Source organism: Sinohyriopsis cumingii, chromosome 6 (genome assembly GCF_028554795.1).
Source record: "Sinohyriopsis cumingii isolate HCF-2022 chromosome 6, ASM2855479v2, whole genome shotgun sequence".
In the NCBI taxonomy this organism is placed as follows: Eukaryota; Metazoa; Mollusca; class Bivalvia; order Unionida; family Unionidae; genus Sinohyriopsis; species Sinohyriopsis cumingii.
The window spans coordinates 162,382,512-162,526,690 of NC_142966.1; the positions used below are offsets into that span (position 1 = coordinate 162,382,512).

At 38.4% G+C, this 144,179-nt stretch overlaps 3 protein-coding genes and 1 non-coding gene across 5 annotated transcripts; 3 read left to right on the forward strand and 1 right to left on the reverse strand.

The window, feature by feature from the left end:
* Positions 1–5,274: 5,274 nt before the first annotated feature.
* LOC149798421 (galactose-specific lectin nattectin-like) lies at positions 5,275–85,087 on the reverse strand. Of its 2 annotated transcripts, none has more exons than XM_089960599.1 (3): positions 84,240–85,087; positions 6,436–6,618; positions 5,275–5,578 (listed from the first exon to the last, which is right to left on the reverse strand). In XM_089960599.1, the coding sequence occupies exons 1-3, from the start codon at positions 84,379–84,381 to the stop codon at positions 5,346–5,348; spliced, it is 558 nt and encodes a 185-aa protein (XP_089816725.1). In that variant the 5' UTR covers positions 84,382–85,087; the 3' UTR covers positions 5,275–5,345. The 2 variants fall into 2 exon arrangements, with proteins under 2 accessions (XP_089816725.1, XP_089816724.1); XM_089960598.1 differs by lacking the exon at positions 84,240–85,087 and adding an exon at positions 7,843–8,320 and having other exon boundaries at positions 5,276–5,578.
* On the forward strand, positions 68,669–74,777 carry LOC149798422 (galactose-specific lectin nattectin-like). Its single transcript, XM_089963616.1, has 3 exons — positions 68,669–69,053; positions 70,628–70,810; positions 72,570–74,777. Exons 1-3 carry the CDS (start codon positions 68,735–68,737, stop codon positions 72,788–72,790), a joined length of 723 nt encoding a protein of 240 aa, XP_089819742.1. The 5' UTR covers positions 68,669–68,734; the 3' UTR covers positions 72,791–74,777.
* A 5,216-nt stretch (positions 85,088–90,303) lies between the features above and the next one.
* On the forward strand, positions 90,304–90,376 carry Trnaa-cgc (transfer RNA alanine (anticodon CGC)). Its single transcript has one exon. It is a non-coding gene; the product is annotated as a tRNA-Ala (tRNA).
* Positions 90,377–110,468: 20,092 nt separating this feature from the next.
* LOC149798424 (perlucin-like) lies at positions 110,469–113,340 on the forward strand. Its single transcript, XM_089960600.1, has 3 exons — positions 110,469–110,775; positions 111,391–111,573; positions 112,829–113,340. Exons 1-3 carry the CDS (start codon positions 110,556–110,558, stop codon positions 113,047–113,049), a joined length of 624 nt encoding a protein of 207 aa, XP_089816726.1. The 5' UTR covers positions 110,469–110,555; the 3' UTR covers positions 113,050–113,340.
* Positions 113,341–144,179: the final 30,839 nt, after the last annotated feature.

The following is a 144,179-nucleotide window of genomic DNA, read 5'->3' on the forward strand; positions in this document are numbered from 1 at the left end:
TGATCTAAAATGTAAACTAGTAATGGGAGATTTCATAAATAAACACAAACGTACGGGGTATACCGTCTCCTAAACATGCCAAGGAAAGAATACACATTCGAATATAAAACAAATAAAGGAAGTAGAATTGATAAGTTTCTATGTACTAATTATGACTGGAAAATGTATAAAGAAGCAGGGGTTATAGACTTTAAGATATCTGACCATAAACGTATATATATATTAAATTAACTGTACAAAATAAAAATAAATGGGGAAAAGGTACTTGGAAATTTAATAACAAATTACTAGAAGATCAAAATTTTATTATGAAATTAAAAACGAAATAAATAAATTTGTGGAAAACGGGAATAGGGATATAATTAAGGAGGGGATATTCTAAAAAATAAAATGAAAAAGATTGCTATAAATTTCACACAAATATGAAGTAAGAAACTTAAATTAGAACAAGAAGCAATTGAAATGCAACTAAAAATAACTCAATAGAATTAGAAGAAAAAGTAAAAGAAAGACTAAATAAAATAAACGAAGAAAAGATCATGGGTATAGAAATAAGAGCCAGAAAATTCACACAAATCTACAAAAAAGCAGAAGGGTTATACAAGCGCGAAGAAATTAGAAGGGGGGATTATGGATGCCTTAAAAATAAATGGGGATAAAAAAATTAATCGACAAACACGAAATCTTAAAATATATTGAAGATTATTACACCCAATTATATACATCTCAAGGAATTGAGGACTATAAAATTGATGACTACCTAAAAGACATTCAATGCGAGATGATATCAACAGAACATAATGACTTATGTGACGGTTTCATCTCGCAAGAAGAAATAGTGGAAAGTATCCGAAGCCTTACAAAAGGGAAATCCCCAGGCGGGGACGGACTCACCACGGATTTCTATGCGAAATGTTGTGGTGAGCTGTCGCCAATATTAGAATGGTTATACAATAATATTTTACTCAGAAATGATGCCTTGACCGATGGCATGAGGGAAGGGATAATAACAGTACTCTATAAATGGAAGGGAGATAGGGAAGATCTCAAAATTGGAGCTCCCTCGAAGACGGCTGACCTTTTAAAAATATAGCCCTGCGAAGTGCAACACACAACATTAAAACACTAACTTTGTTTATTTTGAATAAAAGTAAAACACCGCTACTTCGCCAAAATTCTAAAATGAAATAAAACCCATTTAAGTGTTTAAACGAATCTATAAGATCCAGTCAAAAGGATCATAAGACAACCGGGCTCGATGTGACCTATAAGGCTATCCCTACACGAATACAAATTATAGAACAAACAAACTTATAGCATACTCACCTATAGCATACGCGGGATATAGGGACCTCTAGCCAAGGTCACAAGATTAATAGGAGAGGGATCTCGAGTTAGGTGACAAACCTACTCGGAAGAACAAACCTATAAAACACACTAGGGAATTAAATACCCCGTCAAAAATTCAGGAAATTTTTTTAACAAACTTCTTTTTAACTAAAATTACCCAAGCAACATATCGGGGGGATTCATTAACACATAAAAACATTTTACTCTTTGGCTAGGTGGGGGGGGGGATCTGTCTGGTGCCCCCCCCCCCCCAAAAAAAAAGTATGAATGTGTACAGTAACTGCTTCCTTTGTGTTGCTGAATATTTGTTAAACAAACCTAGTTTTCACGTAGATAGACTACCAAAATAAAATTTAAGTTCCTGTAGTCAATGGTTTGGTAGGTGTAAAGTAAGAAAAGATGACATAAATTTTAAATTGAATGTAAAATATCTGTACATTTTTACGATAACGTTGAACCACATTACTTTACGCTGGCTAGAGAAACACACATATAGAGAAAACAAGTGTTGACATATCAATGCGATTTCTTGTGGTTGTCCTTAAAATTAGAAATATAAAAGTTATCACTTTCCTGAAATTAATATTTCCTTAAGATCAGTATCACCACATATGAATGTATATACGAACCACAACAAATCTAAATGAAATGCAAGTTTTACACATAACAGATTACAAACAAATGTGTTACAGTGTAAACAGCTCGATTAGTATAATGATAATGCTGGCTAGATCGTAAAATAAGATAAAAATAATTATTATTAAAACAACTTCCACGGTGTATTTATTAATTGGAGCGAATAGCCGTATAACAGGTACACGTATGCTCTTTTGCTATGCAAACAATAAAACATCCTCACTATTCACGACATAAGAAATGTATAATAAAATTACATTCAAAGCAACCAAATACATTTCATCAGGATTTTGTATTAACTTAATATCAATCCACAATAGATTCAAGCCAATTGTTCACAAAGGCTCCAATTGTTTTGTCGTGTTTTACAATGATTTGGGTAAGATTGCAAAGCCAAAATATAAAGAATTATTATGAAGATAATGCACATTTGTGGTATTCACATAGATAGATTAAATATATTTTAACTCAAGAATGGATGCCATATCTGTGAGAAAGTAATAACGGAGGACAATGTAAGAGAATACAACTTGAAAGCTTGGAAGCCCAGGATATAGAAAGTGCATTTTGAAATTTAAGTATCCAAAATGTCTACCATTATTTATTCATAACTTGTCGGGGTATGACAGTTGTCGGTTGATCGTGACGCTTGTAAAATAGAATGCAGATACAGAAGGAATAACAATCGAAAGTATCTTGGACGAAAATAGCGTGGTACCATCAGAGATGAAAGAGACCATTGTAACGTTAAGACAGGACAAGGGAACATAATTATTGACGAGATTACAATGTTGTTGTTTTGTTTTTTTTTACTTTAAAGTCTTAAAATTTGGTTATTTGTAACATATACTTCTTCATGAAGAAAAAGAAACTAAAGATACTGGTTGATTGTCAAATTCTGCTTTCTGGATTAGTTTGGAATCTCAATAATAGATTGCAATTTAGAGCAATTAGATAAATGATCATCTGCATCGACCAATCTCAAATAATGCCAATTATGACACGTACGTTGTTCGCCTCTCTGTGAGTAACGTACGTAAACATAAATCAATATTTCTGCGTCTGATATATGTATCTCGACGAAGTAGGAAAGTGCATGACATTCTGACACGAGATAAGGTATTTCTGTTATAACTAGGTGTGATTGCCCGTTCTAACACGGGGAAAGAAAGAAATTAAAACAATGGTGTGAGCGAGTTTAAAGAACGTTTGAACATAAAAATACAAAAAGATAAAACAGAAATGTTTCATGCCACCGCAAATATCGAACTCGCAACATCTTGTCTGACAGCCGGGACACACAGAAAGAAACAATAATGCGGGTAATTTTATTGCCCGTCCGAGGACGGGAATAAAAAAATGTAAAAACAAACAACCTAAAACACATTCGGATGAGCGAGATTATGAGAGAGTTTGAACATAAAAATGAAGAAAAAAGTATTAATAAAAACAATTGAGATGCCACGGCTAGTTTCCAACTCGCGATCTTTTGCTTGGCAAATGTGGTTGTTTATATATACGACAGTTATCATCAAAGCAGACGATGCATTCTCATACGTTTTCACATTCGTGCTTGCATGAACTACTTCCTGTTTGGCAGCCGGGACACACAGAAAGAAAGACAACTGTATGTCCATTAATAGGACGGGGATAAAAAATATGTAAAACATTTTGGATAAGCGAGCTTAAAAGAAAGTTTGAACATAAAAATGCAAAAAAGTATTTTAAAAAATGGGGATCCTGCCACAAGTTTACAACTCGCCACCATTTGTTTGGCAAATGTAGGAGTTCAGATATAAGATATTTGTCATCAAAGCAGATAATGCAATCTCATGTGTTTTCACATTCGTGCATGTGTAAACGAATATAATTGCTATTTGGATATTTAAGAGTGTGTTAATTGATTTAAACACTGAATTGTAAGATCGTCTCATTCATTGATGTTGTATCTACTTGAAAACTTTCGTTTCTTCCTTGTCTGTCCTAAATGAGTAAAGTTTAGGTCTTAACCCAAAACATTCATCGACGGGGAAAAAGTACACTTCACATCTTTAAACAAGCATGGCTCTCTTTTGTCTCACATTGGTATACCATATATATTGTCTGCATGGTAATCACTGAAATCATTCATATATATATATATACATTGAACGATGTAAAGACTATTTTGCCGTGTTTTATAAATGCAGAAAAGTTGGTGGTTATCTTGGGTTAGGAGAACATAGTTTTCAGAAGTCATTCTACCATATTGACTGTTAAAGCGCTTTTATGGAAATCACTTACATATGACACTAGAAACTTTATATTCTACACATTAATTACGGTAATTGTCGGGCACCATTTGTTAAGAGTGGAAGACACAGCCATATGTGTTTAAAACATTCAACGAACCAGGGATCAAATTGTAAACAGACTTAGCAATATGTTTGAAAAGCCAGATAGCTAGACCCAAAGTACTGCATTTATTTTAACATTTCTGCTCTTTCGAGATTTCAGGACTTGAAAATGCCGTATAATTTTCTGAAAGTTAAGTTTTCAATAAACCCACTTTAGGGTTATCCATTTCGTTTGAGGATGGAAATGTTAACTCTCATCCCTTTTTCTATATGGACTGTAAAATTATGCAAAACCACATATATCAAGCAAAAGATGTTAAGGTTTTTGAGTACATTTACAATTTTAACATGTGCCTTAGAAAGAGCAAGAATAAATGTCATTCCCAACCTAGCGTTTAGATGTGTAATTTATAGATAGGTCCTATAGTTCAGCACAAGAGGAAAGTAAACAGACAGACTCTTGATGTTACGACTGTATATAAATCTCATTGAAAAGAAAGTGTTTATTTTATTACAAAGTGTGTCTTGATTGAGGATGTGTTTGCGGATGTTTATCTAACCGAACTGTGTAGTATTTGCAAACCATTTATCTCACGGTCATTGCCTATGTTAACAAGCGTAACACTAGTTTAATGCAGGAACGTCTGTTTATACGGAGGAGAGATCCAGCTGAATATATAATTGTACGGACTCCACTTGACACAAAGATGAACATTAAGAGCAGAATGAGGTTTCAGTTGTAACTAAAATATATGACAGCTATTTGACCAGTATAGTAACTTGGCGTACAAACAATATACATCGGTCACACATAGTGTGATAAAAGTCGAAATTAGTTTGAAACAGAATATTGCAATTTTGAAAACCTGGCTCCAACCGCTCACGCCCAAAAACCAACAAAACAACAAATCATCTTAATGACAACAGGACACTTTTTTTTAACATGATGACAAGCTTCTATGCATTTTATTTCATCCACATATATCTTAATAGAGAATGTTTTCATTCGACAGAGGACAATGATTAGGTTTTATGAATAATTTGGCAAAAAAAGCTGTTTTTGTAAGCACAGTTTCGGTCGTTCAAGTTATATTGAAATTCAGATCTTAATATACCACAATGGTCGTTTCCTTTTGAGGGTTGACCACTAATCCAGAAAGTGTAACTGACTCTTTCACCATTCAGCCAGTACCATTCTCCTTCTTCCAAAAACATGTCTGTTGTGCCCACCCACACGTGAGCCTCGGCGCACTTACCTGAAAAGGCAGAAAACATCTTTAATAAATCATAAAACTGTACAGAAAAATGTATTCGAGAGATAAAAAAGACGTCATGGCCAGTATTTGTACGTCAGTAACGGAATAGCTGATATACATAAATGCACCCAATTTGAGGTAAGGTTCGTAAATGAACGAAATTCATTGGCAAGAATATTTTGGGCCAATGCCAAAAGTGCCTAGCTAAGTGCAGTGACTCTGTTCCATCTAATACTGCACTAAATGACGTGCGTTAAAAATATTGGTTGAGTCTGAATGTCACACTCTTTCGGGGATCCTTGTTATAGATGTACATAATATGAAAGCACAAGTATTTGTTTAAAATACATATCCCTGTTTAGTACTATTTTGACTCATTCCCCCTACAGTCTGGACAAAAGTTCATATAACAATGGCTTGTATAACCTTAGATTAAATAGTATTTTTCCAGGACATTTCCTTTTATTGCACACGTGCAGTTCTGCAGCTGGTAGCCAACACAAATCCAATACTATTTACCTCTGTAAATGAAAATGAAAACGAAACAATTAAAATATGCAGCGAATGAAAATGGTAAAGAAAGAAGCTGCAAACAAAGTGAATGTTTTAATATGTCTTTGTTCTGTCCCAAAGAAATCACCTAAAACTAACACATTAAAACACGTGGGAGTGTTGGTGTTGCTGTTTCTTCTTAAAACACATTTAAAGCGAATTTATTCTGATCACCGTAAATGCAGTCGCGTAGTAAGTCAAATCTCATTTTAAATCCGTCTTCATAAAATGAAAAGGTGTATTAGATAGCACCTTTGGATGATTTTTAGGCAAATAGGCCAGATTAAGTAATGTATCGAGAGTACCTTCTTGCATTTGTGCAAAGTGCTTGAAAATATTGAAGTTGCTTTCCTTCAGACTTATCAAGTCCCCGCCGTCTTTTTGACAGGTTCGTCTTGCCTCAAGCCATGGTTTACACTCTGTGTAGAACTTAAAGCAAAACTTGTCTTGCTTGTAATGCGTGTATCCCTTGGGACAAGAAGCATTGCCTGTAAAAAGAAATTCATCATCAAAAGTGAAGATAAATATCTCTGCGTATAAGCGAAATTCATTAGTCAATGAAGACAAATATCACTGCTAGTAAGAAATAATCATCAGTCTGTGAAGACAAATATCACTGCTAGTAAGAAATAATCATCAGTCAGTGAAGACAAATATCACTGCTAGTAAGAAATAATCATCAATGAAGACAAATATCACTGCTAGTAAGAAATAATCATCAGTCAGTGAAGACAATTATCGCTCCTTGTAAGAAAATGTCATAAATCATTAACGACAAGTACCGTTGCCTGCAAAAGAAATTCATGAGTCAGTGAAAACAAAAATATCACTCCCTGTAAGAGAAATTCAGCAGTCACTAACGACAAATACCGCTGTCTGCAAGAGAAATTCGTGAATCACTAACGACAAGTTCCGCTCTCTGCAAGAGAAATTCATCAGTCACTAACGACAAATACCGATGTCTGTAAGAGAAATTCACCAGTCACTAAAAACAAATACAGCTGTCTGTAAGAGAACTTAATCAGTCACTAACGACAACTGCCGCTGTCTGTAAGAGAAATTCACCAGTCACTAATGACAAGAACTCCTGTCTGTAAGAAACATTCATCATTCAGATAAGATAAATGTCACAATTAATGTTTCAGGTTTGCAATTGGCTAACCACATTACAATTGTTGTTGTTGTTGTTGTTGTTATAGGGTTTAACGCCATTTTTCAGCACAAGATAGGCTACAAATGTAATAACTAATTATATGACCGGATTATGGTAGCAAATAGTTCACAGTTTGAAAACATTCGTGCTTAATAAAAGCAGCAATTGCCATAAGCCGTTGGTCATTATGTAAGACACATTCATGGGTTTTAGCTAAATAATAGTAGCTATTAAGTATTATGTTAGACATTTATAAGTACCGTATATACTCGTGTGAAAAATACGTACACGTACCATATAGATTTGCGTACATGTCAGATCCAACTCCAAACGACCTAGTCCCAAGTTTGCTGTCGAATAATCCGCCAGCAAATTTGATTTATACGTATTTGAGGATTCACAGAGGAAACATCAACCCTGATCCGTCGGCGCATTCTGAGGCGGCAGACCAGGGTCTATGGTGTTTGCAGTTTAACCTGACTTTTATGCGAGTGTAAACATTATGTCTTTTGCCAACCTTTTCTTGGTTAGTATATTAGCATTATAAATTCATGCTTACCAATTCTTGACAACTTGAGAGATGATAATCTAACCATTATGTCGTCTATGTTCCTTTCCAAGGTTTCAACTTTCTTGGACAATGCTTTATTTAGCTCATCAGTATCAACTTCACTTTTGTTCTTCTCTGCGTACATGTTTTTCAGCTCATTCGTTATGTCATTCATAAGGATGCTTTGACACAGCGTATTGCCTGAACACAGAGTCACATTGTGATATGCAGATGTTTCATCTTGAAGTCTCACTGAATGTTTTTTGCACTCATTTTCAGTACTGGAGATGGCAAATGCGATCTGCATCATCGGCTGGCAACTCAGGATCAGTAGAATATATAATATTATCGTCCCCATTTTCAATCGATTTTCCGAATGAAATCCTAGGTGACTAACTATTCATAAGCCCAATATGAATCACTTAAAGTATCGAAAAAGTTACATTTAGGTACCGAGATGAATCAGCAAGTATGTAGATTATGCATTTATGTTCCTGTTAACTGTCCACAAAATGAGTCTATTGTTTTTAAAACGATACTAGCATACAACTGATGGTGTAAATATATCGTTGATGGCTGAAGCAAATAGGCCTGTAGTGTTTGTATGGGAACATCTTTAGTAGTAAAGTGGGGCACATTAGGGACAATGGGACTTAGCATTAAAAAGACCCCTGGGTCAGATTAGGGACAATGGAAATTTAACATGGAGAGAAATCGTGGGTCACTTTAGGGACAATGGGAATTTAACATAGAGTTTGGGTCTGTCTAGGGACAAGGGAAATTAACATGGGGAATAGAGTTTGGGCTTTTGGGATTTTTTTTTTAAATATTTTTAAATTTAAATTTAAATTTAAATTTAAATTTAAAAAAAAGGGGTAGGCAATGGAAAGGCTATCTCTTTTCGAGAAATATGGCTGGCCCTGAAAAGGGCCTTTGGGTTTCTTCTTCTTCTTCTTCTAACTCCTTAACTTCTTCCACCAAGTCCTCACTTTTTCCATTATTCCTTTCTTCTTCTTTTTCTCCTCTGGCATCCAGTCTGGATGGCCCAAGGCTCTAAACTTTTCCTGGACTTTGATCCAATTCTCATTCATCCTCTCAAACTCTGTCTGTTTCTTTTTGCTTTCCACATCTTTTCTTTCTTCCCTCCATTTCACTTTAATCTTCTCTACTTCTTCCTCCATTACTTATCTCATCAGATCTTCCCCTTTCTTCACCTTTTCCAATCCCCATTTTACATTTCTCCACTCTGTCCAGTACAATATTTTTTCTAGGAAGCACCGGACTTGGATGACATGATCCAGTGCTTCCTTCAAACTTCCCACTCTGAAGTAAGGTGGGTTAATGAAGCCTCTTGACTTACTGACTTCTTCTTCAATCATCCCTGCTATGATATCTCTTGCTGTCTTTAGGCCTTGAACTTGACTCGTTACAAAGTCTTTCATATCTCCATGTCTCCATTCCTCTTCTATTCTTCCTAAAACATATTCTACATCCATTATCCAGAAATAGATGTCTCTCAATAAATTAAATAGAACTGATACTTGAGTCATTTTTGTCTCAGTTATTCCTTAGAATGGTTCCAACATCAAACTTTGTGGGTCTTATAGTGAAAGCGCGGACGTGATGGAAAACATCCCCCTAAAACATAAAATTGATATTACCTAGATCATGACCTAACATCGTGCAGACGTGAAAGAAAACATCCCTACTTTTCTCATTTCATATAATATACTATCCACATAAGTGAAGCAACAATAAACAAACCCCAAATCTACTATTTACACACGCAAATCATTAAAACAAAATCCATAATCTACTATCCACACAATCGTACGTGAGCGCTTACAAAACCCCAACTATACTCTCCACATACGCTAAGAAACAATAAACAAAATCCATAATCTACTATCCACACAATCGTACGTGAGCGCTTGCAAAACCCCAACTATACTCTCCACATACGCTAAGAAACAATAAACAAAATCCATAATCTACTATCCACACAATCGTACGTGAGCGCTTACAAAACCCTAACTATACTCTCCACATACGCTAAGAAACAATAAACAAAATCCATAATCTACTATCCACACAATCATACGTGAGCGCTTACAGAACCCTAACTATACTCTTCACCTACGCTAAGAAACAATAAAGAAACCCATAATCTACTATTCCCACAAACATGCCTTAGCTCTTACAAGCACCAATACACAAACACATGCCCTCACACTATCTTAAAAAAGAGTTAGTGTTTATAATCACACTACTCTACCTACACACATTGGCAAATCGATCGTTATCTCTTTTCTAGAGTATTGGGTAGCCCTGAAAAGGGCTGGGGTTTTTTTTGAACTTCATGGACACCTGGTTAATGGTGGCACCTTCCAGGCCTGGCGCCACATACACATCTTGTCCCCCAGTTACTTTTTACCTTTTTGGGGGAGAGAGCAGAGGCAGGATATGTCGCTTCAGAATCCCAATTTTCGCTCTCTGGGATTCTGAAATTTCTTCTTCTTCTCTCCTTTTCCTCCTCCTCCTCTTCTTTGTATCTTCTCTCCTCCTCTTTGTATCTTCTTTCCTCTTCCTCTTTATATCTTCTCTCCTCCTCTTCTTTGTTTCTTCTTTCCTCCTCCTCTCTTATCCTTCCCTCCTCCACAATGGCTTCCGCGGCCAGTTCATTTAATATGCGCCTGGCATATTCCAGATGCACATGAAGTTCCAACAGTTTCTCCAGTCTCGTGTACATTTTTGGTGTTGATCAATCAACAAGGGTAGCTGGACTGCCGAACGAGTTTCAATTTATAGTGAAAGCGCGGACGTGAAAGAAAACATCCCCTAAAAAACATAAAATTGATCTTACCTAGATCATGACCATCAAACAACGCGCCGACCTAAAAGAAACACTCACTCACTTTTTTATGCTACCCATCACTATTTTAAAATTTTTTATAAATCACTTCAATAGACTATCCACATACGCAAAGCAATCCAATCTAACTCCAAATATACACCTCAAACACCAAAAAAGACATCATTTTAATCTACTATCCATACCAACTTACTTAACCACTTACAAACACAAACACACAAACACATACCCTCACATTTTTTTAAAAAAGAGTTAGTGTTTATTTTCACACTACTCTACCTACACACATTGGCAAATCGATTGTTATTTCTTTTCTAGAGTATTGGGTAGCCCTGAAAAGGACTGGTTTTTTTTGTTTGCTATGGCATTCTTTTTAGTTTCTAAGAATGCGATGTCCTCTGAGGATAGACTTTCTGGCGATAGGTCTGCTTCTTCGGAAAGAGAAGAAGAACTCTTTGGTGTCGATACGACAATCGACAAAGCCTCTGTCAGCTTCAGGTTGCTGCTGCTGCTCTTGTTGTTGTTGTTGCTGCTGTCTCTGAAGTCTGTACTTCTCTGTCCATTCTTCTTTTTCCCTGTTCATTTCTTCTCTGAAGAGCTCTTCTATCAGGTCTTCAGTGATTTTTAACATTCTCACATTCTCTATTTCTTCTGGCTTCGGTATCAGACTGTGTCTGACCTTATGCAAATTCACGTAGGCTTCGTTGAGTTTAGCTAGTTTGGAGCACATCTTCTTAGGAGGATGAGTCGACAATGGATGGTTAGACTGGAAACAACCCGGTTCTTAAAGTCAAAGCGCGGACGTGAAGGAAAACATCCCCACACGGTTTTTGAGTCGCAACGTTTAGTGAGTGTCATGAGAGGGATAGTAAGAAATGAAAGAGCATCAATCCAACATTCTTATAGCTAAACAAAAGACAAAGGCATTTTTTTCAAAACACAACATTTTTTATTCAAAAATCACTTAACACTAAACAACAACTCTAACATTTTTAACAATAATCCAACAATATAACATCAAACAATTTTTTCAAAACACAACATGTTTTATTCAAAAATCACTTAACACTAAACAACTACAACTCTAACATTTTTTAACAATAATCCAACACTAAAAGTTTCTCCACTAGGTAAAGAGGGATAACAGTCTTCCATGGTTTCTAGTAATCTAGGATGACTTCTCTCAAACTGTTGATTTCTATGGTATTATCGAATTCTGCATACAGCATGACGTTCACCGTTTCATCAGGGTCTCGGTCTTTAAACTGAATTTCCACACGAATCTGGCCGGATTTTATAGGGTGGAAATGTCCCTCGTCGCTGCCTTGGTCTGGAGTGAAATCGAAAGCCCACAAAGCATAGCCTCCTGCGTAATCCTCGTACGTAATGCCGTGACTGGTGTTGGTCCCTAACTGTCCGGTGGCTTCGTACAGGGACAAGTACGATCTCAAGTAATTCATCTTTTTTAAATTAAGGTTCGAAAGGTCGGGTACACAAGGTCTTGCCATCGCGACTGACTTCGATTTTGGACACGCCAAAGTGTTGAAAGTAGAAAGGATTTTTTTCGGCAGCTCCGTTGAAGGCTGTATTCTCGACGATACCAACGATCAAACTTTTGGGTAACTGTCCTTGGAACAGATGATCTTCGATCATGGATCGCTGTCCCTTGGGAATGGTGAAGGTTTTCACTTCCACGCGTCGTATGGGATACTTGGCAGTCGTTCTGCTCAACGTCTGACTGATGTCGTTTCCCACTTTAGGTAACACTTCCACACGGCGTACGTAGAGTCTGGCTTCTAGGATTTTGGTTTTGTAACCGTCACTATCAGCCATCAAATGGAAAGCGGCACTGCTACGATTCAGTCTCAGGCGGACATCCACCCCGTTCAGCAAATACTTTTCTTGCAACCACATGTCCAAATGCAAACGATCCATCAGTTCTAAACTTGTGTCGGCTCCCGTGATTCTCTTTCTTCGTTCTACAAATCCATCATTGTTGTTTTTCTTTTCATCAGTTTCCAATATTTCAAACTTGGTAGGTTCATCAGCTTCCCATACCACACAGGCATTGAGATGAGTGTTCTTGGCATCTATTCCGTACGTCAAGAGATTTTCCAGGTAGGCACGATAAGGGTAAGTATCCATGCTGCTACTGACCAGTTTGTTATTCAAGTACAAGTCCACTCCATTGAACAAGGAATGCATGAAATTGTTCACGGGAGCTACTGCTTCATCGTCTATAGCACCTCCAGTCTTATCTAGAATTTTGACTTTCAGGTACAAGTAACTGCTATTCAGATCGATGTAATCTTCGGGCTGTCCTTTGATTTCAAACTCGATGGGAGCGGAATCGGTTAGTGAGGAGACGGGGTGAAATTCCACCCACTGGGATTCTTGCATGGTCATCATGGTGGTGGGCATGGCAAACAGATCCAGTTCCGTCTTGGAACAAGCGCAAGATTCTCGGTGCATCATTTTTTTGTCTCTTTTCTCAATAATCGAAAATGTCTAAGTCTCGAACGGTTCTTCTTTTCTTGGCCCTTCTCGCTTGAAGTCTGGTGAAAGGGTGTTTTCTTCGTCGTCTCTTTCTGCCTTGTCCTTGCTGAATGCCTGACTCGGTAGCGTGCAGGGCATTTATAGGTGTTTCTCGTTGGCCTAAAATGTCTTTGCCCGTTTGCAGCAAGACATTTTTGCCTGCCCTCATGAAGGCTTCTTTAGGGTTTTGTTTGTCGATGATGACATTTTGGAGAAATTCTTTGCCTTGCGTCAGTGCCGCATCTTTCAAGGCGTGCAATCCGCGTGTCACCATCGGTTTCAACACCGGGGCCACCGAACGAAAGGCCGATTTTAACATATCTCCTAAGCCGTGTCCTCGCTGTCGAGCAACCCCTCGGTACACTGGATACATGACTTAAGAGTCGTGACAGAACCGTTTTCGAAAATGGAGTTTCACCGTGACTTTTCCTTTGGTGAATGGAATATTTTGTCCCAGATCTCCTTTTATAGCAATGTTGACCGTGTCCAAATACGACTTACTGACAGGCAAATAGTGAGGATGGACAAATTCGCGGTGGACGTGGTAAGAGTTTCCACCTTCCTCGTCAGCATCTGTGGCAGAATCCACTTTGAAAGGAATGACACGCAGTAACGGTACGGAGGTGTGTCCCACCACGTTGTACTCCACCACATCGGAATACACAAACATCAAATTCAGTCCTTGGTTCAGTTCTACCGGGGCACGAAATAACTTGCTAAAAGACTCGTTGTCGTAAACGATGGGTAATTCGTTTTTCTTGAGCATGGTCTTTCTCATGTCCATGTCTCCGCCCAACATGTCAAACAATTCAGGACAAAATAAAATGGACATGATTTTACTTCGTTCAAATTTCATCAAGAAGCGACGAGCTGCTTTGTGGTACTCCATGGTGACACTTTTGTTAACATGCTCCAAAGCTTTCAGAAACACGACATTAAACCTGGAGGTTATGGTGCTGACCAAATGTTGACCACTAAAATAATAGCCTGGGGGAATGAACAAGTGATAGGTGGTGTACTTTTGTGTACGGGTTTTCTTGTCATATTTGACATTGCTATCCATCCACTGTTGCATTTGCTCGTCATGAACTTCCACATCAAAAAAATTTTGATTGGGAAGGAAATTGAGGACTTGGGTCGGGTGAATCATTTCTACTAAAGCCACTTCCCAATGGGCTTCGTGATCTAAGGGGATGGCTTGAGGTAATTTGGCCGTGTAACAGCACAACGTGTTCTTGGGAAACACCTCCATGGAACTGTCACTGGGTAAAGTTAAGTAAAATTGGTTTTGGTGACTCATAATTCCAGAGTTCTGTGGCTGTCCGAGGGGTTAGTGGACGTCAGAGGCGTGTCTCCGCCCAAAATGGGGTTCTGGTTGTGATTGAAGTGGTGACTGGCACTGGCACTGGACACAAGGTTCCCGGGGTTCCCGTTCGAGGTGAATTTCAGGGAGGGATTAGGAAGCAGGTAACCGATGCAACTGCTCAATAAAATGGTCCACAATTGTTTGTCTCCTTGTTGCAAACTCAAATTGGCAATGGCTGCCCCGATGACACAATACACCACGAAGATTTGGCAGAAAAAGACGATTTGCGTTTTAGGCACACGTTCTCCACACCACACCCACAAGGGTTGTTTTTGTAAATCTTGCACAGAAGAACTAGGTGAAGGAGGAGTGGTCGACGTAGCTGCGTCTGCTGTGTGAAAGGGCATGATGGTCACTTCCTTTTATAGTCGATGACTTGCGAAGCGTCGATCCAAGAATCAAAACTGGGTGGATATCCTTTCCAACGTACTTTGACTTCTTTGACACATCGTTTGCCCACTTTACGGGTTCTGCGTTCGAGAATGCTTTCGATGTCGTACACGTCGTCTTCTTTTTTGGTGACACGTTGTAACTCGGGCAAATAAAACGTTCCTTTGAGCACTTCTCCGTTCATGTCTTCCAATTTATAGACGGCAGGATGACGGCCATGCACTCGTCCAGTGACGCGAAACAATTCGGTCGTCCAGTTAGGTAAGTAACCTTTGTCAAAAGTGCGTTTGGTTTTGCCAATGCGCACCCAATCTCCTACGGCCAACTCTCCACTTTTCTTGGGGACAGCCCTCGTCGGGGACGTACCAAACAGGCGCTCAAACACCAGCACTTCGTTGTCGGGAGTCACGTCTTGCGGGGCACGTCCGATGCTTCGATGGTAAGATTGGTTGTAAGCTTGCACCAGGTGCGGTAAGATGTCGATGTACTTCAGAGTGTGGTGATGCGTAACATATTTCCACATGCGTTCTTTCAAAGTGCGTTGAAAACGTTCCACGATGCTGGCTTTCGTTTCGGGATTCTCAGTGGTAAAAAAATGAATGTCACGTTTCTTTAATTCTTTTTGGAAAGCTTGGTTCAGAAATTCGGTGCCTTTGTCCGTTTGCCATCGAAGAGGGTGACGACCGCTTTGTTTCAACACCCGTAGCAGGGCTCGCACTAACTCGCTGCTCGATTTGGAAGTCAAGGGCACGACCCAGGCAAATTTGGAAAAGACGTTGATGACACAAAACAAATATTTGTAGCCACGATTGTAGCTGGTCAAATGAGAGACATCGGCTAAATCGGCTTGCCATTGATGATCGATGCCTTCCACTCGGGTGCGACTTCTGGCAAACTTGCGTCGAATGGGTTTGTGCAAAGTGTAGGTAGCTTGTTCTTGTAACCATCGTTGCACTTGAGGTAAACGGAGACTTTTCAGTCGAGTTTTGGCAGCACGATACAATTTTTGAACTCCTGCGTAACCTGCAGGATGCGAGGGATCGTAGTAAATGCTGGCTAAGACTTTTTCCATTTTTTGTGTTTGTGTGTTAATAAGGTACCCACTCTTGGAAGAGGCTACTCTTTTTCTCTTGGGGTATTTTCTTGGATTGCAATGCTTTGCGTGTGCGACCGGCAATAGGTGTTGAAGAGGAGGAGGAGGATGTCTGAGCGGGGGATAGCGGTTCTTGTTTCACTTCTGTCTTCACTTCTGTCTTCACTTTCTTTTTCTCTTGTGATGAAGAAGGGGTGGCCATCATCTTTTTAATCCATCCAATTCTGGAGGTAGGTGGTGTTGTTAACTTGCGTACTTTTTCGGGTGGAGTTTGAAACCCTTCTTCTTCTTCTCCTTCTTTTCCTTTTTCTGTCTTGGTCACTGGTACTGGCGGTACTGGTACTGGTACTGGTGATGGTGCTGGACTTTTCATCAAGGTCTTAAATCTTTCAGAGTGGGTAGAGCTGTTTCGTCTAAAGCTTTCTGGTGAAAGAGTTGCAATCGTTGCAAGAGTTGACCGTACTTTTGCGATTTTTCTGTTTCGGACAAATCTTGGCGATCCATCAAGGACTGCAATTCGTGTTGTAACTGGAACATCTCGCTCAAATGGGGATTGGGAGGTAAATGCGGGGTGCGTTGTTCTTGCCACCGATGGTATTCCATCCATCGTTTGTAAGGCACTGAAGCTAGTTTTCGTCCTTCCATGGGGTTGTCAGGGGTTAATTCTGAGATCTTGGGACTTCCGAAGGCCATTTTATCTTGCTTCCACCAGTCCTCCCAACATGGTTCCCAAGACTCCTTTCAGTATGGGGCCTAACAAGAGAGGCAAAATGCCTCCACGTTGGACCAACATCTTCTTTTTTTGACGAATGGGAATTTTCTTTTGAACCATTTTCCGAAGAACGTGACGATGTTTGCCTAAGCATTGTTTCTGGTGTTTGGACAAAGGGATCGTACCTTTCAAAACGTTCAAACAACATTCCCACACGGTATCGATGACCTCTTTGGAGGCCGTTTGAATGAGTTTTTTTCGTAGGGGTGGAGAAGCTTTGGACAGGACAGATAACATGTCCCCATGTTTGGCTAAACGTGGTGGCAGTCCTTTCCTTTTCTTTCCTTGGGGTTTTCTGGAGGGTGACATCTTTGCTTGTGGGTTCCGGGACATTCACCAAACAGACACTAACGTCGATGACTTAACGCACACCCTTTTATCTTTTTTTTGGGACTATAGCTTTGTCATAAAGGTGACAATGTTTTTCCCAAAATCGCCAAGGAATCCTCCCCTTTGTTGACGCCTCTTTTTCTTGGAACGACTGTGTCTTTTCTTAGGGTAATGTCGATGCTTGGCTAAGCGCTTTGTCGGATGACGCGTCTGCCTTTGTCTCTTTCTTTTGTGGCTTCTTGGAGGTGACATCTTTTACAAGTTCACTGATACCCCTACTTGGTCACAGGCCTTTTTTATACTGGAACGCGTCGCCACTGATTGTCTTTACGTCGTATCAGTTTGAGGACAGGCATGACACGTCGTGCAGGGGTACGTAACGGACTAAATCGAGCCAGTTCTTGCTTGGACAAATCCAGTAAACTTTGTAACATGCCCGATCTTTCTTGGACTTTGATTTTGGGAGAAGGTACTTTGTGAGCAGCAGCCATTGCCACTAAATTGGAGGGTCCTGCCACTGGGGAAGTTCTTTTGGGGGTCATCAACGGAGAAGTTCTTGGCGTGATCAACGTATCCAAGTACTCTTCAGTTCCTGGTGTCATCAACGGAGAAGTGGACAAACGTGGGGATGCCGGAGACACAGTCACTGCCGTGGCAGGTCGTGGTTTACGAGTGTAAGGTTGCGTCCTAACCGAAGTGCCTCTCTTGCGACTAGTTTTCTTCTGTGGACTTTTCTTTTTCTGGGGACTTTTTTTCTGTTTCTTTTTCTGGGGGCTTCTTTTCTTTTTCCGGGGTGGTGTCTGGTAAGAGGAGGGTCCTGTCACTGGAGAAGTTCTCCTTGGGGACCTGGTCTTTTTCTTCTTGGGGCTTCGTTGGACTTTTGTCTTGGGGATAACTTTGGGGGCATTAGGATCCCATCTTAAGAGTGAGCGAATGATGACCCCTCCTAGAGTACCGCTCCCTCCAGGTTTCAAAATGATTTGTTTTTTGGTTTGAGTGTCGATGCGGGGATCGGCCAGTTGGACCAAAGCGACTTTGTTTCGATCGAAAAAGCGTTTGGTTTGATGAGGAATCTGAATGATTCCTTGGAGTAATTGACGTGCCGTCACCGTGAACCATCGTAAGACTTCTTTGAGACTAGCTTCTAAGACACGATCTCGTGTTTGTGGATTTTTTTCTCGACTGATGCCATACAAGGCACGAATCAATTTGACGGGAAGATGCGACTGAAGGGACGTCATGTTCACACTGTGTGAGACAGACGAAAAAAGGTCTGAGGTTTTTATAGATTTTTTTTATAGGGAGTGAAATGAAGTGGAGGACGGTGACGTGTATAGGACAGGCCGTCCGTCTTGGCACCAGTGGTGAAACAAGTGGGTACGAAATCGCAAATCCTCGGGAGTCGTAGGCTTCAAATCGACGAGTAAATAGGCGTGTGGCGTTTGAGTGGCATCGTCGTACGCCTGAGTCAGCCAAAGCGTTCCTAACTGTTTGGCTAAGACTTGCACTTGCGATTTATCTCGAGGGCTTTTAAACAAGACCACGTAATGCGCATTGAGACTGATGGTGCGATGGGCTTTACTTTGTTGAAACAAATTTTGGGTGATGTAAACGACACTGGCATTACGGTGATGCCCTTTGCGCGTGAACCACAATTTAATTTCTTCTTCGTCTTCCCCTAACATGTCGTCGAAAATGACTAAATGGGTTTGACGGGAGTCAGAGACGATGCCGTCGTCTTCTTTAGGAATGCCTTCCACAAACACGATGGAATCGCCTTGACTTTCTTGCAAGAGGTTGTACGCCGATTGCCACTCTTTGTAACACCACACGATCCGTTGAGGGGGCCGATCGATCAAATGATGTTTATGTTCGATCAAACGTTTGACGAATTCGGTTTTGCCTGAACCGCTAGGTCCAGCAATGAGCATGTTAAAGGGATGGCGAAGATACAAAGCCTCCCAACTGGCACGATCTAAGTGTTCGTCGATGACTTTGACAGTAGAGGAAGAGGGAGCAGAGACAGCAGAAGTAGCCATGGTGTGAGGAATGTCACTTGTGACACGAAAAACAAACAAGACAAGAGTTTATATACTTTTTCAGAACACGTTTATTGAATGTTTTTTTCAAACATGAATACGAAAGACAAAAATACATCAAAGCCAAAGGCTTAAGTACAAGAATAAAAGGCACATGATAACCATGAACGTGGAATAAAAACAAGTGTCTGTACAACAACCACATGTTTTGGGTAAAGTTCTAACCAGTTCTATAGTAGGGGTAAGGTCACACAAGTGTCCTCCCGAAAGAGTCTTTCAGGCCTGTCCACGACAGTCCTGTCCTGGGTGACGGGTTCTTCTGGCACCGTCACTAACACAGGTTGAAAAGTAACTTTTTTCCTTGAATAACTCTCGTGCATACTGGGCCACCTCTTGTGTCCAAGCCTCAAAACCCTGGTCTCGGTGATGTCCAACATTTGACTCCTAACCAATCTGGTTTCTTCTTCGTCAACGACATGGTAAGTTACTTCAATGAACAATGAACTATCGATCTTGCCTAGGGTTCCTTTTCATATACAGACCAATACCGACGTGACCGTACGGCAACGTAAAGTGATTGGGAAGTCTCACTCGCTTCTGGTACACGATTTGATAGACTTTTTCCAAGGGTCGACTGACGATGTGGTGAGTGGGTAAACGTACAATCTTGTTCGGTTGATAGGTGGTCACTTTAAAGTTTCCATCCTCTCCCGATTGCAAGGCTTCTTTCAATACCCCAAAGTTGACCACTCGACTGGTACGATGATTCAGAGTCAGTCCTTTCACTTTGCACGTCGTGTGCACTTCTCCTTGTTTGTCCCGGTATTCGTAGCCGTAATTTTTGGGGCCACCACTGACGAAACTTAGAATCTTGTCGTCGGGATGCTCGTCTGTCCAGGCTCCTAAACGGTCTCCTTCGATGTCAGGGTGATGTTGCATCGGGTGGAGGATGTAAATGCAACTGTCCATGTCAAAGTACAGGACGCGTTCCCCTAACAGTTCTAAAGCTTCGTACAATTTTAAGCGAGCATGGGCTGTCACGTAAGCCGCAATGATGACATTTCCAAAAGGGTCGTCTTGTACAAAGTCCAGATCTTCTTCGTAATTGACCAAGATCAAATCATCTCGAACGACGTCCACGTGTTTCATGTATTTGGTTTTGTCGTGAATCATCTGGAAGTAGCGGGAAGGTTCTGTCAAATATTCCGTCTTGGGTAAACACGGTCGTTGTGCCATTTTACCCCACAAGCAATTTAACATCACTTTGGCAAACGATCGCCTGCCTTCGTTTTTCTCGATGTGGTCTAAAGAGATGCCTTCTTGTGCATAGTATTTCTCTTTGAATTGTATTTGGTCTTCGGGAGTGTGACACCAGGAAGGATAGCCGCTGGCTTCTTGCTTCAGTTTCAAAAAGGCATCCACGTAGTCGGCGAAAATGCCTTTCTGAGTAGGGTCACCCTTGTGGTACTGTTGTGTCTTGGCAAAGTGGCAAATTTCGTACACTTCTAACAGTTGGTATCCCATGTCCAGAAATTTGAACAATTCTACGCTGACCCAGGTTCCCGTCAAGGCCCGTTCTTCCTGGCTGTGATGACAAGGCTGATCTTGGTTGCACGTTTCGGCACAAGTACGGCACAAGGGAAACATCAGTTTGCCTTGACAATGGTGAGGTAAGACGGGATGGTACAGGTTCGTGGGAGGCAAAACTTTGCACTTGATCAAGCCTTCGTATTGTCGAATGTTTTTCAGGTCGATGTGTTCCGTCAGCAATTGCGGGTGCCCTACAGGAAAGCGACAATATTTGCACACGTAGGGATACAACGAACACACGTCCAAGTATTTGATTTCTTCTCCTTTCTCTTCGTCGGCTTGGTACAGCAAACAGGTGGCATTGGTCCTTCCTCCGTACAAACTATCCCTCGGGTTCAGCGGGTCCATGAACTGGTAACTTTCCACGAGGCGTTTAAACTCGGGATCGGTTTTCATACGGTGATCGTACTCGTGTTCCCACATTTCCACCACTTGGTATCCTTCCTGTTCTAACTTTAGGCGTCGCTGACAAGTGTCCTGGTACAGGTCTTCCATGGTCCGTTGTAAAAACTGATTTTTAGTGTCACGGTCAGGGTAGCAGACGGGACATCCGTGAAATAAGCAACCGTTAAACTCGTACACGATCTTGGGGTTTTCTAAGTCCCAGCCATCGACCGAATACGTTCCGATGGTCTTTTCGCCTCCTCCGTTGCGGGCATGCTGAATCCATTTATCTTCTTTGTCGCACAAGTAATGTAACCAACGTAGGGCTCTGACCGAGTATTGACGCTTGACATAGTGGGTCGTTTGAGGACTGATGACAGCCACGGTGTTTTCCGGCATGAATCGTTGGCGGTATACTAAGGAATACGCTTTGGCAATGGTGCAAGCTTCTTTCAAAGGATCGACCCCTCCGTGTTCCATGAAATTTTCCACAGCAACGCCGTAAAATGTCCACGTCGGAACGACAATACTTTAGCATTTCTTCCTGAAAGTCGAAAGGGTCCGAGGCGTGAGCTTGGTACCAAGCGTAGAAAGCTTCTCGTTGTTCGGTACGCATGTTGTCGGGGTCGTAATAGTGAGCCTCAGGTAAATGGGGTAGAACGGCATGTTGATTGGCTTCCGTATTGAAAAAGTGAGGAAAGTACCCTTTAGCCATTTCTGTCATTCCAAACGTTTTAGGCATTCGACTCAAAGGCATGGCCAAGTAACTCATCGAATCTTTAAACTGCACTTGTCCCACTTGCATGAAAATGATTTTGGCTCCGTTCAAAGTGACTTTAGGACGCTCGGTGCCTTGTTCCGTACAGTATCTCAAAAGAAACTGTCCATCGTATCCGGAGAAATTGTGAGCCATCACCGTGGCATGACGATGACAATCTCCGTAACGTTCGATGTCCTCTTGGCTCCACGTCTTGTCGATGGGGTCTAAAACCCATTGGGCAAAATCGGCTAACGTGTTCGGTCCCCGAAAGATTTTTTCACGCCCTCCAGGAATCTTGCTACAGTGAGGGCAATGACTGAAGATAGGTTCTTGAATGCACTTCTCGCACGCTCGATGAGCCACGCAGAAATTAGGAATGTGAATGCCGGTCTCTTGCATGCATTCGAAATCGAAAAAGATGAAATTGCCTTTCTTCTTGTGACCGTCCTCTTTTTCTGGTGGGGGTTGGTATTTTTGCACGTAGCATTGGTGTTCCAAGTCCACGATGTGGTGACAAATGTGACATTTTTTCTTTCCTCGACATACGTGTGCCTTGGCATTATTGGTAAGTATGCCTTGTCCACAGGTAGGGCACAATCTCAGGAGTTGACAAGCACATTTCTTCTGTGAACCTTGTGTTTTCAAATGTTGTTGGTAACAGGTAGGGCTGACAAACGTGCGCAGACAAGTCGAACAAGGCACTGGTTCTTCGCTCAGACAGGGTGGAGAGGCCAAACATCCTGAGCATTTCATTCCACAATTCTTGTGTTGCTCTCGATTGTTATAACCATAGTCACATTTCTCACAATAATAAACATATCCCAGGAATCCAGTGATACTGGTAATGGTATCGAAATGGTCATCGTGATGATAAACATGAATGTATTTTCCGTCCTTAAAATGTTGGCCTCGAAACAACAGAGGCCCGCGCATTTCTTGAGGGTGCACTTTCAAGGTGTAGCGTGGAGCTAGGGCATCTTGCAATTTTTGCATCTCAGGAATGCCACAGGGTGTGTCTTTGGACAGGCCAGCTTGTTGCAACAGGAGTTCTGCTTCGTTTCGTTGTTTGGTTCGGTTCGATTTTCGAATGTTCTCCCAGGTTCTTTTCCATTCTACCGTGTCGTTCTTGTTGGCATAGGTTCGTCCCACCACGATGGCACGGGCTAAGCACATCTCGTCTTGAGGGTTGTTAATTCGGACGAGACTCTTTTTGGTGTTGCGAAGGTCGTTCACCAGTAGGACCTTTTTGCGTCCTGTCCCTTGAGGAAGAGAGACGTGAGCCATTTTCAGTGTGGCTTTACCATCGGTGATGTCAAACTGGTCATTAGATTGTTGTACGTGTTGAATCTTGTCCATGACTTTGGAAGGGGTTAGTTCTGCGGGTCTGCTAAACTCGATCCAAACAGGGGATTTCAAACCGTCGTGATCTATGGATAGTGTCAAGCGATCGTCTTCTTTGGGTTGACATTGTCGCTTGAGTGCGGTGAGCAAAGAATCCCACATCTCGGTGATAAACCCTTCTGCTTTCTCCAATGGTACGTCGGCCTTGAAATCTTTAAACTTCACCGTGTAGGTGTAAGCCGTGGTTCTAAATTTTCTAGAGGAGCGCTTTTCCGTCTCTCGAGTGGAATAGTACTTTTCAGGGTTGACTAAGGGTGGTGAACTTGGTTTAGAGGATTCGGATTCTGGTTCACTCATGTCCTCTTCAAAATCACTGGCATGAATTTGTGCCAAGATTTCAGCCCTGGTACGAGGCGATAGATCACGTTTCTGCCTCTTACTGTCTTCTTCTTCTTTCTTCTCGAATGAATAGGATCGTTTCATCTTGAGTGCAAAACGTCAAATGACTCAAGTTCAAACACCATAGACTAATTTATAGTCATGGCAGACCAGCGTATATAAAAAGGGTGTGTCTTGTCCTTTCACTATTCATTTCACTCTCAAACCGAGGAGAACGATGGAAGAGACTACCCAGATGGAACGTTTCGTCAGATCTTTGCGAGGGGTCATTAGAAAATTCTCTTCAGACCAGCCGACGGACTACTCTCCTTCCTTTCGAGATAAGAGTCAGGATACTTGCTATATCTGTCAGAAGAAAGGGCATTGGTCTTCAGAGTGTCCAGACCGTCAAAAAAGAACAAAAACAGGGGCTAAAAAAGACAAAAGTCAAGATACCTGTTATTATTGTAAAGAAAAAGGACATTGGTCTCCAGATTGCCCAAAAAAGAAACAAGAGGAGTCAGAAGAAAAGAAGGATTCTTCAGAAGAAGAGAGGGATTCTTCGGAAGAAGAGAGGGATTCTTCGAAAGAAGAGAGGGATTCTTCAGAGGAAGAAGAGGAAGAAAGAAGACAATTCTATTTAAAAGAAGCAAAGAAACATGAGAAGAAAAGAAGAAGGGAAGAAAATGAGGAAAAAACAGTGAAGAAATTCAAAAAACAGAGAGACTAAACAAGGAGAAAGAAGAAGTCAATGAACTTTTAATTAAAGTGTTGTGTGGTGAATTGTGAATTGGATTGTAAAAAGTGGATAATAGAATACATGAATGATATAAGGTAAGTGTCTTTGAGTTTTGATTTGAAAATAAGAAGCTACACTCACGCACTCATACACAGACACGTACTATAAGGGTAAAATGGGTGGGGTTTATTTTTGAGTTATTGGCAAATTGAAATTGTATTTCTTTTCGAGAAATGTGGGTGGCCCTGAAAAGGGCCTTTTTATTTTGGTGTAGGGGTGAGTTTAACCAATCAACTTTAACTGCCTTAAGCCTTTGCCACGGCCAAGGCCTACTTCTGATGATTGGATTGAAATCACTAAGGGTGGTACGACAGGCTTAGTCACAGGGTTGGCGTGTTTAGCTCGGGAAGGTCGTATTCTCTTCGGTCGTGATAAAGAAGTCTGATACATTTGTTTCAGACTTCTTAACTCCGCTAAAATGTCCAACAGTACCGTAGCCGTTTGATTTTCACCCTCTTGTTTCTTTGCTGCTACTTCTTCTTGCTGTTGTTGCTGTTGTTTTTTTCTTACCTCTTCTTGTTGCTGTTGCTGTTGCTGTAGGAGAAAAGCTTGTTCCGCTTCCTTTTGTCGTTGCATAAATTTCTCCAATTCTTCTTTCTGTCTCTGTCTAAAATTCTCCACTTGCGGTAATGAAGAATGTAACGAAGGTTCCGGAACAAATTCTTGCGAGGTAAGAAAATCCACAAAATCCCAATGTACCTCTTCTGAAAGTAAGTCCGGGTTCCCTTGGGCAGTCTCCCCTGCTGGTGCACACCAATGGATCGTTTTCTGAGTTTCCGTCATGTTGAATCACTGTCGCATAGATTGACTGCACACAAGCGCTAGCGAATCTATATAGACCAACTGACGTCACAGACTACTCTCTTCGGATTGGATGCGGGCTGACTGAATTTTGTAACGCGTGTTTGGATTGGTGAATGAACTCAATCCGTTTCAATCCTGCCTCTACCTATAAATAAGCGCAGTTCAGCGCATTGATTCACTTGTTCTCGTCGCTTCAAGATGTGGACCGATGTGCAATCTTCTACGCTTGTGTCTTCCATGATGTTCCGGACGGACATACCCATGTATGTCCGATCCAAGTGGACCGTTGTCCACAGGACAAACACCAGTCTGTGGATACGTAGGATCTACGTAGAAAGACAAGGATGCCTCAAAAGAGTCCTGATTTACGGTCCTACAGTGAAACGCAGCCTTAGGACAAGAAGAAGACCAATGCGGTACCCTTTATGTTAATGAATACATTAACATAAACCCAAAGGCCCTTTTCAGGGCCAGCCATATTTCTCGAAAAGAGATAGCCTTTCCATTGCCTACCCCTTTTTTTAAATTTAAATTTAAATTTAAAAAAATTTTTAAAAAAAATCCCAAAAGCCCAAACTCTATTCCCCATGTTAATTTCCCTTGTCCCTAGACAGACCCAAACTCTATGTTAAATTCCCATTGTCCCTAAAGTGACCCACGATTTCTCTCCATGTTAAATTTCCATTGTCCCTAATCTGACCCAGGGGTCTTTTTAATGCTAAGTCCCATTGTCCCTAATGTGCCCCACTTTACTACTATCTTTCAATCCTGGATCATTTAATCCGGGATAAATGTGGTGAACATATATTAGAAACCGTTGCACAATTATCTAATCAAGCCAAAGTTTTCTGAATAATCTTTAGTTATTTAAAATGAGCAGAATGGACCAGTGAAGTAATACTTTCTCAACAGACTAAATAAAGTCATGTAACGTGTGCAGTGAAGTAATAATTTTGCTAAACGTTTTAAAAGAAGAATTTTAATTAGAGACACTATGACAAGTTTGATGTTATTTGGGTACACGGGGGTGTCTGTTCCAGGCAAAGTATTTATGCGATCCTAGAACGAGTTTCAGTTCGTTGATATTGTAAGAGAAATCGTCGGACATCTATGTATACCATTACAAATATTTAAACAAACTTATTTCAACAATATTATTAAAACCTAGAAGCAAACTTGACTCATCGATATCGTGCACACGATGCAAAAAAGGAAAACAACTGTGTCAACTTCATTCTTAGGATTCAGATATCAATCAAAATCAGATCATTAAAATCTACAAAGGATAGCTTGAAAGAAAATGCACAACATTTCTAATAAAGATTACATGTCTTTTCATCAACCACCTAGCAAACTGTTCTGAGTTTTTTATTTGTAATTAATTCTATAAATTTTGGTTTAGATGTTTTATTGCAAATATAAGACAGATTATTTATTTTATACGTGACCGCTCCGGTGGCTCAGCATTAAACGATTGGTATTAGGACTAGTCGGCATTATGTCAGGATAATGTTACATGTCTGTGACATGATGCCCCAATGCTAGACATCACTATAAACTGCCACACAGCAGACGTTGTAGCGATATGACTAAAATTGTTAAAGCTACGTTAAAAACATAAATTACACACACACACACATACACTTCCTTTACAGGCCAGTGTTAACATCTTGGTACATTATATCATGTGGTTGATAAATATTTCCACTTAATCACTTCCTCGCAAAAAACTATGTAAACTCTCTACAATCAAGAATACTATAGACCGTCTTCTTAAAATCCAGATTGAACTGGCCTATAAGTAACATCCGGTTTCAGGTCATTGTCCCATTCAGACTGCCGATGGCGAGTTCAACACTTGTTCACCGTTTCACATGCAAATATCAGACAGCGAAAATTAGGGCCACTTTTTTCCTTTAAGATTAACATTTGGCAGGTTTTGAAGACTGAATAGAAATTCGTATCAAAAGTAAGATGGATGAGGAATCAAGAACGTGTCTACATGGAATATGATTTGGCTCAAATCTGCACACACATATGTCCTTTGGGTATTAGAGAATAAAAAATGATCCTTCACCCTATTAATATTAAGCTCTCTCGCTCTCTCTCACGTATCTCTCGTCTCCATCGTCCGTCTCTTCCTCTCTTCGTTTATCTCTTTTCTCTCTCTGTCTATCTCTCCCTCCCCCTCTCTATCTCTCGTTGTAGCCACTCTATTTTGCTCTACATACCCCTGTATCTTGCTTTCCCAACCCCTTTCTCTTATCCACTATCTTAACGCATATCTCTCTCACCTTCTCTCTTTCTCACCCCCTTTTCTCTGCCTAACCGATTCGTTTTCTATGTCATTCTCTTTCCCTCACAGTTCTCTATCTCTCTCACCACCTCTCTATCTCAAACCCACCTTCATCTCTCATTCCTCTGACTCTCTCATCCCTCTAACTCTATATTTCACCCATCTACTTCTCGCACGCACACACATAATCTCTGTCACACATACACTCCCCTCTCTCACTCGTACTCCTCTCTTTGTTTCTCCCTCTGTCTGTCTCTCTCTCTCACACACACACTGTCACATCCCCCTCTCTCTCACACCCACTCTCTCTCTGTATACTGACGCCTCACTCCCGCACACACAAATGCCTCTCTCACACACACCCTCTTTAACCACCTTCTCTCATATACCGCTCTCTTAGATCCCACCTCCCCCCCCCCCCCCCGAAGATGGCCACACGTCCATTTCGAAAGATTTTACGTAATAGCCAACCCACATCGATAATGGCAGTAGACAAATAGTTAACATTAAATGAGTGGAAGAACCTAAGCTGTTTCTAAATTAACTCATGCTAAGAAATTACCAGATATATCAATAACATGTTTATATAATACCTGACTAAAACAAAACGCATTTGACATAATGATTGTGGCTATCCAAGAAAGAATAATTAGGTTAATCCAAAATATATGCTAATGTTATAAAGATTAAACCAAACGGATAGATAACATGGAATTGGCATGAGTGCTTTTTTAACTGATTCTTCCCTTCCCTATAATAACCGTCATTCTCCCGTTACTTATATGTGAACCAACTATTTGCAACAAACCGCTTTAAGCCAAACTGAATTTTCTAAACATCTCCATAGATTTGATTTTTTTAAAACATTTATTTGCTTTTCATAACTCTTATGTAATTAGGTTCAAATACGCGTTTCGCAAGAACATTGTTAATTGTATCTTTTCTCCCAGAATGATGAATGCTACATACGAAGAATTTTTTGGGTTCGAGTTCTTGATGCTTCAATTAAGTCATCATTATCACTATCAGCAAATTCAGATGTAAGGTGATTACAATCCTTGCACCTACTTCGGTCTGTGTATTCCGATGTTTGCTTGACATCCTGTTTTATTCATGTTGTGATTCTGACAGGAATATTTGATCTAACCCTAACATTGTTGCTACTTAAACTATAAATGGCAAAATTAAAAGCCTTCCGAACTAAATCACATAAATAGTATAAGACCATATACACTACCTATATATACCGCTCCGGTGGCCTAGTGGTTAGAGCGTACGCCTCGATGCGGGAGGTCGTGGGTTTGATCCCCGGCCGAGTCATACCAAAGACTCACACAAATTGTACTAACAGCTGCCTCGCTTGGCGCTCAGCATTATGAGGTTAGTGTTAGGACTGGTCGTCCCGGTGTCAGGATAATGTGACTGGGTAGGATATCATGCCACATGTCTGCTAGACATCACTATAAACTGTCACACTGCAGACATCGTAGCAATATGACTGAAAAATTGTTAAAGCTATGTTAAAAATTAAAATCACACACACATACACACACACACACACATACACTAGCTATAGCTTTAGAATGAAGAGTAAGACAAGATTTAAAATATATTTTAACATTTCATACGAATTTGTAATTAAATATAGTATGTAAATCTCAAGTCAAGATGTGCCCAGTAGCTAGTTCGTTCCAGCAAAGATGAAATGTCTCATCATGAAATTAAATAACAAACGCATTGAACTAATATTATTTCTTTTGCGATAATATATTACCGAATTTAAATATTTGTAATGCTATCGTGTGCTACTACTGTCTCAGGAATACCAACTGATTTGTTTTGTTTTTCCGACTTGGAGTCAGCAAGCGTATGGCGTAGAGATGAATGGGACGGTTCGCATGTCTGGAAGTTAAATGTAAATCCAGCAGGATCTATAGAATAGCCAAAAAATTCTAGGGGCCTTTTTCCAGTTCATAACAGGAAATGATATTTATCGAACAAGACACATTATGCAAGACTTGAGGGAAAGACTGGTGGTCTGGTTATCTACTGACTTAAACAATCATCTCCTGCAGTTTTAGTAATTGATCAGCATGGCATTCTTCCATCAAGGGATGAAATCGTTTCCACGAAAATCAGAGGGGACCTTCATGAATGGGTTGTTTTTTTTGGGGGGGGTGGGGGGTTGGAGAGTCACCCCATGATTGTTTTATTGATTATCCAGAACGTTGTTGGTTGAATTCTCGGCAACCATCCCATTGATTCGTCCACACACTTTATGCTGTCTTTGCGTAGATAGCCTGATTAAACACACATACAATTAATGGAAGTTCTAAACCCATCGTGATCTTCTTTGTTTGGTAAAGTATTTGGTGTACGGTAGACATCTGTTGGCTTGTATTCATTGCTATTATTCTAACAAATGGAAAAGAAAAATCTTGAGAGATAATTGTTGAGGTTGGTGATGCATATTGCGCATTTCATTGCTTTTCAGCCACAACATGCTGTGCGCATGTTCACAGTGGAAACATGAGTCAGAATACTCATGCTTTCATATCAGTAGTGAAGGGGACGATTCACAGACAATGGGAAAATACATTACAGACCCCCTGGGACGATTCAGGGACAATGGGAATTTAACAGGGGGAATTTTAACAGGGATGGAACTATACAGGGACAAAAAAGTATTGGGACTGTATAGGGACAATAGGAATGGAACATGGAAGGTGACATCACCGTACTGACGATGAGCAACAGTGTAAGTAGTGAAAGGGGACGATTCAGCGACAATGGGAATTAGCATTACAGACCCCCCTGGGACTGTTTAGCGACTATGTAAATTTAACATGGACGAAAAATCGGGGACTGTTTAGCGACAAGGGAAATTAACATGGGAAATAGATTTTGGGACTGTTGAGCGACAAGGGGAATTTAAACAGGGTGGGACTGTATAGCGTCAAAAGAATTTAAACAGGGTGGGACTGTATAGCGTCAAGGGAAAATTTAACATGGGATTTTTTTCTTTTTTTAAAAATAAAAAAGGGTAGGCAATTGAAAGTCAATCTCTTTTCGAGACCTATGAGTGGCCCTGAAAAGGGCCTTTGGGTTTCTTCTTCTGTTTCTTCTAACTCCTTAACTTCTTTATCCATCCCCTTATTTTTTCCATCATTCCTTTCTTCTTCTTTTCTGTTTCCTGTATCCAGTCCGGGTGACCCATGGCTCGGAACTTCTGTTGGATTTTCATCCAGTTAGCGTTTAGTTTCTCTAGTTCTTCCATTTTCTTTCTATTTTCTTCTTCTTTTCTTTCCTTTGACCACTTTTCTTTGATGTTCTTGACCTCTTCGGTCAGCACTTTCCTCATTACTTCTTCCGCTTTCTTAAGCTTGTCTAAGCCCCACTACACAAAAGACCAATCTGTCCATTCTACAATGTCTTCTAAAAAACACCTTACACTAGTCACATAAACTATGGCTTCTTTCAACTTGCCCACTTTCACATACGGTGGGTTAATTAAACCTCTGATTCTCTTCTCCTCATCCTCTATCATTTCTTTCACAATATCGATTGCTAAGTGGAGGCTGGTTACTTGTCTTGAGACGAAGTCTTTTGTCACTGCATGCCTCCATTCCTGTTCAAGCCTTTCTGCTACAGTCAATCCATCCACCATCCGATAACAACTTCCCATAAGATTGTTATACAAAGCTGAAGCTGCTGGCATCTTCTTGTTTGCTTATTCCGTGGAATGGGTTCTAATGGCTAACACTGTTAGCATTATAGTTAAAGCGCGGACGTGATGGAAAACATCCCCTAAAACAAAATTGATATTACCTAGATTATCACTTAAAACGCGCGGACGTGAAGGAAAACATCCCCTACTTTTCTCATTTCATATGATCTACTATCCACATACGTGAAGCATCAATAAACAAACCCCTAATTTACACATGCAAAGCATTAAAATTAAACCCAAATCTACTATCCACACAAACCTACGTCAGCGCTTACAAACACAAACACAAACACTATAAAAAAGAGTCAGTGTTTATATTCACACTACTCTACATACACACATTGGCAAATCGATTGTTATTTCTTTTCTAAAGGTTTGGGTAGCCCTGAAAAGGGCTGTTTGTTGTTTTTTTTTTGAACTCTAATGACACCTGGTTAATGATGGCACCTTCCAGGCCTGGCACCACACACACATCTTCTTCCCCAGTCTCCTTTTACCTTTTTTCTTGGGAGTGTAGAGGCTGGATAAGTGGCTTCTGAATCCCAATTTTCTGTCTCTGGGATTCTGAAATTTCTTCTCTCCTTTTCCTCCTCTTCTTTTTTTCTTCTTTCCTCCTCCTCTTTCATCCTTCCCTCTTCTACAATGGCCGCCGCGGCCAGTTCATTTAACAGGCGCCTGGCATATTCCAGGTGCATCTGGAGTTCTAGAAGGTTTACAATTCTGGTATTCATTGTCTTGTTAACGAATGAACAGGGTAGCTAGACTGCCAAGCGATTTTCAATTTTTACTAAAAGCGCGGACGAAAAGGAAAGCATCCACTAAAACAAAATTGATCTTACCTAGATCATAACCAAACAACGCGCGGACCTAAAAGAAACACTCACTCACTTTTATACTGCCCATCACTATTCTAAAAAATTTTCATTAATCACTTCAATATACTATCCACATACGCAAAGCAATCAAATCCCAAATCTACTCTCCCCACACGTCAGAAAATAAAACATGATCTTAATCTACTATCCACACAAACGTACTTGAGCGCTTACAAACACACATACACATACCCTCACACTATAAAAAAGAGTTAGTGTTTATATTCACACTACTCTACATACACACATTGGCAAATGGATTGTTATTTCTTTTCTAGAGTATTGGGTAGCCCTGAAAAGGGCTGTTTTGTTTGTTTTTTTTGTTTGCTATGGCAATCTTTTAGTTTCTAAGAATGCGACGTCCTCTGAGGATAGACTTTCTGACGATAGGTCTGCTTCTTCGGAAAGAGAAGAAGAACTCTTTGGTGTCGATACGACAATCGACAAAGCCTCTGTCAGGTTCAGGTTGCTGCTGCTGCTGCTGCTGCTGTTGTTGTTGCTGTTGCTGCTGTCTCTGAAGTCTGTACTTCTCTGTCCATTCTTCTTTCTCCCTGTTCACTTCTTCTCTGAAGAGTTCTTCTATCAGGTCTTCAGTGACTTTTAACATTCTCACATTCTCTATCTCTTCTGGCTTCGGTATCAGACTGTGTCTGACCTTATGCAAATTCACGTAGGCTTCGTTTAGCTTAGCTAGTTTGGAGCACATATTCGCAGGAGGATGAGTCGACAATGGATGGTTAGACTGGAAACTACCCCGGTTCTTAAAGTCAAAGCGCGGACGCGAAGGAAAACATCCCTCCACGGTTTTCGAGCCCGCAACGTTCAATGAGTGTCATGAGAGGGATAGTAAGAAGTCAAAGAGCATGAATCAACATTCTTATAGCCAAACAAAAGACAAAGGCATTATTTTCAAAACACAACATTTTTTTATTCAAAATCACTTAACACTAACAAACAACTCTAACATTTTTTAACAATAATCCAACAATATAACATCAAACATTTTTTCAAATCTCAAACATTTTTTTCAATTAACACTCTACTTTAAACACGGCTGACAACGTTGTGAATGAAATTGTGATTTCCACCGTTGGAAGTCATTAGGCCATTGATGGACACTACGTTTCCTAGCTTGAGACAAAAGATAAGCATAATGGTCACAAAACCATCGATCTACTTTCACATCGTTTCTAGAAGAAGAACGAGGATCAAAATGAGTCACTAAATCTTCTAAGGAATAGCCCAGGCTGCGTTGATGCAGAAAAGACACACAATATTGTCCACACACCAAGGAATCTGTGCCTTGTAATTTCACATTATTGAATCGGGTGGTCTGAGCATTTCTTCTCATAAAGTCAATGATATCGTCTTCCATAGGGGGCAATCCGTACGAATCGAAATATTCCACACATCCTTCTTGAGGAAAGTAGACGGCTACCCAGTGGGTTCCTGGGAGATGACTGTCGTCCGTGTTGATCACGTAAGCTAGATGGTCTTGAGGTTTGCGATGAGGGAGTTCATCTTTAGCACAGACGACAGGATTCCAAGAAGCCGTATACGAACTGTGGTTCAAAAGGTAATAAAGTTCCCAGGTATCCATGTTTTGTGTGTTTATTTTTTCTTCTTCACAGGTAATAATAAGTCACCAATTCGATCCTGACTTTTTGCTTGAAAATGTCTGACAAATAACCGTTTCTTCGTTTCGTCTCCTCACTCTGATTCAGGAGAGCTTCGATACGATGGATCTCTTGAGTGGTTAATGGTGGACAAGAATGTTCACGCAAGTCTTTATACCACTGATGCAACACGACTTCGTCCGAGATGAGACTCCAAGCTTCGTCCAGATACTCGTCCAATTTTTCTTCTTGACTCAGCATCAGGCATTTATCGTGTTGAATTTGACTGGGATGATCGTTTTGACATCCATAGCACTCTTTTTTGATCAATTGCGTCATTTTTTCCACCAAGTGTTTGGCAAAACAGGAGACTAAATGCGCTTCTTGTTCTGGCCATCTTGACTTCATCATAACTTCGTCGTCTTTGTCTTGAGATTCTTTTTCCACGGTCTCCTCACATTCCATCTCCAAAGTTTCTCCACTAGGTAAAGAGGGATAACAGTCTTCCATAGCTTCTAATAGTCTAGAATGACTTCTCTCAAACTGTTGATTTCTATGGTATTATCGAATTCTGCATACAGGATGACGTTCACTGTCTCGTCCAGTGGCTTTGCAAACTGAAGTTCCACACGAATCTGGCCGGATTTTATAGGGTGGAAATGTCCCTCGTCGCTGCCTTGGTCTGGAGTGAAATCGAAAGCCCACAAAGCATAGCCTCCTGCGTAATCCTCGTACGTAATGCCGTGACTGGTGTTGGTCCCTAACTGTCCGGTGGCTTCGTACAGGGACAAGTACGATCTCAAGTAATTCATCTTTGTGTCACCAAACTCAGGTTAGAAAGGACGGGTACACAAGGTCTTGCCATCGCGACTGACTTCAATTTTCTTCACGTCGAAGTGTTGAAAGTAGAAAGAATTTTCAGCGAAGGCTCCGTTGAAGGCTGAATTCAAGACCATACCAAGGATTAAACGCTTGGGTAACTGTCCTTGAAACAGATGATCTTCGATCATGGAATGATGGTTACGGGGAATGGTGAACGTTTTCACTTCCACGCGTCGGATGAGATACTTGGCGGTCGTTCTGCTCAACGTTTGACTGATGTCGTTTCCCACTTTAGGTAACACTTCCACGCGTCGTACGTAGAGTTTGGCCTCTTCGATTTTGCTTTTGGCAGAACTATCAGCCAACAGAACTATCAGCCACTGCTACGATTCGGTCTCAAGCGAACATTTACCCCGTTCAGCAAATATTTCTCTTGCAACCACATGTCCAAATGCAAACGATCCATCAGTTCTAAACTCTTCTTATTTAAGATTTTGCTTCGTCTTTCCACAAAGCCGTCATTGCTTTTATTTAATGTGTTAAACTCCTTCGCTTCGTCAGGTTCCCATAGCACACAGGCATTGAGATGAGTATTCTTGGCATCTATTCCGTACGTCAAGAGATTTTCCAGGTAGGCACGGTAAGGGTAAGTATCCATGCTGCTGCTGACCAGTTTGTTATTCAAGTACAAGTCCACTGAGCTGAACAAGGAATGCATGAAATTGTTGATGGGAGCTATATTCTCAGTGTCTTCTACTCCACCATCATCCTTATCTAGAACTTTGACTTTCAAGTACAAGTAACTGCTATTCAGATGGGAGCGGAATCTGTCAATGAGGAGACGGGGTGAAATTCCACCCATTGGGATTCTTGCATCGTCATCATGGTAGGTGGCATGGCAAACAGATCCAGTTCCGACTTGGAACAAGCGCATGACTCTCGGTGCATCATTTTTTTTCTGTGTCTCAGTAATCGAAAACGTCTAAGTCTCGAACGGTTCTTCTTTTCTTTGCCTTTCTAGCTTTAGACGTGTGAAGTCTGGTGAAAGGGTGTTTTCTTCGTCGTCTCTTTCTGCCTTGTCCTTGCTGAATGCTTGACTCGGTAGCGTGCAGGGCATTTATAGGTGTTTCTTGTCGGTCCCAAAAGGTCTTTACCCGTTTGTAGCAAGACATTTTTGCCTGCCCTCATGAAGGCTTCTTTGGGGTTTTGTTTGTCGATGATGACATTTTGGAGAAATTCTTTGCCTTGTGTCAGTGCCGCATCTTTCAAGGCGTGCAGTCCGCGTGTCACCATCGGTTTCAACACCGGAGCCACCGAACGAAAGGCCGATTTCAACATATCTCCTAAACCGTGTCCTTGCTGTCGAGCAACCCCTCGGTACACTGGATACATGACTTACGAGTCGTGAGAGAACCGTTTTCGAAAATGGAGTTTCACCGTGACTTTTCCTTTGGTGAGTGGAATATTTTGTCCCAAATCTCCTTTTTATAGCAACGTTGACCGTGTCCAAATACGACTTGCTGACAGGCAAATAATGAGGATGTACAAATTCGCGGTGAATGTGGTAAGTGTTTCCACCTTCCTCGTCAGTGACCGTGGCAGAATTTACTTTGAAAGGAATGACACGCAGTAACGGCACAGAGGTGTGTCCCACCACGTTGTACTCCACCACATCGGAGTACACAAAGATCAAATTCAGTCCCTGGTTCAGTTCTACCGGGAAACGAAAATACCTCGCAAAATGCCCGTAGTTGTCAATCTCTGCTTTCTCAATCTTTTTGGAATGCTTATCCGTGACCAAATTGAGGTCTCCACCCAAAATGTCATACAATTCTGAGCAAAATTTAATACGTATACTTTTTTCCTCACTTTCAAATTTGATGATTAGACGGTGAGACAGTTTGTGGTACTCAATGGTGACACGTTTTTTTAGTCCGGTCAGAATTTTGTCAAATGCTGCATAGAATTTGTCAGCGATGACCTCCACCAGATGGTGACCACTAAAATAATGGCCTGAGTTAATTTTAAAGTGATAAACGTAAAAAGGAGAAGTGTCACTGCTGCTGCGGGGTATTTTTAGTCTTGGCAAGTGATTTATGTTGAGAAGTGGTCATCATGGTTTGCTGCACTGTTGGGTCCAGAATTTCGACGTCAAAAGTGTTTTGAGTTTCAGTGATGTTTTTGATTTGTGTTGGTTGAATCATTTCTACCAAAGCCACTTCCCAATGGGCTTCGTGATCTAATGGGATGGCCTGAGGTAATTTGGCCGTGTAACAGCACAACGTATTGTGGGGAAACACCTCCATGGAACTGTCACTGGGTAAGGTTAAGTAAAATTGGTTTTGGTGACTCATAATTCCAGAGTTCTGTGGCTGTCCGAGGGGTTACTGGACGTCAGAGGCGTGTCTCCGCCCAAAATGGGGTTCTGGTTGTGGTTGTTGTTGGAGTGGTGACTGACACTTGCACTGGACACAAGGTTCCCGTGGTTCCCGTTCGAGGAGAATTTCAGGGAGGGATTGGGAAGCAGGTAACCGATGCAACTGCTCAATAAAATGGTCCACAGTTGTTTGTCTCCTTGTTGCAAACTCAAATTGGCGATGGCTGCCCCGATGACACAATACACCACGAAGATTTGGCAGAAAAAGACGATTTGCGTTTTAGGCACACGTTCTCCGCACCACACCCACAAAGGTTGTTTTTGTAAATCTTGCAGAGAAGAACTAGGTGAAGGAGTGGTCGACGTAGCTGCGTCTGTGTGAAAGGGCATGATGGTCACTTCTTTTTATAGTCGATGACTTGCGAAGCGTCGCTCCAAGAATCAAAACTGGGTTGATATCCTTTCCAACGTACTTTGACTTCTTTGACACGTCGTTTGCCCACTTTACGGGTTCTGCGTTCGAGAATGCTTTCGATGTCGTACACGTCGTCTTCTTTTTTGGTGACACGTTGTAACTCGGGCAAATAAAACGTTCCTTTGAGCACTTCTCCGTTCATGTCTTCCAATTTATAGACGGCAGGATGACGGTCATGCACTCGTCCAGCGACACGAAACAATTCGGTCGTCCGGTTAGGTAAGTAACCTTTGTCGAAAGTGCGTTTGGTTTTGCCAATGCGCACCCAATCTCCTACGGTCAACTCTCCACTTTTCTTGGGGACAGCCCTCGTCGGGGACGTACCAAACAGGCGCTCAAACACCATCACTTCGTTGTCGGGAGTCACTTCTTGCGGGGCACGTCCAATGCTTCGATGGTAAGATTGGTTGTTCGCTTGCACCAGGTGCGGTAAGATGTCGATGTACTTCAGAGTGTGGTGATGCGTAAAATATTTCCACATGCGTTCTTTCAAAGTGCGTTGAAAACGTTCCACGATGCTGGCTTTGGTTTCGGGATTCTCGGTGGTAAAAAAATGAATGTCACGTTTCTTTAATTCTTTTTGGAAAGCTTGGTTCAGAAATTCGGTGCCTTTGTCCGTTTGCCATCGAAGAGGGTGACGACCGCTTTGTTTCAACACCCGTTGCAGGGCTCGCACTAACTCGCTGCTCGATTTGGAAGTCAATGGTACAGCCCAGGCAAATTTGGAAAAGACGTTCATGACACAAAACAAATATTTGTAGCCACGATTGTAGCTGGCCAAATGAGAGACATCGGCTAAATCGGCTTGCCATTGATGATCGATGCCTTCCACTCGGGTGCGACTTCTGGAAAACTTGCGTCGAATGGGTTTGTGTAAAGTGTAGGTAGCTTGTTCTTGTAATCATCGTTGCACTTGAGGTAAACGGAGACTTTTCAGTCGAGTTTTGGCAGCACGATACAATTTTTGAACTCCTGCGTAACCTGCAGGATGCGAGGGATCGTAATAAATGCTGGCTAAGACTTTTTCCATTTTTTGTGTTTGTTTGTGTGTTAATAAGTTACCCACTCTTCGGTGATGCTACTTTGAGTGGGACGAAAGGGTGGTTTAGACACGGATTTACGTGTCCGATGGGCTACGGGAGTAGAAGTCGAAGGTAGTGGTGGTGGAGGTGGCAATGGAATGGCTTTGGTCTTCTTTTCTTTTTTCACTTCTGGCTTCCCTTCTTTCTTTTTCACTTCTGTCGAAGGAGGAGTGGAATCATCTTTTTAACCCAAGCTTTCATTTCTTCTCGTTGGGGTGTGGAGGACGGGGTCAACAAGGATGCTGCAATCTTACTTGAAATGGGAGCTGCTGACGGTGTTTGAAACACTTCTCGCATTTCTTCGTCCTCAGGTCTTCGTGGGGTTGCATCTCTGGTGTACCCTGGGGATGGTAGTAGTGGTGGTGGTGGTAATGATGATGGTGCTGGACTTTTCATCAAGGTCTTAAAATCTTTCAGAGTGGGTAGAGTTGTTTCGTCTAAAGCTTTCTGGCGAAAGAGTTGCAGTCGTTGCAAGAGTTGACCGTACTTTTGCGATTTTTCTGTTTCGGACAAATCTTGGCGATCCATCAAGGACTCCAGTTCGTGTTGTAACTGGGACATCTCGCTCAAATTGGGATTGGGAGGTAAATGCGGAGTGCGTTGTTCTTGCCAACGATGGTATTCCATCCATCGTTTGTAAGGCACTAAAGCTAGTTTTCGTCCTTCCATGGGGTTGTCAGGGGTCGATTCTGAGATCTTGGGACTTCAGAGGGCCTTTTTATCTTGCTCCCACCAGTCCTCCCAACATGATTCCCAAGACTCCTTTCAGTAAGGAGCCTAACAAGAGGGGTAAAATGCCTCCACGTTGGACCAACATCTTCTTCTTTTGACGAATGGGAATTTTCTTTTGAACCATTTGGCGAAGAACGTGACGATGTTTGACCAAGCATTGTTTCTGGTGTTTGGACAAAGGGATCGTGCCTTTCAAGACGTTCAAACAGCATTCGCACACGGTATCGATGACCTCTTTGGAGGCTGATTGAATGAGTTGTTTTCGTAGAGGTGGAGACGCTTTGGACAGGACAGATAACATGTCCCCATGTTTGACTAAACGAGGAGGCAGTCCTTTTCTTTTCTTTCCTTGGGGCTGTTTAGAAGAGGGATGTTTTCTGCAGGGTGACATCTTTGAGTCTTCAGCACCAAAAACACTTTTTTTATACTGGAACGCGTCGCCACTGATTGTCTTTACGTCGTATCAACTTCAGGACAGGCATGACACGTCGTGCAGGGGTACACAACGGACTAAATCGAGCCAGTTCTTGCTTGGACAAATCCAGTAAACTTTGTAACATGCCCGATCTTTATTGGACTTTGATTTTGGGAGAAGGTACTTTGTGAGCAGCAGCCACTGCCACTAAATTGGAGGGTCCTGCCACAGGGGAAGTTCTTGGGGTCATCAACGGAGAAGTTCTTGGTTTGATCAACGTCTCCAAGTACTCTTCAGTTCTTGGTGTCATCAACGGAGAAGTGGATGAACGTGAGGCTGCCGGAGACGCGGTCACCGCCTTTGCAGGTCGTGGTTTGCGAGTGTAAGGTTGCGTCCTGGCCGAAGTGCCTCTCTTGCGACTAGTTTTTTGTGGACTTTTCTTTTTCTGGGGACTTTTTCTCTGCTTCTTTTTCTGGGGGCTTCTTTTCTTTTTCCGGGGTGGTGTCTGGTAAGAGGAGGGTCCCGCCACTGGAGACGTTCTCCTAGGGGACCTGGTCTTTTTCTTCTTCTTGGAGCTTCGTTTGACTTTTTTCTTGGGGAGAAGTTTGGGGGCATTAGGATCCCATCTTAAGAGAGAGCGAATGATGACCCCTCCTAGAGTACCGCTCCCTCCAGGTTTCAAAATGATTTGTTTTTTGGTTTGAGTGTTGATGAGGGGATCGGCCAGTTGGGTCAAAGCGACTTTGTTTCGATCAAAAACGCGTTTGGTTTGATGAGGAATCTGAATGATTCCTTGGAGTAATTGACGTGCCGTCACCGTGAACCATCGTAAGACTTCCTTGAAACTAGCTTTTAAGGCGCGAGCTCGTATTTGTGGATTTTTTTCTCGACTGATGTCATACAAGGCACGAATCAATTTGACGGGAAGATGCGACTGAAGGGACGTCATGTTCAAAATGTGTGTGAGACAGACGAAAAGGGTCTGAGGTTTTTATAGATTTTTTTGTGGAGAGAAATTTAGTCGAGGACGGAGACGTATACAGGACAGGCCCTCCGTCTTGGCACCAGTGGTGAAACAAGTGGGTACGAAATCGCAAATCATCGGGGGTCGTAGGTTTCAAATCGACGAGTAAATAGGCGTGTGGAGTTTGAGTGGCATCGTCGTACGCCTGAGTCAGCCAAGGTGTTCCTAACTGTTTGGCTAAGACTTGCACTTGCGATTTATCTCGAGGACTTTTAAACAAGACCACGTAATGCGCATTGAGACTGATGGTGCGATGGGCTTTACTTTGTTGAAACAAATTTTGGGTGATGTAAACGACACTGGCATTACGGTGATGCCCTTTGCGCGTGAACCACAGTTTAATTTCTTCTTCGTCTTCTCCTAACATGTCGTCGAAATTGACCAAATGGGTTTGACGGGAGTCAGAGACGATGCCGTCGTCTTCTTTAGGAATGTCTTCCACAAACACGATGGAATCGCCTTGACTTTCTCGCAAGAGGCTGTACGCCGATTGCCACTCTTTGTAACACCACACGATGCGTTGAGGTGGTCGATAGATCAAATGATGTTTATGTTCGATCAAACGTTTGACGAATTCGGTTTTGCCTGAACCGCTAGGTCCAGCAATGAGCATGTTAAAGGGATGGCGAAGATACAAAGCCTCCCAACTGGCACGATCTAAGTGTTCGTCGATGACTTTGACAGTGGAGGAAGAGGGAGCAGAGACAGTAGAGGTAGCCATTGTGTCAGGAATTGAATGTTTTAAACATGAATATGAAAGACAAAAATACATCAAAGCCAAAGGCTTAAGTACAAGGATAAAAGGCACATCAAAATCATTAACGTGGAATAAACACAAGCGTCTGTACAACATGTTTTGGGTAATGTTCTGACCAGTTCTATAGGGGGTAAGGTCACACAAGTGTCCTTCCGAAAGGGTCTTTCAGGCATGTCCACGACAGTCCTGTCCTGGGTGACGGGTTCTTCTGGCACCGTCACTAACACAGGTTGAAATGTGACTTTTTTCCTTGAACAACTCTCGTGCATACTGAGCCACTTCTTGGGTCCAAGTCTCAAAATTCTATTTTTTCCAGGCACGGACATCTGTCCAATGGGGGTGTAAGTCACAAGCTACACACACATCGTCATACACGTCTTGGGTAGCTAAATGTTGACGAATCTTTTTTTCCCGTAGAGGTCGAGAAGTATCCAGATGAAAACGTAAGGCTTTGAGCAAAATGAGTCTCTCGTGAACATTTAAAGGCACCACTTTCATGTTAAATGGGGTGGTAAATACTGTTCGTAAAGAGTCCACAAGGAATCGGCTGGTAAACGAAATCCCAGAAAACAAGTCACTAAGACACACACTACTTGTCGACCCAAATTGAATGGATACAGTTCTTGTAATAATCGATGGTAATGATCCACGGTTTGAATATGGTTATTGAGTTCCTTCCACGGAATCTGTTTGATTACATACGAAATAAGTCGTGGCATGGCAGCCTGTTTTTATAGTCTCTTTGTTTCGGAAACAATACACGTACTTTCTAGCCAGAGATCTTCGTTTTCCAGTGGGGAATTTAAATGTTGCATACTGTAACCGAAACGTCAGAGTTTGTTTAGATGTTTCCTCTTCCGCTAAGTAGATTCCACGTAAAATATGTCGGTAATCCTTTACCTTGTCTTCCTCAATGCGTTGCACTAGGTGAATCTCGAAGTAACCAAAACGATCAACACGTGGATCATCGGGGCCCTGGAAGTATTGAACAAGGTCTGACCACTGAAACAATTTCTGACGAATCAGTTCTCTTATACCATTCAGGTACCAGTGGTTAAAGATCTGGTGACGTAACGGATGCAATTGTTCTTTATGTTTGACTTGTATTTTGACCAGCTCTCGGTAAATGCGTTCTCTCAACTCCACAGGCAAAGCACGAATGTTCTCTTGTAAAGTATCCATGAATAGGTCAGTCCGTACAATTCACAATCTTCTCCTACAGCAAAAGTAATCCACATAGTGAGTAACTTCTGACCACTGCCATTCAGGGTAACGTCCAAGAATCTCACTGAACTCTTTTGATGTAAACGGTCTAGAGTGATATAATAGGACGAATGCACACTTGACCCAAAGAAATCTAACACATTGGTTGACTTTCTTCACTTTCCTCTTATGAATTTCTCGACACAAAAGTTCTACAGTGACCCATTGAGATTTCACTCTGGCAAACCCCTGCCAAACTTCTTTGTAAATCTTCTCTTGCAGTTCTTTAGGTAATGATTCAATATCGTTTTTGAAATGAAGTTTAAATACTGGTCTCGGTGATGTCCAACATTTGACTCCTAACCAATCTGGTTTCTTCTTCGTCAACGACATGGTAAGTTACTTCAATGTCTCGGTCCCACTAAAGGTAAGTAATGACAATTCGGTGACCATCGAGCATGTTCTACGTAGGCCGAATCTTGTGGTTCCCAGTGGTGAAGTGACACACCGCAACTGAAGCACTTGACTTTATCTCCTTCGCCCAAGTAGAACAATCCGGCTCTGGCTAATTCTTCGGGGGTCGGTCCTCCCAGATACTTAGGCCATTTTCCTTTGAACGATTAAAGACGATTTTCAAAGTCGCAGTATTCCGACAAACGCACAGGGAACGAATATTCGTCTTTCACAGGTTAGTTTCGATGAGGGTTGGGTGACATGGACAGGAGTTTGCTCAGGGCTGGATGACATCCGTAGGGGGGTAGACGTGAAGGTGAACATTCACCTTTAAAACGAAACCCAGTAAATTGTCCAAGACGACGAGCAGCATCGCTTTCGCATCCCTCAGGATTGGCACGCACAGCATCACTTTCCATGATAGGGGTAGTGAAAACAAAGTTCCCATGATGGTTTACGTCATCGCTAAGGTCACAACGTACAACATCGTACCTATCGCAAGGTTTACAATCGCACTCGTCTGCAAACTCCGTTACGCAATTACAATGGTAACCACATGGACAATCGCAGTTTCCTTCCCGACATTTTCCGTCGCAATGCCTGGGTCTTATCCATCCAATATTAGTCACACTAGAGGAACATACAACTTTTTTACAATCCCCAAACTGGAACGATGTCTCTTTCGAAGTATTCATCTTGTTCGCTTGGTCTTGGTAGTCACAATGAACTATCGATCTTGCCTAGAGTTCCTTTTTATATACAGACCAATATCGACGTGTCCATACGGTAAAGTGAAATGATTGGGAAGTCGCACTCGCTTCTGGTACACGATTTGATAGACTTTTTCCAAGGGTCGACTGACGATGTGGTGAGTGGGTAAACGTACAATCTTATTGGGCTGATAGGTGGTCACTTTAAAGTGTTCATCCTCTCCGGATTGCAAGGCTTCTTTCAATACCGCAAAGTTGACCACACGACTGGTACGATAATTCAGAGTCAATCCTTTCACTTTGCACGTCGTGTGCACTTCTCCTTGTGGGTCCCGGTATTCGTAGCCGTAATTTTTGGGACCGCCACTGACGAAACTTAGAATCTTGTCGTCGGGATGCTCGTCTGTCCAGGCTCCTAAACGGTCTCCTTCCATGTCAGGGTGCTGTTGACTCGGGTGATGGATGTAAATGCAACTGTCCGTGTCAAAGTACAGGACGCGTTCCCCTAACAGTTCTAAAGCTTCGTACAATTTTAAGCGAGCATGGGCTGTCACGTAAGCCGCAATGATGACATTTCCAAAGGGGTCGTCAAGTACAAAGTAAAGATCTTCTTCGTAATTGACCAAGATCAAATCCTCGCGAACGACGTCCACGTGTTTCATGAATTTGGTTTTGTCGTGAATCATCTGAAAGTAGCGGGGAGGTTCGGTCAAATATTCCGTCTTGGGTAAACATTTTTCCCCACAAGAAATTTAACATCACTTTGGCAAACGATCGCCTGTCTTGGTTTTTCTCGATGTGATCTAAAGTGATGCCTTCTTGTTCATAGTATTTCTCTTTGAATGTCTTTTGGTCTTCGGGAGTGTGACACCAGGAAGGATAGCCGCTGGCATCTTGCTTCAGTTTCAAAAAGGCATCCACGTAGTCGGCGAAAATGCCTTTCTGACTGGGGTCACCCTTGTGGTATTGTTCTGTCTTGGGAAAGTGACAAATTTCGTACACTTCTAACAGTTGGTATCCCATGTCCAGAGCTTTGAACAATTCTACGCTGACCCAGGTTCCCGTCAAAGCCCGTTCTTCCTGGGTGTGCTGACAAGGCTGGTCTTGGTTGCACGTTTCGGCACAAGTACGGCACAAAGGAAACATCAGTTTGCCTTGGCAATGGTGAGGTAAGACGGGATGGTACAAGTCCGTGGGAGGCAAAACTTTACACTTGATCAAGCCTTCGTATTGTCGAATGTTTTTCAGGTCGATGTGTTCCGTAAACAATTGTGGGTGCCCTACAGGAAAGCGACAATATTTGCACACGTAAGGATACGGCGAACACACATCCAAGTATTTGATTTCTTCTCCTTTCTCTTCGTCGGCTTGGTGCAGCAAACAGGTGGCATTGGTTCTTCCTCCGTACAAACTATCCCTCGGGTTCAGCGGGTCCATAAACTGGTAACTTTCCACGAGGCGTTTAAACTCGGGATCGGTTTTCAAACGGTGATCGTACTCGTGTTCCCACATTTCCACCACTTGGTATCCTTCCTCTTCTAACTTTAGGCGTCGCTGACAAGTGGCCTGGTACAAGTCTTCCACGGTTCGTTGTAAAAACTGATTTTTAGTGCCACGGTCAGGATAACAGACGGGACATCCGTGAAATAAGCAACCGTTAAACTCGTACACGATCTTGCGGTTTTCTAAGTCCCAGCCATCGACCGAATGCGTTCCGATGGTCTTTTCGCCCCCTCCGTTGCGGGCATGCTGAATCCACTTGTCTTCCTTGTCGCACAAGTAATGTAACCAGCGTAGGGCTTTGACCGAGTATTGACGTTTGACATAGTTGGTCGTTTGAGGACTGATGACAGCTACGGTGTTTTCAGGCATGAATCGTTGGCGGTACACTAAGGAATACGCTTTGGCAATGGTGCAAGCTTCTTTCAAAGGATCGACCCCTCCGTGTTCCATGAACAGTTCTCGAAATTTTCAACAGCAACGTCGTAAAATGTCCACGTCGGAACGACAATACTTTAACATTTCTTCCTGAAAGTCGAAAGGGTCGGAGGCGTGAGCCTGGTACCAAGCGTAGAAAGCTTCTCGTTGTTCGGTACGCATGTTGTCGGGGTCGTAAAAGTGAGCCTCAGGTAAATGGGGTAGAACGGCGTGTTGATTGGCTTCCGTATTGAAAAAGTGTGGAAAGTACCCTTTAGCCATTTCTGTCATTCCAAACGTTTTAGGCATTCGGCTCAAAGGCATGGCCAAGTAACTCATCGAATCTTTAAACTGTACTTGTCCCACTTGCATGAAAATGATTTTGGCTCCGTTCAAAGTGACTTTAGGACGCTCGGTGCCTTGTTCCGTATAGTATCTCAAAAGAAACTGTCCATCGTATCCGGAGAAATTGTGAGCCATCACCGTGGCATGACGATGACAATCTCCGTAGCATTCGATGTCCTCTTGGCTCCACGTCTTGTCGATGGGGTCTAAGACCCATTGGGCAAAATCGGCTAACGTGTTCGGTCCTCGAAAGATTTTTTCACGCCCTCCAGGAATCTTACTGCAGTGGAGCATTGACTAAAGATAGGTTCCTGAATGCACTTCTCTCACGCTCGATAAGCCACGCAGAAATTAGGAATGTGAATACCGGTCTCTTGCATGTATTCGAAATCAAAAAAGTTGAAATTGCCTTTCTTCTTGTGACCGTCCTCTTTCTCTGCTGGGGGTTGGTATTTTTGCACGTAGCACTGGTGTTCCAAGTCCACGATGTGGTGACAAATGTGACATTTTTTCTTTCCTGAACATACGTGTGTCGGCATTATTGGTACGTATGCCTTGTCCACACGTAGGGCACAATCTCAGGAGTTGACAAGCACATTTCTGCTGTGAACCTTGCGTCTTCAGATGTTGTTGGTAACAGGCAGGGCTGACAAACGTGCGCAGACAAGCAGGACAATGTACTCTTTCTTGTCCTTCGCTCAGACAGGGTGGAGAGGCCAAACATCCTGAGCATTTCAATCCGCAATGTTTGTGTTGCTCTCGATTATTATAACCATGGTCACATTTCTCACAGTAATGACCGTATCCCAGGAATGCAGTGATACTGGTAATGGTATCGAAATGGTCATTGTGATAATAGACATGAATGTATTTTCCGTTCTTAAAGTCTTGGAATCGAAACAACAGAGGCCCACGCACTTCTTGAGGGTGCACTTTCAAGGTGTAGCGTGGAGCTAGGACATCTTGCAATTTTTGCATTTCAGGAATGCCGCAGGGTGTCTTTGGACAGGCCGGCTTGTTGTAACAGGAGTTCTGCTTCACTTCGTTGTTTGGCTCGGTCCGATCGTTGAATAGTTTTCCAGACTCTTTTCCATTCTGTCGTGTCGTTCTTGTTGGCATAGGTTCGTCCCACCACGATGCCTCGGGCTAAACACATCTGGTCTTGAGAATTGTGAATTTGAACTAGACTCTTTTGGTACTGCGAAGGTCGTTCACCAATAACACCTTATTGCGTTGTCCGGTCCCTTGAGGAGAAGAGACGTGGGTCATGTCCAGTGTGGCTTTTCCATCAGTGATGTCAAACTGGTCATTCGATTGTTGTACGTGTTGAATCTTGTCCATAACTTTGGAAGCAGTTAGTTCTGCGGGTCTGCTAAACTCGATCCAAACAGGGGATTTCAAACCGTCGTGTTGTATGGAAAGTCTCAAGCGATCGTCTTCTTTGGGTTGACATTGTCGCTTGAGTGCGGTGAGCAAAGAATCCCACACCCCAGTGATGAACCCTTCTGCTTTCTCTAACGGTACTTCAGCCTTGAAATCTTTAAACTTCACTGTGTATTTGTAAGCCGTGTTCTAAATTTTCTAGAGGAGCGCTTTTCTGTCTCTCGAGTGGAATAGTACTTTTTCAGGGTTGACTAAGGGTGGTGAACTTTGTTTAGAGGGTTCGGATTCTGGTTCACTCATGTCCTCTTCAAAATCACTGGCATGAATTTGTGCCAAGACTTCAGCTCTGGTACGAGGCGATAGATCACGTTTCTGCCTCTTACTTTCTTCTTTCTTCTCAAATGAATTGGATCGTTTCATCTTGAGTGCAAAACGTCAAAGGACTCAAGTTTAAACACCATAGACTAATTTATAGTCATGGCAAACCAGCGTATATAAAAGGGTGTGTGTCTTGTCCTTTCACTATTCATTTCACTCTCAAACCGAGCACAACGATGGAAGAGACTAGCCAAATCGAACGTTTCATCAGAGCTTTGCGAGGGGTTATTAGAAAATTTTCTTCAGACCAGCCGACGGACTACTCTCCTTCCTTTCGAGATAAAAGTCAAGATACTTGCTATATCTGTCAAAAGAAAGGGCATTGGTCTTCAGAGTGTCCAGACCGTCAAAAAAGAAAAGCAGGGGCTAGAAAAGACAAAAGTCAAGATACCTGTTATTATTGTCAAGAAAAAGGACATTGGTCTCCAGATTGCCCAAAAAAGAAACAAGAGGAGTCAGAAGAAAAGAGGGATTCTTCAGAAGAAGAGAGGAATTCTTCACAGGAAGAGAGGGATTCTTCAGAGGAAGAGAGGAATTCTTCAGAGGAAGAAAGCAGCCAGGTGAAGAAAAAGAAACAGGAGAAGAAAAGAAGAAGGGAAGAAAGTGAGGAGGAAGAAGAGAAAAAGACTGTGAAGGTGAAGAAAATGAAAAAAAAGAGAGAGTAAACAATGAGATAGAAGAAGTCTATGAACTTTTTAAAGTTTTCTGTTGTGATTTGTGATTTGGATTGTAACTATTGGGAAAAGAATAAATTAATTATATAAGGTAAGTGTCTTTGAGTTTTGATTTTAAATAAGAAGCTACACGCACGCACTCATATACACGTACTATAAGGGTAAAATGGGGGGGGTTGAGTTATTGGCAATTGAAAGTCTATCTCTTTTCGAGAGACGTGGGTGGCCCTGAAAAGGGCCTTTTTTGGTGTAGGGGTGAGTTTAAGCAATCAACATTAACTGCCTTAAGCCTTTGCCACGGCCAAGGCCTACTTCTGGACTGCGTACTGTTGATGATGATGATTTGGTTGAAATCACTAAGGGTGGTACGGTAGGCTTAGTCACAGGGTTGACGTGTTTAGCTCGGGAAGGTCGTATTCTCTTCGGTTGTAATAAAGAAGTCTGATACATTTGTTTCAGACTTCTTAACTCCGCTAAAATGTCCAACAGTACCGTGACCGTTTGATTTTCACCCTCTTGTTTCTTTGCTGCTACTTCTTCTTCTTCTTGTTTTTTTCTTACCTCTTCTTCTTGCTGCTGTTGCTGTAGGAGAAAAGCTTGTTCCGCTTCCTTTTGTCGTTGTATAAATTTCTCCAATTCTTCTTTCTGTCTCTGTCTAAAATTCTCCACGTGTGATAATGAAGAAGGAGACGAAGGTTCCGGAACAAATTCTTGCGAGGTAAGAAAATCCACAAAATCCCAATTTACCTCTTCTGAAAGTAAGTCCGGGTTCCCTTGGGCGGTCTTCACTGCCGGTGCACCCCAATGGATCGTTTTCTGAGTTCCCGTCATGTTGAATCACTGTCTCGCATCGATTGACTGCACACAGGCGCTAGCGAATCTATATAGACCACGTAACGTCACAGACTGCTCTCTTCGGATTGGATGCGGACTGACTGAATTTTGTAACGCGTGTTTGGATTGGTCAATGAACTCAATCCATTTCAATCCTTCCTACCCCTATAAATAAGCGCAGTTCACTGCATTGATTCACCTGTTCTCAGCGCCTCAAGATGTGGACCACAGTCGAATCATCCACCCTTGTTTCTTCAATGATGTTTAGGACGGACATGCTAATGTATGTCCGATCCATGTGGTCCACAAGTCAGACACCAGTCTGTGGATACAAAGAGTGTACGTGGAGAGACAAGGTTGCCTCAAGAGGACACTGATTTATGGCCCTCGAGTAAGACGAAGCTTGAGGACAAGAAGATGCCGCAGATGCCCTTTATGTTAAGGGCATATCAACATAAATCCAAAGGCCCTTTTCAGGACCACTCATAGGTCTCGAAAAGAGATTGACTTTCAATTGCCTACCCCTTTTTTTATTTTTTTTTTATTTTTATTTTTTAAAAAAAATTCCATGTTAAATTTCCCTTGACGCTATACAGTCCCACCCTGTTTAAATTCCTTTGACGCTATACAGTCCCATATTCCCATGTTCAATTCCCTTGTCGCTCAACGGTCCCAAAATCTATTTCCCATGTTAATTTCCCTTGTCGCTAAACAGTCCCACGATTTTTCGTCCATGTTAAATTTACATAGTCGCTAAACAGTCCCAGGGTGGTTAATGTTAAATTTACATAGTCGCTAAACAGTCCCGGGGGGGGGGTCTGTAATGCTAATTCCCATTGTCGCTGAATCGTCCCCCTTCACTACTGGTGTAGCAATAGGCTGACTTCAATCGGAGCAAACTGCGGAAAAAACATAGAACGCTTGGCGTCAACGGGACTGGCGGGAAAGAGACAGACAACATACAGTCATGAACACTTATACAACACACACACAAAAATTTGAGGCAAGAAAGCAAATCTTTTCGAGGTATATGAGTGGCCCTGAAAAGGACCTTTGGGTTTATGTTAACATTATTCCGTTAACATAGAGGGTATCGCATAAGACTTCTTCTTTTCCTCAAATTTTGTCTGACGTTTGGTCCGTAGATAGGGACCCTCTTCAAACAGCCTTGTCTCTCCACATACATTCTTCTTTTCCAAACGCTTGTATCCGTGATCCTGATAATTGTCCATGATGATTTCACATACATGGGTTAGTCCGTACGGAATATCATTGACGATACGAGAGTAGAGGAATCTACGTTGGTCCACATCTTGTGACGAGAACAGGTGAAGGGAATGCGGTGAACTGCGGTTATCTATGAAAGTACACCCTCAAGAAGTGCGAGGGTCCCTATTGTTTCTACGCAAAGATTTGAAAGACGGAAAATACATTCACGTCTATTATCACGATGAACATTTCGATGCTATTACCAGTATCATCGCATTCTTGGGATTACTGTGAAAAATGTGACCATGGTTATAACAACCGAGATCAACGCAAGCATTGTGGATCGAAATGCTCAGGATATTTGGTCTCTCAAGCGTGTCTGGACGAAGGAAAAGAACGACTGCATTGCCCTGCTTGTCAGCGCACTTTTGTAAGTCCAACCTGTTACCAACAGCATCTGAAGACGCAAAGTTTACAGCAGAAAAGTGCTTGTCAACTGCTGAGATTGTGCCCTACTTGTGGACAAGTCATACGTAGTAATAATGTCAAGGAACACGTATGTTCAGGAAAGAAACGATGTTACATTTGTCACCAAATCGCGGACTTGGAATAATAATAATAATAATAATAATAATAATAATAATAATAATAATGAGGACTTTGTATAGCGCCAAATCTTTAGAAGCTCTAAGCGCTTTACAACATTAAACAACACCTATAAGATAAAAAAACATATAATGATATGATTACAAAAACAAACACCATGAAATTAGAAAACATTAAAAAAACATGCTAAGAATATTTAAGGTAGGAAACATAATTAGGTATTTAAGTTTGTTCTTGCAGTCGAAATAAGGGAATTTTGAGAGCCCTCTTGAATGTGATCACTGTGTCTTTGTCTCTAAGTTCAATGGGCAATACATTCCACGTTGCTGGGCCCTTGGATGCAAAAGAACGCTGTCCGTACGACTTTGTTTTCATAGTGGGAATAATGAGTATACGATTGTCGGAAGAGGAGCGTAAGTATCTTGCTGGTTTGTACACATGGGTGAGGTCGGATAGGTATGTTGGACTAGAGTCCGACAGTGAAACGTAGCACAGAGAACAAATTTTGTGTTTGATTCTGGATCGAATGGTGTAGGGTACAGGGCAGCGGGGATGTGTGCTCTGATCGTGGTACTCTAAGTATGATCCGAGCAGCTGTGTTTTGAACTTTTTGAAGTTTCTGGAGCAGATATTGAGATGAACCAGACAAAATTGAGTTACAATAGTCCAGTCTTGAAAGTACTAATGAACACACAAGTGTTTTAGTGACATCAACTGAAAGATATTTGCGAATTGAGCTGATGCGTCTCAGCTCAAGATATGCAGCCTTGCATAAGTTCATGACATGTTGGTGCAATGTGAGAGTACTGTCCAGAGTAACACCTAGGTTTCTTACTGATTGTGTGATTTTAATGTTGGTGCTGCTGATATTTATTGTTTGAGGTAAAGGATGTGAATGAGGAAGTCTTTGTGTTGTGATCAGAATGGCCTCAGTTTTATGATCATTCATCTGCAGCTTGTTACATGTCATCCATGATTTCACATCAGAACACCAATGCTAAATTCAGAAATACCAACCACAACAAGAGGAAGATGACCAGAAGAAAGACTATTTCATCTTTTTCGATTTCGAATGCATGCAAGAGACCGGCATTCGCTTTCCTAATTTCTGTGTGGCTCATCAAGCGTGCGAGAAGTTCATCCAAGAGCCTATCTTTAGTCATTGCCCTCATTGCAGCAAGATTCCTGGAGGACGTGATAAAATCTTTCGCGGACAGAAGACGCTGATCGATTTCGCCCAATGGGTCTTAGGCCCCATCGACGGGACATGGAGCCAAAAGGACATCGAACGTTACGGAAATTGTCATCGTCATGCCACAGTAATGGCTCACAACTTCTCGGGATATGATGGACAGTTTCTTTTGTGTTAATATATGGAACAAAGTACCGAACGTCCTAAGAACGGAGCCAAAATCATTTCCATGCAAGTGGGACAAGGACAGTTTAAAGATTCAATGAGTTACTTGGCCATACCTTTCATCCGAATACCTAAAACGTTTGGAATGACAGAAATGGTCAAAGGCTACTTTCCGCACTTTTGCAATACCCAATCCAATCGACACGCCGTTCCACCCCATTTGCCCAAGGCTCACTACTACGAAACCGACAACATGCGTACCGAACAACGAGAAGCTTTCTACGCTTGTTACCAGACTCACTCCTCAGACCCCTTCGACTTTCAGGAAGAAATGTTAAAATATTGTAGTTCCGACGTTGACATTTTACGACGTTGCTGAGGTAAATTTCGAGAACTGTTCAGGAAACACGGAGGGGTCATTTGTTTGAAAGAAGCCTGCACCATTGCCAAAGCGTGTTCCTTAGTGTACCGTCAACGATTCATGCTCGAAAACACCCTGGCTGCCATTAGTCCTCAAACGACCAACTTTGTCAAACGTCAATGCTGTGTCAAAGCCCTACGCTAGCTACATTACTTGTGCGACAAGGAAGAAAAATGGGTTCAGCACGCCGGCAACGGAGGAGGCGAAAAGACCACAGGAACGTATTCGTTGGATGGCTGGAACTTATAAAACCGCAAGATCGTGTACGAGTTTAACGGTTGCTTATTTCACGGATGTACCGTCTGTTACTCTCAACGTGGCACTAAAACGCAGTTTTTACAACGAACCATGGAAGACTTGTACCAGGCAACTTGTTAACGACGCTTGAAGTTAGAACAGCAAGGAAACCAAGTGGAGGAAATGTGGGAACATGAATACGATCACCGCTTGAAAACTGATCCCGAGTTTAAACGTATCGTGGAAAGTTACAAGCTGGGGGACCCACTGAACCCGAGGGACAGTTTGTACAGAGGACGGACAAATGCCACCTGTTTGCTGTACCACGCTGACGAAGAGAAGTTAGAAGAAATCAAATACTTGGACATGTGTTCACTGTATCCTTACGTGTGCAAATATTGTCACTTTCCTGCAGAGCACCCGTAATTGACCTGACAATATTCGACAATACGAAAGCTTGATCAAGTGCAAAGTCTTGCCTCTCACGGACTTGTACCATCCCGTGTTAGCCTCACCATTACCAAGGAAAACTAATGTTTCCCTTGTGTCGTCCTTGTGCCGAAACGTGTAACTAAGACAAACCTTGTCAGCACACCCAGGAAGAACGCACCTTGACGAGAACGTGGGTCAGCGTGGAATTGTTCGAAGCTCTGGATATGGGATACCAACTGTTAGAAGTGTGCGAAATTTACCACCTTCCCAAGACACAAAATTATCACAAGGGCGACGAGACTCACAAAGGCATTTTCGCAGACTACGTGGATGCTTTTCTGAAACGTAAACAAGAAGCAAGCGGCTATCCTTCCTGGTGTCACACTCACGAAGATCAAAAGACATTCAAAAAGAAATACTGGGAACAGGAAGGCTTCACTTTAGACCACATCGAGAAAAACGAAGGAACGCGATCGTTTGCCAAAGTGATTTTAAATTGCTTGTGGGGAAAAATGGCACAACGACCGTGTTTACCCAAGACAGAGTATTTGACAGAACCTTCCCGGTACATCCAGATGATTCACGACAGAACCAAATACATGAAATACGTGGACTCATTCGTGATAATTTGATCTTAGTCAGTTACGAAGAAGATATGGACTTTGTACAAGCCGACGAATTCGGAAATGTCATCATTGCGTGACATCCCATGCTCGCTTAAAATTGTACGAAGCTTTTGAACTGTTAGGTGATCGCGTCCTGTACTTTGACACGGACAGTTGCATCTGCATCGATCGCCCGGGTCAGTGACACCCTGACATCGAAGAAGACCGTTTAAGAGCCTGGACAGACGAACACCCCGACTAGAAAATTCTAAGCTTTGCTAGTGGCGATCCTAAAAATTACGGCTACGAATACCGGGACAAACAAAACGTGCACACGGAGTGTAAACTGAAAGAATTGGCTGTCAATGATCGCACCAGTCGAGTGGTGAACTTTGGGGTATTGAAAGAAACCTTGCAGTCTGGAGAGGATGGCAATTTTAAAGTGACCACCTACGAACCGCATAAGATTGTACGTTTACCCACTCACCAAGTCGTCAGTCCACCCTTGGAAAAGCTGTATCAAATCGTGTACCAGAAGCGAGTGGGGCTTCCCAATCACTTCACTTTGCCCTACGGTCACGTCGATATTGGTCAGCATATAAAAAGAGACAATATGCAAGATTGATAGTTCATTGTCACTACCAAGACCAAGCGAACAAGATGAATCCTTTTAAACAAATATCATTCAAATTCGGTGCTTCTCAAGTGGAGTGCGATGCTAAGCCTTGCATTGAGAGCGATGCAGTAAAGCATCATGGGAACATTGTTACCACGACTACTACCACTATGCCTACCATTTGCTGGTTTTCATTGTCAATGTCGACCTTCACATGAGGCCATGCGTCTACCGCCCTACGGATGTCATCCAACACTGAGCAAACTCCTGTCGATGTCACCCTGCCCTCATAGAAAAGAACCTGTGAAACTCGTCTTCAAACCTTCCAAGAAAAATTGCCTAAATATCTGAGAGGACCGACCACCGAAGAATTAGCCAGAGCCGGATTGTTCTACTTGGGCGAAGGGGATAAAGTCAAGTGTTTCAGTTGCGCTGTGTCACTACACCAGTGGGAGCAACAAGATTCGGCATGCCTGGAACATGCTCGATGGTCTCCTAATTGTCGCTACCTATCTTTAGTGGGACCGAGTCATTGAAGTGACATACCATGTCCATTAAAGAAACCAGATTGGCTAGGAGTCAAGCGTTGGACACCACCTAGACCAGTATTTAAACCCCATTTAAAAAATAATATTCAAGCATTACCAAACGAACTGCAAGATAAGATCTACAAAGAAGTTTGGCAGTGACTAGCCAGAGCGAAATCTCAGTGGGTGACTGTATAACGTTTGTGTCGAGAAATTCACAAGAGGAAAGTGAAAGAAGTCGACAAACGGATCAGATTTTTCTGGATCAAGTGTGCGTTCACCCTATTATTCTGATTTAGACCTTTTACATCGGAAGAGTTTATTGACATTCTTGACCGTTACCCTGAATGGCAGTGGTCAGAAATTACTCACTATGTTCATTACCTTCGCTTTAGAAGATTTTAAATAAAATAATACTGACTGACATGATCGTGGATACTTTACAAGAGAACATTCGGGGCTTGCTTGTGGAGTTGAGAGAACGCTTTTACGGAGAGTTGGTCAAAATACAAGTGAAACGCAACCTCAAAATCATTTCTCGATTTTTAAATTATGCTCTTTTCCACAGTATAAGAAGACTGATTATGAGTGGAGACTACCTCAGTCACAAATGTAAACGAGGCTATTGGCCACGACCCAGTGATTCCAAAGGAGGACATGATCATGGACACTTTACAAGAGAACATTCGGTGCTTGCCTGTGGAGTTGAGAGAACGCATTTACCGTGAATTGGTCAAAATACAAGTGAAACGTAAAGAACAATTGCATCCGTTACGTCACCGATGTTTAAACCACTGGTACCCGAATGCTGTAATAGGACTGATTCATATGAAAACGTTCCAATAGTCAGACCTTTTTCAACTGTTCGTGGACGAGAATGATCGGTATGTTAATGATTTTTTTAAAAATTTTTACTACGAGTTTCACATGCTGCAACGAATTCCAGAAGGAGAGTTGGAGGATTACCAAAACCTTTTACACAACGTAAACTTAGTTAAAGAGGAAGCTTCTGAACGAAGTGTGATGTGTATGTGACTGAACCATTTAGATTCGCTACTGGAGAACGATTATCTCTGTGCAGAAAGTACATTTATTGCTTCCGAAGAAAGAGGGCATATAAACAGGTTACCATGCCACAACCTTTATCAGAAGCGATACAACAGACTCCGTGAAAGAAATCAATGACACTATTCAAACAGTGGAAGATTACCAACACTTATTACAAGAGCTGTATCCATTCAATTGGAGCCGACGTGTGACGTCTGTCTTAGTGACTTGTTTTCTGGGATTTCATTTACCCGCCGATTCCTTGTGGACTCTTTATGAACAGTACTTGTCATCCAATAAAACAAGAAAGTGGTTCCTTTAAATGTCCACGAGAAACTCATTTTGCTCAAAGCCTTGTGTTTTCATCTGGATACTTCTCGACCTCTACGGGAGAAAATAAATTCGACAACTTTAAGTTACCGCAGATGTGTATGACGATGTGTGTGTAGCTTGTGACTTACACCCTCATTGGACAGATGTGACTGGAAAATTGGGGTTTTAAACCTGTGTTAGTGACAGTGCCAGAAGAACCCGTCACCGAGTACAACCACTTCCTTCAAGATGGGACTGTCATGGACATTCCTGAAAGACCCTTTCGGGAGGACACTTGTGTGACATTACCCCATACAGTGTCTGTAAGAATAGTACACATTGTCCCTAGGACATCTTGGTTACCAAAATCATGATGTGCAGAGACTTATTTATATTCCACTTTGATCGTTTTGATGTGTATTTTATCGTTGTACGTAAGCATTTGGCTTTTATTTATTTTTGTCTTTTTTGTTTATTTTTAAAAAATCAATAAACGTGTCTTGAAAAAGGTATGAAAACTCTTGTCTTGTCTGTCTTCGTGTCAGAAGTGGCATTCCTTGCACTATGGCTACCTCTGCTGTCTCTGTTCCCTCTTCCTTCACTTTCAAAGTCATCATCGAACACTTAGATCGTGCCAGTTTGGAGGCCTTTTATCATCGCCATTCCTTTAACATGCTAATTGTTGGACCTAGTGGCTGAGGCAAAACCGAATTTGTCAAACGTTTGATCGAACATAAACATCATTTTGATCGATCGTCCACTTCAACGAATCATGTGGTGTTACAAAGAGTGGCAATCAGCGTACAGTCTCTTGCGAGAAAGTCAAGGTGATAACATCGTGTTTGTGGAAGCCATTCCTAACGAAGACGACGAAATCGTGTCTGATCCCAGTCAAACCCATCTGGTCATTTTCGACGACATGTTAGGAGAACACGAAGAAGAAATTAAACTGTGGTTTGCGCGCCAGTGTCATTTACATTACTCAAAATTTGTTTCAACAAAGTAAAGCCGATCGCACCATAAGTTTGAATGTTCATTACGTGGTCTTGTTTAAAAGCCCTAGAGATATATCGCAAGTGCAAGTCTTAGCCAAACAATTAGGAACACCTTGGCTAACTGATGCGTACGACGATGCCACTCAAACCCCACACGCCTATCTACCCATCGATTTGAAACCCACCAGTCCTGATTATTTGCGATTTCGTACCCATTTGTTTCACCACTGGTGTCAAGACGGAGGGCTTGTCCAGTATATGTCTCCGTCGTCCTCTTTACCAAAAGAAATCTTTAAAAACACTTTTCGTCTGTCTCACACATCGTCAACATGACGTACCTTCCGGCGCATCTTCCCGTCAAATTGATTCGTGCCTTGTATGGCATCAGTCGCGAAACAAATCCACAAAGACGTGCTCGTGTCTTAGAAGAGAGTCTCAAAGAAGTTCCTAAGATGGTTTACGGTTTCAGCACGTCAATTACTGCAAGGTCATCATTCGGATTCCTCATCAAACCAAACGCCCTTTTTGACAGAAACAAAGTAGCCTTGACACAATTGGCCGATCACCGCATTGACACTCAAACCAAAAAGCAAATCATTTTGAAACCTGGAGGGACCGGTTCTCTAGGAGGTGTCATCATTCGCTCCCTCTTCAAATGGAATCCTATTGCCCCCAAAGTTCTCCCCAAGAAAACAGTCACTCCCAAAAAGCCAAGCGAATACAAGAGAAGAAAAAGAACAACGGTGTCAAGACCAGGTCACAACCCCAGAAAAAGAAAAGCCCACAGAAAAAGAAAAAGAAAAGTCCTCAGAAAAAGAAAAGCCCTCAGAAACAGCTTCTACATGCAAGAGAGACAACCAGGACGCAAAATTACATTGGCAAACCACGACCTGCAACAACGACGTCTCCGGTAGCCTCAGTTTCTTCCACTTCTCCGTTGTTGGTGATGCCTATTAAACCAAATTTGACACCCCTTCTTCTTCATTTGATGAAACAATGGAAACACACGTCTCCAAGAACTTCTCATCCAGTGGTGACACTCTCCTCCTCTTTAGATGCAGTGGCAGCTGCTCACAAAGTACCTGCTCACAAAATCAACGTCCAAGAGAGATCGGGTATGTTACATTGTTGACTGGATTTGTCCAAGCAAGAACTGTCCCGATTTAGTCCTTTGCGAACCCCTCCACGACGCGTGATGCTTGTCATCAAGTTGATACGACGCAAAGACAATCAGTGGCGACGCGTCCGGTATAAAAAATACCTGAGGCAAAGCATGGGTATCAGTGTTTTTGTGCTCCTGAACGCCCCGAGATGTCACCTCAAAGAAGTTCACGCCGTCACTATCGTTATTCTCCTGTCAAAAAAGGAAAGAGACAAGTATAGTCCCGTCATCCGACAAAGCGCTTAGCCAAGCATCGACGTTAACTTAAGAAAAGACATAGTAGTCACACAAAAAAGAGGAGTAACCAAAGGGTAGATTTCTTTGGCGATTTTGGAAAACACATTGTCACCTTTTTGATGAAGCGATAGTCAAAAGAAAGATAAAAGGGCATGTTCTAAGTCATCGACATCAGTGTATTTTTGGTGTGTCCCTGAACGAACAAGCAAAGATGTCACCCCCCAGAAAACATCCTTCTTCTAAACCCAAAGGAAAGGAAAGGACTGCCTCCTCGTTTAGTCAAACATGGGGACATGTTGTCTGTCCTGTCCAAAGCTTCTCCATCCATGCGAAAAATAACTCATTCAAACAGCCTCCAAAGATGTCATCGATACCGTGTGCGAATGTTGTTTGAACGTCTTGAAAGGCACGATACCTTTGTCTAAACACCAGAAACAATGCTTAGGCAAACATCGTCACGTTCTTTGCCAAATGGTTCAAAAGAAAATCCACATTCGTCAATAGAAGAAGACGTTGTTACGACGAGGAGGAATTTTGCCTCTGTTGTTAGGACCCTTGCTGAAAGGAGTATTGGAAACCATGTTGGAGGACTCGCGGGAGCAAGATAAAAAGGACCACTGGAGTCCAAACATCTCATACGTGACCCTTGAAATCGAATGGAAGGTCGAAAACTGGCTTTAGTGCCTTACAAACGATGGATGGAATATCATCGTTGGCACGAACAACGTACACCGCATTTGCATCCCAATAAAAAATTTGACCAAGATGTCCCAATTACAACGCAAATTGCAGTCATTGATGGATCGCCACGATTTGTCCGAAAGAGAAAAATCGCAAAACTACGGTCAACTCTTGCAACGACTACAACTCTTACTCCAGAAAGCTTTAGACGAAACAGTTCTACCCACTCTGAAAGATTTTAAGGCCTTGATGAAAAGTCCATCACCCAGACCACCACCACCACCAACACCCCCAGTGGTAATGAGAGACGTAACCCCACGAAAGGCTGCAGAAGAAGAGGTACCAGAAGTCTTTCAAACACCGTCAACATCTCCCATTTATAGTAAGATTGCAACGTCCTTGTTGACCTCTTCCCGTACATCCCAACCAGAAGAAATAAAAGCTTGGGTTAAAAAGATGATGCCCACTCTTCCTTCGACAGAAGTGAAAAAGAAAAACAGGAAACCAGGAGTGAGAAAAGAAAAGAAGACCAAAGCCATTCCATTAAAACCTCCACTACCTTCGACTTCGACTCACGTAGCCCATTAGACACTTAAATCCGTTTCTAAACCACCCTATCGCCCAATCCAAGGTATCATCAATTTTAGGATACCGACACGTTGTCCATCAGTTTTAATCGTGATTTGTTTGACATTTTAGGTGGAGACACAAACATTACTCTGAATTTCAACCCGAAGATCAACAGCAACATGGAATTTTACAAGTATTTTCGTTTCCCGGTACACCTGAACCAAGGACTGAATTTGATATTTGTTTACTCCAGTGTGGTGGAGTTTAACGTGGTGAGACACACCTCAGTGGCGTTACTTCGTGTCATTCCTTTCAAAGTGGATTCATTCTGCCACGAACGCTGACTAGGAAGGTGGAAACACCTATGACGTTCACCGCGAATTTGTACATACTCACCATTTGCCCGTCAGTAAGTCATATTTCGACACTGTTAATATTGCTATTAAAGGAGATCTGGGGTAAAATGTTCCGCTCTCCAAAAGGAAAAGTCACGGTGAAAATCCATTTTCGAAAACGATTCTCTAACGACTCATAAGTCATGTATCCAGTGTCCCGAAGCGTCTCTCGGCAGCGATGACATGGTATAGGCGATATGTTGAAATCAGCCGTTTGTTCAGTGGCACCTGTTTTGAAACCGATGGTGACACGAGGATTGCATGCCTTGAAAGATGCTGCATTGACGCACGGCAAAGAATTTTTCAAAATGTCGTCATCGACAAACAAAACAGTAAAGAACCTTTCTTGAGAGCAGGTAAAAATATCTTGCTTCAAACAGGCAATGATATATTGTGCCGACGAGAAACTCCTATAAATGCCCTGAGCGCTACTGAGTCAGGCATTGCCGCTTCCCTGACGCCACAGCAAGGACAATGCAGAAACAGACGACGAAGAAAACAGACTTCACACTCATAAAGCTAGAAAGACTAAGAAAAGAAGAACAGCTCGAGAATTAGACGTTTTTGATTATTAAATCGTAGAGACAAAAATGATGCACCGAGAGCCTTGCGCCTGTTCCAAGTCGGAACTGGCTCTGTTTGCCATGCCACCCACAATGATGAGATGCAAGAATCCCAAAGGGTCGAATTATCCCGTTTCCTCTGTCGAGGACTAAGTCCCCATCGAATTTGAAATCAAAGGAATGCCCGAAGACTACATCGATCTGAATAGCAGTTACTTATACTTGAAAGTGAAAGTTGTAGATCAGGATAATACGGACCTAGAGGGGGATGAGGTAGTAGCTTCCGTCAACAATTTCATCCATTCATTGTTCAGCTCAGTGGATTTGTACTTGAATAACAAACTGGTCAGCAGTAGTATGCATACTTACCCTTATCGAACGTACCTGGCAAATTTCTTGACATACGGAAAAGAAGCCAAGAACACTCATCTGGATGCTTGCGTGGCATGGAAACCTGACACACCAACCAAGTTCACTAGCCTAATCGAAAACAATAAAAGGTTTAAAGATCGTAAAGAGAACGTTGCTGTGGTTGGAAGAAAAGTATTTGCTGAACGGTGTGGATGTTCCTCTGAGACTGAATCTCAGCAGTTCCACTTTCCACTTGTTGACTAATGCTGCTGCTTCCACTTGCAAAATCTGCATCGAGGAAGCCCGACTCTACGTGCGACGTGTGGAAGTGTTACCTAAAGTGGGAAACGACATCAGTCACACTTTGAGCAGAACGACCACCAAATATCCGATACAACGCGTGGAAGTGAAAACGTTCACCATTCCTGCTGAACATCATTCCATGATCGAAGATCATCTGTTCCAAGGTCAGTTACCCAAGCGTTTAATCCTTGGTATGGTCGAGCACTCAGCCTTCAACGGAGCCTCCCATGAAAATCCTTTAAAATTTGATCACTTCAATGTGAAAAAAGTCGAAGTCAGTCGCAATGGCAAGACCTTGTGTACCAGACCTTTCGAACCTAACTTTGACAAGAAGAATTACTTGAGATCGTACTTGTCCCTGTACGAAGCCACCGGACAGTTAGGAACCAACACCATTCACGGTATTACGTATGACGCATATCAGGAGGCTACGCTTTGTGGCCTTTTGATTTCATTCCAGGCCAAGACAGCGATGAGGGTCATTTCTACTCTATAAAATCAGGACAGATTCGTGTGGAACTTCAGTTTAAAGAGAAGCTGGATGAGACAGTGAACGTCATATTGTATTCTCAATTCGATAATACCATAGAAATCAACAGTTTGAGAGAAGTCATTCTAGACCATTAGAAGCTATGGAATACTGTTATCCCTCTTTTCATCGTGGCGACTCTTTGGACATGGAATGGGAGGAGACCGTGGAAGCAGACCCCCAATACAAAGACGAAAAGGCCATAGTGATAAAATCCAGATGGCCAGAACAAGAAAAACATTTAGTCTCCTCTTTTGCCAAATACTTGGCAGAAAAAATTACAGAATTGATCAAAAAAGATTGCTATGGATGTCAAAACGATCATCCCAGTCAAATTCAACACGATAAATGTCTGATGCTGAGTCAGGAAGAAAAATTGGACGAGTATCTGAACCAAACTTGGAGTCTCATCTCGGAACAAGCCGTGTTGCATCAGTGGTATAAAGGCATGCGCGAACATTCCTTTCCTCCATTAACGACTCTAGCGAGCTATCGCATCGAAGCTCTCTTGGCTAAAAGCGCAGAGACGAAACGAAGAAACGGTTACTTGTCAGACAAATTGAAAGAGAAAGTCAGAACTGAATTGATCACTTATCATTACCTGTGAAGAAAAACAACACAAAAATGAATACCTGGGAACTTTATTACCTTTTGAACCACAGATCGTACACTGCTTTTTGGAATCCTGTCTTGTGTGCTCAAGATGAACTACGTCATCGCAAACCTCAAGACCATCAAGCTTATGTCATCAACACGAACAAACGTCATCTCCCACGAACCCACTGGGTAGCCGTCTACTTTCCCCGTGATGGTTGTGTACAGCATTTTGATTCGTTTGGATTGCCCCCTTTGAAAGACGATATCAACGACTTTATGAGAAGAAATGCTCAGACAACACGATTCAAAAATGTGAAATTACAAGGCACAGATTCATTTGTGTGTGGACAATATTGTGTGTATTTTCTCATCAACGCAGTCTTGGATATTCTTTAGAACATTTAGTGACTTATTTTGATCCTCACTCCTCTAGAAACGATGAAAAAGTAGATCGATGGTTTTGTGACCATTATGGTTATCTTCTGTCAAAATAGATTGTTAATAGAAAAAAAATGTTTGTTATTGATTGAATTGTTAATTTAAAATATTTGTTAATTGTTGGTTGTTTGTTATTTGGATAAAATGTTGCTTTGAAAAAAAGGCGTATTTCGTTTGTTTGCCATTTGTATCATGAACCATGCTCTTTGACTTCACTCTATCCGTCAAATCAAACTATTTTAGCGTCCCGACTCTAAACAGTGCTGGGATGTTTTCTATCGCGACCGCGCTTGAACCATATAAAGCGGGGTAGACTCCAGTCTGACCATCCATTGTTGACTCATCTTCCTATGAAGATGTGCTCAAGATTAGCCAAGGTGAACGAAGCTTACGTGAATTTGCATCATTTCAGGCGAAGCCTGATACCGAAGCCTGAAGAGATAGAGAATATCAGAATATTGAAAGTAACTGAAGACCTGATAGAAGAGCTCTTCAGAGAGGAAATAAACAAGGAGAAAGAAGAATGGACGGAGAAATACAGACTTCAGAAACAGCAGAGAGATCAGCAGCAGTAGCAGGAACAGAGGTATTGTCGATTGTCGTGTCGACACCAAAGAGTTATTCTTCTCTATCCGAAGAAGTAAACTCTATCCTGTGTGAAAGCCTGCCGCCAGACGAGGACGCAATCTTAGATCATAAATGATTGTCATCACCCCTCGTCCACAAAAATAACAGCCCTTTTCAGGGCTACCCAATACTCTAGAAACGAAATACTAATTAAATTGCCAATGGTATGTTAGTTACGTAGGTAGAAAAAATCGAAGTGCGTCTATAAGCACATTATTTCTTTTTATCATTTTTTCGAAGTGTGTGTATATACACTTCGTTTCCGTACCTTGTCAAAATTTGTAATTAGTGATTGTCAGTAAAAAAAAACAAGTGAGTGAGTGTTTCTTTTAAGACCGCGCGATCTGTGTTTCTTTGGGATAATGATATGGGTGATGCTAGTTTTGGTGTCAGGGATGTTTTGTTTCTCGTCCGTGCTTGACCCATATGAAGGGAACGCTCGTCAGTCTGGCTACCCTTGGTGATTCAACAACATTGAAGAATGAGCAGCAGACTCGAAAAACGGATCGAAGTTCAGATGCACCTGGAATATGCCATGCGGCTCCTGGACGAGCTTCCACCCACAAGAATAAATTACGAAAATGATTGGAGTCACCGCTGTGTATGTGGTGCTCGGTCTGGGTGATGTCATCACTAACAGGTGTATCTGAAGTTTACAAAAAAAACCCAGCCCTTGTCAGGGCTAGCCAGTACGAAAGAAGCCCTAGATATTTCCATGAGCGTCAGGTGTTTCTTTGAAGATATATTGGAATGAACAGAGTGGTCTTTCGTAAAATGGCGAATGGACTATCTCAAGAAAGCAGAAGAACTGATGAGAAATGCGTTAACAGAAGAAGTGAAGAAGATAAAAGAAACCTGTGCTAAAGAGAGAAAAGAAAGAGAAAACATAAACAAAAAGGAGGAATTTGAGAACATGAATAAGAATTTATGAAAGTCCATGAGAAATTCAGGGCCATAGGTCATCCTGACTGGATACCAGAGAATGAAGAGAGGAAGAAGAATAAAGGAATATTGGGAAAGGTCAGGATCTGGTAGAAGAAGCGGAGAAAATAGAAGAAGAAGAAGAAGAAGAAGAAGAAGAATCTAAGGGCCATTTTCAGGGTCACTCATATGCCTCGAAACGATTTGCTTTCTTGCCTCAAATTTTTTTAGTGTGTATAAATGTTTGTGACTGTATGTTGTCTGTCTCTGTCCCTCCAGTCCCGTTCCCGCCAAGCTTTCCATGTTTTTTCCCCGCTGTTTGCTCCGATTGAGGTCAGCCTCTTTCTACATTGTTGCTCATCGTCAGTACGGTGACGTCACCTTCCCTGTTCCATTCATATTGTTCCTATACAGTCCCAATACTTTTTTGACCCTGTATGGTCCCACCCCTGTTAAAATCCCCCATGTTAAATTCCCATTGTCCCTGAGTCGTCCCAGCGGGGTCTGTATGTATTATCCCATCGTCCCTGAATCGTCCCCCTTCACTACTCATATCTACTCACCGTTACACTTATGCCTAGTGCATATAATATGGCTGAGTTTTAATAATAATAATAATAGCAGATGAACTTCTTTTTTAGGTCAGTGTGTGTCTAAATTTAATTGAATACATGTTTGTTTATTATATGCAAATAGTACAAACCATGTTCCGCACATCTTCTAGTCACCTGATCATGCCTTGATAGATTTTAGAATGAAAGAGGCGTAAATGGTTTAACACATTTACACTGTGTGAGAAAAACAAACAAGAAGTGATAATGAATAATAATTACGTCAAGCATCTTTCCATTAAAGATTGAGTTGTCTCTCTTGTACCACAACACTCTTGCATGTTAGTAGTAAAGTCAGTTTAAATCAAATACATATAATAGCTATTATCCAAAGTAAATGTTTCCTTTAAGAGATAAATACAAACGGAAATGTAACTTTAAAGCCACATCATTTCAAGAGGGCAAAGGACGTGTTGCCTGCCTTTAGTAAAGGAACTCTACGAAAAAACAGATGCATTTTGTGTGAACTCAAATCATATGTCCTGTTGAATATCCCAAGCTGAATATCATACCAATATTCAGGACACAAATGCGCATGCTTAAAAGCCCACATGAATGGCAAGCATATCATAATTCACTTCATTGTTACAATATTACTTCCCAGGATATAACACTCACAACAATTAGCATAATCCCATCCGCTATTACGACATTAGATCCCGGGGTAGAACCATGGCAAGTTTATCATCTTAGGTTATGGCAAGGTCATTTTATTCCTCTCAATAACCTCTCACTAATACACAAATCTACAGAAAAGACTTGACAGAAACATTAACTATGTGTCTGCCACAACCGTGAAACCGAATCAGCCAGTGCAGGTTTGATATGTAATATGCATCTGTTTAGGTAACTTCGACCAGGTCATCCATCTTATAAAATTCACAATATTATCAAGTACAAGAAATAAAAGAAGTATTTCTAAACAGCCAAATTAATTATGTCGTTATCTACATCTTGATGTGCTACCCAATCAAAGTTACATCTGCATATCTGAACGACATCAGAAAATCGTTACAGCCTCACCTACGTTCCACGCCGCAGCTCTACCAGTACAATAATATTAATTCCCGTATTTTCAATGACATTAACACCATATCCAAAGAGTAAATTCTCAGACCAAATAAGAGTGCAAGGTTCCAATACTGTAGTAAAAATCAATGTTTTGAGTGGTTGTGTTACTCAGATGCCTAACAATCTGTATAAAACAATCTGTAAACCCTGCATATACAATCAACATTTTAGGATCTGCCTTTGTTCTCAGTTCAAGACAGACATTATCTTTCACATCCTCCCATTGCCGCCCTGTTCTAAGAATCCAATTAAACATTACTTAGGTTCTTTCTGGGCTCACTTGTCATAGATCTTCTCTACACAGCTGGATGATACATTAGTACAATAATTGCAATGAACGTTTCATAATTAACGTGCTAAGAATTCTTTCAACATTTTTGGGAACGTTGTGCAAATTTATTATACATCAATATTTAGATAAAAATGTCTTCCATTTTCGAGTTGAATCTAAAATCTTGTATCAGATGCGCCTCAGATGCAGATATTGATTCGTCGCTGTCAAAGCTAACGTCACCTAACAATAATCGCGTGAAGGGAATCGATGAATATAAAGTCAAAGTAAAATAACAACAACACACATAAATGTCCAATTAGTACAAAATAATTCTTTAGAAGATGTAATATTCATGTCATATGCAATAACTTGGCTTAGGTATGTACACACCATCTTATCTGAAAGTCGAAGGACATCAGACTAGGGTCAGCCTTTCGGATTTCACGACGTTAGAAGCTGATACGATAGAAATACCCCGATCAAGTTACTATATTGATTATATATATATATATATATATATATATATATATATATATATATATATATATATATATATATAAGCAAACTATTTTCAGAATAATTGTCTCAGAATGAGTATCATTTGCAGTTACAACTACCCATCCTTAAGTTGTATGACTTATAAATGCCATGCAGACCTGAAAACTAAACAGTACAGGACAGGATATAAACTAGTTGGAATTTTGTGAGAGGAAGACAATTTCCATGGTAAAACATGATAGATGTAATACTTGACCTTAACTCTGCATATGATTAAAGTGTCTGAGCAATGCAAACAAGAGATCCAGCGTGAGCTTCAAGCTGATCGGTCTTATAATACCTCAGCTACATTGTTTCCTTTTGTGCACTTAATACGACTGCATAGTTCTTTCAGTATGTTTGTAATTAAACTTTAACTAACTGATATGCATGTAGCCAAAGACGGCTGAACGATACGCAGAAGGGAAAATAGATTCCTATGGTGTAGAGCATATCATTTGCACTCTATGTATACTAATTCAATGTTGAATTGTCTCAGGCGAGTGTGAATCCAGGCCTTATTTTAATCTGCAAAAGATAGGAATGAACAATCTTTAGGCTAATTTTTACAAGGGACGGGATAGCTAAATTGTCAGAGCATCGGTTCGTAGCAAAGCTCTTTTCTTCATCTCAACCTGTTGGAACCATGTTTGTGGCGAAATATTTCTCAACTGCTAAATTTACTTCTTGAATGAAATAAGTCATTTCAGATAAAGATCCAATCTTGAAATGTAAATAAATACGTAACCTGATCAAATGCATTTTTTGGCAAACAAATCTTTAGATAAGGAACTATTATGAAGTTTGTGCTCTTCTACATTATCTCTACAGAACAGATTGATTCTAGTAATCATTAACCTTTTGTTACCCATATGTTGCCACGACTTTAAAACTGTTCCATGTACAAAATGACAAAATGTTCCGAGTCAGCAGGTCTTGTTTATATTTTAAGCATCACGTGACCTAAACATGCTTCAAGCTGATTAGTCAATCGCCTTGTCATTCGCACACTTGCCAAACGATAATTTATTTAAACGTGCTGAGTTGAATCTGCTCCCATTAGAAACATTTGCCTCAGCTCCACACAGTTTCTGGAAAGGAAATAAAACGCAGCGCACGATGTTTATCTACAGATCCATTTTACCAATGCTGTTTCACTTAATGTTAATGTTGATCACTAATGCTAGAGCTAACATTGAAAATGATCGTATGGATAATACGATGAAACACCAATGTGACGAATATACATCTCGCAATGTGTACCAGTTCTTTGGAGACTCTTCCTGTCAACCGAACATCAAGAAATACTTAGAAGATATGATAAATGCATTGTTTGCTAGGCAGAATAATAGTGTGGAGAGTTGGGTTGAGCCAATTAAAAGAATAACTGCAAAACTTGAAGCCTTGGAAAACAAAATTGACACGATAGGTCGCATCGGTAAGATATTACACGTTTGCGTTGCCTAGAACTTTAGTATTTCTTGTACTGCTACAAGATTTGAAAAGCAAATCTTAAAATCGCATACGAAATTTTAAATGACATTGTGTTCGCAAACCAGAATATGCATCGGTCATTATTTCTGGTTAGCGTATAATTTGTAAAATTAGGTACAGAAATTTGTTCTATTTATGTTAAGAAATCAACCATATCAAAAAACATATCTACTTGTTAAGTGCGGCTATCTTTTTATATCTGTCATCGTTTTTATATGTGATATTTTTAATGTTATTTTATGGCTTTAACCAACAGCGTCGTTTGATTCCAGACACTATAAATGTAACGTATGGTACCGATTCTTTGAACGATTAGTTTACATAATTGGCAAACACATTCATGCCACGATATATTTCGCATAGAGTGAAGCGACGTTTAAATGCTTTACAAGTCTCAAAACAAACAACAAGTTAGCATACACTTATGTCTATCACCTATTTGGACTGACATTTATGTCATCACCTTTAGGAAAAATATCCATTGTGCGAAGCCGACAGCTACTGCAAATGAATGTTTATGTGTACTGATAACATGCACATGAAATAATACAAAATACGTTAACTTTGATTGTTCTGGAAAAATAAAAATTTCGTAGTGTTGGCATTACTATCTTCGAATGTATCTTAATGACATCTGAATGTATTTGAAAACAAAGTTATCAGCTGGAATCTTGCAAATAATTTATCTGCAAGTTTCGTAAAGAGTAAGGCATCACGCATATCTCACAATTTTCTAAACGGTTCAAATCTGAACTAACGTTTGAAATCAATATCGTCCACAATCATTCAGATGTCAAAGACAGAAGCTGGCTGGAAATTATAGCTTCCCTTACATACATTCCTTGCTTTAATAACAAGGAAAACATGTGCCGATATTGTAGGGAATACGTTTTCTTAACATCTGGATATTCTACGGAGGTACCGGTATTTTAATTGAGGGATGTAATAAACCAAACTATCCAGTAAGTTTTTAATAAATTCCTCGTTTATCATGGTTTGGTTACATTGGTTTCACGACTCGTATTTACAAATCTGCAAAATACATTTTAAATAAATTCCATTTGATTGGCGTGTAAGAGTCCATTACACGGCTGTTTTCTATTTATTTAACTTGCTAAAATATTGAACAGGTCATGAGATTTGCGCAAAGTTTGAATAACCATTTGTGTTACATTACTGTTTAGTTCAGGTTCACTCTCAACTCAAAACAGAAAAATAAAGGTTAGAGGTTTAAAATCATTTATTTAGCTTTATATCATTGATCTCTTTTTAGGGAAGCAAAGCGTTGTGAAATTAGTGATCAGTGAAGTCTATTTATTTACAACTTTTCTCGTCTCAATCATCATGTGTCACCACAGATAAAGGCTTTGCCCGAAAAAGAAAACAAGAAAATAATGACAACATGATTTTATGCAATACTTTTCCTGTAATATTTATGGTTATCACACAATCTTATAATCAGATGGAAACATAAAACTGAACAGTTGTCTTCGAATACTTATAAATGTCCTTTTACAGGTAGTGCTAGGTGTCCCAATGGATACGAGTATTATCAGCACGACAAATTTTGGTACAAGTTCCATAAGGAGTGTAAATCCTGGACTGAAGCCAGACATGTATGTCAGCAAGAAGGTGGGGACTTGATCAGTCTCAACGAAAACAACTTTGACTTCTTTAGAAATGTGTCTCAATCAAGCGCCGGTATAGTATGAATAACGTTATCCTTTTTTTCTCCTTCCTCTAACAATACCTAATACCAATATAATAATAATAATAATAATAATAATAATAATAATAATAATAATAATATTAATAATATTATTATTATTATTATTATTATTATTATTATTATTATTAAACTCTTTAATTGATACTTCAAAATTTGCATATCAGATAATTATGCGTCGTTGAAATGAAGGAATGTAAATGAAAGTATATCTAACTATCGGGTTTAATGGAATGTTATCAAAATCCTGATAACAAATAGTTCAATGCAAACGTCAAGTTCCAAATATGGAAAGTCGAAGTTTGCAAAATAAGAAACTAAAAACAGAGATCAAACTGCTTATGATTTAAATCGTGAATACATTTGTAGTTACATTAATAATGGCCGTATATTGGTGGTATGAGGAGAAGAAATTTATATGTTATTGGTTGTGGCATTGCGATAGGAAGATAGACCAAAAACATATATTTATACTTCAGTCTATGAAAAGTGAATTCACCATCTCTAGTAAAAATTAACTTCAATTGAATACATAGTCATTGTGAAACGGAAAGCTAGTTTGCAATCATCACGAATCCTGAGTCGTTGTGAAACAGTAAGCTAGCTTGCAATCATCACATTTCATGTTGTTATCCCACTGCCTCTGGCCGGTTGTGCCGATTTAGGTGTTAATGGACGGCCTGATGAGGTACGATGCAATTTAATAACTTCATCACAACCTCCATGATTACAACTAAAGCAAGCTTCCCCCCCCCCGCCCCCCATGAGTAAGGGAAATAATCACATAGACAAGAATCTCCCCCTCAAGGTGCCAATCCCAATATAGGTTTTATTTATCTCGGTCTGTTTGTTACAGTGCGGTTTAATCTCCCAGTGACAGCTGGTAACATCTTAATATTGGCAAGTCACACTTTAATGACTTTATAATTTGAGATAACTAGTGTATCCCCCATGATTGGAACTTTCTTTTCATTTATTAAGGAAATCATATGTTATTTATTTTAAAAATATAGAGCTTTTGCTTCCTTTTATCTTTTGAAAATACGTTGTCAAGATTGTACATGTACATCAATACCTGCTTTGGTGTATGGGGCATTACCTTACATTATTTTTCATCCTGATCTATACATATGTACGCTTACTTAGACAAACCACACACATACACACACACAAATATTTATCATAAGATCCAATCGATTTAAAACCCAAAGTTGTTTTAAATTACCTGTTTGCTAGTGTGAAAGTAAAGAAAATGAAAGAAATCATGTACCAAACGTTGATAACATGGTCCATTTCTTCTTAAACTCATCAATTATGTTATTCAGGTTGGCGATGTATTTTGCCAGCGTTTCGAATGATACAACACAATTTTTATAATAGGCTAGATTTGGGATTTCTGGTGCACAAAATGATCTGAACATAATGTATCTTGCAAGCAAAATAAATAAGTTAACAAGATTATCAAAATTGTCATTTCCTATCAATATATCTTTTTCATGTAATTCTAAAATTTGAATTGTAAATTTGGGTCCATTCTACAAACAATTTCCTAATGTGTTCAGTTACTGAACAGTTATAGAATACGTGCTTTATTTGTTATGGCCCCTCCTGACAAAAGGTGCATTTATCATTTCCTTTCCTAGGCACAGACTCCTAAAAAGGGCAGTATCCACTACATCTCTTCAATACGTTGAACATTGTTCTTTTATCTTTATCTTTTCTTTTGCAATTTAGGTGACTGCCAACACGTTTGGGTCGGTGCAACGGACATTTCCTCGGAGGGACAATGGTACTGGTTGAATGGTGAAAGGGTTAACTCCGTTTTGTGGCAACCGGCTCAACCCGATAATGCTCTCAATAATGAAAATTGTGGCGACCTAATAAATTTCTTTGATTTCAGACTGAACGATCACGTTTGCAGTTACAAAGAACACTTTATTTGTCAGATTGTTTGAAACAATTAAATCATTTAACTCTTAATTTGAACACATTAACCAAGAATCGTGGATTAAATGAACTATACAGATGTTTTTTTTAATATAATCTTTAAAAAATACATTCCACGTGTGCCATTTTTACGTGGCTGCAATGGAACGAAAGCCGGAATTATACCCTCAGATAGGTTACATGTATATGGATATTTTTCTATTTCAAAAGTTTCTCATATGAGCAAGGAGTTTTGAAGTAATGTACCAGTCTTTAAGCACTTTAGTACATGCATGCCATCTGGTTGCATCAAATAATGACCAGTGAGTTCCATTGGATATTACGATAATTGTCAGGTATTATTTTCACTATAACAGTTTCAAAATATTATTTTGAATTCGAAGTCGGCAACTTTTATTTTTCTTTCAGTTACAGCTCTAGATTTAAGAACTGATAGCTTAAAACGACAGGCATGTATATCGATTAAGTATTTGAATATTTTATTGAACATATATTTTTAACAAAAATAAAATAGTAGTTATTACAATTTTTGCAACCAGAACTATTGTTCTGTTTATCTGCATGGATATCGAATCCATAACATCGGCCTACTGTGCATATTCTGTTAGACAGCCTGGAACGAAACAGCACGATTATGAATTTTCATCCGTGTTTTCTAATACGACGCTCTGAGTTCTCTGTAATTAGTGATAGAAAGTTTGCGCAACATAACAATTACCATGTATCGATTTTGTGTTTGTTTTGTTGACAAAATGGTACAAGACTCATGCAATGTAAGTTATGTTATCAAACTATGTCAATTAAATAAAACTTACTGAATAAGTAACACGGTGGAAAGCAGAATTGTTTCCATTATGGTCTTAATTTTTAAAATATCTTTAGCAGGGAAGGAGAAAAATCTATGATTCAGTCAAAACAGTCCAAAATATTTTTTAAAAGTGTGTATAATTACAAATGGTAAATATTGAGATCACGTATATTAGATTAATATATTGCTGGCTGGATAAGTTAAAGCTCATTATGGTATGGTTATCAATATCAATGATTTTTATGAAATCGTATACCAAATATAATAAAAATAGAAATACTGCAGTGGATAAAACCTAAAATGAGAATATTTTGATTGTAATACAATTTTGAAGAATTTGTCATGGCGCTTTATTTTCGCAGTGATGGATGTATTTCAAAATATGACATCCCCAAAAATTGCCACGCAAGACAATATCGGTAGCGATTGGTCATTGAGACAACAAAAAGCCTTAACCTTTTTAACGACCAATTCGCAGTCCAAAGGAACGATGCGAAGTTTCCACCCAACAAAACAAAATTCAATCAAAGTTCATTTTATCTGTCCAATAAAATCAGCATAAACGGTATTCCAGTACTCGTAGCCAAATACGGGAGCAATATGCCCTTTTTAACGGAAGTATGTGTTATGTAAATTAAAGTTGCTACTGCTAATGAGCGAATTTCTTAAAGGTTATTTTTAAATACCAACATAAAGGCCTTTTCAGCATACTATTCTGATCATTAATTGTGTCACTAAAATATTAACTATATCCCCTTCATCTTGTGACTTCATAATGCTATTGTCACTCACTGAAATAAGAGTTTTGTCCAGTTTTCAGGCATGTGTCACCTATGAAACCTGCTTGTAATGGTCGATGAAAATGCTAACACAGTATTTGGTTTTCAGGTCACTTTACACATTGTGCTTTGAACATGTTTCAAAATTTCAAATAAACGAGAAAATTGTAGAGCTTATTTGACGTTATTTAGATAAAACACGTAATTTCATGAAATTAGACCTTCTAGAGATATTGTCGCGCACCTGAAGTAGAATACGAGCCTAGTATATGTCCTACTGCATGCATAGGTAAAGGGCAGACGGTTTCGTTTTCTATATTGTCAAATGATAATAAATATTGTAAAATTTACAGTGTGCAAATACAAAGATTGTATTGGACATTATTTAATAAAATGTATAATATTGTTGTTTACTGTTCTATATAACTGTTTCTTGATAAAACATACGTACACCTTTTAAATTAAAATTAGTCACCCTATCCACGACTGACCATGCACATATTATATTCTTGCTCATCCGTGTTCTTCATATTGGGCAGCTGAGTAGCCTGTTCGCTGTACATAAGTATGTATAATCTATGCTTAATTTAGAAGTTTGGCGAAATACCGTAGTTTTCAAATAGATGCCCCAGGGTCGGTGGGTGGAATTTCCAAAAACGGGTGGGGCGCAATCGAATAATATTATCATTAGCATCGTCCTGGGTATCCTGCAGAAAACAATGTAAACCACAGCAAGAAGCCAGCGACGTATCAGTTATTTAATTAGATATTAACAGCGGAAAGCCTTTGTAAATTGTTTTGATTTTTACAGTCGTTGGATTATTCATGTACTGTTTTAATCTTTTGGACACAACATAATGAATATACATGGATCTATAAGCCTAAATAAATTTCTTTTTTGCGTGTATGTGTGCAGAAAATGGGCGCGGCGTGTATTACAAGAGGAGCTTCTACTAGAATAACTACGGTAAGTGTCTATATGGCTCCCATATTAAGTAGGAGCAGGGGATAAATACGGGAAATTAACGCGAGGCCGCAGTTATAAGTGATACATTTTGTAAGAGTGACGGCCTACACTCCAACATAAATAAAATGTAACGTCATACGTTTCAACATGATTAATATGTCTGTCCTTGCATGGGTGTGGTGTACGTGTGTATGTGTATGTGTGTGAAACACAGAGTCAACTCCATATTATAAAATCAACATTTACAAAAAAATGCTCAGTTAAATTTAATTGAAATGGAATGTATAGGGCTTGTCACTTCATTTCCATGTACACATATTAAGCGTTAACATATTTATATAGAGGATTGATCACTTAGGACAGTATAATTTTACCACGGATGAACACTACGTTTTGGGGCATTAGAAAATATATCACTATAATCTTCACAAACCACTTTTTTGTTCTAGTATCGTTTCTAGAAAAATCGCTTCCGAAACACGTCGGTAAATGTTCCAAATGGAGTCCTAGACTAAACTTTAAGTTTATCAGCACTCTAAACGAAATCCCATATTTTGGTACGCTTCATAACAAAAATAACTTCTGTATCTCCCCTTGCCACCCTATCACTATTATGAATTAAAACTCTATCCTATACAGCATCCCGTCCCTTCTGTCCTTCTTTTAGAAGTAAACGTACCATCCTTATATTCTTTACATATCAGCACACAAATAATTACTGTCCATCTCCTATTTGTTTAATATCCACCATCCAGTAATCTACTCTCCAAGAACCAGTTATCTAAAATGAAGCAACCGTTTTTCTGCTATCCACCGATTAGTTACCTTTTTACCAACACCCAGTTATCTATATGATCTACTTACTATACAGCAACTAATTATCTACTATCAACACCCAGTATATGCTATCCAGACTATATTTATCTAGTATCAACACGAAATAATGTACCATCCAGCAACCAGTTCTGTACGATCCAGCCCCAATTATCAACTATCAGCCAACCAGTTATCTACTTTTAACACCCAGTTTATTTAATATCCAACTGGGCTGTAACGAATACAGGCGGTTGTGAATACGATACGTATCACGAATACAGGGTGACGAATACGAATATTTATTCATGAATATTCAGTAAAGAAATGCACGAACAAAAACAGATGTGCTCTATCTAAAGTTAGCTGACTCACAGGTTACTCAGTGTCCTACACAATGTCTTAATGTCATGGCTATTTAATTTGCTTTATTTGTTAGTTTTACTTTATTTTATTTCATTACATGCTATAGCAATGTGATATTGTATGTTGGACTTGACCTTGTCCAAAATGGAGTTCATTTCTGCTTGGCCCAAATTGGCTTTTTTATTTTATTCATTGTAAACAACTAATACATAGCTAAATTATGGTCTATGTATATGGGTTTAAAATCAGAATTATTATTGATAGAGGAAGTAAATATGTTTATTTGGGTATAAGTTTTGGAATTTCATGAATGTAATCCAGGTTATGTTTTGGAAACATCAGGATCATTCTAGAAGATTTTTTTCGATTAGGTAATGGTTATATTTTTATTTTTTTTTAGAAATTGCTAATTGTGACCTGAGATCAAGTGGAGAATTATATATATATATATATATATATATATATATATATATATATATATATATATATATATATATATATATATATATATATATATATATATATATTGTAACTGAAAGGATTGTATCATTAGTGCTTTAACATCCAGGACTTTCAAGTTGTATTATGTTGCGTCCAGTTGGTTTAAATGTTCTTCAAATTATTGAATTCAAGTTATTATGTTCTCTGAAAATACAAAAGGGCTCTGATACAATTTTTGGATACAGACTGGAATATATACTGACTTCAAACCTGGAATTATATTACTGTGATTCAACTAAAGCCTGTTGACACATAAACACTCTATAAGCTATCAAACACACGTCATCGGCTTCAGTTTTTGGATTTATTCTGGACGTTTCCTAAATTTTATTTCGACCTCAGCTGACAATTTAGCGGGAATAGCAAGGCTTGTTTGCGATTGTCGTAAACTGGTCTTCGGAGAATGAAATTAACTTGACATTTTAGTCAATAATTGCATAAATAATGAATAATAATCATAAAATTATTTTTAAAAACGTCAAATAAAGTGAATTACTTATTGAAGGAAGTTAATTTCGCAAGAGTAAGAAAATGACATAGGAATAAACAAATTGACGTAATACATTTATAATGTGACAGAAACAACAAAATATGCTTTAAATCAATTGAAGGTCGACTGTAGGTAGAAATGTTGCTATTGTTGAACTATTGTGCAAGTTAAGATCTCTGTAAAACGATATGTATTCGAAAAATATTCAAAAAGAGTGTTCGATACATTTCGAACAACGGTATTATTTTTTTTTTCGTTTCACCTAATGGTTGAGTGTATCTTTACACCTCTAATATCCAATACTTAGTTATTTACTATCAATACACAGTAATCGACTAATTTTCCTATGATCCCCCTCATACGTAAATTTCAAACCTTTACCTCCCTCTATAATATTGATACAATCACGTGCTCTCAAATTTGAATAAAATTGCCAGCCATGTACAAAATTTAGAATGTAAAAAAACTATACTTTAAAAATATGAGATACTTAACAATAAGAATACATTTACCTATGTCCTCTTATAGCTTGAGCAATCCATTATAAAATTAAAATCTCTACGTCCGTAATTAAATGATTTCCACCCAATTAAAATATTGAAAAAGCTGACTTTTAATTTTCAAATATATATATATATATATATATATATATATATATATATATATATATATATATATATATATATATATATATATATATATATATATATATATATATATATGTGTGTGTGTGTGTGTGTGTGTCTGTGTGTCTGTATATATATATATATATATATATATATATATATATATATATATATATATATATATATATATATGTGTGTGTGTGTGTGTGTGTGTGTGTGTGCAGACTTCGCGTTGAAGTGCTTCTGCAGTTTTATACTTCTTTTAATCAGTTATAGTATGAACGCTGTTATATTCTTAGCCAATATTCTTCCAGAAGTAGATGAACTTAACTTGGCTTGGAATGAATTCTTCTTGTGCTCGCAATAATTCTTGCCCCTTGTGCCATTGTCCCTCTCCATCATTACCAGTCATATGACTATTTCAGAAGTAAAACGAAACAACTGTCCCACAACGGGAAGAGGAGAAGAGAAAGCAACGGGAGAAGACGAGGACAACGTTTAGCAGTGAACCGATAGACGAGATTGAAAACAAAACCGTTAATGTATTACTGGACATTTTAACACGTGGGAAAAATGTATCAAACGTCTTTTGACAACTCTAAGAGAAAATGTTATACTCCTAAATATAATTGTTGCACTACACCTGCGTCAGCAAGTGTGCCAAGCTCAAGGTATTCCACTACCACAGTAAGTGTTGAGCTGGGCCAGGGATAAGGTGTATGATAACTGCAGCTGATGTTGTGATATCAACACCATTGTTTATACTATTCCTTTCCATGGCTACACAATTCTCTCAGAAACAGACATACTATTCTATTATTGCGTGTCTGTGTATTGTATATCCGTGTACCTCTATATTTGCACAAAACAAATTAGAACTTAAACCTCTTACTTCTGTATGGTGACAATAGATGAGTTTAAGGGTATTGTTTGTGCAAGCATTCTTACCTTGCTCTGTGTGATAAACATTTTTACAGAGAGAAAAACTTCATTTCTTAACAAGTACAAAACACTCCATGGAAGATAAATAACCTTTTTTCATTATTTTCTGTTTAATGTCATTTCAATACCAGGCTACTTAAACTCGACATTTTAAGTTCCAAACACACACACACACACACACATAACCACACAATCGGTCTATATCACTCTTTGATTTGACACAACAAATATATTCCATCTAAAGCAATATCGTCACCCCAAAATTGAAAGTCAAACTTTAATAGGAAATTAAGAAATAACATTTAAAAACCTGTCTTTAAAGATGAAAATTGAAAATGGAAAGAGGAAAACAAAACATCTACATTAGACACAAAACTCTGCTTGGATCTCTGTTAGCTACACCGACAGCTCTACGGCTGGAATAGTGTGTATGACTAGTAAAGTCGTGATATGTATGGAATGTCAATATTCTAAACACTATTCCGCCGTTATCAAAGTGGTTAACGATTGGTCTAATCGTCAAAGTTGAACGGTTCTGTATCTTTGCCATATTTTTAATATGTTGACTATTAAACCAAGTGGTCAAAGCAAATTTGTGGTGTAACACAAATCAGTTTATTCGACTGATGATGGAGGAAAGCAAAATAAATTGGCTGGGTGAAGAAACCCATTTAAATTACCCAACGTTTCTGAATTCTCTTACATCACCTACTGCATGGAAGTAGGAATATTCCATATCAATTCCTATGAGCTAATGTTGCTGTATATCCATTTTTCTTTATATTTTTGTCAGCTTACAGGCTATCAATGCCTGGATTTCTAAAAAGTATATCAATATATCCAGTTTCATCTGGTCTGCAAATGGGCAGTAAATAGGCAAATAAAAAGACATAACTATCTGTAAGTTTTACCTGTAAATTTATCTTTTTATCATAATCCCTAAATTTAGTCTTTGCATTAGTAAGATGCAACATTTCTGGATAAAAGTTATTTTTCACATACTTTTACAATAAGAATCTAATGTTAAGAAGAAACAAAAATTATGGCAATTTATATTTTTTCGATAGGAGATAGTATGTTTATATAGGATTCTCCTATGTATTTTAATGTAAACAACGATGTCTTCGTCCTTGTTTCTTTCCATTATTAAATTTCTAAATATAAAGAAATTCATATATTTGTTACAAAAGACTGATGCAGTCTTTTAACACGAATATTTTACTCACCATTTTGAGCTTGTTCAAGTGGTGGGCCTAAAATTGACGGCTGCCAACTAACAACATAATATAAATATACGACGTGCGAGTGTTTATATCTAGGTACTAAAATGTCGTACGATATTGATAAACGAAAAAAACTTGAAATGTAATAATAATTTTTAAAGGTTACAGAACTCTCTCTCTCTCTCTCTCTCTCTCTCTCTCTCTCTCATTTCTCAACCAGTTCACATTTATGTAGATGCTCTGAAACAGGGGAGAAGAGAAACATACTTAAATATGGCTAATATAATTGTCAAGACAAATAGAAACTGGTATATGGAGTATCGCAATAAAATGAAACAGAAGAGAAAAATTAGGACATTTCAGAAGAAGGAATAAAAACAGAGAATAAAGCGTTCCAACAAAGATATTTAAAGCAAAACACGCATTAAAAAATCTGGGACTTTTGCAAATAAAAGTGCGATGTTTCCTACGAATGTAAATCTTTTATGATGTGTTTTCTGGGCATTTTACAGGAAAAATTTATCACTAAAAGTAACTTTATCTGCGTTTTAAATTGTTTGAAGTATGAACAGTACAATGATATTTTTGTTTGATTCCAGAATTTGTTATTGTGCATGAACTGAAAATGCAAAAAAGGAACTCTTTAACTGGATTAAAACATGTGTTACTTTGTATTCACTAGAAATGCAGTCTCTTAAAAGGGTCAATATGTAACCAATACGGGAACTAATGTATGGAGTCTGGAATAAGACATTCTAGATATTATCAGCAATCTAACTGGTTACATTTAATGGTAACCTGGTATCTCAAGTTGGCTCATTTATGTATTAAACGGCAGACGAGTAAAGAATGTTTTCTTTCTGTGCTATGGCATAACTTAATAGCCAGTCATATTACGAAATTATATATCTCATGGCGTGTTAAGAATTGAATGAAAGAAACTGTGACCTAATTTAAAACAGGCCTAGTATTTGGATCCATAATGCCATTGTCACGTCATGCGTCTCTTATATATCGTGAGCAAATAATAATAATAATAATAATAATAATCATGAATTTCTTTTTTTTTTTCTCTCTCAAAAATCAAGAACTCTCTTGGTTGCACTGTTGTGTCGCTGTTTGTATCACTCAAACCGAATTGCAGACTTTCATTTAGAGGGCACACTCACATTTTCCAAGCTAAATACAAGTTCAGGACAGATTGCTCTGTAAAGGTTACAGTCCGCATAGGATAAGCAACTATTGTATCAATTGCATTGGCATTAAATAAACACGTCGGTCAGTGTATGTTAATAAAATGTCAGACAATATTTGTAAAACAATTTAGAATGTGAAACGCTCACAATGTTTAGTCTGAACATAACAATTAGACACATGGTGATTGGGATGTTAGTCAGGAGCGCATATTAGATCAGAACTATTATTGATAGGACTTGAGAAGTTTACTTTATTTATGAGAGGTCATATGTTTGTTATGGATGGTTAGATGCTTTTATTTATACGTCTTCTTTATAGTTCTACGCTGTTTGCTTCACCAAAGACTGGTTGTTATTTTGGCACCTGAAATAGTACGTGTAGTTTTATTATTCCATGTTTTGTTACATGCCAATAATTTGGTCTTTCGTTTAGACGGCATATATACAAACATTCTTGCAGTCCTCAAACTCCAACGAATTACACATCCCTCCTAAACAGAACAAACATATTAAAATAGCCAGACTCGCCGTGTGAAATGTATCACAGAAAATTGTATTTCATTTAGAGTGAAGACAAACCTATAAGTTACAGCCTAAATATAGCCAATATGTTACAAACAGATCCTGGCTTGATTGAGGATGGATGCCTTTTGTAAAAGTACCGTCGTTACATATCTATCAGTTTTTAGTGAGTGCTTCCAATACATTCCAATCGTTACACCATGACTGTCCATCTATGTTTAGGATGTTTGTGTTGCTAATAGTATCGTGCTTAAAATTCTTAAGCCCATAAATTTAGTGTAAAAAAAATGACACTATTCTCAGTGATTGGAAATCTAGTCATAGTTTATAACATTGTTAAACTTGTAAATATGTTTATTTAAAATATTTGACATTGTAAGAGACAAGCCCTACTTTAATTGCCATTTATTATTGTTAAGTATGCAAGGATTATTGCCAAGCATGTTGACTTTTGCAAGATGTTACTGAAATATTTTCATAAACTTTTTAACTGTGTGTGTGTGTGTGTTCATACACACACACACATACATACATTCTTTTCTTTGGTGGAAATTGAGGATTTAGGAAGGGAACTCTGTACAGACTGCAACTGATCTAGCTATCTTTGAGTGAAAGAAATGCAGAGTATGGTCGTAAAAGTATAGTGAATCGTATCTTATCGATAAGTGTGCTATACGATTAATTCTATGGAATATGAAGTTTCGCAATGCAATCTAGGGCTCACGCGTTTACACAAATAGTTTTTACAATCCATTCAAATTAATGACACACATTACTATTGACTATCAAAGGGAAACTGTGGACAGTGTCACGTAATGGACAACTGTGACTGAAAATGAAGAGAACCATTATTAAGCCGTATATGAACGATTGAGACTCAGATATTTTGCCCAAACATACATAACTGTGATTTGTTTGTTCATCGCAGACATATCGTATGTTGAATACGCATATAATACTATAAGAAGTAAAATTACATAGATGTCTTATGAATGACACTTAACTAAGTACACAAAATTTAAACAAATTAAACACAATAGTAATTCTGCACTTGTGAGAGTGCATCTGAGTATATTTTCCTGTAATGTGTCTCATGTCAATTTTGCATTCTTGCGGCATCAAGCTCTCTCATCAATCTCTGAATTTCTTTTTTATTATATGGTTAAAAAAAGTGTTGTGTTGTGATAACTGAATAAAAGATTTAGGATGATCTGAACTAATATAAACTTCAAAATGTTTCAAAGCCAATATCAAAGCCAAACATTCTTTCTCAATTATGTACTGATTTATCTGGTGATTGGTGTTTGTTTTAGAAAATTAAACAGAAAATGATCCGCACTATGTTTTAACTTCGTGGATTTATACTACAATTAGACCCATCTCACTTGCATCAACAGACATTTTTTTTTTACGAATTGACTGGAATTTGGAGCTGAAACACTTGTGGAGTTTTAAATATGATCTTTAATGTGACAAAATAATCTTGACATTTGTCAGACCAATGAAACGTGCAACGATGAATCAACAATATTCGATTATATCCAGCCATGTTCAAAATCTTAACTGTTTACTAATACCCACTGGGAATTCAGAGATATCCTTGACGATAATTGTTGCAGGTTTATCTAATCTGTGTCCCACATTATGTAATGTAAATGTGCACAAGAAGTGCAAAACTCACTTCATGAATTAACAGTAATATTCATATCACTGAACTGATCAAAGAATTTCCGAATGATTTCCATGCGATCTTTCAGGCTACCGTTCGAGATGACCAATGGAAACATGAGGAAAAGAAGTATTTTTAAATGTCATTAAGAAAACAAAATGCAATACGAGGTTCTCCTATTTGAGACTTACTGAAGGTATCGTTGGAGATTATCATTAGAAACAAAAGGAAAATAAGAATTTTCAAATTGCATTAAGAAAAGATAATGCAATACCATGATGTCCTATTTAAGACTTACTGCATGAATTGCTTCCGGGTTTTATCATTTCTGGGGCTCCTTCCGTAAAGAAAAAATAACGGAAACAAAACCAAAACCAAGAAGTAACTGAAAGATCAAATAGTACTATAGCTAGAATACCAATATACACGAGTAATATAATTCATGCAACTGGAAGCAAGTTTGCTAATATGTGGTGAGTAGATAATATATTTCCTGTTAGCTCCAATCGTTACAAAAATTGACTGTATCTTTTACATTTTACAAGGAAATTTTACCTTTTGTTCTTTTCGTCATCTTAATCTTGGCAACTTTGCATTCATCCTCTTTGTCCAATATAGATAGCACTTGCCATGTATATCCTGTCCATTCAAGTAGTGAAGTTGGCCAAATATAGGAGAACTGAATATTAGAAAACATTTCGAGTCTTACTCGGTAAAGTTAGGAAGGTAGCCCTTTTAAAATATGGGTTTGGTGTTTTAAAATGTTGGTTCTCTAAGAAGTTTGAAATTGAGACTTCCAAATGTCTCTGTTGTCAAATAACTGAGGTGATTAATTCTTACTTTTGACTTATTTTCTTTCTCGCTCACTTCATCATGAGTCCAGGCTGTAGATATGTCAAAGGTACCTCTTTAAAAATACTATTTTGTACAAAGTCAATTCATTTTCTGGTCGCTAAGGCTCTGATTAACCTATCTACCACATATGCGATTGTATCAAAGTATGTCGAAAGTATTAAACGTGTTCCTTGTCCAATATATACTTGACGTTTTGGTTGTAAAACCCCTTCCACGCATCAAACGTTATCTATTCCGGATTTTATCCTTTTTGTCTCTGAAAGCTTCCTTTTACGTTTGTATTATTTTAACACATGCATAGTTTGAAACCATAGCTTACACTGTCAAATTGTATTTGCAGCCATATTTGCATGGTCGTAATTATGTTTGTCATCAATATTTGTTAGCCTCTGGTCATTCACTTGACTAGAATAGACCCTTCGGTGGGGAAATCGTATTCTAGCTTGTTAAAGTAATGTGTACATAAAGTTTGGTTAACAAGTCAATCAGTTCAGTGTGACTTGTTTTCTTTCTTGTTGTGTGGTTCAAGTTGTTACCACGATAGCAAAATACTTATATTATCTACTATACTTTGATAATGAGACTTTATATATCTTACATACTTTCATTTGTGAATCATTCAAAACTGAATAAAACTCCCGGCGAATGGTTTGCGCTTGACGAATTCAAGTCTCATTAGGCGTTGTAAACAAGCTCACAAAGCATTCACCTACAACTGCTAAATGAATAGGCATCAATCTGCAACATTTTTCCGATGTCAGGTTTGTCATTCCTGTATATATATAGGCCTATACAGAGACAGAGAGAGAGATATTCTGAAATCACGAAAAATATCAATCTAAAATAAACTTTTATTAAAATGGTATTTATCGATTACATGATGAATGTTTAAAATCTGATCCTCTTTGTTCAATTTAGCTGCTATTAAATAAGACAAACCCTGTTTCAAGCATCACCTTCAATGCAATGCAGAAGAAAAAAGACTTCTTTTAAGTTGTTGTGGACAATAAATATATATTGAATGCAACGGCATCTGTGTGTATGTGTTTGTGAGAGAGAGAGAGAGAGAAAGAGGGAAAGAGATGACACAATAACTTGCAGACATAATGTTGAGCTTGAGCCTTCTCTTCTTTCTTTTGATCGTCAGATAATATTCTTGGTGGAGTCTTTATCTGTAACAGATTTAAACAATACTTTAAAACAATTCTCAATCTGGAAAGAAGAGATCTCGTTATTCAATGTTAACACGTTGTACACGAAATGCTGAACAAAGTAGTTGGTATGATAAATAAGCTTTGCGCAGGTATTAATTACAGCAGGACTTGAAAGAGGATGTTACCTACAAAAGCAATCCGTTATGACCTAATCGGATCTAGTCAATGAACAGTGTTTATAATAACATAGCATCTTAAAATCTTAGTTGAAAATAGTAAAATGCATGCTTTCGGATGGTTGATTCACGACAAAAACACTTGGAACTTAACAATGATGTAGTTGTTCTATTGATTGATGAAATGAGCTGCATTCCTCTTCTGTCAACTAAAATCCAAACCAAATTCACAGATCGGACGGCTAGGAGAAAAGGCATATCAATCACCCTCGTGTGTGTGTGTGTGTGTGTGTGTGTGTGTGTGTGTTTGTGTGTGTACAGTAATCGTTCTAAGCTAGATCATGACAGACAAATGGAAATATGATATTTGCCAAGGTACAAACTATGATAATATTTCACTGGTATATTTTGGGTGGGTGTTTGTGATGGAAGTTTTAGTATTTGGTAGAAGAGGGTTCAAGTGTTTGGATTTTGATTCGCAATGTAAGGGAAGACAACACTGACAAGACGCGACATTGTTTATTATTTCTTTTACGAAAAAGGTCATTACTTGAGTAATGACATAATATGGTCTTTTCGATAAAACATCTACAAATGTAATTACGTCCTTGACGCATGACGCAGCTCCACACGTTTCCCGTGAAACGCACCTTTTCGATTAGCCACAATCTCGGAATGTTGAGATGACAAATGAAGACTTCATTTCAATCTTTATAGAGCTGATGTGTCGCTTTAGTATGCAGCATGAAAGGACGGGGAGTTTTCTGTGCAATCTGCCTACCGATGGCAAAAATCTAGTTCACTAAACACATTTAGCTTTTTATATTTTTATGATTCGTCATATCATAGATGCATACTATATCAATGTTGATTTCAAAGGAACTTTATTAGTATTCAAATAATGTAAATCTCTTCTTTTCGGAAAAGATTTTTAAAACAAATGTTACTATAAGTTCAAACGTATTATTTGATATACGCTCTCAGGCTGTATCCTCTTTTTATTTAATGACATGAGAAGTCGAACATTTGATGTGTTAATTGAATATTTCGTACATTAATTGGTTATTTATTATGTTTGTTAAAAAAAGGTTCCCATTGCCGTATTTGATAAATATATTCGTCTCGCAAGTCATGTAACTAAGCTAACAGTTTCGTATAAAATAGACCTAAAGACTGCGTTGGATAGCGGAAAGATTACAGTCCGCACCCTCCTTGATTTGTCTGCAGCATTTGACACAATAGACCATGATATATTACTTCACCGTCTCCAGCATGTATTCGGCATTCATGATATAAAGACCATCTGGGCTAACACAAGTTCGAAGTTTCTTAGCAGGTTACTTACATCAGTAAGTTTCAATTATTCAGCTATCATATCGATGAAGATAAATTTGTTTGGAACATACACCTACGTGTACCCGCATAAAAAGTTCAAAGGTAAAATGTTTCCATTAAAATGCTGCATGCATGGAATTAGCACCCAAGAGCTGTTTTTGATGCCCATGAATATTAATGAGGTGGAATCATTGAGAAACCACAGCGCACGATCATGTCTGATCTTGGAAATAATGTATTGCAATTCACCGTGTTGTAGAAGAAGATGAAGATACTTAAGGTTTTCTTTAAGTAGATTTAGAATGCATAAACTCTCCCGTGGCAACTTTATTTTCCGAAGCCAATTTAGAGGTTTAATCAAGTACTACGCAAGTCACATGGATGTTTCGTAAACTGCTGTCAAGATGTCAAGGAGCGACGGAGCAGAATATGGTGTACCATGGATAATGTGTTTATTAAATCGATCCAGGTTTTTTCGAAATGTCCTGACAACAGCTTTCATCGGTCTCGGACATGATTACGGCCGATGATAACATTCGTGCTTTTAGTACATCCACTCAGTGCTGGATCTTTGACACAGATGACTCTGATACATGATGTGGCTAAAAAGTGCGTGATCACTGTCACGTTACTGGCGCGTACAGATGAGCCTCACACAGCGCACACAGCGCATGAGAATTCTCGTGGCACTCCATAACCTTCGAAGTTTGATCTCCACATAATCATGCGATAATCGTACGAGTATTAATCGATACAATAAGTGATTTCCACCAATTATGGATGAATACATTCTGGATGGAGATAAAACGTGACCCCTTCGTTGTTAAAAAAACACAGGTTGTCCGGATGCATTCGTAATTGACATGGTCATAGTGAAAATACTGTTAAAATTATTTACCGTATAATAAATCAATCGAGAAAGTTGTATGGTTATTAAAGAGGCAGATGCCTTTTTTGGACAGAACTTATAAATCATTCAGCTCGAACCACTGCGGGTATCCTAAGACCATTCGGAGATCCAGCATTTAATGAGTAAACTATTCGTGTTGCTGATGTTCACCGGAGCATCTCCCTCCTTAACGGAATCTGAGGACAACTGACGTAGTGTAAAATCAAGAATCGACTTGAATGTATTTTCGACTTTGCAGTCTACAGGATATCCCCCAGCGAGCGTAATTTCGGTCTTTACCGTGCTATCCCGTGCTGTAATTCGGCTTAATTTTAATTTTACTCCAATTGTGGTTGTTTGTGGTGAAACGTCGACGTATTTCGTTAGCGATATCGTGAGTGTCGCGAATGAGTTGGAGTCGATGCCGCATCGGAAACGTTAATAAGTGCGCTCAAGTTGTGAAAGTTGTGATCAACTCGATTTCGTACTCAGTCTCGTCGTCAAGGAAATCGGGGTCACGTAACGCACCGTAAAATTATCGCTGGTGACCTGGTTGGATTTTAAGAGCAGAGTTGTGTTGATCACAGACATGGTTGGTAAATAATAAAGCTGTGGATAATAATGTGAACCTTAGACAGTTAACCATATGTTTTGGGAGATTCAGATGGAAGTTGTGTAGGAGTTATCAGCCTCATATATGGGCTTGGTGTTAATCTTGCTGCCCTTGGCAAAGCTTGCAAGGTGTTCTACCAGAATCATCCCGTCGGGTTCTTTTGTCATAATCACATCCCGTTTGTTCTGTTTCTCAGTCTCAGCGAATATGCCCTCCGTATATTTAAGTGTTTCTTTAAAATATGGTAACGTTTCTTTGCAAGCAGTAATCATAAACCGTTAACTTGATGTATCAATATACACTATAATATGGAATATACTCGGTAAAAGATAAATACATATCGAAACAAACATATTTAGAGCTGGGTAAGGTAAATTTGAACCCGTTGTGGATCGCTGCTGCTTACTATTATCTTTACAGGTACAGTCCAAGTGGGCCACATGGTCGCTACGGCGTACAAATACTTTGAGGAGATCGATCTCAAGCCAACCCCTGACATTTTGGGTGTTTTGATTCAGATTAATCAGCTATTTGATTATGTTCGTATGATTTATTTTCTAGATGTATAGCTCTAGTTACAAAGTCAGACTCACCTGCCAGTATGAGATTAGTCAATGTTTAGTACAAAGAGAAAGAAAATTAAGTTTACTTGAATTGGTGTCGAAACGGATACCTCTGATACATTGTCCAATCACTGTAAGCATTGCTAAGCGGGACTTGGCATCGGCTTTAGTAAAGTCGATGCATCACCGTTAATGTATTGTAAGTTAGAAAACGCATTTTAAATTTTATCATTTCAAACATATATGGCATTAACTAGTACCGCCGAAATTAGTGACTAAAATTATAACGCTTTATTAGGAAGTGATCTGAAGAAAACATTATGAATCTATTCCGATTTGCACTATGGCAAATAGTATTTCAAAAATCAATATAATCTGACAGTATTGTAAAGATTAAACAACTTGACTCAAGTGAATCTTTATGCTTGAAACAATTTGTCCTGCAATGTCTCCCTGTTTGAATTATATTAAAGATTTTGAGCTTGCCAATATCTATCTATCTATCTATCAGTCTATATATATATATATATAGAGAGAGAGAGAGAGAGAGAGAGAGAGAGAGAGAGATATCGTCACAGTGATGTTATATTTAGCGCATACATAATTCATTAATTTCGTATTAGGTTTCGTAACACTAGGATGATCTTGCACAGTAGCCACTGCACCTTCTTTGAATTGTCAAAATGTACGAAAATCATTCAGAAACCACCTGCCCCAAAACCATATTACATCGTAATGAGTGCGTATTCAACTTTAGCAGAACGTTCGCCGTCAAATTAATTAATAGATTAAACTTCCTTCATGAATATTAGGTGTGAATCTCTTGCGAATAATGTTCTCAATGTTCTACCGTCATTAATAAAATATTACATTTCAAAACGAAATAGTATATGTTCATTTGTATTTCATCATTTATTTTAGATTTCTCTATTATGTACACACATACACGCACGGATCAAAACGTGATGGATGTGCCCCCGTCCGTATCTATTCGAGCTGTGTTTTTGGTTTGCATTGTTCTGACTAAACTGACCGATCCGGTGGCCTAGTGGTTAGAGCGTCCGCCTCGCATGCGGGAGGTCGTGGGTTCGATCCCCGGTCGAGTCATACCAAAGACTTACAAAAATGGTACAAACAGCTGCTCAGCATTAAGAGGTTAGTGTTAGGACTGGTTGGCCTGGTGTCAGAATAATGTGACTGGGTGGGATACCAGTGCTAGACATGACTATAAACTGTCACACTGCAGACATCGTAGCAATAAGACTGAAAAATTGTTAAAGCTACGTCGAAAATCCATATCACACACACAAACACACACACACACTGAATAAACTAAGAAAAGGGAGACGAACCATACCAGTACTGCCACCACATAAATATGTATGTGTTAACTTCCTGGGTTTTGTTTAATCCATGGACAACGAACACTCAAAAGTGATACCACATTGTAACTACATTCCACAAGCTTTATCTTGTCCTATATCACTGGCTTCTAGTTATCATATCCGGTTGCAAGTCATTGCTTTAGAAGACCTATGTCCATAAGCGTATCTAACATGTCAAGTAATTGCTCAGCATTTTATTTTTAACGTTTTAACATTGAATACAAAGATCCTCAAATAGCTAGAAGGTAAGTATTTAGGAATTTCTTATCTAAGACAGCTACTACCTTTTGACAAGAACAATATTGGCTGCGCTGCGAACAGAGGAATGTGATTGTCGTGTGGGTTATCTCTCTAGACTCTTCAACATCAAATTACATGAAACTCCTTCTGACTGTCGGTTGATGTGCCTGTTCGTCTGCCTGTCTGTCGGTTTTATGCACACACTACTAATAACTATCATCTAATATAAATTCGATCAATGACGCAAACCCTTCATTTTGTATGGACAGAAATATAAACAGTATAACAGTGTCGGAGTGTTTAGAGAGCAATATAACTCAGAGTAGTACTGAGTGAAAGATGCCAATTTCATCTGACATATAGTATTTCACATATGAATGTCGACCGATCAGGTGGACTAAGTGATACGAGCGGTCTCCTTTGATGTGGAAGGTTACGAGTTCGAACCACAGCCGAGTCTTATTAAAGACTTTTACAAATGGTATTATCAGCTGCCTCGTCTGGCGCTCAGCATTAAAAGGCTAGTGTTAGTCCTGATCGGCCCGGTGTCAGGATTGTGTGCCTTGGTGGGGCTTGATGCTACGTGTGAATGGCATGATGCCCCAATGCTAGACATCACTATAAACTGCCATACTGCAAACAACAATGGCGGTATGACAAACATTGTTAAAGCTAAAAATCTAAATCGCACACACATTTGAATGTCTATTTCAAAATAAATGATTAGCAAATAATTACACACTGTATCCCCATCGCTGATATCAGATATGACATACATGCATGGAATGATCGAATATCAGTTTTGTTCAGAAAAGCTGTCGCACCAATTCGGTTATGATTTAGTTCAAGGTCACACGTTGCGGGTGGCTGTCTAAGAATCGAATTACTCCGCATAAGAATCTGTCTTGCAATTCTAAAACTTTTCTGTTGAGCTGTTAATATACTTGCCGCATGCTGGATACGCGTTTACCGCTGTTATCTTCTTGTTGTTTGTTGTTGTTGTTTTGGTTTTTTTTCTTGCTGGAAAGTGTAACACTGAATTACTGAAATACCCTCCAACAATATTTGGCAAGCAAACTCCACTACAGTTCCTGCAGAACATTTAAAACAACGCAAATATAGATTTTTTATATAAATCTGAATTTTTTCCTAATATGACAAGAGGTTGCAATGCACATGATTTGTTTAAGCCATTGTTCCTGAAAGGATGCCATATAGAAAATGCCATCTTCTATTATTTCTATGTGAAGCTTTAAAAATTCTAAAGGTTGTTTTTCATTTGTTAGTGACTCTTCATACTAGTAATGCCATATCCATTTCCTACCATATTATCAAAAGTAGACGCTCATCTTTAATCCTTACAGTCTTAACAAAATATATAAAATAGTGGCCTATTTCAATGAGTAGTCCAGGTCAGTAATTTTATTGTAGTCTATTAAATAATCTCAATGGTCGGTGTTCTTATCTCAGGAAAATTTGTTAATGTAAGTTTTAATCTCTGTTCTATCGAACGGTTCATCAAGTTCTTATTTAAATTCAAAATCCATTAAGAAATGTTTTCACCCCTTAGTTGTTTCAAAACAGTTGGTAATCTGGACTCCATCTTTTAAACATATTTTCTTTTCCTCTCTCTCTCTCTCTCTCTCTCTCTCTCTCTCTCTCTCTCTCTCACACACACACACACACACACACACACACACACACACACACACAGAGACAAGAAAGTAGTACGAGATGAGCTTATGTTCCTAGCTACACGACTTGTCTTCATGGTAAGAAAGGGTAGCTTGAACATACAGTTGTACAGCAGCTATCATTAAAATATCCCTGTGTTAACTTCCTGGTATGATTATCATATGACCCATCGACAAATTATCCATGGGGTTTGTTGGGGGGTGGGTGGTGTGTTTTATTCTGTTTTCGTTTCATCAAAGGTTTCAAAACGTTCTAGACCTGTAAATACCTATTCAGTGGCAATGCATAAAGAAGGTATTTGTAAGAGTGTATTACATGTCGAAACGATTGGTCAGCATTTCATTTACAACGTGTAGGCAGTGAATACAACGTTCACTATCTTTCCAGATGGTAACATTTTAGGAATGTCTCATCTACGATTGTGACAAGATTTTAACAAGATGAATGTTGGCTGCGACATGGATAGCAGCATGTGATTTTTTTTTTATATTATCTTTGCACGCTCTAAAACTGTAATTTTGCATGAGACTCTCTCTCTCTCTCTCTCTCTCTCATGCATATTAATATCTAACAATTTCATTCGACACAAACTTTTTTGCCATTTAGTCGCTGTTTAATTTTATGACAACTTAACAAAAGAATAAGTATTGTTTAATAGAAATTCATAAACTTAAGAAATCCCTTTTCTGTAAACTGTGGAGATAACAAGATCAAAAGAAAGACATTAATGTTATTTAACACATATTTCACATTTCTATGCCAGCTTCACTAAAACGACCAATGAATATATTCTTACTTTGTTTATAGTACCAAACAGTTTCCCGGGATTAGCAATTTAATAATTTCGTTTAATATTTGAATCATTGATAAGAGAGGCGCGGTTGCCCAGTGGTTAGTGTGCTGGACTTACAACAGAAAGGGTGCGGGCTCCAATCAGACCAGCCTGAGACAGCTACCTTGGTGTGGCCTAGGGCAATGCACTTCACTCCTATTCAAACTTAGTAGCCTAGTTTTGTTGCTGTGCCGTAAAGCACCAAACCAAACGAGGATTGGATATGTTATCTCACACCATCTCCATAATTATAATCTCCATTCCACAATCTGATTAAGACCAGATCTCCACGTTCCTACGTGAAGATCTGACTGCAACCGCTTAGGATAATGTTCTGGCGACTATTGAATCAGAAAGCGAATGAAATCGTTCGACACATATTGATGGTGTTCAGCCACACTCGGCAGTCTCCCAATTCCGAAGATGCGAGACATCGACTGGTTGGCTAATGCATGATTATGATAATAACCTAGGTCACAAGAACACGACCCCTAATCGGTCTGTCAAATTGTCACGTATGACAGTGGAGATCTGATTTAAATCAGATTGCAGAGATATCATACATATATGTCCTCTTAAGGTAGCCCTTGTCGAAAATCTGTTATATGCGGAACAACTTGTATCGGTTGTGTTTGTAACTAAAGCCACAATTGTTATGGGTGGCTAAGTTGGAATAATTCCGCATGAACAACTGATTGCGATTCCGCAAAGTAATCAATTTTCAGGTAAAATGTTCACATTCTTGAACCAAATTTCTGTTGATTCTTTTTACAAATCTGAGTTCTGTTTGAATCGCATTTACTGCTGTCATATCCACACATTTTGTTTGGTATTGGCTCAAACGGGGCTTGAAGTTTTACTGATTTTCACTACTTATGGCAGAGTGACAATATAAAAATAAATAAATAGATTAACGTCATGAAAAATTTGGAATGCAGATATTTTATTTACTCAGTTTTTCCTTCATCTTAGGAGTATAAAATATTTATTTTGGTGAATGCTTTGTAATTTATTGATGTGCGTTGCTAGAAAGCATCTTACTGGTCGTCTCTTCTTATTGAAAGGGCGGAGGGGATACGAGACCTTGATGAAAAATTAGTGATTAATGAGTCTTATTTAACTGTATGGAGATGTTCTAACTATATACAACATTGCTCCTCGCTCGTCAATATTCTTACCTTTGCTTGCTTCAGCAACCTATTATTTTTTATAAATAGTCATCAGTGATGGGTGTCATACAGACGCGTTCAATAAGACGCCGATAATGAAAGATTTCCCTTATTTGCCATGACATAATATGAAGATTGAGCTAAATGCACCATTACTTAAACTCCACATATTCATAGCCGATTTTCTTGAAGTGCTTTTTTTAATACATACTCATATTGCATTTTATCGAAGGAAACTCAAAGAGTCCATCTTCATCACTCAAACCTTGCTTTCTTTACGGTATCATTGGAATAAAAGGTACGAATTTCTTTAAAATGTACTAATGAAATGGCTATTTTAATTTTTTTCCCCAAAAAGTCCACATTACATTAAAGCTTCAATTTCATTAAACTGTGTGAACGTGCTTTCCTTTTAATGTGAGTATATGTTTAGGCAATCTGGATTTGTGACTTCGAATGTTGTTTCTAACTAAAGACAGGATAAAACAGTCCTCTACCGATACGTTGCCATTATTTTTCCTTTACAAATGTATTTATGTGAGGAAGACACATTAGATCGACTTTGATAACACAGTAGTATTTAACTGAGACAAGTAAAAGTTTAATGTGGGTTTTGTTTCATGGTATAGTTAGGTTTGAGGAGTAAGGTCCTGGTATAGAAACATATTGTTTTTCAATTGATCGGTCAGATGTGTTAGAAAATGAACAAATATTGAAAAAGCTCTGACGTGACTATGATTCTGCTTTAATATTATATGCATATTACCAAAGAAATACGTCAAGAATTATAAATATGAAAATGTAAAATATCGTACATTTAGTCCAGAGAAAGCCGTGGAGCCACCTATGTTTTTTTCTTTATTCGTTGGAGGGTTGGAGTGTTTCTGACATCAGCCTGTGTCAAAGTATTATGTGTTCATTAAAAAATGTCGCATTTTAATGCATTTCTGCACAGTTCTGGAGCTTTGACACATGTTTCCGAAACTCGTATGCACTGGTTTTACTGATCACATTGTTTTCCTATTAACTTTTTCCTTTTCCTAAATGTTTTCTGTCCTCTGACCTTTCCATCACTTCAACAGTTTACTACACTGTTTCTTTTCTCCCGTGCACAAACAAAACAAATACATCAAATTTAAATGAATATTTTAAACTTTTCAGTTCAATAATTGCATAAATGAAAACAAATCACGATGGATGTTGTTGTGTGGTTTAACGCCATTTTTCAGCACACGATAGCCTATGCCTGGCGGCCAGTATTAATGGTGGAGGAAGAACTCGGGAAACCCCGGGAAGAACTACCGTCCCACAAGAGGCTACTGGCAAGCTTTCTCACATACCCACATTAGCCGAATCCTAGACTCGAACCCACAGAGGTGAGATGGCAGTGATCCGTAACGGAGAGCGCTTTAGACCACTCGGCCACTCGGGGCCACTAGTCACGATGGTGGAATGGCACAAAGTATGAATAATTGTATAATTGATATGCAAATAGCAAGGCGGGTCAAGGAAAAATAAATTACTAGACCATTAATATCTGAGTGTATTTAGTTTGATAAATTTAGAAAATATTTCTATACCGATTTATGTATCACTCAGAACAAATATATTGTCACAAACAAATATATTGCTAGACCAGCTAGAAGTGAGATTGATCATGTTAATGTACTTCACTAACATAGAACCTACATAGTAGAATGACTTTGCTTGATATTCCCGTCCTTTATGTGCCATATCCATCATCTACACACACAAAATTGGTAAAACTGCATGTTTTCAGCTAGTATCATTACTACATAATACGCAGTCAAAACTGTGATAGAAAATGAATCCTCACATCAGAAGAATACAGAAATGAATTACAATACATTACGAACATTGCACACGATATTAGACGCAGTAGTCATTTGAGGCTATATTTGATTGCTAAAGCCACTCTGTGTCTGGCACAAGTAATTGAATTATCTCATTTTATACAGCCTACTAGGCTTAGCAATATCATTTCATAATTAATTGTTAATGATGTTTGATAAATGATATTCGCAACGATTTGTGTTTTTTAAAGACATTTTAATTTAACACAATCTAAAATGTCTAAGGAATGTAGTGGCTTTTGCTAGTATATACGTTTTGTTCGCACCAAAAAATGTGCTGACTTTCAATTTCTAACTAGTTTTCATTGCTTTCTTGTATATCTGAATTTTTGGCTTTCATGATGTTCGAATTTGTAAATGATATATCTCATGTCAATACGCAACGAACAGTTTCATGTGGACAGTCCTCCAAACAAGGCAGGTTTTAAAAATCACTTTCCATTTTTCTGCATTTGTTTGAAATCTTCATTTATTTGTTTTCGTTCTAGTTTGCCTAATCCTTTGTAAAGTACCATTGACAGTATTTATGACAGTAGTCATATGATGTTAAATTTACTTCTAATTCTATATTGTACTAAAAATGGTGCAAAACACACAACAAAAACATACCACTCCGAAGTATTTGCGCAATCATCAAAGGTATCAGTGAGACACTTGTGCACTTCGGTACCAAAGACACAAAGTTTATTATGAAGTGTGGTGGGCTTCATTATATACAACATATACATATTTATGTGAACCAATTTCCAATACCGCAGTTTATCATAAATTTCACATTTCTTCCAATCTAACTAAACTTTGGAATATGGAAATGTTTTGGCCAAAATCTATCGGACGTAATCAATACGTATGCTTTAAACAACGTTCAAATATTTAGTTTAGAATTAAGAGGTGCCAGCCCCTAATTTTGTAAACGAAGTCACTCGTAATTCTTTTCTTTTACGGGAGAGCTCCAAATGTAGCGATGTGATAAATTGATTCGAGATCGAATGCAGAAGAGCCAGAAAGACCAGAGAAGAAAGAGTACATTAAATAAAAATAAGACTTGGATGGAATACTTTGAAGCACAAATTTCTGCTGAAGACAATGTGACATAGCCTGGTGTTGAATTCTAATGTACTCAACGGTAACGTCATCAAGTCTTGTGTTCCAGCTTTCCACTGCAATCGATTGACCCAAGGATGTCGCCGATCAACATCGGATTAATTCGTACACGTGTGAAAAATGGCTGGATTTCCCAATTCGAAGAGGAAATTAAATAACTCAAATGTAATGAACCGTTCATATTATATGATTTTAATAAAATTCAACTATGTTTTGGACAATCATTTTTTTAAAATGCAGTATTATTCAGATGATTTTGCATTATTGCACGTAATGGCGGCATTGTGGCTCTAACTCTTGCGAAACGCAAGTACCATAACGTAATAAAACTAGTACGTCTACCTTGATGCTGCAAATATATCTGGTTTATCCTCATATTTACTAAACAAATTCGAACGTTCCTTCACTTAAACTTGATCCTTAAAATATATCTTGAAATTTTCCGTAAATCATATTTTTGAAACTCTGAAGCTGAAATTAATTTTATGCAAGGTTTGGAATTTTAGATGAAATACAATATGGAACGAGTCGTCTCTGTAACATCGCTGTTGTAGCTGGGAACGAGAGTAGTAAAGTGGGGCGATATAGGGTCTATGGGAATTAGCATTAAAAACACCACTGGGCCTGTATAGGGTCTATGTAAATTTAACATGGACAAAAACCCTGGGCCTGTATAGGGTCTAGGGGAATTAGCATTACAGACCTCCCTGGGCCTGTATAGGGTCTATGTAAATTTAACATTAACCACCCTGGGTCTGTATAGGGTCTATGTAAATTTAACATGGACAAAAACCCCTGGGCCTGTATAGGGTCTATGTAAAATTGAAACAGGGAGGGTCTCTATTGTTTTTTTTTTTTTTTTTGTTTTTTTTTATTGTTTTTTTTTAAAATAAAAATATAAAAAAGGGGTAGGCAATGAAAGTCAAGGTCTTTTCGAGAGACTGGAGTGGCCCTGAAAAGGGCCTGTGGTTTTATGTTAATATTAAGGTATGTTAACATAAAGGGCATCTGTGACTTCTTGTCCTTAGGCTTCGCCTAACTGTAGGACCATATACTAAAACTCTTTTGAGGCATCCTTGCCTCTCCACATAGATCCTACGTATCCATAGGCTGGTGTCTGTCCTATGGACAACTGTCCACTTGGATCGGACATACATTGGTATGTCCGTCCGGAACATCATGGATGATACAAGCGTGGAAGATTGCACGTCGGTCCACATGTTGAGGCGCCGAGAACAGGTGAAGGAATGCAGTGAACTGCATTTATTTATAGGGAGATGAAGGATTGAAACGGATTGAGTTCGTTGACCAATCCAAACACGCGTTACACAATTCAGTCAGCCCACATCCAATCCGAAGAAAGCTGTCTGTGACGTCACGTGGTCTATATAGATTCGCTAGCGCCTGTGCGCAGTCAATTCATGCGACAGTTTTTCAACATGACGGAAACACAGAAAACGATAAATTGGGGTGCACCAACCGTGGAGACTACCCAAGGGAACCCGGACTTAATTTCAGAAGAGGTGAATTGGGATTTTGTGGATTTTCTTACCTCGCAAGAATTTGTTCCGGAACCTTCGTCACCTTCTCCTTCATTACCGCACGTGGAGAATTTTAGACAGAGACAGAAAGAAGAATTGGAGAAATTTATACAACAGCAAAAGGAAGCGGAACAAGCTTTTCTCCTACAGCAACAGCAGCAAGAAGAAGAGGTAAGAAAAAAACAACAACAAGAAGAAGTAGCAGTAGCAAAGAAACAAGGTGTGAAAATCAAACGGTCACGGTACTGTTAGACATTTTAGCGGAGTTAAGAAGTCGGAAACAAATGTATCAGACTTCTTTATTACGACCGAAGAGAATACGACCTTCCCGAGCTAAACACTCCAACCCTGTGACTAAGCCTACCGTACCACCCTTAGTGATTTCAACCAAATCATCATCATCATCAACAGCAGTCCAGAAGTAGGCCTTGGCCGTGGCAAAGTCTTAACACAGTTAAAGTTGATTGCTTAAACTCACCCCTACACCAAAAAAGGCTCTTTTCATGGCCTCCCATGTCTCTCGAAAAGAGATAGACTTTCAATTACCAATAACTCAAAAAAAAAACATTTTGCCCAATAGTACGTGTCTGTGTGTGAGTGTATGTTCTTATTTTAAAATCAAAACCCAAAGACTCTTACGTTTTATAGACTTTCTATTCTGGTACAAATTTTACAATTCAATTCACAATTCACAACAGAGCACTTTAAAAAGTTCATACACTTCTTCTGTCTCATTGTTTAGTCTCTCTGTTTTTTAAATTTCTTCACCGTCACAGTCTTTTCCTCCTCTTCCTCCTCACTTTCTTCCCTTCTTCTTTTCTTCTCCTCTTTCTTTTTCTTCACCTGTCTGCTTTCTTCCTCCTCTTCTTCCTCTTCTTCTTCCTCTGAAGAATCCCTCTCTTCTTCTGACTCCTCTTGTTTCTTTTTTGGGCAATCTGGAGACCAATGTCCTTTTTCTTGACAATGATTACAGGTATCTTGACTTTTGTCTCTTCTAACCCCTTTTTTTTCTTTTTTGACAGTCTGGACACTCTGAAGACCAATGCCCTTTCTTCTGACAGATATAGAAAGTATCTTGACTTTTATCTCGAAAGGAAGGAGAGTAGTCCGACGACTGGTCTGAAGAAAATTTTCTAATGACCCCTCGCAAAGCTCTGATGAAACGTTCGATCTGGGTAGTCTCTTACATTGTTCTGCTCGGTTTGAAAGTGAAATGAATAGTGAAAGGACAAGACACGTACCCTTTTATATACGCTGGTCTGCTATGACTATAAATTAGTCCGTGGTGTTTAAACTTGAGTCATTTGACTTTTTGCTACAAGATGAAACGATCCAATTCATTTGAGAAGAAAGAAGAAGAAAGTAAGAGGCAGAAACGTGACCTATCGCCTTGTACCAAAGCTGAAGTCTTGGCACAAATTCATGCCAGTGATTTTGAAGAGGACATGAGTGAACAGAATCCAAGCCCAGAGAGGCTTCCTCTAAACAAAGTTCACCACCCTTAGTCAACCCTGAAAAGTACTATTCCATTCGAGAGACAGAAAACCGCTCCTCTAGAAAATTTAGAACCACGGCTTACACGTACAGGGTGAAGTTCAAAAATTTCAAGTCCGACGCACCGTTAGAGAAAGCAGAAGGGTTCATCACCGAGATGTGGGATTCTTTGCTCACCGCACTCAAGCGACAATGTCAAGCCAAAGAAGACGATCGCTTGAAACTTTCCATACAACACGACGGCTTGAAATCCCCTGTTTGGATCGAGTTTAGTAGCCCTGCAGAATTGACCCCTTCCAAAGTCATGGACAAAATTCAACACGTACAACAATCCAATGACCAGTTTGACATCACCGACGGAAAAGCCACACTGTTTATGACCCACGTCTCTCCTCCTCAAGGGACCGGACAACGCAAAAAGATGTTATTAGTGAACGACCTTCGCAGCATTAAGCGTAGCCTCGTCCAAATTCACAATTCTCAAGACCAGATGTATTTAGCCAGGGCTATTGTGGTGGGACGAACCTATGCCAACAAGAACGACACGGTAGAATGGAAAAGAGACTGGGAGAACATTCGACAATCGGACCGAGCCAAACAACGAAGTGAAGCAGAACTCCTGTTACAACAAGCCGACCTGTCCACAGACACACCCTGTGGCATTCCTGAGATGCAAACATTGCAAGATATCCTAGCTCCACGCTACACCTTGAAAGTGCACCCTGAAGAAGTGCGTGGGTCTCTGTTGTTTCGAGGCCAAGACTTTAAAGATGGAAAATACATTCACCTCTATCATCACGATGACCATTTCGATACCATTACCAGTATCACCGCATTCATGGGATAGAGTTATCACTGTGAGAAATGTGACTATGGTTATAATAATCGAGAGCAACACAAACATTGTGGATCGAAATGCTCAGGATGTTTGGCCTCTCCACCCTGTCTGAACGAAGGACAAGAACGAGTGTATTGTCCTGCTTGTCTGCGCACTTTTGTCAGTCCTGCCTGTTACCAACAACATCTGAAGACGCAAGGTTCACAGCAGAAATGTGCTTGTCAACAGCTGAGATTGTGCCCTACGTGTGGACAAGGCATACTTACCAATAATGCCAAGGCACACGTATGTTCAGGAAAGAAAAAATGTCACATTTTGCTATAGGAATCTTGATTCATGCTCTTTGACTTCTTACTATCCCTCTCATGACACTCATTGAACGTTCTGGCTCGAAAACCGTGGAGGGATGTTTTCCTTCACGTCCGCGCTTTGACTTTAAAGCCGGGGTAGTTTCCAGTCTAACCATCCACTGTCGACTCATCCTCCTACGAAGATGTGCTCCAGACTAGCTAAGCTAAACGAAGCCTACGTGAATTTGCATAGGGTCAGACACAGTCTGATACCGAAGCCTGAAGAGATAGAGAATGTGAGAATGTTAAAAGTCACTGAAGACCTGATAGAAGAGCTCTTCAGAGAAGAAATGAACAGGGAGAAAGAAGAATGGACAGAGAAGTACAGACTTCAGAAACAACAGAGAGAGCAGCAACAGCAACAACAACAGCAGCAGCAACCTGAACCTGACAGAGGCTTTGTCGATTGTCGTATCGACACCAAAGAGTTCTTCTTCTCTTTCCGAAGAAGCAGACCTATCGTCAGAAAGTCTATCGTCAGAGGACGTCGCATTCTTAGAATATAAAAAATCGCCCTAGCTTCAACTTCGCACACAAAAAACAGCCCTTTTCAGGGCTACCCCAATCTCTAGAAAAGAAATAACAATCGATTGCCTATAATAAGTTAAAAAATAGAAGTGCGTGTATAAGCACATGAATTGTTTTTGTTAGTTAAAACACTGTGTGTGTGTGTGTGTGTGTGTTTGTGCCATTGTGAGCGCTCACGTACGTTTGTGTGGATAGTAGGTTATGATAATGTTTTTTGTTGTTTGAAGTGTGGGAATAGTAAATTCGGGTTTCATTTAAATGCTTTACGTATGTGGATAGTACATTATTTGTTTAATAAAATTTTTTTAGAATAGTGATGGGTAGTATAAAAAAGTGAGTGAGTGTTTCTTTTAGGTCCGCGCGTTGTTAGTCATTATCTAGGTATTATAAGTTTTGTCTTAGGGGATGTTTTCCTTCACGTCCGCGCTTTTCGTATAAATTAAAAATCGCTCGGCAGTCTAGCTACCCTTGTTGATTGATCAACACCAGACTAGCTAAACTTCTAGAACTCCCGATGCACCTGGAATATGCCAGGCGCATACTAAATGAACTGGCCGCGGAGGCCATCGTCGAAAAGGGAAGGATGAAAGAGGAGGAAAGAAGAAAAAAAGAAAAGGAGGAAAAGGAGAGAGGAAATTTCAGAATCCCAGAGACAGAAGATTGGGATTCTGAAGCCACTCATCCCGCCTCCGCATTCCCAACAAAAAAAGTAAAAGGAGACTGGAGTACAAGATGTGTGTGTGGTGCCAGGCCTGGAAGGTTCCATCATTAACCAGGTGCCCTGGAGTTCAAAACAAACAGCTCTTTTCAGGGCTACCCAAACCTTTAGAAAAGAAATAGTAATCCATTTGCCAATGTGTGCATGTAGAGTAGTGTGAATATAAACACTGACTCTTTTTTTCCTAGTGTGAGTGTATGTGTTTGTAAGAGCTCACGTACGTTTGTGTGGATAGTAGATTATTGGGTTTTGTAAGCGCTTAAGTTGGTTTGTGTGGATAGTAGATTTGGGTTTCATTTTAATGCTTTGCGTGTGTGGATAGTAGATTTTGGGTTTGTTTATTGTTGCTTCACGTATGTGGATAGTAGATAATATGAAATGAGAAAAGTAGGGGATGTTTTCCTTCACGTCCGCGCTTTAACTATAAGAACCCACAAGGTTCGTCGTTCGCCCCATTCTACAAAGAATAAAAAAAAAAAAGATGGCTTCGAACCACCTTGATAAAATGAAAAAATTGCAAGACGTCCTGGACAATTTGGGCATGATGGAGCAAATGTTGGTTAAACTAAACGAGGATCACTATTCTTATAGTCCCCATCGAGTGAAGATGGAGATCAACAATTTAAGAAAACTAAAGGAAATCATCAGTGATCTGATGAAAGAAATAAAGCAGGAGAAGGAGGATGAAGAGGAAAGGATAAGGATGAAAGCATGGAACGAAAAAATTGAAAAAGAAGAAGAAAATGAGAAGAGGAAGAAAGGAGAGGAGGAGAAGCAGAAAGAAGAGAAAAAGAAGAAAAAGGAGGAAGAAAAGAAAGAAAAGAATAGAAAAAGTGTAGGACAGAAAATAAGAAGCTGGTGGAGAAATGGAAGAAATTAGAAGAAACCCAAAGGCCCTTTTCAGGGCCACTGCAATCTCTCGAAAAGACCTTGACTTTCATTGCCTACCCCTTTTTAATTTTTTTTATAAAAAAAAAATAGAGACCCTCCCTGTTTCAATTTTACATGGACCCTATACAGGCCCAGGGGTTTTTGTCCATGTTAAATTTACATAGACCCTATACAGACCCAGGGTGGTTAATGTTAAATTTACATAGACCCTATACAGACCCAGGGTGGTTAATGTTAAATTTACATAGACCCTATACAGGCCCAGGGAGGTCTGTAATGCTAATTCCCCTAGACCCTATACAGGACTAGGGTTTTTGTCCATGTTAAATTTACATAGACGATACCGTGAAGAGCCCGTAAACTGCCAGTCGCTACCTACTGTACTCCCTCGTTATTCTGAGAGGCAAAACCGGCCATTTTCACCCAATATGACTACATTTCTTCAAATTACAAAGCATGTGTTTGCTTTTTTTGAATAATTTAATATATTAATCAATAAATAACTTCCGTTATTTTATAAATGGACTATGTTTTAAAAATGCAAGCTGAAAAAGTATTTGGTAATGTATTTTTAATTTAATTGTTTATCCATTAATTTTCTTTTTTTATTACATTAAATGCTATTGTAAAGCAGCATTGTTTACAGGGCTTGACCTTGTCCAAAACTGAGTTCATTTCTGCTTGACCTAATTGACTTTTTCATTTTTTAATTTCATTTATGTAAAAAACAAATAGTAACTTCATTATTATCTATGTGTATGAGTTTATTCACCACATTATTATTCAGGTAAACAAGAAATGGTAAAAATGGCAAATATGTTGATCAGCGTCAGGGTTTTTGGAAATTCCCATATAAATTGTATTAGCTATTGTGTTGTAAGTAAACAAGGTTCATTAGATCATTCTATAATGTTATTTTTCTTTATGTAATGATTGTTTTTTTTTAAACTGCTAATGTGACCTGAGGTCAGGCAGAGAACTATATTATCTTGTTTAACTGTTAGGATTGTACCAGTCGTGCTTTTTAACATCTGGCACTTTAAGCTGAATTATGTTGTGACTAGTTCAAGCTGAATTTTATTTTCTTCAAATGATTGAATTCAAGTGATTATTTTCTCTGGAAATATAAAAGTGCTCTGACAAAAATCTTGGATAAACACATTCATTGGAATTTATACTGAATTCAAACCTGGAATAATATTTCTATGATTCATAAAGAGACTGTTGACACATCAGTACTTTTTAAGCTATAACAGACACGTCATAGACTTTATTTTTGGATCTTCTTGGGACTAAATTGAGTTTCTTCTGGACTTTTTCCTACTAGGACTTGTATCTTTAATTCTTGGATTATTTTTGGATTTAATTCGTAATACCATAAGTTTTTTAATCTCATTTTCACTTTTATTCTAGGGAAATAAATTATTTGGTAAATTTTACAATGTTTGTTGTCTTCATTCTTTTCTGTTACTTTTTTTAAGAGCATAGACTTGTTACAATTTCCACTATGGGTGTGCGATGCGGAAACTTTACGTGTGCGATACAGAATTACAAACTGAACGTCTGTATCGAATGCGAAATCAGCCATGTAAGATTAAATGGGTAGCTATGAAATCAATAAAATAGAGGATTCAAACAATCAAAAATTATAAATGCAAACAATATACGCTTCTATGTCTGATGCAATAATTTATTAACCAGTTTTCAAATGTTCGGTGTTTGTGTTTCATTAATTTATTTAAGTATTTTGCGTATTTATGGTCTTCATGTAATCTGGTACTTATATGGCACCTAATTATCTATGTAGAAAAGGTGGCCCATAGCGCTTTGTACATGAAGTATTTTTGCAACTATCCTTGCTAAAGATATGTTTTTCAAAAGTCCATACGATTCTGTCCAGTCTTGATGATATTACCTGTAACTGGGACACTGCATTTCACAAAGCCTCTCGATATGATACTATGCGGCTAATTTATAATAAGGTACTTCAAATACCCTCACGATACGATTATATGCGGCTAATGTACAATAAGGTACTTCAATGATCCTCACGATACGATAATATGCAGCTAATTTATAATAAAGTACTTCAATGGTCCTCACAATACGATAATATGCGGCTAATTTATAATAAGGTACTTTAAAGATCTTCCATCTCCGCTATCCAAGGTTCCGTATGTTAACCCTACCTGCACCTTAGTGTATCGAGCAGCTATTTAAGTGCTTCTGGTCTGTGAATTTCATTAGATGAGGCCGAAAGCCAACGCATCCAATCAAAATTAAGTTGTTCAAATTTGAACACCTTTTCTACATGATCAAGTCCAAGGGGAGCACACAGCTTGAATGGACTGATAAAAACCAATTTTCCACTGCCGGTCCGTGTTTGTACACATATATTTCACTCAAATACACCTGTAATTGATTCCCTCTGGTATGTAGACATACTTTCTGTGTTAAACTTACAAAGTATACTTTTTAGGTCAATTGCCTACACAATTTACGGCAATTGTACAATACATCATTGTTATACTCCGTTGGCTAGTTGGCAATGTGGGTACGTGAGAGAGCTTGCTAGTAGCTTCTCGTGATTCTTTCCGGGGTTTTCCCTGATTCTTCCTCCATTACTTATACTAGCCGTCATGTGCTGATCAATGGCGTTAAACCCTATAACAACAACGACGACAACAATTGGTTATTTGGCATTATATACTATGGAAGGCAATTCATGATATCCTACAGATGTCGCTAGGACAAAGCACTATAATACCTGTTCGACACGCCAAGGTGTAGAAGGTTTAAAGAAACTAAATTACATCGTTAAAAATACTTATTTCAATTGTACTGCGTCACAAGTTATCACAGTTGATTGCAATTTTAAGACTTTATGCGGTCACCATGATCAATATGTTAAAAACATCCTCTAATGCTATGCGAAAGTTTACATTCCTTGATAGAGAATTTGCCAGCCAATTTTTTGTTTATTGTTAAATAACCTTTTTATAATTTCTTATACACGGCATAATATAGCCGCTAAATATATTATCGTGAGGATTTTCATCTTCACTAGCCAAAATTCCGATATGATAACCCTATCTACACTCTACACCTTGGCGGGTCGAACATGTATTCATTCTCTTTAATATAAACTATAATTCATCTTCACAAAATGTATATTTCTCCTTAATATAAAGCGATAACTCATTCTCCCCAAATGTTTTATTCTTCTTAATTTAAAGCTATAACTCATCTTCACAAAATATTTCGTTTTCCTTTCCATTAAACGATACCCCTCCTTCACAAAATGTAGCAGTCTCCTTAATATAAAGTTATGACTCATTTTTGTGTTCGTTAAATTTCCTCACCATCTAAATCCTTTCTTTTATACCAAGCAAATTATTCAGACATTACTTCAATAATTTTAAAAACACACTTATGTTCATTTCGAAAGAAAGCCTTTACTTTCAGAAAATGATTTACATTTCAAATCCTAACATTCTTCAATTTCGAATTAAGCGAATCCAAAACTATCACTTGCAAATTATGCAAACAAATTCTTGCAACACTTTGGTTCATTTTCCGCGTTTATTTCTTCAACTGGTGCCACAACTATAGTAGACGGGACTAGTTCGTAAAATGTGGACACGCATTTGCCATAACAAAAGCGCTGAATATTTGTATGTAACTAGAGTCAATAGCGCATGAAACTAACCGGTAGAAACAACGTTAAGCCACTGGGACCCTTTATAAAGTATCGAATGAGTAATGAACAAAATCGATATCGATCGTTTTATTTGTCAACTAATTCGTGTCATCAATATCTGTATTTTATTCAACATCAGTCATTTAAAATCAACAAAACGAACCGTTTTTAGTAAATTTATGTCTCCCATTATTTTAGTACATTTTTTAATTCTGAATATTCTTTATTATTTTTTAATTTATTTGTATTTCAACATCCATAATTACTTGATGGTAATGCACTCAACTGGTTTTTTTGTAAATAACAGAGATCTCTTAAATAGCTCTGATCACATATTGATTAAACGTTGCTATAGAAATAAACATTATACAAAGCGCAAGCGACGAAACAACTTTTAAGTGTTCGACTGACAATCAAAATATTTCTTGAATTGTTGTTGTTGTGGTGGTGTTTAACGCCATTTTTAGCACACGCTCTGTTATACATGGCGGTCAATATTAATGGTTGAGGAATATCCAGGGGAAACCCCCGGAAAGAACCACCGACCCACGAGAATCTATTGGCAAGCTTTCTCACATACCCACATTGGCTGAATCTGAGACTCGAACCGGAGCAGACAGAGGTGAGATGGCAGTGATCCGTAACGGAGAGTGCTTTAGACCACTCGGCCATTCGGGGGCCCCCTTGAACTTGTTAGCCATTTCTTTGAAATAGTATACAACGAACCACTTTTGTCAAAATTACATAATATTTTGTATCTATGTAAACACAAAGGTTCATGTTCAGTTAACTCTCCGCTTCACGGCGTTCATTCAAATAGTTCTTATTCCAAATACTATCAAGGTTTGATCCAAATATGTTTTTTTTTTTACTTTTTTTTTATACACAGAATCTCAACATACTAGTGATAACAAAGAAACGAGCATTGGGATTTTCATAATAATTCATTCCAGCAGTAAAAAATAAAATAAATAAAACATTAAATCTTTATACGAACCATATATAAGGACTGTAGAAAATGACATTCCTCGTTTAAGGGCAAAGTCCGTAAGTCACATGTATACATAAATTAAAGCATGTATAAAAAAAAAACTAATGATAAGATTACACTTGCATTTTCTTCAAAATAGTCTTCACACATATATTTACCATATAAAGCTATCAAATATGTGTCTCGCTATGGCTTTTAAATTAATGAGTCTCGTTTATCTTGAAGAAATTGTTCCAATATGATTAGCACATAAAATCTCATTTCTATGAGCAACTAGTTATATCCATGTGATAGATAGGCGGTCAGGCAACGAATCAAGTTAACTAATGCGTCACTGTAGGACTGGGACGGTCAAGATTCGATTCGTTTGACAATTCGAGTGAGTCATCTTGAAGTACACAATCTAACTCGGATATATCTTGTTTTGTCATGGTTCTGGAGTCGTTATTTTCCAAATTGTATGTATCCCCGAAGAATCAGTGTGGCGTACCAGACGTTGTAGGAATATTTCAAATAAATACATTAATTGAGCATGCACAATGAATATTGAAAATCACTCAAAATAAATAAAGTAGGTTGAATATTAATTACATTGTTTCTACACGCACGTGTCGGCTGACCCAATCCCACAATTAGTATATGTCTGTATATGCTTCAATACATTACCTTCTGGGCCGTACATGTTACAGATAATACCAAGTTATATCATATAAAATAATATAAGAATACGTGGCAGATGTATGTATGTATGTATGTATGCATGTATGTATGTATGTATGTATGTATGTATGTATGTATGTATGTATGTATGCATGTATATATATGTGTATGTATGTATGTATGTATGTATGTATGTATGTATGTATGTATGTATGTATGTATGTATGTATGTATGTGTGAATGTATGTATGTATGTATGTATCTATGTGAATGTATGTATGCATGTATGTATGTATGTATGTATGTATGTATGTATGCATGTATGTACGTGCGTGCGTATGTATGTATATATGTATGTATGTATGCATGTATGTATGCATGTATGTATCTATGTGAATGTATGTATGTATGTATGTGTGAATGTATGTATGTATGTATGTATGTATCTATGTGAATGTATGTATGTATGTATGTATGTATGTATGTATGTATGTATGTATGTATGTATGTATGTATGTATGTATGTATGTATGTATGTATGTATGTATGTATGCATGTATGTATGCATGTATGTATCTATGTGAATGTATGTATGTATATGTGCGTGCGTGTGCGTGCGTGCGCGTGTGTACGCGTACGCGCCGCGTGCGTACGTGCGTGCGTGCATGAAAGTACGTATGTATGTATGCATGAATGCATGCATGCATGCATGTATGGATGTACGTATGTGTGTGCGTGCATGCGTGCACTGACGGATCCAAACATGTATGTGTACATGTGTGTCTGACACAATGTTTTGTAACAATAACATGATATATGTATTATTTTCATATTTATGTATACACATAGTATCTTCTGGAAAAAGGTATTTGTATATTTCAACACCATCAATACTTTATTTAGTTGGCCAGAGCCTGCTTTAAGATATGTTGCATTACAGATTTTTTGGCTTGTTATGGAACTCATCCATAAAGTCTACAGCTTCCTAATAAAACTCATCTATAATGTGACAATACAGAGATAATATTCTCTACAAGTTCCTGGTTATGGTTAAATCCAAGCTCAGGAAAATTATGGTGTACGGGTTGCTCACTGCAGGCACTTTGCTCGTGCAGCTGTGGATGAACGGAACTCAGTATTTTGAAATAGCTAAGGAAAAAATGGGACCGAGGTCTGAATTCGTTCATATATAACGCATGTGAGAGTGCATTCGAAAGGCTTGCTGATCTGTCTGAGCACCTAGATCTAACTTGAACATCATTTAAAACAAACAAAAATGATATTTGCATCAATTTTAATGATCCTTTTTCACCAGTCATATTGTCAGCGCGTCAACCTACAAGACCTAGCGAGTGAACTTAAAAGGATGTGCCCGATGGACAAGAGTGAAACGGCTATTAATGAGCTCTACCAGAACACAAATACGAGAATTGAAGCATTGGAAAAGAAAGTCAGCAGTATATTGGACGTAATAGCCTCTATCAAATTAGCCGTTGGTAAGCATACATTTTATTTGTTAATCGATTGCTAAAAACTGATTGCACATGATGCACCGCCTTTACTCAGGTATACCTCTTCTCCAAGTGCAGTAGTAAGGCATCCTGATCCGCCTTCGCTTAATGCACCTGCTGATCAGGGTTTATTGAAGTGCATGACAAAGAGTTCTACTGATGAAGAATGAAAGGAATATATATTGGAAATTCCGGTTCATTGTGCAGCTACATCTGTATCCAGTTGTAGATGGTTCCGGCTTGTGAGAATTGGTCGTAGTTCTAAACTCCGTTTTCATAACTAAAAGCGATACTGGACTAATCAATGACCATATTTTAAATATAGGTTATGGATAGAGATATATGTTAAAATGATTGAGAGAATGTTATTACATGTATATAAGGTTATTTTTCAACAGCCTATATTCCTATCGTCACGTTATTTTGGACTATTGTTCGAACTTTTAGGATCAATTGGGACTCGATTCACGATATTTTCAAGTTTTTAAATTGTCACATGATCTAGTTTACACTCTGTTTAATACTATATTACGATGCAATATGTATGGCCAATGGAAAAGCATAAAGGAAAGACGTATGCAAGGTCTTTTTTTTCTTCAGGCTATTCTATGTGTAGCAGTGGCTACGAGTATTATCGGGAAGACCAGTTTTGCTACAAGTTCCACAGCGAGTGTAAAACCTGGTCTGAATCCAGAAAAATCTGTCAGCAAGAAGGTGGGGACTTGATCAGTCTAAAGGACAGCAACCTTAACTACTTCAGATCTGTAGTCAAACTACAATCAGGTAAAGTATCATTAACACCACTTCCTTATTTCTTTCCTTATTAATAGTTCTTTTAGTAGTATTCAGTATAATTTTGTCATTAATGACAGAGTTTAGTTGACTTAAATGAGGTGTGTATGCAAGTGTATGGTTTAAGGGCACGTGGTCAAAACCCTGATTGTATGCGAGGCCAAGAAAAGTAGTAAAGTATAGTTTCTAGTTCTAACTTCGGACACGGATTTACTTGAAACAGTCTAGAAGGACCACTCACTCAAAATATAAACCAATTTTAGATAAAACTTATCAAAAGTGATATGATGAAAGCACTGCCTAAATTAAATATCCTCGAATTTTCACCCAAGATATATTTGAATGAGGACAGCAAACAAGAACTAATATCCTATAACCAGAATTATATTAAAATGGGAAATTCAGTGTCGAACGGCAAATATTTTTTTTAAAACTTACTATAGCGCAACATGGACAGCAATGCTGTCAATTTGGTCAACTTTAGCCTTAAAGCTCATTATCAGCACAAATCTAGATAAGTATCTTTACTGAAGCAACTCTATGAATAGCATAAATCACAGGATTCATCTTGCAAAGAACCATCTTTATGTGAAGAAACAAAACTTAAGATTTATACGAATCGAGTGTATCGTGTATTGCTCCTGAGGTGAAATTGAGAATGCAAAACATTCCTTTCAAGACTGTTATATCTTACACTGCATATCGCTCATGATTGAAACCTCATTCGGCAATATTATGCTAGCTTCAGAAAACAATGCAATATATTTCGATGTGCAATATTATATTACGATGACGATTATTATTTGACAATCTAATCATTTAAGCTCTCTATGTATATGAATATTTAATGTACACCATAGGTTCCAGCGTAGAGATCCTGGATACATTTCACATTCGGGGAGACTGTGATAATACGCTTACGCTTTCTACCGAATCCCCTTGTTTGTAACTGTATTTGACATTTTCTCGTATGGTTTTGTCAGATCTCCTGATCCGAACAGAAAAACAATTATGGAAGGGCAAAGACATCACAACAGTATGCATGTACGAGTTTATTTAATTCAATCTATATCGATCTATTAAATCGGTATATTACTGTACATTGAAACTACGAAGATAACGCGATTTTCATACACAGCATTTATTTTTGCACGATTTGTCCCTATATACACGAGTGTGAGGATAATGTCCACTAATCTCTGCAGTACTTTGAACATATTACCATTCTCCGCTCTTTATTTTCCAGGTCCTTGCAATGGCGCTTGGGTCGGTGCAACGGACACTACCTCAGTAGGAAAGTGGACCTGGCTAAATGGTGAAAGGATTACCTATGTTTTCTGGTACCCGGAACAACCAGACAGTTGGGGCGGCAAGGAACATTGTGGTGACATGACGAAAAATTATGATTACTTCATGAACGATGAAAATTGCAATTCCACGCTACACTTTCTTTGTCAGATTGCTTGAAGCGCGGTGACCTGACAAGTTCTTTGATAAGATGAACAATGAACACTATTTTCCAGATTGTAATTGTTTTAGAATGAAACGAAACTTGAGCAGTATATTTACGAAGTTCCCAAAGGTAAATTAACTTTTAATTTTTAGCTTGGATATGTTAGTTCGACCGCTTTACTTTCACTACGCACTGAATGCAGGACACGCGTAGTGTGTTCCGGCATTTGCACATATAAATGGAATATTGTTTTTCTGTTAACTACTGATATGTATTTGTATTAGCATTAAAAAGTGATTGTGCTATATATGCTTTGTTCTTTTTATGTATTGATCACAAGTTAGACTATGCCTATACACGATAGACACAGCCGTAAACTGTACGTGGAGCTTGTATAGTCGCTTATTTGGACTCGGTATACCATGATGTGTTGGAAAAGTGTTTCTATCTAATGGCAGACTGGAATGTAACGCGGACCGCACGTACAACCCAATTATCTACAGACGCACAGGAACTATTGCTAACGCGACGATCAATATAACTTGTGAAAACCATAATTGTAACGACGTAATTTCACTATTTAATAGTGCATCCTGCAGATGAGACAACCTAGCGAAAGACCGCACCATAATTTACATGATCTAAAACTACGTAATACGTGTTGGTCTCTTGATGGTTTAAACATTTAAAGAATGTTGTCAAATGTGAACGAAACATCTGTAGCGTTTAATGATTGAGTAAAAACACACCCTTACAACGACCAAATGGCTATGAATCGTGGTCTCGACAAATTTACTACTACGCACATTTCTTTGAAATTCGTTCCCAGATCTGCTTCCACCTAAAACCAACCATATGAAAACGTGTAAACTCTACTTTTTACTATATCGATGTCGTATAGAAAAAGTACAAACTAACATTTTATATCGTTTTGTTAGATTTCAAATTCCCCATACTGTTAGCTTCTTATCATCGATTTCTCAGCCTCGTAATCCGACAGTCACAGCGCCAGAGTTTTGTCGATGTAGAGGTGACTACCATTTCAAATTCAGAACGTCTGCTTACCAAGGGAAGTAAACCATGTACAGTAGTTACAGAGATGGCATTTCCACCCCTTTCCAGAGGTCATCATTAAACATAAGATTTAAATTAAACTTTTGGAATTAGTTACCCTATGATTACTTTTGATAGGTTTCAAGTGTAATAAAGGTAGTTTAATACCTACCTGTCTGATTGTCGGCCTACCTTTCATAAACTAGTTATTTTACTTATTTGCACTGTAATTCATTTATTAGCTATATGGACCTTGATAGATCAATACATCTTTCATTGCATGCATTTATTTGCATTCAGAAATTAACAACTGATTGCTCTTTAATCTTGTTTGAACACGTTTGGAATATTGCGCAACTCGTAATTTCGTGCTATTTGTGTCCATATACGTATCAGCTCGCTTAGTATTTCCAAAAGTGCAAGCCTTTACCGATCATTATCTCAACACTGTTTGCGTTTGATTGGGTCTATGGCCCGGCCAGTGTGGGTATGTGAGACAGCTTGCCGTTGACTTTAAACATATAGGTGGTTCTTTAGGATTTTCGGGGTTTTCTCCATAAGCTATACTGCTTGCCAAGCATCTTACCATGTGCTGAACAGCCTCAATCTTGTACGGCTCCCACACCTATGAGTAGTGAAAGATAATTGAATTCATCACGGCCGTTCCAAACACTTGTTTGATTTCAGCTAGAGTTCTTGCAAATCGTCTGATTATTTGATGTTGCGGACTTATCCCGATCGGCCGTCATGACCTTGGTGGGTCAAATGGCGCCCAGTTTGATTATAATGGCATGATCACACAAATTAATTTCTGCGTCCGTGGTGCAACTCCGGTTAGATCAAGACGGATTCATCTGGAGCAGTCCCAAGGGGAAATGACATGGTGTATCGACGACAGTAAGTATCAATTTCTTGCTCACTTGTTGCCGAACTTGTCTACGGTCAGAGGAAAGAAAGTGTGGGCCAGTTGATCGGACAATAAACTTCAACCTTCTCAAAACTGAAGACTGTCAGCAATGCCGTTCATTTGTGGAAGGATCGACATTCGAGAAAAAATCCTAACTATGCCTGACATCTATGTAGTGGTGCCCTGTCTCTTGAAGAGGGTGGCACCAAATCAACTGACTTGTACGTCTCTATTTGGCGATTTCTATGCTGGTGAACAAACGCCATATCCGCGTAAAAATAGGGTACATTCCCGGTAGACTGTTCTGGTCGACCCTCTATCCAAAAAAGGGTCAACCCATTCATAAAGAATGCTCACGGCGCGAGTCGGATGATTGATCCATTTGCAGAGTATGTGCTATCGACAGTCAGTCAGCTGGCAGGGGAATGTAGGCGTTCTCAAACACTCCCAGTTCTGGTACCAAACTAATCGAGAATCCGCAGAGTTAAAACTGCAAGATTATTTTGATAGCCTCTCTTCTTGGTAACCGATAATTGATCTAGAAATATTTCTGCCCATGAAGATTAGACAAGCTGAATCATTCCTAATAACCACTTCGCAGATGTTCCATCCTGCAGCGAGCGTGGTCGTCTTCGCGCCTGGCTTTTGTCCGGACAGCCTCACGAAAGAAATAATTTAAAACTTCAATTGTCTATAGAATTCTTACGAGCAAGAAGGCCCTCTTCTGAGGTCCTATGAGAGAAAGTGGCTGGTTGATGGGGATTTCAATAAGATCGTCCCGGTCTACATTTGGACGATATTTTCTATGGCAATGACTCCAATTGCCATAAAAAAAAATAATGTTCTATATAAAACACATTTATGGCGTATGCTATGTAGGTTAAAATAAAAATTGATCTAACCATTTAGCGATATTTGATCTTGATCGAGTGAAATCCTTGTATATTTGCAAACTGGAATATAACAGTTTACCTCCATCGGTTCTGATATTTCGACCCATCTCCCACACTTCGCTGAAGCTACTATCCTATATGTTGGTTTGATAGCATCACTTTCGGCAACGATGGCGAGAGAGTTACATACCCTTACCGTTGACCCAAACTTAGTTTAGATCAATTGTTTGGCTGCCATCTTGATGAAACCAGGCTTTGTAGCCAAATTTGTCACCGACATGGAAATCAGTCAACATACACCTACCCACTTTCATAGACACGTCAAGAGCTATTTCCTCGTATGTGCACACGCAGTTCACAAAAGACGCTGGTTATAGTTGTGTCCGCATGAACGACTTGAAATTACTCTTGAATAAATGTTCCACTAGGAGGTTTTGCTCGTCCTAAATCCACAGGTGCCACATGTTAACGCGTTAGTTCGCTCTATACGTCTATGTGGCCTTAGCTTGTAAAAACACTGCTGTACCACACCTGCACAGTAGAATAACATTAACCGCATTTCAATTTGCCTGGTCCATACAATACCGAACGCAATTTTTCTCAAGTGAATCGAACGGCGGTTTGGGTGCTATCATTCAGTAGGTTACGAAGGCAGTTCTATCTCGAATAGCCCCGGCAGGTTCTAACCCACTTGTGTGTGTGCGTGTGTGATGTCATTAGCAACTGAATTTGCCACAGCATATGGCCATGAGTCATATTTGACGATTTCGCTGGCGTTTCAACGGCTCCCTGACCTTTCAAGTAACCGCGCAGACTGTGGTCGCATCTTATCTATGTTTGATATAACCACAATTAACCTCTAATGAATGGCGCGCTAGCGACCACGAGCGAACCTTAAGATTCGAAAGCGCAATCTTAGCATTAATGCCTCATTTTATGATCCATCTAGCGGGATGTTCCCCTACGCATGGCCACGCGATTGTGTTGAAATCGTGGATGAAAAGAACATTAGCGCGTTGGCATGCGCGGATTACGCTTGATAATTTGTAGGTGATATCGCGTCAGTAAAATGCATCATAAACACGATTTAGAATCAAATCGTACATCTTAAAATTTCATGGAGCTCAATTATTGTTTTCATGTGTAATTCCCGTCGCTAATATATGGTGCATTCCCTGTATGGTGCATTCCCTGTAAGGTTCCGCAAGGTCATTTTCAAATTCAAATATAGCTGCTAAACCGAAGAGGTACAATGCAATTTTGCATGACAATAGGGTCTTTGCTGGTCAAGCTGCGTTGTCGAAATTAGCATTGAGGACCATTGCGCTAATAACTTTCGTTATCGATTACACAATCTGAAACTGCGTTAAAGTTATCGATTCTAGCGCTCAGCAGAGACTTTAAGCTAGATATTACAGTTTTCATCGCATATAAGTACACTTCAGGCCACATCGCAAACAAGCACGTGTTTGTGGCGTTTCAAGATTCAACTATGTCTAATAGTACAAGTGGAATGATTATTGATAAGTTAGGAGTGTCTGAAGTTTATCTGACTTTCTTAATTTGTCATGAGAAACCCATCGAATAAGTTGAATTACTTCACAAACAATTAGGTCGTACGTGTGTATCAAAACCTGTGATCGAACACACATTGACACAGATCAGAATATTTCACAATATGACGTATTTTTTTATTTACATGCGTTCGAATACTTTTAGTCGTTCATGCAATCCGTTGTTGACAAGAACTTTCATGCACGTGTTCCTAATCTATTTCCAATTACAGATGCATTGTGATCCATCTCCGACAAGACTAATGTTGGAAAGAACAGGTAGTTGAATGAGAGTCAATGACGCGCCTGAATGAAATTCATATTGAAGTAATTGAACCTGTAACGGTTTCAAATAATAATGTCCTATAACAAAGTTAATGATTTTTATTCCAAGGTAACTTGCAAAAAGAAGCGCAATACGAAATTGTGGCGGCATCTTACTGAAGGTTTCTTCGACAATGTTAAGTGGAGTTATTGCGGTGTAGTTGACCCAAGTGCGACTTAGATAGCTATGTAAGGCCAAGCACAAAATCCTTGGTGACGTTAAAGCTACCCAAATCATACGTGGCACAAATGCAAACAACCGGTGGAATATTTCAATTTTTCGCAACCATTCAGCGTTGCTAATGCGTCTGCGTTAGGTGCCATTCGATCCACATCCGGGACGGCTCTGAAAAAGCCTTTTGGAAACTCTATTAGCTCTCTAAAATAAATGTAAAATGTCTTCGATCACCCGAGACTGCTTACATAACCACTAGGCATAGGACCTTGATTACACGTTATGACATGAAAAAGTCATCACCGTTCATGACTCAGAGGGTACATTGACTAATTTTTATTTCCTTGCTATGAGAAAGTCACTCAACATTTCCGATGTGTCTATATGCGAAATGAACTTGTATCAATGGTCCCCTGCAAGAGGGAAATTAGAATCTTTATCCTGGATTCATCATCCATGTATCAGCTCAACATCGCTTGCGTTTCACTTTTACAAACGTGCGCCACCTCTTCAAGTTGTTGGTCATTTAACCAGAGGCGCTGTACCACAGCAGCCTTTCTATCCTCCCGTTGGAAACTCGGATGGACTGACCTATATGTGTACATCTTGCTGTCAAAGCGGTACATCTACTCAAACGTTCACCAGCAGAGTTTGTTCCTTTTACAATATCATGAATAAAGTACGTGTATCATCATATGAAATACCTAGGAATATTTACGGGAGCTGAAAATAAATAAAGACCCAACGTTGCCCTGACTGGATCTGACCAGGTTTTATACCACAGTGGAATGAGTTTACCACCTGTGTTGCTGTTGATATTGACCTGGGATAGCTTGAAGTTTTCCATGATCAAACCGGAAAACGTAGGCATCAAAGATGTTCTGTAGCTGCGAGGCGCAGTCGCGAAACCTTAGTCGTCTTCAATGAAATGAGGAGAATCAAAGACACTGGTATGTCAGCTGCTTCGAGCAAGTCTTATATTGATTTATATGAGGCTCCTGTGAAACAATACGTAGATGCAAACATTACACGGGCGACCTTGCCAGAATCTATTGTAAAAGCATGGGGACCTATCAAAGAAATAATAGTCACTACGTGAATTATACTGCCAAATCCATAAAAAAAGTTATAGTCAACACTATTCTGAATGATTTTGATTGACTAAAACGCCACATCTTAAACGTTAGCGAGTCTGGATCGTAGATATTCATCTTAACGGTGTTTCATATCAAGTGGTGTGATATATAAATATTGATAAATGCTATCCCGTAAGGTAGACATGGTGAACACGTGCCAGATGTGATATGGATAAAACATTTTGTACATCTCAGTAGCTTGGCTGAGTTAGACACTGTGTTGGCGGAAATGGAAAGCCATCGCGCTCAGACACGGATCTAAGACATTTACCGGAAGTGAACATCGAGTACATGTCTCCAAGTGCCCTAAAGTGCCTCAGAATATATACACTTATGGGGCTACGCTCGTATTGATTCGGGACATGGAAGCTTGATCATTTGGTATGGTTTTATACCCAAGGTGTATGACAGCGGCTGTTTGGTTACTGGTCCGGGTTAAAGTCTACTACCCCATGTGACTCCTCTCACGTACGCGTCTCTTGATAAATGTGCTTGGCGGATTCGCGCGTGGACTCGCGTATGATATGAGGACAAAGTCGTAGGGGCTAGAAGACTACAACCTGGATCATTAATACCAATCTCAAACTGCACTTATCATGGTACTACATCTTGGTTATCTTTGTAACCTGAACTACTGCAATCAAACTCGTCGTAGATTGACATATTTGATACTTGTACCATCAATGTTAGAATATAAACCGATTGTTTGGGCCTCGTAATATACCTGAGATGTAATCGGACTTGAAAAGTGTGGTCCATGTAGCTATAAGGGTCCTTAGTGGCGACGATGTAGCTGCGGACTGCGTGTGACTAAGCAGTCAGAGAACCTAGAACTGGCTCTTTACTTTGTAGATGCTTTGAGACATATTCTTCAGAACAAATGGTTGGGAAATTGGCATAGGCTAGGAAATAACTTGATTTCTTAATCCTTTAAAAACACGATCATGTTAGTAGACCTAAACAACTAAAGCAGCAATTTTGTTCAATGGCATGCAGTCCTCAAAAGCAGAGCATTTCACCCAGCGCAATATTTATATTTATTATCATTACTAGAACTCTCCGTCAGAACCACAATAGATTAGAACAACGTAAAGAAGAAATGTGGTCGGTGGATTTTTGGTAATTTTTAATTAATACCCCCACCTCCATCCTTACTCCATCCCCAACTACCCTCACACTTTGCAACACGCTCATATACGGTTGGTTAACAGACCCAGAAACACACGAACAACTAGAATGAATGAAATTTCCAGTGATAGGCCCAAACCTCAACACAGACCATTCACTTTAATATTAGGTTTCATATGTATGCGCAAAATCGCACTATCATACATGCAGAACTGCATACACAAATTGATTAGATTAATGCTCGTTTAAAACACTGCTTCTAAGCTAAAATTAATTGCTTGAAAATTATAATCTAAATATTCATAGAAAGAAATCAAAGACACGGAACGATTCTGAGCATGAATTACACACTACTGAAATAAGAGTGCGTATGACCTCAGTATTTAAACATAGCAGCAGATCAATGTGCCTACTGGGATGAATATAATTTACGAATTGTTTTTCAAAACTTCAGACACGTTCTTGTGTCAAACATTCAGGTTTCATAAATTAAGTGATTTGATCAATAACCTATTTTTATGAACATGTATATTTTGTTTACTTTATGGAATTTCTTGACACACCGTTTACGTATTCTGAGCAGACAAAATTCAAGTTGAATTGCAGGTTGTAAAAAAAAAATAGATGGAACTGCTGACGACTTTTCCTCTATCTATATAACCCTTTTTGCGATTGGAGTTCCATTTATTTTTCTTAGCTTTAATGAGAGCAAGTCTCAGACACATCATGGTTCCATAAGGAGGCAGCTGATTCGTCTCGAGTAATACAGTGCTATCCTGTTTACTCAAAATGACCAGTCGCATGACGGTATTAGGTGGTGAGTGAAACACCAAATGCTGTAAGATTGGTGATGAAATTTGTACAATTTTATGTTATCACGAAAAGGCGTGTAGCATGGCACATTTGATGTAATGTCTTCAAGGGCAAAGTCACAGTTCAATAGTTCAGTTCACAGTCACACTTGCCCTGCTGCGCTTCTAACTTAACAGTTAGTCAAGGTACATGGATGACGTTTTGGATAACTATATATCGTATAACGATATATCATCAATACAAGGTATGTAGGGTACTTTATTGAGAGACATGCCGTGAAGGTCACATGTCAATAGTTTAGGTTGAATCAAATTTCCCCTTTTGTTTTCTGTTTAACAGCTGTTTGAGATACATGGGTCAATCTTGGCATGCTTGCATAATATCACTGCATTTCAAACACGTTTCATCAGGGTTGAGGTCATAGATCAGTATATTAAAGTTTCGTTTATTTCGGCTTCATACCTTTAATCAGTGCTGTCCAACCTTTTGGACACCATGGGCCACTGAAAAATGTTTTTTCTTGAAGCCGATAGCCGCAGTAGAAAACTGAAAAGCAACGACTATATAATACAGCTCCTCGAGCTCTGGCGGGCCATGTAAAATTTGTCCGCGGGCCACATGCGGTCCGCTGGCCGCGTGCTGGACACCACTGCCCTAAATGCTTGTAAAGAACAGGAATGAAGTTTTACATTACCACTAAATGGGGAGTCGATTCGACTAACTCAGATCACTACGCCACTCCCACGATCACCCTGGTTAGATAGTAAAATTAATACAGCTGCTGATGCAAACTATGCGTAACAATAAAAAGCACGTTAACTCCATTTATAAATTTGTTGTTGTTCTAGGGTTTAACGCCATTTTTCAGCACAAGATAGGCTATATATACATGACGGCCAGTATATATGGTGGAGGAAGAACCCTGGAAAACCCTAGGAAGAACCATCAACACACGAGAAGCTACTGGCAGGCTTTCCCACGTACCCACGCTAGCCGAACCGTGGACTCGAACCCACGCAGACAGAGGTGAGATGGCAGTGATCTGGAACTGTGACCACTCGGCCACTCAGGGCCCCATTTATAAATTTAGTAAATTTAGTAATAGTCATCGGCTGGAAACTGCTTCGCGAGTAACTAGAATGCATTACACGTCAGGATCAGGTCATGTGTTGGGGGTGGTGTTCCACAAATCAGAAGGGCGCTGACCTTCCTGGAAAGGGCACTGAAGTAAATGTCTTTGTGTCTATTTACTCAAAGTTTGCATAATAACGATCCACGTGCGCAAGAATAAAACGATGGTCAAATTTCAAGTGACAAGTGACTGTTCGTTTGTGTCTGTAGTTTTGTTGAGCTGGTTTGTGTCCGGTAACCCCAGACTCCCCCACCCCGATCCGGCCATGTTGCATGATATTTATGACCACGTTATTATCTCAGATTACATATGAAATCTGTGCAATGGCGGACACTACATTCGCTGACTTACTTAACTTTCTAGGAATATCACAAAATGGACACACTATCACTATTATGTCGATTTCAAGGCTGTATCTAGAGCATACGTGCTTTATCAACTTTAAAGGAGACTAGAAATCAAAATTTTCCTTTTACGTATTTAATTCTCTACAGATTTTAATTCCACTGCAATGTTTATAAATGAAATATCGTAAGCGGGTAGTGATTATATTGCGTGGAAGATACCACGATTCCGTAAATTGCCGAGTTTTTCCGAGTTTTAATGAGACGACAGATCACGTGGTACCGTGACGCTATACTAGCGAGTCCTCGAATACAAACATAAACATTGGCGAGCGAGGCAGACAGGAGACCACATTTGGGTTGCACATTCAAAAGTTGATATAATAGTACTGATAAGTACTAAAAGAAATTTGTTAGGCACAGGCCCCGGGCTGGTGACTTAAATAAACTAAAGTCCTGAATGAAATTCCACAAGCCCGGACAGTTCATACCTGTCAACTCTCAAGCCGGGAGAAAAACCTCCCGATTTTGGGGGTATTTCCTCATCTACATCCCGATCTCGTAATATCTCTCAATTTTGTGCAGCGAAGTCCCGATTATTACATTATGTCTGTCAATTTTCATTTGTCAGAAGAAAAAACCCAACCCCAAACCATTTTTAAATATAACGTATGCCATCCACAGTCTAAACTGCCACACTGCTGACATCGTAGCGATATGACTGAAAAATTGTTAAAGCTACGTTAAAAATTCAAATCACACGCACACACGTCTAAACCCTGCACTGGACGAAATAATTAATATCATACAACAGTTTTTTTCTTTTTTTTTTCTTCTTCAGTAAATAGAACATGAAGATTAAACATTATTCAAGTAAATTTCAGATTTTTTAAACAACTACAACAGTACTATAGTAAAAAAAAATAATTAAAAGAATAAAATTGTCACCAATTAGCTTAAATGAAGGATCACGTTGAAATTTTCTCTGCAAACAGAATCGCATCTCCATTTCCGCCAAAGAAACTCGGCCAGTTAACACCTGACATTCCTCTACCGTATATGAAAAGTTTAATTACCATGATTAAATTACAAGGAATAAAACAAAATATACCATGCAGTATATGTGGCCCTAAAGAACTAATTCTAAATAAATATTTTAATCAGCAAACAGTGTTACATGCATTAAGACTTAAACCTAAGAAAATAAGGTGGGGCATAAAACTTGAGAAAAACAGTTGCCAGATGTACGGTAACTTGTGACTGCAGATTTGAACTGTTAAAATGAAGTCCATGGCATCGTAAGTAACAACAAAATAGGCATCGTTTATTTGGTAATCAATTGCTGGTGCTTATACATACACACACTGTCGAACATGGTTTCTTTGAAGTATGTCCGAAGGGCAGTCCTTTTCACAAGATCAATGTAAGGATAAGGATTCTGTTCATTAGTCACACAGGCTTTATTGTTTGCGTACTTAAATCAAAACTTCAGCTATTTTGCAATTTAGCCAGAACTGACCAGAGTATGCAAAAGGGGCTTGTCATGGGGGAATAATAAGGCGTATCACAGCGAGAAAAGGCACGTCAAATGGGCGGTCGCACATTGGGGCAAGGTGGGGGGGGGGGGGTCAATAGTCCCTCCCCCGTTCTATTGTCAGACAGTTAATGTGAAACTTTGACCTTTTTTTTTTAATCGCTCCTTTTTAAACTGCCCAAGGAATAGTTTTATATCAGTTCCAATTAATACAGATTACCGTTTATGCATACTACATGTATACAATGCATTTTTTTTTAAATTTAATTTTTATAAGATTACTGAAAATTGTGTTTTCTTGAAACACGACAGGTTTAGAATCTTATTTTTAGCAAAGCTTCGATTTGATTAAAATCAAATCTAAATTTCACCTACGACAGTGGTGATTTGATTTAGATTGTGCCGTGTTAAGGCATGTATGTCAACATCTTGAAAATACATTTACTCATTTCACCAGCGCGATCAAAGTTTCCTCAGGCAAACACTTTTTGTTTCGACAAGCCTGACGGGCACCTCACTTTGAATACAGGATGGGCCGGAACTAAAACCAGAAGGGCCCAGGGTGTCGGGCTATCAGATTTGTTTTTAGCACTGCTGTTTTAGATAGAAGATATGTGGATTGATTGTTGCATTTTGTGGTCACTTACTAGTCCTTCTGCCCATTTTCGTAACTCACACGTTTAACGCTTTTCCCAGGATTTAAAATGTTCAAAGGTATGTCTGGAACAGCGCCAACTTTTAGTCTACGCCTAGCATTTGCGTATCTTTGAGCTGCTATTTTTTCATGATCCCTCTCGTAACATTCCTTTGAGAAATGTAACGTGCACATAGTGCTGTATGGTGTTGCTTTGAAATCGACTCGTTTGTAATAATGTACCCATTCTTTCATGATGCCTTTATCTTTCGGAAAAGAAAAAAAAATATGTTCACAGGCTTTTCTTAATGTTCTATTACACCCGTAAGCAACGCAAAACGGTATTGTCTTTTACTCTGGCAACTCCCACTTGGGTTGCTGGAGTCGCTACTATGACGTCACATCCCGAAAGTAACCGAATAGGCGCGGAAATTTTGCATACGAGGTCACGGAAATTCAGCTCCTAGAAGATAGGCCAATATTTAAATATTGGCATTACAGTCGCAGATGATACTTCAGAATAAGGTTTTCTGTTATAGTACTTTTATTATTATTCTATATTTCCATTGGTTTCTGGTCTCCTTTAAGTGTCTTGATTTACACAAGTTTATTATCTTTATGTGTCGTGCTTTATAAAAGTCTATGATATTTAAGTGTCTTGCTTTATTCAAGTTTATGATCTTTATGTGTCTTGCTTTATACAGGTTTATGATCTTTACGTGTCTTGCTTTAGGCAAGTCTATGATCTTTAATTGTCTTGCTTTATACAAGTTTATTCTCTTTAAGTGTCTTGCTTTATATAAGTCTATGATTTTTAAGTGTCTGCTTTATAAAAATATTTGAGGCCCGGAGAGGGAATACATGATCTTAGATAAATGCATACAAATTACATTTAAATATTCCATTTTTGGATAATGTTTTGCATATGCAATCACTGCATGTAATATATGATGAGTGTCAAGAGTTTGGTTTTGACCTCTTGGCACCCTCTACAGTTAGAGTGGAGGGACATGAAACCTTGTCTTGCGTTTATTTTATAGTTTTATGGCACAAAAACTGTTTTAAGATAATATCATGCTAAGGGAAGTAACGGAATAGGGGCATATGTGTACATGTTCTTCAATTTAAAACTGTTGCTATTAGGCTTCTGCTGACTAAGCGAGTCCCATAACGAATGTTCTACTTTATATTAGGAAAATGAAAGCAAATTGTTTTATATTTGGTCTGTTTGAATTCCTGGTTTCTGACCATGAAATTTGTAATACGCAGACTCTTTGGTAAGTGTTAATTTACATGAACGTTTTGTATTTGTTTATTCAATATTTACACGTACGGTGGAACAGTTACAATAGAGTCTTGTTAATACGCACACATAATAATAACCCAAACTAACCTTCCTTGGATCCTTTAATTGCAGTAAGAAGGACCCCTAATAATTTGGGGGTCAATATGTGAAAGGTTTGAGCCATAATAATTATTTTAAAAAATGGAAATCTTGTATTGGCAAAATTACCAACGATTTTAACCATATGCATTCACCAAATTAGGTTGATAGCTGATACATTTGTTAAGAAAAAGTCTTATTAAGTTGACGGTTTAAATTTTCAGGATCACTGTAAGTGGTAAAAGAAAATCTGTTTCATCTTATAACTTTTGATGTAGACTATATACCTTTAACAGAGGTTTCTGGATGTCGTGCGCTTGGGCAAATCAGATTTATATAGATTTAGGGGACTAAGTATCAAAGGTAAGGGTCATTTGAAGAATGATTTTAGCCTAAGACTATCTGTCTTGATGAATAGTGATCGCCATTGAAAGAAATTAGTCTTGATGAAAAGTGTTGGCCACTGAAATGCAATAATCAGTAATCAATACAATCCGCTATGCCCCAAAAAGTCTACACAAAAAACTGTTAAACAAATGACCTTCTGTATCATGACTTTAGCTACATCAAGGGAAAATATAATCTGATGTACTATACTGCTCTTTGTATATTTTGTGTCATTCATAAGAAATCGTCATATGTAATTATTAAAGTATCATTTGTATATTTTACTAATACTCAAAAGAATGTTTTATTATTGTTACGCAGGTCTGATTTAATATATATATATATATATATATATATATATATATATATATATATATATATATATATATATATATATCATAATTGTTTGTTAGTCAGTTTAAATTTTTTTACATGCTATTGTAATGTAAATTTATTTACTGGAGATGATATTTTTCCAGAAAATTGGTTGACCTTGACTGTTAATTTATAAACACCAGGCGTTGATCTAAATTCTGACCTTGATTCAAAATTAGTAAACAAAGCTCTATTTTATTTTAAAATGATTGGTTGTTTCCAAGGTCATGATGGGATTACATTTAAGATGTAAACAACTTTTTTTATTATTTTGTTTCTTAGAGAAAATTATTGGTCTAATCAAGGCCATATTCTGTGTAGGTGATATAAACACGATCACGTGATCCCCCTTCTGATTTCGAAACTTTGGGGAATTTCGAAATTGTCTTATGATACAATATAACCTTTGTTTTAGAGAGAGATCTCCGTTTTGGGTTTTTTTCACACTGATGTTAATTTGTTGCAGCGAGATCTTGAGCTATACTTTACTTCAGATCATTTGGATTTCAAAAGGATTAATTCATTATTCTTAGGAAATATTTTGAGGAGTGCGCACACAGACATTTTGGAAAGATATTTCTTACAAATTTAATTTGGATTTCCAACACCGTATTGCCATTATTTGTATTTCTACAAGGAACTGTAGATAAGCACAGTACTTACTACAGCATACGTCATCGTCATCCATCTTGGATTTTCCATCAGGAATCGAACTTGAAATCATTAGAACATTTATTACAAGGACTTTTGCAATTTAATTCATGGATCATTCTTAGAACATTTTTGGATTTGATTCTTGAAACCGTAAGTTCTTCCCATTTTTGTTTTGTTCATTTTACAAAATTTTCCAGGAAAATAAATTATTTGTCGCTTTTTACAAAGCTTGTTGTCACTCTTTCTTTGTTACTGTTTATTCGAACCTAAACACGTAACATAGAAATTGGGCGCTCGTCCTTTCATATTTGAATTTTGGCTAAATTATTTCAGAAAACTTTGTGTTTTTTGAATGTTGAATTCCCCATGTTTTTGAAATCTTTAGTGAGATCGACAAGCTTTTTCTAAAATGGCATCAAAAGTGGAAATCTTTCTTTCAAATCCTACCCAGAAACAATCAGATCTTTTCAAAAATGTTGATTTGATTCAACTTGTCAGAAAGTGCTATCTTTCTGAACTTCCTTAACGACACAGGAAATAAGAAATATTTTGGATCAGTATTTAGTAGAAAAGAATGTGCTGGATAAAAGTGCTTTGGTTTCAGCCAGTACGTCTGTATCCGACTCGGACACAAAAATGAAGGAATTCGAATTAAAATACAAGATGGAATTGGGGTTGAGGAAGCTGGAACTTCAGAAAGAAGAAGGAGAAAAACAAATGCAAATGCAGTTACAGTTGGAGAAAGAGAAAGAACAAACGAAATTGGAGAAAGAGAAAAAACACATGAAATGGGAGAAAGAAAAATAACAAATGCAATTACAAGAAAAACAAATGCAGTTACAATATTAGAAAAAAGAGAGGGACAGGAAAGAGAGAAAAAACCAAATGCATTTGCAAGCAGAAGAAAAAGAGAACGAAAGACAAATGCAGTTAGAAGACAAATAAATGTAGTTACAAGAAAACCAAATGCAGTTAGATAAGGGAGAAAGAGAGGGAATATCAATGAAAATGAAAGAAATGGAACTGACAAGTGAAAAACACATTTATACTTCAAATCCAAATTTAAGTTTTGATCTTGCAAAGAACATTAGGTTAGTGCCTCCTTTCAGAGAAAGAGAAGTAGATAAATATTTTATTCGTTTTTAAAAAGTTGCTGAAAATTTGAAATGGCCAAGGCTGCATTGGACTCAGTTATTACAATGTGTACTCACTGGTAAGGCTAGTGATATTTATAATCCACTATCAGTTCACCAAAGTGGTGACTATGATGTGGTTAAAGAATGCATCCTAATTTGTTATGAGTTAGTCCCTGAAGCCTATCGGCAAAAATTAAGAAACTATAGAAAATAAGCTGGACAACTCATGTCGAATTTGCTTAACAAAAAGAGCAGTTATTTGATAGATGGTGCTTAGCCAAGAAAGTTGAACGAAATTATGAAAGTCTCAAACAACTTGTATTACTTGAACATTTCAAAAACTGTGTCCATAGAGATATTAAGTTTTATCTTGATGAGCATCAGATTGAAACCTTGGAAAATGCTGCTCATACTGCTGAGTATTCTTTAACTCATAAAGTTCCTTTTGTAAATAAGACTTCTACTCAACAGTCTTTTGGCAGAAAAGTATTTTAGCCAGCCTAATACAAGCCCTTCTAAAACTGAAACTGGCACAACTTCTAAAAATCGGAGAAGCTTGATTTCTTGATCCTTGTCTCTTCCTACTTGTACCTATTGCAAGAAAAAAGGACACGTTATTTCTGATTGATACAAACTGGAAAATAGGCATCAGAATCAAGACAGACCTATTCCAAATGCTCTTATTTGTAAGAGGTCAAGGTCACCGTCATGTATTGAAGGCAATACATTTGTTGGGTCTAACAAACCCCAGTCTGATTTGATTATGGAGAATTATGAACCATTCATATCGAAGGGTTCTATATCACACTTAGGTGATTCGGCCAATCCCATCCCTATTGCAATTTTAAGGGGCACGGGAGCTTCTCAGAGTCTTTTATTGTCGGGTACTTTGCCTTTTTCTGAGAGGTCTTCTTCTAATGAGTGTTCTTATTCAGGAAGTAGAGTGCGGCTTTGTTAACGTTCCTGTCCACTGTGTAAATTTGTCATCAGACTTAGTTTCAGGACCGTGACAGTCGGAATGGTCTCTATTTTGTCTGTTGGGGGCATTCATTTATTACTAGGCATCGACCTAGCTGGAGACAAGGTTGTGGTTAATCCACTTGTAACTGACAAGCCTTGTTTGGATCAGAAAGTCTATCCAAATGAAAAATAATTCCCTGATGTATTTACAGCTTGTGCAGTTACCAGAGCTATGGCGAAAAAAGCTCTTGAGAATGATGTTGATAAGGACAGTATTCCTTTAGCTGACACATGTATTGGTCAGGCTTTTGATGAGGTCACTTTTACTCCTTGTTTGGATCAATCAGAAGGTATTGATCACAGTGATCCTCTTTTAACGACTCATTCTCTTTATTCTAATCAGGGTGGTAAACGACAAGTACTTGTCGTCAAACAGGAAAAAGATCCTGAGATCTCCTGTTTGTTTCAAAGGGCGATTAGTGAAACTGAAGCTACTGAAGTTTATGTCTGTTATTTTATTAAAAATGGAATTCTTATGAGAAAATGGAGACATCCCGAGGTACCTGCTGATGACGAATGGTCAGTGATGTATCACATTGTAGTTCCAAAACCTTACAGACAGGAAATACTTAGTCTGGCCCATGAAACTCCTTTGGCAGGTCATTTAGGGATCAATACAACTTATCACAAGGTCTTAACTCACTTATTTTGGCCAAAAATCAAAGGTGATGTTGCTAAATACTGTAGAACTTGTCATACCTGTCAAATGGTAGGAAAACCAAATCAGAATTCCCAAGGCTCATCTCTTTCTAACTCTATCCAATTGGGTCAAGGGTCCAATTTTCGGTCTGGAACTTTCCAGCCTATATTGTCTGAATTTGACATTCAACAATCCAAGTCAGAGGTGCATTTATGGTTTGACAGAACTAAAGTATAGATAACTTGTGAGTTTTGTGATAATGGAGTTCTGTCTCTCTTGCTCATTCTTCATATCTTTCTTCAGATTAGATATTACAAAACTTACAAAGTTAAGAAGAAAATGAATGAGTTAAATTATAATATTAGTGCTCCTGTGATCTAAATAAATTCTAGAAATACCAGTATATTGAAAGAGATAGCCAGGTTAAACATGCAATTAATTTAGTTGTACCTGTCGCACTCAGTGAAGATTTAAATGAAGGAATATCATCAGATTATATTGACATTGGAGTGACAAGTCTTCGGAATTCAAATATTATGAAAGATCTGGACCAAAAACTTTCACATTTGCAAGAGCAAGAAAAAAAAAATGAACTTAGCAGTTATTATTTGAATATGAGCACTTATTTCCAGATGTTCCTACAAGTACAAACAACATTTTTCATGACGTTTAAATTGTAAATTTCAAATGTGTCACACAATACCCGTACAGGATGAACCCTCTCAAACAGGAATACTTGATAAGGGAAATTCAATATTTGCTGGAGAATGATTTTATAGAGCCCTGTAAAAGTGAATGGAGTTCACCATGCATACTTGTTCCAAAACCAAATTAAACATTCCGCATGTGTACTGATTATAGGAAGGTGAATAGTGTGACAAAAACAAATTCATTCCCATTACCAAGGATCGATGACTGTATTGATAACATTGGGAATGCCAAGTATGTCACCAAATTTGACCTTCTGAAAGGATTTTGGCAGATACCATTAACGGAAAGAGCAAAGGAAATTTCTGCATTCGTGATTCCTGATCGACTTTCCCAATATAAAGTAAAGCCGTTTGGGATGAAAGGGTCGCCGAGTACATTTCAACGCGTCGTGAATATGATTACTTCTGGTCTAGACAATTGTGATGCTTGCATCGATGATTTCATCATCTACAACTACACCTGGAAGGAACATTTAGCAACGATTCGGAAATTCTTTGACAGACTCACAGATGCATGTTTGACAATTAATTTATCTAAAAGTCAGTTCAGCCGTGCTAGTGTAACTTTTCTAGGACATATTGTGGGACATGGACAAGTTAAACCTATAGATGCTAAGCTCGGGGCTATCTCTGAATTTCCCGTGCATAGAAATGTATTATTTCATACAGACTGTTTGTAATTCATAAGAGTACTTCTTATGTTTTCCTTGAACCTCATGTATACTTTGTTTGTGGTAAATAGAAAACTTTATCATATAAATCTTTCTTTTCTATGGTGGAAGGTGTTACGTATATATGATTTTTTTACATGCTATTGTAATGTAAATTTATTTACTGGAGATGATATTTTTCCAGAAAATTGGTTGACCTGAATCATTCTTTTCATAAACACCAGGTGTTGATCTAAATTCTGACACTGATTCAAAATTAGTAAACAAAGTTCTATTTTATTTTAAAATGATTGGTTGTTTCCAAGGTCATGATGGGATTACATTTAAGATGTAAACAATTTTTTATTATTTATTTTTGAGAGAAAATTATTGGTCTAATCAATGCCATATTCTGTGTAGGTGATATAAGCCTGATCACGTGACCCCCTTCTGATTTCGCAACTTTGGGGAATTTCAAAATTGCGTCTTATAATAAAATATAACCTTTGTTTTAGAGAGAGATCTCTCAGTTTGGGGCTTTTTATACTGATGTCAAGTTATTTTGTTGTAGCAAAATCTTGAGCTATAATTTTCTTCAGATCATTTGGATTTCAGATGCATTGATTATTTATTCTCTGGAAATATTTTGAATAGTGCACACACACAAATTTTGGAAAGACATTGCTTACAAATTTAATTTGGATTTCCAACACTGTAGTGCCATTATTTGTATTTCTACAAGGAACTATAGATAAGCACGTTAGTGACCACAGCATACGTCATCGTCATCCATCTTGGATTTTCCATCAGGATTCGAACTTGAAATTATTAGAATATTTATTACAAGGACTTTTGCAATTTAATTCGTGTATTATTCTTAGATTAGTTTTGGATTTGATTCTTGAAACCGTAGGTTCTTCTGTTTAGTTCATTTGTACAGAAATTTCCAAGAAAATCAATTATTTGTTAAATTTTAAAAAGCTTGTTGTTTTCACTCTTTCTGTGTTACTGTTTATTCGAGCCTAAACACGTAACATTATATAAATCGTTATTTCTCTTTATGAGGGGAGGTGTTATGCATATATTTATATGATTGTACATTTCACTTTGGGCTAATATTCATTTGAGAATAAAATGTTTACGTAGCTAGCTTTTGTCCATGAATGTAAATTGTAAACCGGACGTAGGAATAGTTTTATGAGTTCAGTACACTGTAGACACAATGCGATGAAACTGTCTAGTTAGAAATGATTCGCATCTAGGGAATTCCAAAACATTATAGTGTGATTTTGTGTGTGTGTGTGTGTGTGTGTGTGTGTGTGTGTGCATTCTAAATATGTATTCTTTGTTGTTTTATAATCAATATTTGTAGTCATTAGTAGTTATGATATGATATAATTCGGGAGGAATTATTTAGATCATTCACAGTAATTACTAAATAACTCATGAGAGGAGTTATTTATATATTGAACGGAATTGCAATGTCCTCATTCACTACTTGGATTTGTACACATTACTAAACTACACTGTTGAGGAATCATTCAAAAATACTCTGGAATATATCATTGTGGCACATTATAACAGTCGGGACTATTGAAATTCGTTCAGAATATCAGACCATTGAGGACTTTCGGAATTCACACGGAAAATTCTATGCATTTGGACATGTGATGTGACATTTAAGATTATTTGGGATAAGGTCAATAATAATTAAAGTGTTTTCTAAAATCTGGACTTTGTAACTTAGAAAAAACAACTTGTTGATTTTACTTGAATTCTTTGTTCACTTTCTTCCGTTACTTTAAGACCTCGATTTGTAACATTTAGTCTAAATGAAAGCAATTTCAAGTAAACAAAGAAGTATTGTAAAAAAAATTAAGAATATAGAATGGTCTTTGTTTCGTTATAAGTCTTGTTGATGATTTTGTATCAAAACAAAAACTTAAGCGCTAATGCATATTATGGAATTCGCCAATACCCAATGCATTTCAACTGTTTAACAAAATTTGATTTTCAATCATGCGATGGCTACATTTCAAGATTCAGTGCAAAAAAACAAGTTGTTACTTGGTATTGTTACTGGGTTCATTTTGTATCATCCACATATGACATTAATTTAGGTCATCAACTTTTTACAGTACATATTAAAAGAGAGATTCAGATTTTTTTTATTAGATGGGCTTTTACATATTCCCTAGCGATTTATGTTCTCTAGTGGAGCTGTTATATATTGATTTATCATGTTATATGTACACGTGTGAGTCAATTTGTTTTGTCTTGCAAACATGCACATTTCTTATCTTGTCTAAGTATCTGCACACCTGCCGGAACTGCAGTTGTCCATCTGCACTAGATTATTTGACAATTATAAACGTATGTAATTCAACATAGAACATAATTTGTCCACAACAATGAATATCATCAGAGCTATGAAAAGCTAATAGCGACTGGTGAGACAAGTTCAGGTGCCCCTCGAGCGAGTTCAAATTCGCAAGGTACATACCGCTGGCATCTACAGAAACAGAGAGAGAGAGTGTGTCACGTTATAAGTACGGAACAAAAGCCTGATTGCAACATGTAAATGCTAGACCCTGAAGCTAATTATTCGCTTCATAAATGTTGCGAGTGTAAGCCGACATAAAAAAAACCGCGGAAGCCAGTTGTATATACCATGGCCATAGGAACTTGTTACTGGCGCCTTATTTGGCTGAGTGCGATTCACAGGTAAGTGGCATGAATAGCCGGTGTTGGCTAAAAGGAATATCAAGTGGGGGTCGAAAATCCACCCTTGACAGACTGTGGGGGAGGGGGCAATGTCTCTTAATTATGTAGACCATGGGTGAATCGACATCCACTCGGAATAGAGCAATTCGTGGCCACCATTGGAATCGCAAGTTTAAATCTAGTGTCTTGAAACTAAACGTCAGTAGTCGCTAAACCATCTTACGGGAATGACATAAGGAAGTTCTAAGCTACTCCGACGTCATTTGAAATTGGCGAGAAACATTGTTATTCTGGGAGTTACAAAGGAGCTTCGGAAAGGTCAGTGACTTATTTGCTCGATTGTCGCAATCTATTTAGGCAAGATAATCGTACTTTAATTATGTGCAGTATGTATACTTCATTACTAGAATCGTTAGTACGTATAATTACCATTTGTAGGGTTTGACCCATTTGTAGTGTTTGATCTACATGCATATTTTGAGATATGAGCAATGTTTATGTAGAAAATTAATATCGTAATTCGCTATTTGGTTAATTCGTAGCAACCTCGTGCATGTATTCATGTGATATTCTAGATTTGCAAATGTTGAATTGAATTATAACTTTGTATAAGGGCTGCAGTGTGCAACATTAGTTAACGGGAGTATTTGACTATTTGTGTATACTTTGTAGGAGTATAATGTGTAAGGATATATCAGCGCATGGATATGTGGATATCTGTGTAATGTACAGAAATGCATCTGATTATGTGATATTGTTCTGTATAATAAGACTGAGAATCTATATATACCGATGTGATGAAATCTATTGATATATGCATGATAAGCAGTTGATACCGTGTATACCATACCAGAAAGTATGGGTATTTCGATGTGCACGAATGCGTGACCAAAGAAGGTAATGGCTTATCTGATGATAGATTGTTGTTTAGTGTAAGACTAGATAGCTAGAGGAATATACTAATGTCCTTGTGTGTGTGTTCGGACAGGAAGCTTTTAGGGACCGGAGGAGCTGTAGGAGACAGACAAGGGAAATACCCTGGTACAGTTGGTCCCAAGTCTCTGGGAGACAAGACAAGGAAAGAACGGAAGTGGAGGAAGTGGAAGGGTGAAGAACGTGGTTGTTGGACTGAAGGTGTACTGGGTACCAGTCAAGAAATACTACAGATGAGTAGAAATACAGGACAGGAGGAAAATCTATCACACTAAGTCAGATGATGAAATAGGCCGTCACTTGGTCGAGTGAAAGACGAGTGATAGGGTTTTGAATATTGAATTTCATTTGAGGAAGAACTATCTGTAATTGAATGACATTAAATTTGTTGTTTATTTGAATTTCACCTTTGTGTATTCAGTAAGTTAACTGTCGGCATCGCTTACTGGGGGTTCAGAGCTTTGCATCTCTATCACTACTTCAATTTCTAACAAAAACGATCCAGGATGGGTCTTCTGTAATAATTAAAGATAATACTGGGAGCACCCCACCCCAACCTAAGGTAGGCTACGAGGCCCCTTTACACAGAGAGAGAGAGAGAGAGAATGTTCAGCTCGTAATGCTATATATTAGGCAATTTTTATATTCTGCAATCTCGCCATGGTAAAACCATCAGCATTATTTGTATTTCGTGTGAATGCAACACACTGCTCAGTTAGATGAACACGCGCAGTTTCTTAAATCTGCTTATCCATTATGTCACACCATGTACAAAGTCTGTCTTTTCCGTCTTGTAGTCTACGTTAAGATTATTTTCGAATTTTCTCACGCAGACGTGATAATACGAATAAGAACAACTTTAGCCCGTCCGTTAGCGCAAGTGTATTCCTATCTGTATTTTCTATGCTACTTTAAGAATTTCCAGGAACTAAACAATTGTATTCAATCATTCGTATAGTTGGTCCTGAATGAAAATGGTGCTCAGATAACCAGGACGGCCGCCACGGCAGTCATGTTGAAAATCTAGTTGTCATTAATCCTGAATGGATGATAATATATAACACCACTGGGTTTTCATCAAAATACTTTTTTATGATCTCTACTTGGTTCTAAATTAATGTAGTGATGATCTAAAATCTAATATAATCTTTCATCGTTACTCCCCACGAACAAACAATCATATCCACATGGGGTTTCCTCTTGAAAACTTCCAATGATGACTAATTATTTTCAAATTAAATGCTGCCTATCTAACGTTCAATATGGCTGCCACAAGAGCCATCTTAAAGATCCTATTATCACTACTACTCCTTAACGGAAAGCCATATTGATATGTGGTTTCACCAGTGGATTTTTAAAAAATGAAAATGGTGCCAATCATACAACCCATATAGCAGCCTCGAATGCTGCCGTAAACATTCTAGTCGCTGCTCTTAAAACGCTTAAATACACAAAGATTTTTATATAAAATATAGGTAATAAAAAACATGTTGTGATAATAAAATTTGAAATAGCTACAAAGAAAACTTTTAAATATTTCTAGGAAATTTGATTCTGATCAATTACGTTTACCAGCAGTACATATCTAGGACAACTAACACATGAAATCATGAAAATAGTCAAAACAGATTTTAGACTCGGAAGATTGTCATATTTCGAATAGTGTTAAAACAAGGTTAAAATCTTCAATAATCGAGTATTTCACCAGTAAAAAGCACTTGTGTTTTTGCATTAATGTTGGAAGCCATGAAGAGGTGAAACAATGACCTCCAAGTAAACTTTAATGCATAAGTGTTTGTATATGCAATTATACAAAGGACATAGTATTACTGTGGATATAGTACATGTATTAAGGTTTCATTCGGTGTATTCCGATAATGTTAGTCACCAAACTATTGTATATGTAGCGGCTGCAATGCATATCTCTTTTCCAACAAACATATATATATATATATATATATATATATATATATATATATATATATATATATATATATATATATATATATATATATATATATATATATATTGATTATTACTCATTGTGTAATATATCATGTTAGTTATGTTTATAACATACACTTGCTCATATCGCTAATATGTCACTATCTTACTAATGTATTATTGCTGATCTGCATTGGAACTCATTTTACGTTTGGAAAAAATATTTTTGCATTAATACATAAATACAAATGCTCATTATCAAAGTCGCTTTATTTTAAAAATTGAAATATTTTTGATCTGTCACACAAAATTCCTAAAAAAATGCTAAGAAAGTCTTGATGAAAACGATGAATAAGCTACGGAAATAACATTTGCTTCAGTACTTTTTTTATGAGAAAGAATACTGTTTCTGTGCTTAATTATAATTATTTATTATACCAACACCAACACTTAGTAACGAACTGGAAAAATATATTTCATTACTATATGCCCTTCCAAGGCATAATGAATTGATATATTGTGTTATTTGCCCATCCATCAGTCTCATATCTACTTGCGAAGAGCACAACTTAAATGTTTTCTCATTTTGATCATATTTAGTAGCAGTGTACTTCTTGCAAAATACTGGATCATTGTGAAAAACAACACATTTTGACATCGTTCGTCGTAGTGTTGACCCAATGAAGGCAGAGCTGCTGTGTACACTTACATGCAAATACAATAACCAAGTATTTACCGATCTTGATTCAACTTGGCAGCAACCCTACTTACCGCAAAGTCTTATAGTAGTCTGAAAATGTATGGGAGTTATGTCGTATTAGAACTGAAAATACTTTCTGAAATGTATAATGTATCTTTTTCGGTGCTTGGTACTTATTATTTTATTCTTCAACATTGACAGTAATGTATGTTACCCCTCTAGATAATAAATATAGCGCGTGGTGATTATTTTCTTTGAGGTCGTTTGTCAGCGGTCCTAGCGTTAAGTGCTTCCTCATTTATAAGTCAGCTGCTTTATTTTCGTGTGTTTGTGTTACTATGGCAGTCTCAAAGGTCGAATTTCTCATTTTAACTTTCATTGTTAGTTGAACATCATTATACCTCATTGCATCATTATTTGACATAAACAGTCAGATGGCATACTTTCTAATACGTGGGAAATACTAAACAAAATTTATCTTCATGACATATTGCAGTATAATTTATAGGCATTATAAATTACTTTTAAGATATCTCTTTTGTCTAACTCTGATAAACTTGTTTCTATTCAATATATATCTGTTAATAACAGATGTGCAGAGGAGATACACAATCAGAGGTAGGAAAAAAGAAACAAAATTGATTTACGGTGCTACATTTGAAGGACTTGGGCTCTCCAATAACAATTTATGGCTCAAGATACGTGTGAGATATTGGTAAGTAGTGGATCGGAGATACCAGCTAAATGCATAACTTATATAAAATTGCCCGAAGGTGTTTGGGAGTGAGGGAGAATGTAGTAGACAGGAGAAGGCAATGAGAGAGAGAGAGAGAGAGAGAGAGAGAGAGAGAGAGAGAGACAATTATATTACATGGTACTGTAATATTCCAACACTTCCACTTTAAATGTTGAGTCCTCAGTCCTTCCACTAGTGACCGCACAACTATAATTATGCATCGATCTGTGCAAAACTATACTATACATACACACATACATGCATATATTAATATGCGTTGTTTGTTAGGTAGGATTTTTATTTTTATTTGATTACATTCTCTTCTAATGTAACTATGTAAGTTGGACTTGACCTTTTCCAAAAGTGAGTTCATTTTCTGCTTGACCTGATTTGATTTTTTTTTTTTATTCTGTAAACAACTATACATAGATAAAATATTTTCTCTGTTTATGTACTTAATATCAGGATCATTATTAATAGAAGTAAATATTTTTACTTGGGTCTAGGCAAGATTATTGGAAATTACTGGTGTACCTGACAAAGTCTAGGTTCAATATTTTAATTTCAGTAATAGGTTTCTAATAATTACTTACATATTTATTTTGTAAACATCATAATCATTCTAGAAGGTTTTTACCGTTATGCAATAGTTCTTTTTTAATTATATATAAAATATTAATTGTGAGGCCTATGTAGAAAACTGTGGGAAAATTCAGTTGTGCTTTAAAGATTTATCACAGTCAAGTTTTATGATGTGTTCTGACCAGTGTTTTTGGGGTTGGAATCTATTTCTTCAAATCATTGAATTAAAGTGATTATTTTCTCTGGAAATACAAACGCGATCAAATAAAATTCTTGAACAGAGACGTTCACTGGAATTTAGAGTGAATTGAAACCTGGAATTATATTACTGTGATCTAACAAAACACTGTTTGCCAATTCAACACTACGAGCTACCACAGACGCGTCATCACCTTCAGTTGTGGATATAATTTGGACTTCTACTGAATTGTATTCACGACATTAAATTATTAGGACTTGAGTCTGTAATTATATGATTATTTGGTATTTGATTCGTAATACCGTAATTTCCTTTTTATTACATTTTTGTTTTGTATTCTTTAAATTATTTGTTGAATTTTACAAAGATTGTTGCGTTTCACTCTTTTATGTGACTTATTTTAAGAGATACACACTCTTAAGTGCACACGCGTGTGTACCTATATCAACTCTTGTGTTTATAGATATTGAAATATATTAATTAATACAGTGAAACCTCCCTTCAATCGGTATTGCGAGGACAATATGATAGACTTGGATCTTGGATTTGTATCTATGTAAAAACAGTCTAGCAGGCGGGCCTACTCAAGTAAATATCACTGTATTTAAACATGTAATCTTAACCTGTAAATACTTCCAAACGTACTATATATATATATATATATATATATATATATATATATATATATATATATATATATATATATATATATATATATATATATATATATATATATATATATATATATATTACTATGGAAAGAATAGTAAAAACAGAGATAAATCAATAGTTGGTTAAAAGCGAATTTTGTCCTGCTGCCATTTTCTATCAAACTTTTCCTTGTACAGTTTGTATATGCAGAGTGTTTTTCTGACAACAGGTGTAATTTCATTTCTTTCTTAAAATGAGACATATTTGGTAATTATTTATTAAATTTACGATTATAAATATATAATTTCAGTAGTTAGATAAATAAATACTCTCAAAATCAAATATGGCGGAAATAGCAGAACACGTTTGTATTGTGCTAGGACAAAAGTTTTAATTGCGTCAGGTATCTTCCCATTTTTGAATGAGCCATCTCCACAACAGCCTCCCAATTCTTTCATAAATACAATAAAACGTTCGAAACTTTAATTGTCATAAATTTATATGTAACGTAAGATACAGTCACTATACAATGCCATTTTTAATTGGAAAGAAACATTAAACAATCTGCACTCTACTCCATGAATAAGAACACTCTCATAGAAGAAGACTTCTTAGAAAAAGGCAAAGGACCTGAGAATTATAAACTCTGAGAAGCTCGTATGTCCCTTAAAATTTTAATAGGGATGGAATTGGCTGAATAACTCATGAGTGATATAAAACCCTTCGACATGAATAGTGCATAATTCTCCACATGAAAAAGAGACTGGGGTTTATTAGACCCAAGAAATTTATTGCTTTCAATACATGACCGTGACCTTGATGTCTTAGAAATAAGAGCATTTGGGATAGGTCTGTGTTGATTATAATGCTTATTTTTTAATCTGTAGAAATCAGACATAGCGTGTCCTTTCTTCTTGCAATAGGTACACGTAGGAAAAGATAAGAAGTTCTGATCAATCTTATCAGAAACGTGATTTCTAAAAGTTGTGCCAGACTGAAATTTAGAAGGGCTTGTATTAGGCTGAACTATTTGTTTACCAGATGACTGCGATTGGAAGACTTGCTTATAAAAGAAACTTTATGAGATAAGGAATACTCTTCAGCAGCACGAGCAGCGTTGTCTACGTGTACGTCCTTCATCTCATCAAGTTAATTCTTAATGTCAATATGGACTCAATTCTTGAACTCTTCAAGTAGTACGAATTGTGTTAGATTTTCGTAATCGTGCTCAACTTTCTTGGCTAAGCAACATCTATCAAATAACTTCTTTTTCTCTTGCAAATTCGACATGAGTTTGTCCAGCTTCCTTTTAATAGTTCCTGAACTTTTGCCGATAAGCATCAGGGACTAACTCACAACCCTTTAATATGCATTCCTTAACCTGATCATAGTCAGTATTCTGCTGTACTGACAGAGAAACAGATGTTTCGGGCTTTCCCAAAATATGCACTCTGTAACAATAGAGTCAAATGTTCCCTAGGGCATTTGGAATCTTCATAAATTGTTTCAAAATGAGGAAAATATGTATCTACTTTCTTTTCTCTAAAAGAAGGCACTTACCTAATAGTGTTAGTAACATCAAAATTTGAATTCGTATGTAAATGGGGATGTGCATTTCACTACCAACTCTAATTCTTTTAATATAAATTAATATTCCATTTCTTCCTTCTCTCTTCCTCTCTGCAATCCTCTGTCTTCTTTTTCTGTCTTATTTTTCTTTTTGCATTTGCATTTACATTTGTCTCTCTATTTCCTTTTTGTCCAATGGCAATTGCATGTGTTTTTCTTCTTTCGATAACTGCATTTCTCTCTGTCTCTCCTCTTGCTCAAATACTATTTACCTCACTCTTTTCTCCTTATTTAATTGCATTTGTTTCTCCTCTTTCTCCAGTTGCATTTTCATTTGATTTTCCGCTTTATCTTTCAGAAGTTCAATCTTTCTTAACTTTAATTCCTTTTTGTATTTTAATTCCTTTATTTTTATGTTAGGGTCTGATACAAACTTACTAATCAAAGCCAAAGTCCTTTTACTCTAAACATTATTTTTTTTATTTCTTTATTTCTTGCTTCGTTAAAAAATCTTTTGCCTTAGAAAGATCATATTTTCTGACAAGGTGAATCGATTGATCTTTTTTCAAACAGTCTAAATGTTTCTGGGTAGGATTTGAAATAAAGATCTCCACTTTTGATGACATTTTTAAAAGCTTGATGATTTCACTAAAGATTTCTAAAATATTAAATAATACTTGGGATTTTAATTTTCCGAAACTAGGGGAATTGAAATTTTAAAAACAAAGTTTTCTTAAATATTTTAGCAAATTTCGTATCCGAAGGGCAAGCGCCAACTTTTTTGCTGCTAGTCTGTGTTCTTATAATAAGTAACAGAAATGAGTGAAGACAACAAGCGTTGTAAATGTTAACAAATGATTTATTTCCCTAGAATACAAAGTGAAACATGACAACAACAACAAAATTAATGCATTGCGAATTAAATGCAAAATCATCCACGAATTAAAGACACAAGTTCTAGTAATAAAAAGTCATGAATATAATTCAGTTTAAGTCCCGAAGAGATCCAAAATTGAAGGTGATGACGTGTCTGTTATGGCATGCGAAGTACTGTTGTGTCCAAATTCTCTTGTTGAATCACAGAAATATTATTCCAGGCTTGTATTCATTATAAATTGAAATGAACGTCTAAATCCAAGAATATTGTTAGACACTTTTCTATTTCTAGAGAAAATAATCACTTGAAGAAAATACAATTCAGCCCAAACTGGTTACAACATAACGCAACTTAAAGTGCTAGATGTTAAAGCACGACTGGTAAAATCCTCACAGTCACAAGATAATATAGTTCTCTGTTTGACCTCAGGCCACAATTAGCATTTTCAAAAAAAAACAACCATTACCTAATGGAAAATAACCTTCTAGAATGGTCTCATGAGGCTTCCTTATTTACAACACAATAACCTACAAACTTCACTTAGGAATCTCCAAAACCCTGACCCTGATCAACATATTTACGCCTTCTTTGTTTATCTGAATAATCATACTGATAATAAGCACACACACATAGAGAATAATGAAGCTATTATTAGTTGTTTACATAAATGAAATAAAAAAGCCAATCAGGTCAAGCAGAAATGAACTCAGTTTTGGACAACGTCAAGTCCAGCAAACAATGTTACCTTACAATCACATGTAAAGAACTTTTAAAACAATCTAACACTAACAAACAAAAATTGAATTAAATATGTATAACAACCTGCAACCATTATCAAACTTTGTCCTGCAGAAGCAAATGAAGACCATTAGAAGAATTTAACACCTATTCTATGATATACCCAAATTGTACTAAATAACAAGTGTTACCAGCGGGGATATTCCAGAGAACTAATTTTGTTTAAATTGTGAACCCCTTGAATGTGCCAAATTAATGAAAAGAACTAAGATCTTAACTGAGACAATATTTTCAGTTAAATTATTTGGATTGCATTGTCATGGACGAAACATTGGGTTTGAGGTCTCTTAAGAACTTGAACTAATAATACATTTTCAGAATATCCCAACGTCGATGGTATTTTGAGATTCTATAGCACGGTTATATTCAAATTCATTAATTGGAATAAAATTATTTAATTATAACGAGATACGTTAGAACCGTTCTTAACAATAAATTAGTTTGTATCACGAATTTATATGTGGCTAACCCATAATCAAAAATGAAATTAAATGTTCGAATTCTCTAGTTACATCCAAAGTCAGTCTTAAAAATACCACCATTTATCCCTTTCATTGCAAATAAAACGTTCTAAAAATAGCGATCATGAAAGACTAGTCATTTCCTGCTTTAATAAATGGCGTCCTCAAGTGTCCATCAAATTATCCCCAACAACAAGAATAATGACACACTGATTTGTATCTCATTTTCTGTTTGGTCGATACTTATGTATTCGGCTGTACGGATTAGCAAGATAACCTTAATAAGGTTTGAATATTAGAGCAATTTTATAACCGGTAAATCAACACCATCTTGATATCACCAGTCGTATTTAATAAGCTAAAGAAACAATTCACCTATCTTAGGGTT

Excerpts from the sequence above, each read along its gene's own strand:
- LOC149798421 (XM_089960598.1), bottom strand. The coding sequence starts at position 8,191 with ATGGGGACGATAATATTATATATTCTACTGATCCTGAGTTGCCAGCCG. Across the intron at positions 6,619-7,842 it reads TCTCAAGTTGTCAAGAATTG|GCAATGCTTCTTGTCCCAAG; the intron begins GTAAGCATGAAT and ends TTCTTTTTACAG. Across the intron at positions 5,579-6,435 it reads CTTTGCACAAATGCAAGAAG|GTAAGTGCGCCGAGGCTCAC; the intron begins GTACTCTCGATA and ends CTGCCTTTTCAG.
- LOC149798422 (XM_089963616.1), top strand. The coding sequence starts at position 68,735 with ATGTTTATCTACAGATCCATTTTACCAATGCTGTTTCACTTAATGTTA. Across the intron at positions 69,054-70,627 it reads TGACACGATAGGTCGCATCG|GTAGTGCTAGGTGTCCCAAT; the intron begins GTAAGATATTAC and ends GTCCTTTTACAG. Across the intron at positions 70,811-72,569 it reads TGTGTCTCAATCAAGCGCCG|GTGACTGCCAACACGTTTGG; the intron begins GTATAGTATGAA and ends TTTGCAATTTAG.
- LOC149798424 (XM_089960600.1), top strand. The coding sequence starts at position 110,556 with ATGATATTTGCATCAATTTTAATGATCCTTTTTCACCAGTCATATTGT. Across the intron at positions 110,776-111,390 it reads CTCTATCAAATTAGCCGTTG|GCTATTCTATGTGTAGCAGT; the intron begins GTAAGCATACAT and ends TTTTTTCTTCAG. Across the intron at positions 111,574-112,828 it reads TGTAGTCAAACTACAATCAG|GTCCTTGCAATGGCGCTTGG; the intron begins GTAAAGTATCAT and ends TTTATTTTCCAG.